Genomic DNA, 121,504 nt, shown 5'->3' on the forward strand with positions numbered 1-121,504 from the left:
AGAGAGCGGATGCGGAATTCACCAAATTCACCAAAGTAAAAGTGTTCAACAAAGTAAAACTTTAAATTCTGGCGCACCATCGATTTGGAGTGATGAGGGTTGTAAGAAAATTGATTAACTTAATAGCTTGTGGCTTTTCTTGTAAATTATATTCTTTAAATTAAAAGTTTCACCGCATTTTTATTAGCTTGGTGCTTTTATTCTGACGGAAAGGCGCATCCATCGAATTCCGGATCCTGTCTCACTCGCCCTGGTTCCGGTTCCTGACCAAAACGGCCCCAGACTACACGCTTGGGAGCATCGGCACAGCACACAACATCACGAGCTCAAACGCTTCTCGACATTCAGCTTGAAACAGCACACTTGGAAGAGTTCGTATTTAAACGCTCACTACTACACTACTGTGTGAACATGTCTAAAGTTCAAATGCTGAGATCGTTGGTGAAGCAGCGACTAACTGCGGCTGCTGAAGAGATATTTGGACTGTTTGAAAGAACGATAGCAAAGTACGAGGAGGAACTTTGTCGATCAAAAGAGGAGAACGAGCGACAACGGAAACTACTGGACGCTGTTTTCAACCTTCAGCTTCGGTTACACAGAGCAGGTTTGTTCATTAAACATTACAAGTTCATTATTAATAATATAACTGCAGCTTTGTTCAATAAATATTCACTCTGTCGACGATTAAAGCCACGTTAGCTTCTCGGGTGTCGTTAGCTTCTGTGGTGCCGTTAGCTTCTGTGGTGTCGTTAGCTTCTGTGGCGCCGTTAGCTTCTGTGGTGTCGTTAGCTTCTCTGGTGTCGTTAGCTTCTGTGGTGCCGTTAGCTTCTGTGGTGTCGTTAGCTTCTCTGGTGTCGTTAGCTTCTCTGGTGCCGTTAGCTTCTGTGGTGTCGTTAGCTTCTGTGGTGCCGTTAGCTTCTGTGGTGTCGTTAGCTTCTCTGGTGTCGTTAGCTTCTCTGGTGTCGTTAGCGTCTGTGGTGCCGTTAGCTTCTGTGGTGTCGTTAGCTTCTCTGGTGTCGTTAGCTTCTCTGGCGTCGTTAGCTTCTCTGGCGCCGTTAGCTTCTGTGGTGTCGTTAGCTTCTGTGGTGCCGTTAGCTTCTCTGGTGTCGTTAGCTTCTCTGGCGTCGTTAGCTTCTCTGGCGCCGTTAGCTTCTGTGGTGTCGTTAGCTTCTCTGGTGTCGTTAGCTTCTCTGGTGTCGTTAGCTTCTCTGGTGTCGTTAGCTTCTGTGGTGCCGTTAGCTTCTCTGGTGTCGTTAGCTTCTCTGGCGCCGTTAGCTTCTCTGGTGTCGTTAGCGTCTGTGGTGTCGTTAGCTTCTGTGGTGTCGTTAGCTTCTCTGGTGTCGTTAGCTTCTCTGGTGTCGTTAGCGTCTGTGGTGTCGTTAGCTTCTGTGGTGCCGTTAGCTTCTCTGGCGTCGTTAGCTTCTCTGGCGCCGTTAGCTTCTCTGGCGCCGTTAGCTTCTGTGGTGCCGTTATCTTCTGTGGTGTCGTTAGCTTCTCTGGTGTCGTTAGCTTCTCTGGTGCCGTTAGCTTCTCTGGTGTCGTTAGCTTCTGTGGTGCCGTTCTGGTAATCCAATCCTCCCTTTAATCCAGATAAAGGCTGCATTTGGGTATTTCAAAAGTTAAGACAGAGATCTGGATCAATTTAATACCAGATTTCAGGATTATTTGGATCCCACCTCAGAGGTGGATTTGACAAAGCCTCAGCTCCACTTCTCCTAGATATTGATACTCAAGATGTTCATTACACTTCATCTAAATTAGTGTTTTAGTTGTAAGTAATTTCAAGCATAGAAAAATATTGTTTGGCCATACTTCCTGAAACTGCTGTAAATAAGTAACAAATACAGACCGATTTCTCAACGTCTAGTTTCACCTAACATTGTAACCTGTTTGTACCAAAACACCCAACATATGTTTGTGGTCAGACAAAGGCAAGGAAATGCAGTGCAAAGCAAATTTATTTGTATAGCACATTCTTTTCTTTACATAGAGTTCAAGAAACAACACAGGGATTAACATAATAAGCACATGGAGAACAACTCAGAATGAACTGCATAATTCATGCTAGTACTGTGTATTTTTCCAATACTGCAGCAGTCTGCTTTGCACACATGTAAAAAAAAAATAATAATTTTTTTTTAAGTCCGCTGTTTTGTCAATAACATAACGTTAAACTCTGAACAGGCTGGTGTTTAAAGAGTTCATGTATGACGTACTTCAGATTAATTCCCTTTTAAATTAAGCCATAGACCGCAAAATATATCAAAGTCAGCGACCTTGCTAGCCTGCTAGCTACTTAACATGCAAGTCAGTGGAGCCAGGTTAGCTACTGTTAGCATGACTTCAGCTCAATGAGAGATCGGTACGCCCACGTTTAACTAGGTGACAGTTCAAATAGCTGGCTCACATGAGATGGTGGGTGGCCTTTGTATGGTCTTTAAAACACTACACATTAGGTAACAGTAAATCAATCAATCGATCAATCAATTTTATTTATAAAGCCCAATATCACAAATCACAATTTGCCTCACAGGGCTTTACAGCATACGACATCCCTCTGTCCTTTGGACCCTCACAGCGGATAAGGAAAAACTCCCCAAAAAACCCTTTAACGGGGGAAAACTGGTAGAAACCTCAGGAAGAGAAACTGAGGAGGGATCCCTCTTCCAGGACGGACAGACGTGCAATAGATGTCGTACAGATCAGATCAACTTAATAAATAACAGTAATCCGTATGACACAATGAGACAGAAAGAGAGACAGAGACAGAAACAGAGAGAGATGCAGGACAGACGGTAATGACAGTAGCTAACAACAACATTAATGAAAGTAATAATATTATAATTATGATTCTGGCTACTGTGGTACAATACGTTGAAAGTAAATATTAATATCTGACAATATTAACATATGTGACAATAATCATATGTGTATAATAACAGTAGAAGTATGACTAATGATAACAGCAGCAGCAGGAGGCATCTGGCAGGACCACGGCAGCAGCACAACCACACACGTCACACCGTCCAGGCACCGCTGCAATATAAGTTAACCTGCGAGACAGTGGAGCACAAAGGCTCCGGAGAAGAAGACGAGTTAGCAAGATGCAGTAACAGGACGAGAGAGAGAGAGAGAGCGAGAGAGCGCCCGGTGTATATGTGTAGGGGGGGGTCCCCTGGCAGACTGGGCTTGTGTGTGTGTGTGTGTGTGTGTGTGTGTGTGTGTGTGTATGTACATGTAAGTATATAGTAGTATAGTTCGTAGCTTAGACAGCATCCTCCTCTCTGACACCACCATCAGAGAGTCACACTCAGTTCCCACAAAGTCACTGGCAGTTTGTTGAGTCTGTTGTCGTCCGCCACCCTCAGCCTGCTGCCCCAGCACCCAACAGCATAGAGGATAGCACTGGCCACCACAGACTCATAGAAAATCCTGAGCATAGTCCGGCAGATGTTGAAGGACCTCAGTCGCCTCAGAAAATAGAGACGGCTCTGGCCCTTCCTGTAGAGAGCGTTAGTGTTCTTAACCCAGTCCAGTTTATTGTCAGTGTGTACCCCCAGGTACTTATAGTCCTCTACAGTGTCCACACTGACCCCCTGGATGGAAGCAGGGATCACCAGTGTCTTGGTCCTCCTCAGATCCACAGCCAGTTCTTTTGTCTTTGCCACGTTGAGCTGCAGATGGTTCTGCTCACACCATGTGACAAAGTTATCCACAGCTGCCCTGTACTCATCCTCATCACCCTTGCTGATACATCCAACTATAGCAGAGTCATCAGAAAACTTCTGAAGATGGCAGGTCTCAGTGCAATAGCTGAAGTCCGTGGTGTAGAGGGTGAAGAGGAAGTGAGAAAGGACAGTCCCCTGCGGGGCCCCAGTACTGCTGACCACTCTGTCTGACACACAGCATTGCAAGCGCACATACTGTGGTCTGCCAGTCAAGTAGTCTACAATCCAGGACACCAGGGGGGCATCCACCTGCATTGCTGTCAGCTTGTCACCCAGTAGAGCTGGACGGATGGTGTTGAACGCACTAGAGAAGTCAAAAAACATGACCCTCACAGTGCTCGCCGGCTTATCCAGATGGGTGTAGACACGGTTGAGCAGGTAGATGATGGCGTCCTCAACTCCAAGTCGGAACTGATAGGCGAACTGGAGGGGGTCCAAAAGTGGCTTGACCATGGGCCGGAGCTGCTCCAAGACGAGTCTCTCCAGGGTCTTCATGATGTGGGAGGTCAATGCCACGGGTCTGTAGTTCTTGGAGCCACTGGGACGCGATGTCTTTTGCACAGGAACGAGGCAGGATGTCTTCCACAGCAAGGGGACCCTCTGGAGACTCAGGCTCATGTTGAAGACATGCTGAAGTACTCCACATAGCTGGGGGGCACAGGCTTTGAGCACCCTGGGGCTGACACCATCAGGGCCTGCAGCCTTATTTGAGTGGAGTCTCATCAGCTGTCTTCTCACATGGTCAGCAGTGAAGCACACTGTGGAGGTGACGACATGTGGGGGAGGGGTGTAGTCCTCATGATGGAGAGAGCAGTCAGCCTGACCACAGGGGGAGGAGGTGTGAGGAGGAGGAGGGGGGGTCAAACAGGAGGGTGTTGAGGTGTGAGAGGGAGAAGTGGGGGAGGAGGGTGGAGTGGGAGATGGTTGACCAAGACAGACAGCAGAAGAGTCGGGGGGGGGGGGGGGGTAGGGTAGGGTTAGGGTTAGGGTTACCTCTCCTTAGCCTCCCTGATCTTCATCTTCAGCTCCCCTTGTATTGTTCTCACCTCCTCTCTGTTACCAGCTCTGAAGGCCCTCTTCTTTGCATTGAGGATGGCTTTGATGTCCTTTGTTACCCATGGTTTGTTAGTTGGGTAACAATGGACAGTCCTGGCTGGGACAGTGAAGTCCACACAGAAACTGATGTAGTCCGTGACGCATTCTGTGAGCCCGTCGAAAACAGCCCTGCAGTGTCTCGTAAGTCTCCTCCGACCATCTCCTCACTGTCCTCATGGACGCTGGCTGGCTCTTGACTAGTGGTACATAGCAGGGGTTGAGGTGCACCAGGTTGTGGTCTGACCTACCCAGAAGGGGGAGGGGGGAGCAGCTGTATGCATCTTTGGCGTTTGCATACAGCAAGTCTAGTGTTCTCTCCTCTCTGGTAGGGCAGCTCACATACTGTGTCAACAACATGAAGCCAGGGACAACAGCAATATTTAACAAAAATTCGGCTCCATTACAGCTCACAGGGTTCATTGACAAAACAACTGTCTTATACTAAACATGTTTTCCAAACAAATTTGACATGCTAATGTTTTTAGCACAAGCCTATGGCATTTTACATTGTATAAATTAGCCGAGTGAATAGCAGAGATTTCCTCCTCTTCACAGTTTGTCTCTTATCTGTGAAATCAGAGCTTTTGAATAGCTTTGTTTCAGCTCCTCCTGGACAGTTTGAGTCTGCAAGGAAACAGATCTGTGAAACTCACAGCAACTGCACCTGTGTGTTGGACAGCCATTCTGTTTCCACTGAGGGAAATGGTTTCAGCTCACAAACATGGACATTGAGTCAATGCAGAAGTATTAATTCCGCCTTAACACTTTCTGCAGTACTTCAGTGGTTTGAGCACAGAACACCTGAAAATGATTAGTAGGAGCTTGATGTGAAACATTTGATGCTCAACATCTGTGCTGTTTGTGGGAGCAGCTGTTGAATCTGAACAGATCTCAGTGGTTTTCAGTGTCCAGGAACTTGACTCACAGCAAACTCTGGCATCCCAGGACCCAGTGTTCTCACATAAAGAGGACCAAGAGGACCTGAACCACAATTAAGACCCAGGAGCCTCCACACATTAAAGAGGACCAGGAGGACCCAGAGCCTCCACATTAAAGAGGACCAGGAGGACCCAGAGCCTCCACACATTAAAGAGGACACAGGAGGACCCAGAACCCACTGTGAGGGAGGACCCAGAGGACTAGACACAGTTCAGTAAGGAGGAGGACCCAGAGAGGAATGAGGACACACATTAAAGAGGACCAGAGAGACCGACCCAGAACCCCACACATTAAAGAGGACCAGGAGACCCAGACACATTAAAGAGGACCAGGAGGACCCAGAGCCTCCACACATTAAAGAGGACCAGGAGGACCCAGAGCCTCCACACATTAAAGAGGACCAGGAGGACCCAGAACCCCCACACATTAAAGAGGACCGGGAGGACCCAGAGCCTCCACACATTAAAGAGGACCAGGAGGACCCAGAACCCCCACACATTAAAGAGGACCAGGAGGACCCAGAACCCCCACACATTAAAGAGGACCAGGAGGACCCAGAGCCTCCACACATTAAAGAGGACCAGGAGGACCCAGAGCCTCCACACATTAAAGAGGAACAGGAGTTCACATTCTCTCCTGTCCCTGTGAAGAGTGAAGATGATGAAGAGAAACCTCAGTCCTCACAGCTTCATCAAAGACACACTGAACAGATGGAAACTAGAGCTGATGGAGAGGACTGTGGAGGACCAGAACCAGCCAAGAACTCAGATCCAGATACACATTTACAACCTGAGACTGATGACAGTGATGATTGGATAGAGACCAGAGAACCTCAGTCAGGTTTAAACTCTCTTAAAAATGATGAAGACCCTGTTAGTGACTTGGAATATAGTGCTGATGAGAAACCATTTAGCTGCTCTGAGTGTGGGAAAAAATATAGTCACAGTTCAACACTAACGATTCACATGAGATCCCATACAGAAGAAAAACAATTTAGCTGCTCTGTGTGTGGGAAAAGATTTTGTAGAAGTGGAGTTCTGAGGACACACATGAGAACTCACACAGGAGAAAAACCATATATTTGCTCTGAGTGTGGGAAAAGATTTCCTCAAAAAAATCATCTGAAGACACACATGACAACTCACACAGGAGAAAAAAGATTTAGCTGCTCTGAGTGTGGGAAAAGATTTCTTCGAAGTGGAGATGTGAGAAGACACATGAGATTTCATACAGGAGAAAAACCATTTAGCTGCTCTGAGTGTGGGAAAAGATTTCTTCGAAGTGGAGATGTGAGAAGACACATGAGATTTCATACAGGAGAAAAACCATTTAGTTGCTCTGAGTGCGGGAAAAGATTTTCTCTGTCAGGTGCTCTGAAGACACACATGAGAACTCATACAGGAGAAAAACCATACATCTGCTCTGAGTGTGGGAAAAGATATTCTCGCTCATCTACTCTGAAGGTACACATGAGATCTCATACAGGGGTTTGGAAAGATATTCCCGCGCAAAGAAAACTTAGTCAAGTGACAGTCCACACAGGAGAGAAACCTCTCCGCTGCCATGTTTGTAACCAGAGATTCACTTGGCCTCACCAACTCAGAAACCATCAGTGTGTTGGTTGTCAGTCCTCACAGCCTCGTCAAAGTCAAAATGAGGAGAACAGAAAGGCAGAGCCTCCAGCCAGCAGCTCAGCTGAACAGATGGAAACAGAGGCTGATGGAGAGGACTGTGGAGGACCAGAACCAGCCAGGAACTCAGATCCAGATACACATTTACAACCTGAGATCGGTCACAAGACTGGAGAGTCTTCTGAGTCTTTTTGGGACCATCCTCTGTAAGCCCTAGAGATGGTTGTGCTGAAAATCCCAGTAAATAGACAGACCTTGGTTGGAACCAGTGGTTACTTGACTTCCTGTTGCCTTTCTATCATCTTGAACCAGTCTGGCCATTCTCCTCTGACCTCTGGCATCAACAAGGCATTTTGGCTCACTGGATATTTTCTCTTTTTGGGACCATCCTCTGTAAACCCTAGAGATGGTTGTGCTGAAAATCCCAGTAAATACTCAGACCAGTCCGTCTGGCACCAACAACCATGCCACGTTCAAAGTCTCTTAAATCACCTTTCTTCATCATTCTGATGCTCTGTTTGAACTTCAGCAGCTCGTCTTCACCATGTCTACCTAATAAAGTGGCCAGTGAATGTATAACTGTTGATCCATCATACAGCAGTAATGTGACAGTTGAAAAAGGAACCAGATACCTCTCTTTTTCCAATTCCACCTTAGGCTTAAGGAGTTAACCTTAAATTTACACACATAATGACTTCTTACATGAAAGGTTTAATTTGAATTTGAATATTTGCACTTTCTATATCTCAGACATTGAAACATCTTTTCTACTCTTGTAATTGACTTTTTTCAATATTGGTTGAGTTATAGTCATCAAAATATTGTGACTGTAAATTATGGAAATGTAAAGGTTGGTATCCAACTGGAGGACAAGAAAGCAGGGTTTGAGATCAATAATTTAATTATTTTGGCAATAAAAATTATATTTACAATTTTTTTTTTTTTTTTTTTTAGAAAACAAGCCCCTTTTTTCCTGCATTTCTACATGAGATCATTCTGTATTAAAAAATGTGTGAAATGCTGTAAAATTGGAAAGGCCCTATGTCTGTATGAATATATGTGGACCATAACCCTTTAAAACCCGAGCAAATTGGCCTGATTCCTTTCAAGAACACATAACAACGGCAATGAGCAACATTGCTCATTTCCTAGTTTTATGATAATTGTCAAAATTTTCCTTCCTCTTTCTTTTCTTTGTCATGTTTTCAGCTCTTGTGACATTTGCTATTTTCTTGAAATTTCTTGCTGAGGGGCTCATTGCCTTTTAACGACATTTTTGAAAGAAACCAAACCAATACACTTGGGTTTCAAAGATTTATATGCTTATGAAAGGTGTCTGGATGCTGCGCAAGGAAACTGATGTCTCTCCAGGTTTCAAAGGGTTAAATCCGGAATAACCACTTGTACTTTGTTATTTTATTTTTGTTTATATCTGTTTTGCAGTTAGCTTTAATACTGTAATCTATATTCATCTGTCAGGATGTGGCTTTTTTTTATTGTTGTAAATGCATTTCTTATTGCCTTTTTAAAAATTTGAATGCCACTAATGAAAAAAGAAAACACGCTTCCTGTGCCTTTTTATTGTTGCCAGGCAACCACGCCATCATCCCCTTACACTAACCTTCCAGTGTAATCAATCTACCCTTTATTTAGGCTAGTTGTTAAAAATGTTGAGGCAGAGGGTACTGTCTGTAGCTCTGGTTGAGGGTGAGAGGCTGTCAGCAGATAAACAGAGATCTGTGTGGGTACATGAGACCCAAAAAAAAGAGGCTGGATCATGGGGAGTACCACCAGTTGGTCCAGGAGCTTCTCCTCCATCATGGACATTTACAGTTATATTTTAGGATGTGTCAGGGGCAGTTTGACAACCTGGGGGGTATTCCATCAGCAGGCAAAAGGCAAATCCAGGCTTAAATGGCCAAGTCTGGCTAATGTGAGCCAGAGTTCTGTTCCGTCAAAGTGGCTAAGATTTGCCTTACATCAGTAACCATGGAAACCATGGTTCTGGCTAAGCCTGATACATCGAGCTAAACTCTGGTTTCTGTTCCATCAAACTGAGCCACAACTCCGTTCCATCGAGGTGGTTAACCTGAATCCCAGCCTAGTAACCATGGTAACTTACGCTGCCGGGCAATCCTGGTCTGTAGCAGGATGAAGGTGAGGATTAGCTCCATCTACAGTACAGGCCAAAAGTTTGGACACACCTTCTCATTCAATGCGTTTTCTTTATTTTCATGACTATTTACATTGTAGATTCTCACTGAAGGCATCAAAACTATGAATGAACACATGTGGAGTTATGTACTTAACAAAAAAAGGTGAAATAACTGAAAACATGTTTTATATTCTAGTTTCTTCAAAATAGCCACCCTTTGCTCTGATTACTGCTTTGCACACTCTTGGCATTCTCTCCATGAGCTTCAAGAGGTAGTCACCTGAAATGGTTTTCCAACAGTCTTGAAGGAGTTCCCAGAGGTGTTTAGCACTTGTTGGCCCCTTTGCCTTCACTCTGCGGTCCAGCTCACCCCAAACCATCTCCATTGGGTTCAGGTCCGGTGACTGTGGAGGCCAGGTCATCTGCCGCAGCACTCCATCACTCTCCTTCTTGGTCAAATAGCCCTTACACAGCCTGGAGGTGTGTTTGGGGTCATTGTCCTGTTGAAAAATAAATGATGGTCCAACTAAACGCAAACCGGATGGGATGGCATGTCGCTGCAGGATGCTGTGGTAGCCATGCTGCTTCAGTGTGCCTTCAATTTTGAATGAATCCCCAACAGTGTCACCAGCAAAACACCCCCACACCATCACACCTCCTCCTCCATGCTTCACAGTGGGAACCAGGCATGTGGAATCCATCCGTTCACCTTTTCTGCGTCTCACAAAGACACGGCGGTTGGAACCAAACATCTCAAATTTGGACTCATCAGACCAAAGCACAGATTTCCACTGGTCTAATGTCCATTCCTTGTGTTTCTTGGCCCAAACAAATCTCTTCTGCTTGTTGCCTCTCCTTAGCAGTGGTTTCCTAGCAGCTATTTGACCATGAAGGCCTGATTCGCAGTCTCCTCTTAACAGTTGTTCTAGAGATGGGTCTGCTGCTAGAACTCTGTGTGGCATTCATCTGGTCTCTGATCTGAGCTGCTGTTAACTTGCGATTTCTGAGGCTGGTGACTCGGATGAACTTATCCTCAGAAGCAGAGGTGACTCTTGGTCTTCCTTTCCTGGGTCGGTCCTCATGTGTGCCAGTTTCGTTGTAGCGCTTGATGGTTTTTGCGACTCCACTTGGGGACACATTTAAAGTTTTGCAATTTTCCGGACTGACTGACCTTCATTTCTTAAAGTAATGATGGCCACTCGTTTTTCTTTAGTTAGCTGATTGGTTCTTGCCATAATATGAATTTTAACAGTTGTCCAATAGGGCTGTCGGCTGTGTATTAACCTGACTTCTGCACAACACAACTGATGGTCCCAACCCCATTGATAAAGCAAGAAATTCCACTAATTAACCCTGATAAGGCACACCTGTGAAGTGGAAACCATTTCAGGTGACTACCTCTTGAAGCTCATGGAGAGAATGCCAAGAGTGTGCAAAGCAGTAATCAGAGCAAAGGGTGGCTATTTTGAAGAAACTAGAATATAAAACATGTTTTCAGTTATTTCACATTTTTGTTAAGTACATAACTCCACATGTGTTCATTCATAGTTTTGATGCCTTCAGTGAGAATCTACAATGTAAATAGTCATGAAAATAAAGAAAACGCATTGAATGAGAAGGTGTGTCCAAACTTTTGGCCTGTACTGTATGATCAAAAAATGTTCAATAGACAAGAACAAACACCTAAAAGACAGTTCTGCCAGTGCTTTTACACACTCACAACTGCCATGTAATGATAAAGTAATATGTAGATCATAAAATATATAACGTAATTAATAAAAAAAACTAATGAAAAACAAATTAAAATGTAATAAAAATAAGATAATTTAAAAAAAACCCACAATTTAATAAAAAACAAAACTATAATAAGATGAAACTGAGGCATTAAAAAAAGATTGTACATGAATATGTGATTGCTCTCCGACCCCCACCCCACTGTGTTTCCAATTGGCTAGCAAATTCACAGCCAATTAAGGTCAACTGACAACGGCCAGAGAAGGAGAGGGACACACCCAGAGAGACACAGAGACAGAGCAACAGAGAGTAAATTAGGAAATAATGGCATGCCCCTTCATCGAGGATCCTGTTGATGAGGAGGCCCACATTGTACAGAGGGCCTTCCAACCACCACTAGACCCAAGGGTCTTCCAGGACAGGACCAGTCCACTGATACAGACGGACTCCTATCTGTGGGAGAGGTACCGGTTCAGCAGGCAGAGCATAGTGTATCTATGCAGTTTGCTGGAACACACATTATAACGGTCACACGCTGCAGCCAGTCTCTGACCACTGTGCAGTCAGTCTGTACTGCACTGAGGTTCTTTGCTAGCGGTACATTCCTGGATAGTGTTGGTGATGCTGAGAGGCTAAGTAAGGCAGCTGTTTGCAGAGAGGTAAAAAGGGTGTATTTTCTATTCATTTTGATTATTTCTAGCATCACCATACATCATGCATAGGGCTTGATTTGTTCACATTAACATATGGTTATCTTTTATACTTATGAATTAACCATGACACAAAACAACCACATTAAAAAGGGACACACACCATTGTGGTCTGTCTGCTCCTCATCCTACAGCACATTCCATACATTTAAGGGGATTTTCCTTATTTTGATATAATCAGGGATAGAGCTTACAACTGATGAGAAATAGATAACTGATTCACTATCACCTGCATTCACTTCATAGTTTTCCTCATCTCCACTGAATTGATGGATTTGCTAAATGGAATTTTCTACAATCAATAGATAAATGTAACGTGATTATTTCCTATAAACTGATCATTTCTGAAATGTCATAATCTACAATCAATTATGTGATAAATGCCATGATTGACATAAAATAGTTTGATTAAATGCATCATCTGAAATGTACATAGGAATCAGTAGATAAATGTGATAAATAGTCGTTGCGTACCACTTACTCAAAGAACACTCTCTGTAAACGCGGCTCTTCTTCTTCTCTCAATTTATTGGTGGATCGCAACAACTTCCAGGTGCATACCACCACCACCTACTGTACAAGAGTGTGCAATGTATCCGAAATCATTCACTATTCCCTACTACATGCCATATAGCCTGTTTCTTAAATCCTACTCGTAAACACGGCTCCTCCTTTTTCTGTGGTTTAATGGCTGCGGGCCGCTGCGGGCATGCAGACTTACTTCCGCCTCCGGGTGGCGTATTCTGGTTTTCTGACTTGCGCTGTGTGTCTGACCCGACCGAGGCTACGCTAAATAGCCATATAGAGAAAGGCTTTTTTTTTTTTTTTTTATCGCTGTTGGGTTTAAATAAATATGCGGATCTTCAAGGTGGGGTGATACGAACTAGGGACAGTTTTATAAATGGTGAAAAGTTCCACACAGCTGCTTTAAGGAGGGACAAACTTGCATTAGCATACTGGATTCGGTTAAGAGGATGTGGGGATGAAAACACTACCAAAAGTGTCCTAAATGAATGTTGGGAATATAATAGTTTTAAGGGAAAAGGGTTTGGATGGAAGATCAAAGATCAGCATTAAACATGACACATACAACCAAGATTTAATTTGTAAAGGGTGAACGTAAAGCACTAATCAAGAAGAAAATCGATTAATTTTGGCAGAAGAAGTGGGATGAGGACAGTAAGGGCAGAACTTATTATGGAATACAAAACACAGTTAGAGCACAGAGCATTAAGGGAAGAAGTAGAAGAGAGGAAGTAGTCTTGTCGAGATTAAGATTAGATCACACTGGTTTGAATGTAGCTTTATTTTTATTGGGAAAAGTAAATTTGCGGGGTTGTGCAATTTGTAATAAATTAGAAAATGTGGAACATGTAATTATGCACTGTACTAAATATAATGAAGAAAGGATTACGTTACAACAAAGGGTGAGAGAGGCAGGACGAGACTGGAATTTGGAAGGGATACAGGGAACCAAGGGAGATAAGGTGTGGGGAATGCAGAGGGGAGTAATAGATTTCTTAGTTAGTACTGGTTTGTTTCATAGAATATAGCTGCTGACTGTCTTGTTTGTTTATTGTTACTATTTGTTTATTTATTTAGTTATTTATTCTCATATGATATGATATAATGTAAAACCAGATCCTGTTCTACATACTCCGGTACAGTAGGTGGCGGTATGCACCTTTTAAGTTTAAAATTGAAAGAAGAAGGAAAAAACCCGCGCATCGCGGAAACACTTCCTGGATTAAGATCCTCCTTGCTCGGCTTGGAAGCATGGGAGTGGTCGTCGAGGATGATGACGCCAGAAAAGGGAGACGGTGGCGCAGAGATTTAAAATTGTGTTTGATAAAGAATCTGAGAAGATAATCGACAGAATTAACTTTGAGTGAATGTGTGTGAGTTTACGCTGGTCTTCCCACTCCCATGGGTGCAGATCCCGGGGGGGATGAAAAACACAAATTGTCCCCCCCAATTCTAAATAACCTAAATGATTGAAATTGAACAAATGTACACAGTAGTCCCATATACTAGGAAAAAAAAGGGAAGATGATGAGGAGAATTGGGAATCTGTGAGAGGCGAGAGATGAGAACATGAGTAGACATAACATGCCTGAGACCCTGAAACACGAAGTAGCATTAACTAACAGGGAAGCAGTGAAAAGGAGGGGGATGGCTCCATGTACTATTGGCTTTTTAAGAGAAATAAACAGTAAAGGTAAGCATATGATTCTCTGTGTAGTGCTTTTTGAATGACTTGGTGATGAGCGTCTATGAAATCATGAAATATGCTGGCAATCTCAAGCGCTCTGTGGGCATGATTTGCACGTGTGCAATTAAAAAAAAAAAAAAAAAAAAATCACAACTGATTGTGTCCCCCCCAAACCTGTCATCAGATCTGCACCCATGCCCACTCCAGTCGGGTGAAAATGGGCTCCCGCAGCGGTTTTCGCGGTCGGGGAGGCTTTACTCGTGTTGCAGGAAATCTGGACCGAGACTCCATGGCTGGGCACAGCTGGTCCGGGAATGGGTCGGGCTCTGAGATAGGGCAAGACTGGAACAATGATGAGATGGAGCTGGAAGGAAATAAGGGACAGAAGAGGGGAGATCCGAACCAGCAAGAAAGTTTGAGAGGAGGAAACATTCACAAGAGGCAGAGAAGTGAGATAGGTGTGAGTTTGGATGAAAGTGTGAAAGGGAGGTTTAGCCCAGAGGGAGGGCAATAAGCTGGTGGTGATCTTACGCTTTGGGGAGGCTGAGCAGAAAAAGATGAAAGCTATTAATCCACTGATGGTGACAAAAGACCTAGGCAGCTGGGGGAGATCAAAAAGTGCTACCTGATGGGAATCTCCTGGTGTCATGCTCAGATGAGGGACAAGTAGAAAAACCTAAGGGTATGAAAGAAGTAGTAGGTTTGGTCTGAGTCTACTGCACTGTAGGTAGTGATCACTATCCCGTATTGTGCACGCTAGGTGGTCAGGTGGAGGGGGGTGCAAGGGGTGGTAACACTCGGTGGGTGTTAGGTAAGGCGGACTGGAGTTTATTTAAGATGACTAGTGAAGAGATTTTAGGTAAGATTGACTTATTGGTGGATGTTGATGAGATAAATAAGGGGTTCTCATCGGGGGTTATAGAGGCAGCAGAGAGAGCGATACCTCAGAGTAGGGGTGGGAGGGAGAGGAAGCTGGTCCCATGGTGGTCTGAGGAGTGTCAGCAGGCGGTGAAGGAAAGGAATAGGCCATTTAGGTTAGTTAAGAAGACACTTTCCCAACAGCACCTGTTCCAGTATAAAAGAGCCCAGGCACTTCTGAGGAAGATAGTGAGGAGGGCAAAGAGAGCAGCCTGGAGGGGGTATTGTAGTGGAATAGGGCGGACAGCGCCAGTGGGAGAAGTGTGGGGGATGATAAAGAAGATGGGGGGAGACAGGAGAGAATGGGGATACCCAGTGTTGGTGTGTGGTGAAGAGACAGCAATATCAGATGGGGAGAAGGCAGAACTTATGGCCAGATCTTTCTCTAAGGCGCATGATCTGAAGAATCTGTCTGAAGAAGGAATAAGGAGGAGGGAAGCTACCTTGAGTCTCCATCCGGGTGTGGTAGGTAGGAAGGAGAGGGGAGGGGATATTCTTGATGAACCTTTTACGTTAGCAGAGATGGTAAGAGCTATAAATAAGTCCAAGCCCACTTCTCCTGGCAAAGATAGGGTGTGTTATAAAATGCTGCAAAACCTGGGGGATGAGGCTTTGGGGGCGTTGTTGTATATCTACAACAGAGTGTGGGAGGAGGGGAAACTGCCGCAGGGGTGGAAAGAAGCAGTGGTAGTGCCGGTCCAGAAACCAGGCAAGGACCCTACATTACCATCTAGCTACAGACCAATAGCTTTGACTTCTAATATTTGCAAAGTGATGGAGAGGATGGTGACAGACAGGTTATATTATGTGCTGGAGAGGAGAGGTGTACTGGCGGGATATCAGTGTGGTTTTAGGAGAGGAAGAAACACCATGGTTGCTGTGATTAGACTAGAGGATGAGGTAAGGAGAGCCCAGGCTAACAAGGAGTCAGTGATAGCTGTATTTTTTGATATAGAGAAGGCTTATGACATGATGTGGAGAGAAGGTCTGCTGATAAAATTGCACAAGTTGGGAATAGGTGGGAGAATGTTTAATTGGATTAGAGATTTTTTAACTGACAGAAAGATTCAGGTTCGGATTGGCTCTGTTTTATCCAGTCAGTTCCAGATCAGTAACGGGACTCCTCAGGGGAGTGTCATCAGTCCTCTTCTCTTTACTATCATGATTAATGATATTTTTGCTGGGGTACAGGGGGACATAGGGAGGTCCCTATTTGCTGACGATGGGGCTCTCTGGAAAAGGGGGAGATGTTTGGAAAATGGGGTAAGGAAGGTGCAGGAAGCAATAGATGAAGTGGAGCAGTGGGGGTTGAAATGGGGCTGCAGGTTCTCAGTGGAGAAGACGCAGACTGTGTTCTTCATGAGGAAGAAGGTGGAGGATGGTCTCAGGCTCAGGTTATATGGGCAAGAGCTGGAGAGGGTTGAGTCTTTTAAGTATTTGGGGGTGGTATTTGATGCTCGTCTGACATGGGAAAGCCATGTTAAGAGGATAGGAGAAAGGGGAAAAAAGGTGTTGAATGTGATGAGGTGCTTAGCAGGTAGGAGTTGGGGGCTAGTTGTGAGGCTCTGAGGGCAGTGTATGTGTCACTGGTGAGGTCGGTGCTGGACTATTGCTGTTTGGTGTATGGGTTGGCGGCCCAGACACACCTCAGGAAGCTGGATGCGCTTCAGGCCCAGGCTTTAAGGATCTGCAGTGGGGCATTTAAGTCTTCGTCAGTATCTGCTCTGCAAGTGGCCATGAATGAAATGCCACTGGAAATAAGAAGGGGACAGCTGATGGCTAATTACTGATCTAGTTTGCAGGGACATGGAGACTCTCACCCTACTATGGGGTGCTAAGGGACTGCTGGGAGAATGGAAAGAGAAAGAAGAACTTTGGCCGAGTAGGTAAGGATGTGGCAGGAGAGTTTGGAGTAGGGGGGTTACGGTTATGCCCATCGGTGGTGTACCTAGTCGTGGCTCCCTGGATGTTGGAGTGGCCTGTAGTGGATTGGCGGCTGTTGGAGGAGAAAAAGACTGGAAGAGGGGTGGTGGTAGGGGTCTTTAAGAGTCTCACTCGGGTTTCTTATAGGGATTTTACTCTGATATTTACAGATGGATCGAAGGACATGGAGACCGAGGTGACAGGGTTTGGAGTAGTTGTTCCAGAGAAGGGGGTGTCACTTAACAGGAGGACTACGAACAGACTGAGTGTGTACACTGTGGAGATGGTAGCTGTGCTGATGGCGCTCAGATGGGCTGAGCATGCTCGGGTGGAGAGCGTGTTAATATGCTGTGACTCGGCTTCAGTGTTAACTAGCTTAAGGTCCTTCCATTCTGGAAGCAGGCAGGGCTTGCTATATGAAATTTTGATGTGTGTGACTCGGTGTGTGAGTCAGGGTAGTAGTGTGAGATTTCTGTGGGTTCCTGCACATGTAGGAGTGGTGGGCAATGAAGAGGCAGATGCGTTAGCTAAGAGGGCTCTAAAGAAGGAGAGAGTAGATATGCGTATTAGGATTAGTAAAGCAGAGGCAAAGGGGATAATTTGGGAAAAGGCAAATCAGTTATGGCAGGCTAGATGGGATAAGGAAGAGAAGGGTCGGCACTTCTACCAAGTGCAGCGTAGTGTTAAAGGGCAGGGGGTCAGGAGTGGCAGCAGGAGGGATGAAATAGGATGGATGAGGCTAAGGTTGGGACACTGTGTGCTGAATAAAACACTGAAGATGATAGGGAGGCACCAGTCAGGGTTATGTGAGGGGTGTGGGGAGGAGGAAGAATCAGTGGAACATGTATTGCTGTGGTGTAGGGCATATGAAGAACATAGGAGAAAGATGAAGGACAAGATGAGAAGTGTGGGGATCCTGGGATTTGAGCTAAAGGATATACTCAGTGAGGGCAGTGGGGCTAAATTGAAGATGGTGGTGGAGTTTCTGAAGAGCATAGGGGTGTATGACAGAATATAAGGATAAGGGATGTAGGAAATATGTAACTATTATTATTATTATTTAATTATATTATTATTTAATTAATTAATTTAGTTTTTATTTTATTTATTTATTTATTTGTGTTTTTATTTCTTTCTTTATTTTTTTTTTTGTTAGTTAATTAAACAATTTATTTCTATTTATTTACTTAGGGCAAGGAAATAAGCAAGTTGGGTTATTGGAGCCTGACCCACACCCGGGTCAGAAGGTGGCGGTAATGCCCCGTTGTAAAGGTGGCCAACTGCCGTTAAACTCCACGAAGAAGCAGAAGCATCGGCACAACACGCAACATCACGAGCTCAAACGCCTCTAGACATTCAGCTTAAAACAGCACATTTGGAAGAGTTTAAACGCTTTATTTAAACGCTCACTACTTTTAAAGTGTGAAAATGTCGAACGTCCAAATGCTGAGATCGTTTGTGAAGCAGCGACTAACTCCGGCTGATGGAGAGATATTTGGGCTGTTTGAAAGAACGATAGCAGAGTACGAGGAGGGACATTGTCGATCAAAAGAGGAGAACGAGCGACAACGGAAACTACTGGACGCTGTTTTCAACCCTCAGCTTCGGTTACACAGAGCAGGTTTGTTCATTAAACATTACAAGTTCATTATTAATAATATAACTGCAGCTTTGTTCAATAAATATTCAGTCTGTCGACGATTTAAAGCCACGTTAGCTTCTGTGGTGCCGTTAGCTTCTGTGGTGCCGTTAGCCTCTGTGGTGTCGTTAGCTTCTCTGGTGTCGTTAGCTTCTCTGGTGTCGTTAGCTTCTGTGGCGTCGTTAGCTTCTGTGGCGTCGTTAGCTTCTCTGGTGTCGTTAGCTTCTGTGGTGCCGTTAGCTTCTGTGGTGCCGTTAGCTTCTCTGGTATTGTTAGCTTCTCTGGCGTCATTAGCTTCTTGGGTATTGTTAGCGTCTCTGGTGTCGTTAGCTTCTGTGGTGTCGTTAGCTTCTGTGGTGCCGTTAGCTTCTGTGGTGCCGTTAGCTTCTCTGGCGTCATTAGCTTCTTGGGTATTGTTAGCGTCTCTGGTGTCGTTAGCTTCTCTGGCGTCATTAGCTTCTTGGGTATTGTTAGCGTCTCTGGTGTCGTTAGCTTCTGTGGTGTCGTTAGCTTCTGTGGTGTCGTTAGCTTCTGTGGTGCCGTTAGCTTCTGTGGTGCCGTTAGCTTCTCTGGCGTCATTAGCTTCTTGGGTATTGTTAGCGTCTCTGGTGCCGTTAGCTTCTCTGGCGTCATTAGCTTCTTGGGTATTGTTAGCTTCTCTGGTGCCGTTAGCTTCTCTGGTGTTGTTAGCTTCTCTGGCGTCATTAGCTTTTCGGGTATTGTTAGCTTCTCTGGTGTCGTTAGATGGTCTGGTGTCTTTAGCGTCTCTGGTGCCGTTAGCTTCTCTGGTGCCGTTAGCTTCTCTGGTGCCGTTAGCTTTTTGGTGTCGTTAGCTTCTCTGGTGTCGTTAGCTTCTCTGGTGTCGTTAGCTTCTCTGGCGCCGTTAGCTTCTCTGGTGCCGTTAGCTTCTCTGGTGTCGTTAGCTTCTGTGGTGTCGTTAGCTTCTGTGGTGTCGTTAGCTTCTCTGATGCCGTTAGCTTCTGTGGTAGTGGCAATGTGGTAAAAGCCTCCCTGAATATAAAATGTAAATGACAGACAGCAGGAGGGAGCTCCGACAGCTTTGAAATAAAAACGTAGCAAGGTGAAACAGAACGGCCCGTCGTAATTTCTGATATATAATATGCCAGAAACACAAGTCTATCAAGTTGATCAGGATCAGGTGCGGCTCTCTGTTTCTTTACAATATTACCTGCCGACTAGAGGTTTAACGATACATTGATCTACATCGATTTATTGATTAACGATCCGATTATATCGATGCAAAATGAAAACTTCAATGCATATTGTCATCTTAAAGATGCACATTTATTTTGAAATTCACATAGCACGTCTGTGTCACCATTTCTGGGCAAGCGCGCCTCCACTCAAACAACAAACTGAGCTCAGAAATAAAATGGTCAAATCATATTCTAGTTGTTTTTGTGAGTTGATGTAAAAGATTGTGTTAGATGGGCGTATGATATCGCGTCTTATCGATCACAGGCTCCTCAATCGAATCGAATCAAAATCGTATCGTGACAGACTTTGTGATATCAGCAAACATCGCATCGTCATCCAAACAAATCGATATAATATCGTATCGTGATGAAGCTGGTGATTTACACCCCTACTGCCAACGCTCAGAGCACACAGACGTTCCTAGCGCACACAGGTATTTATGGGCCAGCTTTGAGAGTTGCACCTGTTGGACTCTGTCTCTCCACCAAAGCAGCGGGTTGCTGTCTGCAGAAAGAGGAGTCTCCTTCATGTAGGCTTGCATCTCCAGGATGCCGACACCGCTACCTTTACCAAAGTTACTGCATTTATACAAGTCCCCAAACAGGCTCCCCATTGCTCCCAGGGCAGCAGCTGCCTTTTCTCCCTCTTGTGTACAGTCACTGTCTGTCTCATTGTCCTTCATCTCGTGTGATAAGGTATCACTGACGAGATTTCTCTGTTCGGGTGAAAGGTGGATTAAGGGAGAGAACCAGGGGGTCAGAAAGGCTGTTTTATTGAGAAGCATCCACTTGCTGCTCTCTTCACTGTAGCGCATTTTCAGATTGGCCACCATCCGGCCTGTGAAAATAATAAAATAAATTTAGCCCTATATCACACACTACGTGAAAATGTAAAACTGCATTCACATCTCTAATTGTATTAGAGATATTAGGCGTTGTGAAAAATATGTATTGTTGCAGTGTAGAGGGTATTATGAACTTCATATTTAATAAAGAATAAAAGTCAAATACCTCTCACTTCTTTGATGGCTGGTTTATGCGATGCGTAAATCTGAGAATGCTAATCCACCACGTTCTTTAGATTTTACTAATGAGTTTGACCATTTTTTTGTTATTCCAAATAAAATTAGTTATCATTCCATCTCTTAAAACTTTGTGGGGGGATTGGAACTGGTAGGGCTTGAAAAAGGAAGAGGAACTGCAGGAAGACCACCATTTTTACTGTATCTATTCTACTAAAAATAGAATCTGGTATTGTTTTCCATCTGGTCAGGTCTTGTTTAATTTTTTTCTCTAACTTCTGATAATTAACTTCATAGATTTTATTTAGGTCCGAATGGATTGTTATTCCTAAGTATTTGGTACCACTTGAATTTGAGGTTTCCTTTTGAGTCTTCTGTTGGTTGTTTACCTATACATATAGACTCACTTTTACTTTCGTTAATTTTATATCCTGAATGTTCACTATATTCTTTTATTGTTTTAATAAGTTCTTGAAGTGAAGTTTCAGGTGTAGTCAGATAAAGTATAATGATATACATAAAGTGCTAGTTTGACATTCCTGACCTATAAGCAAACCCTTTATTTCATCTTGCTGTCTGATTGCTTCTGCAAGAGGTTCCATACATAGATTAAAAATTGATGCGGACAGTGGATCTCCTTGTCTGGTTCCTTTATGTATATGAAAGTGTCTTGATAGGGTGCCATTAACTCTTACTTGAGCCACTGGGTTTTTGTACATTGATTTTAACCATGAAATAAAGGTTGGATGGAAACCAAATGCTTTAAATGTTGTAAAGATATATGGCCACAGGACTCTATCGAAAGCTTTTTCAGCATCAAGTGTCAGCAAAAGCAAGTCTTTTCTATTTTTTTGAGAATCAATCACATTTAAAGTGCGTCTTATATTATCAGATAAAAATCTATTGGAGATAAAACCAGACTGATCTGTATCTATTATATCTGGGAGGATGTCTTTAAGCCTGTTTGCTAAAATAGATGTTAATATTTTTTGATGTGTGTTCAGTAAAGATATTGGTCTACAGGAAGATCTATCCGTTTTATCCTTCCCTTCTTTATATATGACTGTGATTATGGATGAGTTCCATGTTGAAGCCCAATTCCCTGATTCTAGGGCAAAGTTATAGGCTTTTTGTAATACAGGTGTCAGGAATTCTCCAAACTCCTGATAGAATTCATTAGTGTACCCATCATCTCCTGGGGCCTTTCCTTTTTTTAGCTTTCTAATTTGTTGTTTTCTTTCATCCATTGTTACTGGTTTAATAAGGTTAGCATTTTTGGATATTGAAACTTGTTTTAATTTAAGTTTGTCAAGATATATTTCTGTTCTTCTTGTATCTATACTTTAAGCATCATCCCTGTGTAATTCCTCATAGTATTTTGCAAATGCTTCTGCAATTTCAGTTTTGTCTGTTAGTATTTCTGATTTATCATCCTTTAACTTAGTAATATATGATTTACTTTTGTGCTTCTTGAGCCTATAAGCTAAAATTTTCATTGATCTTGGCCCCTCATCGTAATACTCTTGTTTTATAAATATTAATAATTTTTCCACTTCTTCTGTCCGCAGTCTAATTCAATGCATTTTTTCTTCAGCTGTTTATTTCATTTCAGATCGCGTGATTTTTATGTTTGTCTTCTCATACTTTTATTTGTAATTTGAGTTCCATCTTAATTTGTTCCCGTTGTCTTTACTGATGAGTACTTCATTATTTCTCCCCTCAAGACAGCTTTCGCCCCCTCCCATAAAATTACATTGTTAATTTCCTCCGTGTCATTTAGTTTAAAATATTCAGTAAAGGTTTTTTTGACAGTCTCTTTTAAACTTCCGTTTTGTAAGAGGGAATTATTCATCCTCCATACATATTCCTTTACTTGAGTTTAATCTGACTGTTAAGGTGACCGTAGCGTGATCTGATAGCGTTATTGTTCCGATAGTGCATTTTTTAATAGTTGCTATGTCTTTCTTAAACACGAAGAAGTAGTCCAATCTATTATATGTTGAATGTCTATTAGAATAATATGTATAATTATTTGTTCTTGGATGCAGTGTTCTCCATACATCCAGCATGCCTAACTCTCTACATGCTTTCCTGAAGATATTTGCATTTTTTTCTGCTTCATGTTTATGTCCTGCCGTTGAATCTATAGAATTTAAAACAAGATTCCAGTCACCTCCAATAATAATTATTCCTTTTCCATGTGTCACTATTAAATCTAGAATTTGGTTCATAAGATCAGTGCCTTCGTCTGGCGGATAGTTAATATTTATAAGTGTTATTTCAATGTTTTCTATTCTGCCCATCAGTAAAACAAACCTTCCTTCCTTATCCATTATACTATTTATCTTCTGAAATTATATGGTTTTTTTATAATGATCACTACGCCTCTCCTTGATGAGCTATATGAGGAGAAAAAAACTTCAGCGTTTGCGATTTTTCCCAACTTCTTATGTTCCTCTTGTGTTAAATGTGTTTCTTGGAGAAACAGTTTATCTCCCTTTTCTTTTTTCAATTGTTGTAGAATCTTTTTTCTCTCCATGAATTTCAGGAGATTTATACCGAAACCAACGTTCAGTATTCATTCTAACTAGAACTTGGGCAGGATCGCAGACCCTCTGTGCAGTTATTCAGCCCTGAAAAGTTTAAGCAAAACATAAAACAACAAAAAACAGTAAAACAACAATCCCACATGTGAAATATTATCATTAACATCGTATCAATGGTGCAGTCGGCTTCCTGATAAGCTACCTTAGAACCAAGGTAGCTGGTTTTTCTCCGTGCGCATCTCATTGCATGGATAGTCTGTGTTCTACTCATGAACAAGAAAAAAGAATATATGTATGTTCCAAACTAGTAGGCAAATTCCTTTCCTCCCATTTCCTTTAAACGCTCTTCTTTCCTCTAAGCTAAGATGAAATATCTACTCTTCTGATCTGATAAGCAAAAAAAAAAAAAAACTCACTCAGACACACACACGCACACACACAATTTCTATTTTTCTCTTTTACTTCTCGCTTAATCTAAAAATACAGATACAGGAAACAGATTTTGATGGGAGAGCTGTCAGACTTGACTCACAGCAAACTCTGGCATCCCATGGACAGTCATTCTCACATAATTCACATAAGCCTGAACAAATGAAGAGCTGCACTGGAGCCTCCAAACATGACAAGAGTCTGAATGGATGTTAATGATTGCTGCGAAAATGAAAGCTTAGCTCAACCTCACTCACTCTGACACAGCTGAGTGAACACTGTGAAGCTGTTTGATGCTCAGAGATCTGTAGAAGTTCAGTAAGGAGTTTTTGGGCTGTGATGTGAATGAACGACAACATTTCTCTGTAACATGTGTGTGTTTCCTGTTTCCTGCAGACGTCCAGCAGCTGTTGGTGGTTAAAGAAGAGGTTCCCCCTGAGCAGCAGGAGTGGAGCTCCAGTGTGGACCAGGAGGACCCAGAGCCTCCACACATGAAAGAGGACCAGGAGGACCCAGAGCCCCCACACATGAAAGAGGACCAGGAGGACCCAGAGCCTCCACACATTAAAGAGGACCAGGAGGACCCAGAGCCTCCACACATTAAAGAGGAACAGGAGGACCCAGAGCCTCCACACATTAAAGAGGAACAGGAGGACCCAGAGCCTCCACACATTAAAGAGGACCAGGAGGACCCAGAGCCCCCACACATTAAAGAGGAACAGGAGGACCCAGAACCCCCACACATTAAAGAGGAACAGGAGGACCCAGAGCCCCCACACATTAAAGAGGACCAGGAGGACCCAGAGCCCCCACACATTAAAGAGGAACAGGAGGACCCAGAACCCCCACACATTAAAGAGGAACAGGAGGACCCAGAGCCCCCACACATTAAAGAGGACCAGGAGGACCCAGAGCCTCCACACATTAAAGAGGAACAGGAGGAACTCTGGATCAGTCAGGAGGGAGAGCAGCTTCAAGGGCTGGAGGAGGATGATATCATCAAGTTCCTTTTCACTCCTGTCCCTGTGAAGAGTGAAGATGATGAAGAGAAACCTCAGTCCTCACAGCTTCATCAAAGACACACTGAACAGATGGAAACTGGAGCTGATGGAGAGGACTGTGGAGAACCAGAACCAGCCAGGACCTCAGATCCAGATACACAGATACAACCTGAGACTAATGACAGTGGTGATGATGATGATTGGACAGAGACCAGAGAACCTCAGTCAGGCTTAAACTCTCTTAGAAATGATGAAGACCCTGTTAGTGACTTGACGTGTAGTGCTGATGAGAAACAATTTAGCTGCTCTGAGTGTGGGAAAAGATTTTGTAGAAGTGGAGTTCTGAAAAGACACATGAGAACTCACACAGGAGAAAAACCATATAGCTGCTCTGAGTGTGGGAAAAGATTTTCTTTGTCAGGTCATCTAAAGGCACACATGAGAACTCATTCAGGAGAAAGACCATTTAGCTGCTCTGAGTGTGGGAAAAGATTTTCTCAGTCGAGTGCTCTGAAAGCACACATGATAACTCACACAGGAGAAAAACCATATAGCTGCTCTGAGTGTGGGAAAAGATTTTGTAGAAGTGGAGTTTTGAAAACACACATGAGAACTCACACAGGAGAAAAACCATATAGCTGCTCTGAGTGTGGGAAAAAATTTTCTTGGTCAGGTCATCTAAAGGCACACATGGGAACTCATTCAGGAGAAAGACCATTTAGCTGCTCTGAGTGTGAGAAAAGATTTTCTCAGTCGAGTGCTCTGAAGGCACACATGATAACTCACACAGGAGAAAAACCATATAGCTGCTCTGAGTGTGGGAAAAGATTTTCTCTGTCAAATTCTCTGAAGATACACATGAAAACTCATACAGGAGAAAAACCGTTTAGCTGCTCTGAGTGTGGGAAAAGATTTTCTCGAACAGGTCAAGTGAAGACACACATGAGATTTCATACAGGTGAAAAACCATTTACCTGCTCTGAGTGTGGCAAAAGATTTTCTCAGTCAGGTGCTCTGAAGACACACATGAGATTTCATACAGGAGAAAAACCATTTAGCTGCTCTGAGTGCAGTAAAAGATTTTCTCAGTCAGGTGCTCTGAAGGCACACATGAGATATCATACAGGAGAAAAACCATTTAGCTGCTCTGAGTGTGGGAAAAAATTTTATCAGTCATGGTGTCTGAAGACACACATGAGAGTTCATACAGGAGAAAAACCATTTAGCTGCTCTGAGTGTGGGAAAATGTTTTCTTTGGCAGGTCATCTGAAGAGACACATGAGATCTCATGCTGGAGAAAAACCATTTAGCTGCTCTGAGTGCGGTAAAAAATTTTCAGAGTCAGGTACTTTGAAGGCACACATAAGAACTCATGCTGGAGAAAGACCATTTAGCTGCTCTGAGTGTGGGAAAAGATTTACTCGGTCAGGTGATCTGAAGGCACACATGAGAACTCATTCAGGAGAAAAACCATTTACCTGCTCTAAGTGTGGGAAAGGATTTTCTCAAACAGGATATCTGAGAAGACACATGTCAACTCATACAGGAGAAAAACCATTTAGCTGCTCTGAATGTGGGAAAGGATTTTCTCGAACAGGTCATCTGAAGAGACACATGACAACTCATACAGTAGTAATACCATATAGCTGCTCTGAGTGAGGGTAAAGATTTCCCCAAAATATTCATCTGAAGACACACATGGGCATTCACACAGGAAAAAAAAAACTATTTATCTGCTCTGTGTGGAAAAATTTTTTTTTCATCCACGTGATGTGAAGGCACACATGAGAACTCATTCTGGATAAAGACCATTTAGCTGCTCTGAGTGTGGGAAAGGATTTTCTCAAACAGGATATCTGAAAAGACACATGAGAACTCATACAGGAGTAAAACCATATAGCTGCTCTGAGTGTAGGAAAAGAGATGGAAACAGAAGCTGATGGAGAGGACTGTGGAGGACCAGAACCAGCCAGGAACTCAGATCCAGATACACATTTACAACCTGAGACTGATGACAAGACGGGAGAGTCTTCTGAACCTGAGACTGATGATAGTGACGATGATTGGAAAGAGACCAGATAATCTCAGTCATGTTTTTGCTGTGAACTTGTAGCTTCCTGTCAGCACCGCTAAACATGGATGATTTATTCATAACGATAGCAGAGTATGAGGAGGAACTTTGTCGATGAAAAGAGGAGAACGAGCGACAACGGAAACTACTGGACGCTGTTTTCAACCCTCAGCTTCGGTTACACAGAGCAGGTTTGTTCATTAAACATTACAAGTTCATTATTAATAATATAACTGCAGCTTTGTTCAATAAATATTTAGTCTGTCGACGTTTAAAAGCCACGTTAGCTTCTCTGGTGTCGTTAGCTTCTCTGGTGTCATTAGGTTCTCTGTTGGCGTTAGCTTCTGTGGTGTCCTTAGCTTCTCTGGTGCCATTAGGTATTTCTACTTCTGGCTGTCATGGGTTTTTTTTTTCTTTAGATATGTAATAGGACAAACATGCTCTTTTACAATTTAGTGGGATTTCTTAACTCATACGGGACACAGGTAACGTGTTTACTTCCTGTAAATAGAGCAGTAAATCTGATGTCCATAGATGTATTTTGTATTCATCTGTTTTAACATATCTGTAGCATGTTTTTCTGTATCATAATACATGTCTCAGGATTTCAGTCACCAGCCACTTTATTAGGTACATCTTGATAGAACCGGGTTGGATCCCCTTTTTAACCTCTTTAACTCCGTTCAGACACCGGCGTCTGCGCTCCCTCCCTCCTCTGTTAAATGGTATCTCACAGGCGCACTACGTCATCAAACCATGTGATGTTTGGTATCACCGGATTCAGGAATCTCTCGGCTTCAGGGCAGCCTAAACACACAACGTCCAACATCGCAATGAGTGGTGACAAGACATGTCATGCTGTTTTTCGAGGGGAAAAGTTAAAGGATTACTCGCAATCTCATGCAGAGCCGTCAGTGGCCGGGCAAGTACTTCCCAAATCTACTCCCCATCTAAATTCTGACTTGCCCTGCCTAAGAGGTTCTTATTCTGGCTGTGTGGTGCATATTTTCGCTCATGACTTATATGTTACGTGAGCAGAGACGCTCAGCCAATGGAGGCAGCAGCACATAAAAAAGCAGCACACTGCAACTGGCCCCTCCGAGGACAGAAACAGGAGAGGAAATACACCATTACAGGCCTGGAATTAAGTCATTTTTAGGGCAAGGCCACTTGGCCTTTGATAAATACAAATTTATTGGGGCACCAAGGCCAAAACCAATGGCACAATAACAATATGTGCTAACTACATTGAATGACGACAAAACAACATATATGTTGAAAAACAGTACTGAGATTATTAGAACTGGGTGTGCATGACTGGGGATATATCTCGTTTCTTGTTGTTTTGATTCATGTTCCTTATTTTTTAAGTCTTTGAAATCTCTTTATTCTTTTGTTATCTCCTAGTTATTAAAAAAAAATATTATTAGAAGAAAATTCTTTATGTTCCTTTCTCAGCACATTACATACATTTGAACTCTGCATTTGACCCATCCTACTGTATACACTGGGAGCAGTGGGCAGCCACAGTGCAGCGTCCGGGGACCAACTCTTTTGCCAATGCCAGTGGTCAGGGTCACTGACAGGAGTATTCACCTAACATAGCCTACATATCTTTAATTATAAAATTATTTATATGTCTCTATGTATATTTTTACATAAATCCCCAATATTTTATTTGCCTTTAAAAAAAAATCCTCTTCCTTCATTTAATTTGGCAATGTTTATTGTATTGTATTATATGTATGAATTCTCTACAGGATCTTGTATGTTCATTAATGTGTGTTCAATTTATTAAAAGAAAAGAAAGCTTCTCTGGTGCCGTTAGCTATTTCTACTTCTGGCCATCATGTTTCTTTCTTTAGCTATGTAATAGGACAAACATGGTCTTTAACAATTTAGTAACGTGTACTTCCTGTAAATAGAGCAGTAAATCTGATGTACATATATGTATTTTGTATTTATCTGTTTTAACACCTCATTTTGACACAAAGACGCAGTCATATCTGTCACATGTTTTACTGCATCGTAATACAGTACATGTCTCAGGATTACACTCACCAGCCACTTTATTAGGTACACCATGCTAGTACTGGGTTGGACCCCCTTTTTAATTCTTGGTGTCACAGATTAAAAAGGTATTAGAAAGATAGAAAGGTGCTCTATTGGACTGAGATCTGGTGACTGTGGAGGCCATTGGAGTACAGTGAACTCACTGTCATGTTTGAGATGATGTGAGCTTTGTGACATGGTGCGTTATCCTGCTGGAAGTAGCCATCAGAAGATGGGTACACTGGTCATAAAGGGATGGACACGCTCAGCAACAATACTCAGGTAGGCTGTGGTGTTTAAACCATGCTCAGTTGGTACTAAGAAAATCTCCCCCACACATTACACCACCAGCAGCAGCAGCAGCAGCCTGAAGCGTTGATACAAGGCAGGATGGATCCATGCTTCCATCTGAATGTGGTTTTTCCAATCTTCTGTTGTCCAGTTTTGGTGAGAAAACCCGTGTGAATTGTAGCCTCAGTTTCCTGTTGTTAGCTGACAGGAGTGGCACCTGGTGTGGTCTTCTGCTGCTGTAGCCCATCTGCTTCAAGGTTGGACAAGGTGTTGTTGCTTCAGAGATGCTCTTCTGCTCACCTTGGTTGGAACCAGTGCTTATTTGACTTCCTGTTGCCTTTCTATCATCTTGAACCAGTCTGGCCATTCTCCTCTGACCTCTGGCATCAACAAGGCATTTTGGCTCACTGGATATTTTCTCTTTTTGGGACCATCCTCTGTAAACCCTAGAGATGGTATGGTAATAGATGTATGACCACCAAGATGGCTGCTGTGGTGTGAGTGTGTGTCACAAGCTGAAGTCTGCTGGCTCAAACATTTGAATGCTATGGTCCATGTGGGACAAATCTACTACTTTTTCATCTGATGATATTCCAAGCTACTTGTGGTGCCTCTAAAGATTGGAGTCAGTTTTTCTTAAACCACAAACTTTTCTTGGTCCATACTGCTTTCCTCTTTGTGTGGGTGAAGATGGCAGGCCTCACAATGACCAAGACGCTATCTCCCTCCAAACTATCTGGGAGGGGATGCAACAAATAAAACTTGAGATGATCTCACATATGGATTCTAAGCTTGACACTGTTAAAGTTAGCCTCAACAAAAGTGAAGGCTCATTCTCTACACTTGGAGAACAAGTTACTGAGCTGGAGCAGAGAGTCAGCTCCAATGAAGACAATGTACAGGACCTGATACAATGTGTCAAAACACTTGAAAATGATAATGCCCACCTGAAAGATCGAGCTGAAGCCGCTGAGAACCGGAGCCGGGCCTCTAACCTGCTCTTCATTAATGTCCCCGAGAAGGCTGAGGGTAGGGACATCCTCAGCTTCATGAACCCTTCTGCTGCTGTAGCCCATCTGCTTCAAGGTTGGACAAGGTGTTGTTGCTTCAGAGATGGTCTTCTGCACACCTTGGTTGGAACCAGTGCTTATTTGACTTCCTGTTGCCTTTCTATCATCTTGAACCAGTCTGGCCATTCTCCTCTGAACTCTGGCATCAACAAGGCATTTTGGCTCACTGGATATTTTCTCTTTTTGGGACCATCCTCTGTAAACCCTAGAGATGGTATGGTAATAGATGTATGACCACCAAGATGGCTGCTGTGGTGTGAGTGTGTGTCACAAGCTGAAGTCTGCTGGCTCAAACATTTGAATGCTATGGTCCATGTGGGACAAATCTACTACTTTTTCATCTGATGATATTCCAAGCTACTTGTGGTGCCTCTAAAGATTGGAGTCAGTTTTTCTTAAACCACAAACTTTTCTTGGTCCATACTGCTTTCCTCTTTGTGTGGGTGAAGATGGCAGGCCTCACAATGACCAAGACGCTATCTCCCTCCAAACTATCTGGGAGGGGATGCAACAAATAAAACTTGAGATGATCTCACATATGGATTCTAAGCTTGACACTGTTAAAGTTAGCCTCAACAAAAGTGAAGGCTCATTCTCTACACTTGGAGAACAAGTTACTGAGCTGGAGCAGAGAGTCAGCTCCAATGAAGACAATGTACAGGACCTGATACAATGTGTCAAAACACTTGAAAATGATAATGCCCACCTGAAAGATCGAGCTGAAGCCGCTGAGAACCGGAGCCGGGCCTCTAACCTGCTCTTCATTAATGTCCCCGAGAAGGCTGAGGGTAGGGACATCCTCAGCTTCATGAACCGCTTGATCCCGCTGCTCCTCGGTGAAGTGAATTTCCCCACTCCTCCTGTCATTGAGCGCTGTCACCGTTCATCCTTCATCAAGCTTAACTCCAGAGCCGGACCAAGGCCGATCCTGGTTTAGTTCCTCCACTTCCAGGACAAGATAAAGATTTTGAAGCTCTCCAGGGAAAAGAAGGAGCTCGTTTTTAATGGAACACGAGTTCTTATCTACCCGGACTTCAGCGCTGCTCTTGTCCAGAAACATCGGCAGTTTGGACCATAGAAGAAGAAGCTGCAAGATCTGGATTTGACATACTCTATGCTCTTTCCCTGTACGCTGAAGGTGGTCCATGATGGTAAGACAAAACTCTCTCTCGTTCCTCAGTCCTCACAGCTTCATCAAAGACACACTGAACAGGTGGAAACAGAAACTGATGGAGAGGACTGTGGAGGATCAGAACCAGCCAGGAACTCAGATCCAGATACACATTTACAACCTGAGACACATGACAAGACTGGAGAGTCTTCTGAATCAGAGATTGATGAGACTGATGACAGTGATGATTGGACAGAGACCAGAGAACCTCAGTCAGGCTTAAACTCTCTTAGAAATGATGAAGACCTTTTAGTGATTTGGAATATAGTGTTGATGAGAAACCATTTAGCTGCTCTGAGTGTGGGAAAAGAGATGGAAACAGAGGCTGATGGAGAGGACTGTGGAGGACCAGAACCAGCCAGGAACTCCGATCCAGATACACGTTTACAACCTGAGACTGACGACAAGACTGGAGAGTCTTCTGAACCTGAGACTGATGATAGTGATGATGATTGGAAAGAGACCAGAGAACCTCAGTCATGTTTTTGCTGTGAACTTGTAGCTTCCTGTCAGTTGTTAGCAGTTAGCAGAAGGTTAAACTGTTACAGCGGCGCCTTTTCAGTGTCAGGGTTTATTCACTGTAAGCTGGTAACAAACTTACGCCTCTCCAGTTCATGTATTTATAGTATTTGCCAGTCGCATTGGAGCTCCATGGTCACAAAATGTGACTGCGAGTCACAGTTTGCATCTTTCCTGGTCACACTGTCGTTTAAATCATTAAGTTCAACTCTTACAGCTGCACTGCTCAACATGGATGTCATGGAAACATGAACAAATTTAAGTTGCTTTAAAATGCTTGTATTTTCATTTTACATATATTCACATCATCTCTACATCATAAGGCTGATACTGTATGATTTTTATATTACCATGTTTTATTTTTGATTGTTGTTTGTTGGGCTTAGGTTTGACTCATACGTCACAGCATGCAGAGCTGTGTGTGTGTGTGTGTGTGTGCGCGCGCGCACTGTGGTTGAGCTCACGTGTAGTGAAACATGAGTCAAACCCTCCCATGTGGCGTTGATGGACAGATACTGTCAAACAGCCAACTCTGTTTTGAATTTACTGAAAACCTGTCCGTGGTGTCATCAAGAACTGGGCTTGAGAGCGTATAAAAAGAGACAACATTTGGTAATCGTGGCCTTCTTTCAGAGGCCCTGGTCTCTCTGAATCATGTTTTTTTGCTCTGGCAGGAAACTGAACATCAGATTGAATCTTTTATCTTCCTTTGTGAAACTCATCGCCGGTGAAAGTTGACTTGGAGCGGCAGCTGGCCCGTGCTGAAGAGCATCTGCTCTCCTGAGGGACCCGTAATAACTCTCTCACATGGCCTTGAACAGGACGCCAAAGCAGTTAATGTCAGCCGGTTTCTGGACTGATCTTTACTGAAAAATAAAAAGATACAAATTCAGGTGATACATTTTGACAAAACCAAATTTAAAATCAGATTTGCCTAATTGAAGGGCTTACAAAACCTATCCAGACCAGTTCCAACTATTTTTAACTTTTTCCAAAAAAAAATTGAATTTTAACATTTTTGATTTAAATTCATTTTTGCCTTTTACTATATTATTTGTATCTGACGGAAAACACCTGAATTGAGGGAATAAAAATCATTTTACAACTTGAGACATTTCTCTCTGAATCTTTATTCCTCGTGAGTAAGCCACAAACACCAAGGACTGGGGGTATTCTTCACAAGCTCACCGGAGAGCACAATTTACATGGACTCGCTGTCTTTACTGTGTGTTTTGAATCAACTAAACTTCACAGCACTTCACAGAAACCTCACGGCTGACTAGTGTTCTAAAGGTGTAACTGCAGAGTGATGCAGACACCTCCGCACAAGCAGAGCCATAGAATCACAAAGGAGGATAAGGGCCATGTTAAAGAAAAAAAACATCTTAGAGTTCGAGACTTAAGTCATAAATCTACAAGATTAAATTTGTAATTTTAGCAGAAAAAAGTCACAGATTAAAACTGTAAAGTCTGGTTACATGGTATAAAAAGCGTCAAAGTGTGTACAAGTGTGCTGGGGGTGACAGTAATATTTGTTTTAGCAGTACCGAAGTAATATAATCCACTACCAACAAGATTTTGGGAGATATTACATTTACAGTGTCACGTAACATTTTAACACATCTGGGTTATGTCTTGTTTTTTCCTCGTCCCTGTTTAACACATCTGGGTTCATGGTATGTGCGTTAGTATGTTGAATGTTTCTATTCACATCCCCTCCAACTGCAGAGCAACACCAGCACATAGTCACATTGTTGGAAACAATCTTCCATCATCTTTTATTGTTTGGTTCATGGTTTTTCCAGAACTTTGACAATGTAATAAAGTACAGGGGGCGCCCACTCCATCCGCTAAGCCACCGACACCCTGTGGAAGTTTTGTTTGATTCTTGTTCAGCTGTAATCTGATGGGGCCCAAACACACTGGGCAGCGACTCAAAATCAATCACAAAAATATCGTACAGACTGGTAAACATTTTGCTTATAATTATGTCATTCTGTCAATATTCGGCTGAGGTTAATTGAACTGCTGTAAAATGACTTCCAATTCACGTAATCTCCTTCATTCTCAGATGGAGCTATTATGGGATGTTGAGTCCCATAAATGAGCCAATTACACCACAGAATCTTTGCGTTTATGAAAAGTATTCATGAATCATTGCATCATGTATCCACGGAGATTAATTTGCTATTAAAACTGACAAACCTGCAATTCTGTGGAATTCCTTTTTTCTTTTTTGAAGATTGTTTTTTGGGCTTTTGTTGCCTTTAATGGCAAGACAGCATATCGTTAAGGGGGAGAGAGAGGGGGAATGACGCACAGTTAGAGAGTGCAGGCTGGAATTGAACCTGCGGCTGCTGCAACAAAGTCCCTGTGCCCCGTGGAACCTGTCTTTGATGATCCTTTTTGATGTATGCCCCAGGAAAACTGCTAAAACGGGCAAAAATCTTTTCAGAGTCAGAGTCACTTTTCTTATGGCCCGACAAATTGCTGTCTTGCTGATATATTCAGTGTTTCTGATGTTATAAAGAAAAGAATCAAAGGGCAATGCATAAAATTTGCTCCGATGATAATGTAAATCCATGATGTGTAATATTTGATATATGTGAGAACAGATCGTTAGATAAATGATAGAGTGACACTCCTCCGGGGAGACATCCATATCATCATCTCCTGACGCAGCAGCCCCTGAATAAACTGTGCCTCAATGTCCACAACTTCATTCACAAAGGACACGCCATGTCTCTCCTTTCTGCTACACGCTCAGCAGGCGATCAGCCTCAGGCTTAGATGCAAGCCAGTAGTTTCCCTCATCTCAGAACATTAACATACTCAGAGTTTTCACTAATCCTGCTCTCTGAAATAGGGCCCAGGTGTTCTCTGAGGACGGCTCAGGTTGTGTTTGAAAGAGTCAGAGACAAAAACTTAGTCAGAGTTAAAGAATGAATTTTCAAACTCAATGAGTATCAGTATTTAAGAAGTGTTTTTTTTTGTTGTTTTTTTGTTTTAAAATATTCTTTACTTCACATTTCCTTCAGGGGCTACAATCTTGTGATACAGATGAATAAAAGATATGCAGAAAATTACACCAAAAATACGATATAATAGAATCTTTATCTCAGAGCACAAATTTAGGGTTTTCACAGTGTTTCTACTGCTTGAGGTAAATGAAGTCCTGATATGGGATTCTGCTTCATTTTCAAAGGTACGAGAAGTGTTTTCTCTCAGTAATTCCGGTGTTACACTTCATGTCTTTTATTTTGAAGTTCAGTATTTCATCTGCCCCGGAAGCTGTATTCCTCACTGTGACCAACGTCACATTAGTTTAACAAGATGGCGTCCAGTAGAAACGTGTGTTAGCAGAGTGTCTTTGTTGTGTTTTTAAAGTGTGAACATGTCTAAAGTCCAAATGCTGAGATCGTTGGTGAAGCAGCGACTAACTGCGGCTGCTGAAGAGATATTTGGGCTGGTTGAAAGAACGATAGCAGAGTACGAGGAGGAACTTTGTCGATCAAAAGAGGAGAACGAGCGACAACGGAAACTACTGGACGCTGTTTTCAACCCTCAGCTTCGGTTACACAGAGCAGGTTTGTTCATTAAACATTACAAGTTCATTATTAATAATATAACTGCAGCTTTGTTCAATAAATATTCAGTCTGTCGACGATTAAAGCCACGTTAGCTTCTGTGGTGTCGTTAGCTTCTCTGGTGTCGTTAGCTTCTGTGGTGCCATTAGCTTCTGTGGTGTCGTTAGCTTCTGTGGTGCCGTTAGCTTCTGTGGTGCCATTAGCTTCTGTGGTGTCATTAGCTTCTGTGGTGCCGTTAGCTTCTTGTAGTGTCGTTAGCTTCTCTGGTGCCGTTAGCTTCTCTGGTGTCGTTAGCTTCTGTGGTGCCGTTAGCTTCTGTGGTGCCGTTAGCTTCTGTGGTGCCATTAGCTTCTGTGGTGCCGTTAGCTTCTTGTAGTGCCGTTAGCTTCTCTGGTGCCGTTAGCTTCTCTGGTGTCGTTAGCTTCTGTGGTGCCGTTAGCTTCTGTGGTGTCGTTAGCTTCTGTGGTGCCGTTAGCTTCTGTGGTGTCGTTAGCTTCTCTGGTGTCGTTAGCTTCTGTGGTGCCGTTAGCTTCTCTGGTGCCGTTAGCTTCTCTGGTGTCGTTAGCTTCTCTGGTGTCGTTAGCTTCTCTGGTGCCGTTAGCTTCTCTGGTGTCGTTAGCTTCTCTGGTGCCGTTAGCTTCTGTGGTGCCGTTAGCTTCTCTGGTGTCGTTAGCTTCTGTGGTGTCGTTAGCTTCTCTGGTGTCGTTAGCTTCTCTGGTGCCGTTAGCTTCTCTGGTGCCGTTAGCTTCTCTGGTGTAGTTAGCGTGTTACACATGGCTTAGTAGGAACAGTTTCAAACACAAGTACACAAATCAGCTTCACTATAACTCCACATTCACAGACAAACACTTTGGCATTTTACATTGTATAACAAAGGTAACGTTAGAAAATTGGGCTCCATTACAGCTCACAAGGTTCACCGACAAAACAACTGTCTTAAGCTAAATACTTTTTCCAAACAAATACAACATGCTAATGTAATTAGCATAAACCTATGTCACTTTACATTGTATAAGGTAGCCTGGCGACAAGCGAGATTTCCTCCGTTCATATGAAACCAAGATAAATCACACACAAGACGTATGCAGGATTTATACTTATGCGTCAAATCCACGCCGTATCTATGCCATAGGCTCTGTGTTGAGGAACAGCAGTTTTGGCACTTTGTGTTCATCCTCAGAGGCTGTGGCTTGATTTCTACAAACAAATGCCATGTTCTGGCGTGTCAGTCAGTATAATTACTATTTTTTGCAGTTTATCAAGTATAATAAAGTGTTTACATATCTGAGACAGTGTCTTAAATATTCTCTGACTTCTCTCAGGAAATCTTGTCCAGTTTTGACAAGTCTAAGTATGGTGGTTTTTGACCTGGACCTGGTTTAATGTGATCTTCCCATATAGAATGAAGGTTTCACAAACCTGAAACTGTGTTTTAAATAATATTTAGCCTCTTTAGGATAATTTAGACAGAAGAATAGACCTTTATTATTGTTGCAGAAGTACAATGAAATTGGGTGGCTCTCCTTAAAAAACACCCTGATTACAAAACAAGGTGGATCACTATGACAATGAATGTAATTAATGTAACAATTGTATTTATATCTATCTGTGTGTGTGTGTATATATATATATATATATATATATATATATATATATATATATATATATATATATATATGAAAAGGATGTAAAAAAAAACATATAAAACAAAACATTGCCCACATGTTTCATTGCACATAATGCTAATGGACGACAGTATCATATTGCACAAGAGATCACAGTGTATGTTAAGTGTTCATATTGAGTGCAGTGATGGCTCTGGGATATGAACAGTTTTTCAGCCTGTCTGTCTGTGATTTAAAGGCTCTCCAAGTCTTCCAAAGCTTGAGAGGTTTTTGTCACATACAGCAAACTCTCCTCACAATCCGCTAGCTATATGTCATCTGAATATGCTGTGAAAAAGTCCGGTCTCTGTAGGCAGCCCAGGCTCCGCGACTCATTCACTTAAAGTCTGAACGGTTGAGTGAACACTGTGAAGCTGTTTGATGCTCAGAGATCTGTAGAAGTTCAGTAAGGAGTTTTTGAGCTGTGATGTGAATGAACGACAACATTTCTCTGTAACATCTGTGTGTTTCCTGTTTCCTGCAGACGTCCAGCAGCTGTTGGTGGTTAAAGAAGAGGTTCCCCCTGAGCAGCAGGAGTGGAGCTCCAGTGTGGACCAGGAGGACCCAGAGCCTCCACTCATTAAAGAGGAACAGGAGGAACTCTGGATCAGTCAGGAGGGAGAGCAGCTTCAAGGGCTGGAGGAAGCTGATATTCCCGAGTTCCCTTTTACTATTGTCCCTGTGGAGAGTGAAGATGAAGAGGAGGAACCTCAGACCTCACAGCTTCATCAAAGACTCATTGAGCAGATGGGAACAGATGATGATGGAGAGGACTGTGGAGGACCAGAACCAGCCAGGAACTCAGATCCAGATACACATTTACAGCCTGAGACTGATGACAGTGACGATGATTGGACAGAGACCAGAGAACCTCAGTCAGGTTTTAACTTTCTGGAAAGTTATGAAGTCCCCGTAAATGATTCACGTGTCAATTTGAAACCATTTCGCTGCTCTGAGTGTGGGAGAAGATTTGGTCACAGCGGGAATCTGAAGACACACATGAGGACGCATACAGGAGAGAAACCATTCAGCTGCTCTGTGTGTGGGAAAAAATTTGCAGAAAGTGGAAATCTGAAGATACACATGAGAATTCATACAGGGGAGAAACCGTTTTGCTGCTCTGAGTGTGGGAAAAGATTTTACCACAAGACACACCTGAAGAGACACATGATCACTCACACAGGGGAAAAACCTTTCAGCTGCCTAGTTTGTAAGAAATCGTTCACACAGAGTGGAAATTTGTACACTCACATGCGAAGCCACACAGATGAAACACCATTTGGCTGCTCTGAGTATGGGAAGAGATTGGGCCCCAGGACACATCTGAAGCAAGACAGCAGCTCTGATACAGGAGAAAAACCTTTCAGTTGCCCAGCTGAGAAATCTTTTTCAGTGAGTGAACATTTACAGACACACATGATGATCCACACAGCAGAGACACCATTCAGCTGCAGTGTTTGTGACCAAAGATTCACTTGGCCTCATCAACTCAGAGACCATCAGTGTGATAGTCATCAGTCTGATCGGGCTCGTGAAAGTCGGACTGAGGAGAAGGGAGAGAGCAGGGAGGGAGCAGAGCCTCCAGCCAGCAGCTCAGCTGAACAGATGGAAACAGAAGCAGACCGAGAGGACTGTGGAGGACCAGAACCAGCCAGGAGCTCAGATCCAGATACACATTTACAACCTGAGACTGATGACAAGACTGGAGAGTCTTCTGAACTTGAGACTGAACACTGATGGTGGTTGTACGCAGACCGATGAACCTCAGTTATGTATAAACCCATTTAAAAATGATGAAATCCCATTCTGTCTTATGACACTTACTACTGGCTAAAAAACTGAAATTGTGTTGTAAGAGATTGTCTGCTGGAGTCTGAAGGAACACAAGAATTCATACAGAAAAGAAACCATTGAGTTGCTCAGTGCATGAGCTTGAGTTGGTTTGATTATATGCAAACTGGCTTAATCGGCTTTTGTCATTTCAACATAACCCGACCAATTAAACAGTAGCTTACACAAGCAACCGGTGTTGACGGCGTCATGTCGCTAAGTCCAACTTGTACTGTACCAGTAATAAGCAATAAAACAACTTTCTTAACATAATATGAAGTGTATAAACAGAGTAACAGAGCCACAAGAGTCCAGCAAGCCAGGCTGGTGTTGGTAACATGAAGGAGATTGAATTTCAGAAGAGGTGGGACGGACAGAGCAGTGCACACTGTTTGTTTATAGGAGAGTTCATATGTTCTTTGAGTGATGAGAGGATACATGGCAGAGTTGGTCTCAAGAAATTTAGAACTGTGCCAGTATCGCCCCGTTTCCACCAAACACTTTCAGTATGGTACCTTTGGACCCAACAGTAACCCTTCAGACATGGTACCTAGACCCTCGGTCTGTTCAGACAGTCCTCTTAAATGTGGGCGGGGTTGTTGTCACTCACTGCTCCGTCCAGCACTTGCTGTATTTCCTCATCAGCGGTGACACAGATGGAAGTCTGCACCTGGTTTATCGTCCACAGAACGAGGCTGCACGCCCACATTTTCACAACAAAATAGAACAGGCTGCAGTGAGAGTCTCTCTCCATGGGATATTTAAAAATAGCAGCTTTGTGCATTTAGTCCTTCTCAGGCAAGCTCAGGGGTTTAGTGTTGCTGTAGCACACAGCACTTTTTTTTTCTCTGAGTGAGGATTAGAATATATGCAGTACATGAAACTAATATGATTAATATATACAAACACTTGAAGATCCACTCATTACTAAAAGTGTGTGTCATATAAAAACTAAAGTGATGGTCAAAGTTGTCACAGTGAAATTTAAGGTGTGTTGATGGATTCACGTCGTCAACTCATGCATTGAGTAACATTACAAGTTAACGTTCCACCTTAAAAGTTGCCGGCAGTCGGCCCAGTGATTGAAGTTATTTTTTCTCAGTCTACAGTTTTGAGAAAGCTAGTCAACACAGCGTGTTGTGTTCACAGCTCCACCTTTTAGTACCAGATCTCTGTGCTAGGTACCCCAACAGAGGGGGGACCAAACATGGGGACGTTAGGGAACAGGTCCATTGGTACCATCCACAACTTTTCACTGTGGAAACAGAAAAAAAGCGCACCGAGCTGAACTGAACCGCACTGCTCAGTGGAAACGGGGCGTATGGATTTGGAGCTGACAAGAGGTGTCTAAGGTGGCTGCACATGATGAGCTGAACTTTCATGAGATACTGCGTTGCTCGCTTTGAATAACTACAATAGATAAAGAACGGCTGATTCATGAAGTTGAAATGAGGATTTATCTCCAAGATGCCTTCTCATTTCACCACAGAAACGTAGCTGAATGTTTCTGGTAAACTAAAACACTATTGCTAAAAACAAGCAATGCTACCTGCAGTTGGCTATACTGGATGCCATTTCGAGTAAATGTCTCGGTATTAGATGTATTTTTTGGTTTAAAAGGTGATGTTACAAATGAGGGAAGATAGCAAGTAAGCTACTCACCCATCTGTGAAGTGGTGAGGCCTCCAGTCTGATCTCGAGGACACAGCTGATAGCTATGTGTTTAACAGAAGTGCATATTTAATGGATGCAGTGTGGACAGAGATCTCCGATATTACGCCATGCTATGCGATAGTAAGACAATAGTTTGCTGATAGGACACAATGTTGCTATGCTCCACTCAGGAGCGGTGTTTGGCTTAATATCAGACCGGTTTAAAAACGTCCACACCAGCCCAACGCTATTTGTGGTGCAAGATTCCCTTGGAAGGAAAACATTGTTCGTCACATGAGATTTGGTTTCAGCTGCGCAGTTTGTAAGAAACACTCCAGACTGAATGACCATGCTGTGACACACATATGGGAACCCACATTGGAGAGAAACCCTTCAGCTGCTCAGTGTGGGGAAACATTTTAAACAAAAAATTTGAAAATTAACGGCAGCGGCAGAACAACTACCAATTCAGCTGGAACTTTGAGCAGCGATGAAACTCTGGAGCGACAGAGAGTTGAAACAGTTGTGGAGATGTTTGAAATGAGAACAGTTTTCTTCTGCTGTGAGCAAACAACATTTGGAGTTGGGTATTGTTTCGCTCCAGATATCGATCCTGGTTCTTGCTGGCGTCTGGTAACGGTTCTCCAACTATTTTTATAGTACGCCATGAGACGAATCTCCTTATCAACTTTAAATTCAGTCATTCAGTGTTCACTGGTTTATTAAACTGCTTTATTTAAGATAATCTTGAGTGACAAATTTGATGTGATCTCTGTTTGTTTATCTGGTGATAAGTTTATGTTTAGACTGATCGATGTGATTTTATATGAAACTGTGATGAACTCGAATAGACTCTACGTGTTGTATATATTGATCTGTGTGGGGCATATCTACAACATAGAGAAGCGAATATCCTCCCCTGCATGGCCCCGTTTTCTTTTTTCATTTATAGATGGCTGAGTGATTAATTTTTATTGAAATGTGAAATACAAGGAGCCCCGTATGAACGCATCTCCACAGCTGGCAGCGGTCCTGTATAACATTAAACTGTTTAAAAGAACAAAACTTTAACATTAACTTTGCCTTTGTTTGAAACTTAAGAAAAGGGAAACAGTATGTCGTCTGGATGTGGCTCAATGTTTTCTCTGCGCTCAGAAAATGTTACAAAATATGTTTTTATGTAAACTGAGTGGCTTGAATATGTAAAAAATGAAGTGTTTCCCAGACTGATAGAGCTGAATAAAGGCAACAGAACTGAATGACTTAATGACATTTTAACAGAAACCGCAACTTCTTTGTGTTGAAAAATGCTTTTTTTTTCCAAGTTCAGAAATTAATCTTCACGCTCAATGAATTCCGTTCTTTCGAAAGTGGATTTTGATAATTAATCTTACTGTTAATTTTTTTCTGAGTAATTCCAGTAACACTTCAGGACTATTTTTTCCCAACAGTATCATTATTTATTTTAACAACAACAAAGAAATACAAACACATAGGAACTAAACACTTACAGATCTGTTAGTGATCAATTAAAACAATGGCTGATTAATACACACACATTTCAGCACTAAACTCTTTTCTGCTGCTGCTGCTAATAATAATAATAATAGTAGTAGTAGTAATATGTCCTGGGGCCTGTTGTTCGAAAGTAGAATTAACCAATCCAGGATAAGTGGAAAAGCGAGGCTGGACAAATTCCCCTGAGTCCATCCTGGCTTAATTGGTTGTTGGAACACCAAGCCAGGCTGAGGAGGAGCGGCTTTGTCAAGCCAGGTGTAACTTACTCAGGTGAGTGCGCGTCCATGGCTTTCTTAAATAGACCCCGAGATCGATCACAGATTCACTGATGCAGCAATGGAGAGGGCACGTGCCGCATACTTCTCACCCAGTGAGCAGCGTCTCATCATAGACACTTATGAAGAGGTAAAACATATAATCACGAAGAAAGGAAACACTGCAGCGATAATAAAGCAGAGAGAGAGTGCGTGGCAAACAACTGCGGACCGACTGAATGCGTAAGTAATCTAAAAACTTGCTGAATCTGTCATAATTACAATTAAAGTTCCTTCCACAAATTAACAGTTGTACACTTCACCTTAAAGGTGAGCAGTGGATATAATATTACTCGGGAACCAACTGCTGATTTCACACCAGCGGAAGAGCTCGCCCTGGATCAGAACTGAGGCAGGCCGATGATGGAGGGGATACAGGGGGGACAGCTACAGACTCTGTCCCACCCACAGAAACCGCCCTCTTCATACAAGGTATATTATTCCAGTATACTGTACATGGAATCAATCATTTTATTCATTCATTAATCAACCAGTGGTGTTATGTGGACGGTCTGACTTTGGATTGTCTTGCAGTGTAAGACAAATTGACAAATTAAAAGAAAGACCTTCAGGAAACTGGACTTGGAAATTAAGAAACTACAGACAGAAGTAAGTGACTTTAATGCACACTGTAAGCATGACTGTGATGCAATGTATTAATCAATGTTATTTCTCTCTTTCTCTCCACAGCTCAAAGCAGACACTGACTGATTACAGTATTTTTCATTTAAATAAAATGAGGTTGAAGAACATTGTGGTTTCATCTTCATGTTTTCATTCATTGATGTAAAGTACACTGGAGTTATTGGTCCAGTTAACTGGGAATATAATTTGGGAAGGTCACACAGTTATGACACCTAATAACCACTAATTGTGCTAATGCCAAATACACCTACTTGTATGTTTATTCCAACAATTAATCCTTTGTTATTGGTAAAGATATGTGCATGTCAAAGTATGTTTGGGCTATGACAAAAATAATGTTTTAAATATTTTTTTATTGCAGGCTTAATGTATTTTGTACAAAAATGAGGCAAATACGTACACAAGAACATGAAATGATGGTAAAACACATTGGTTTCCGATCGCATTGACAGCTGACTGGACAGATAAGGCACCAGGCTAAACTAAGCCTGGTTGTTAGCCTGGTCGGGACCAGGCTTAGTGCACAGAATAAATCTCCATGGAAACATATGAGCCTCTGCTTTCGAACAACTGAATCAGTGCTAAATTAAGCCAGGATAACCAAGATATCCCGGCTTAATCCCTTATCTAGGTTTTGAACAACAGGCCCCTGCTGGTGTTGCAATGTTGATCTGTGTTCAAGATTCAAGAGGCTTTATTGTCAGTTCTCCAGCTTTGTAACCATTGGGCATGAGGGGGGTACTTGGTCTGCAATGGTGTTTGAGTGGGTGGAACATGTCAGGTGGTATCCACATGAATGCCAGAGGTAGTGCCGTGGCAGAAATGAACTGGGGCACACTGTGAAAGATGGGGATATGGGGTCCTTTCACAAGATGAAAAAGTTGTATAATTTAACAGATGCTAAATTCTTGTCACACCTACAGTAGAGATCAATCTTAAGGTCACTCTCAAAGAATATATCCACGGGGCTCAGCAAGAACTTGATAATAAATTGAGTACAAAATTTTACAAATAAAAGTGGCATGGCTGTGATGAGGCAGGATCACTGATGCATCTGTTGTAGCATTGCCGTAATTTGAGACTTGTGTTAAGTGTTTGTGATTGTGCTTTGGTACCTGCCCTCTCACAGTTCTCAGTTTTGATGTTTTCATGCAGGTCCTCTCTTCATTCTTCGAGTTTCTTTATAGATGATACATTGCCTTTTCTACTGTTGACGTGAGGGGATGGAAATTGGTCCTAAATGGGATTGTTCATGGGTTACATATTGTCGGCCCATTTACTACCCACATGGGCCCCACATACGAATGTTGTCTGAGAAATAAAAAACAGAGAGAGAGACAAAGGAATGGACGAACCAATGAAAGAAAAAAAATGAAGAAAGAAGGAAAGAAAGAATGAAGAAAGGAAAAACAATAAAGAACAAAAGACAAAGAACAAGAAAGAGAGAAAGAAAGGAACAAACAAAAAAAGAGGCAAACAAACACACAAAAAAAGGAATTATAGCTGCTGTGCAGCGATGGGTCGGGTCCGGGCATTTTCAGGCAATTCTGAGCAACAAGCAGAAGAATTGGAAGACATTTAGCAACACCATCTGCCTTTTGCATCAGCTGAGGCTTGAACTCACAACCTCTGAGACTAAGGATCAGTTTCTATCTCACTGAGCTAATTAGTCAGTGACAATTCATGTGTAGCTTCACAAACTGACTAAGCCAGACATGCAGGTTTAGCAGGTTTCCATGCATGGAAAAGCAGATTTCAAACCACTGTAAAAAATTCAATTAAGACAAAAATCTGAAAATACACATATTGCATCTAGACAGCATGGAGATGTTGGTAATTTGTTAGTAACAATGATTGATTTGCTCCATAAATGAAAAACTGATGTTTAACTAGTTGAGCTATGTGCAAAGTGAGAAGCTTCAGACGGTTTCACACTGAAGTATTGACACTGGATCTTTGTGCAAAGTTTGGTTTATTTTCAAGCATGAGAAGGCAGATTTTCTAGCAGGAAGAAGACTTGTAGATGCTGAACATGGATGAGTCAGGCTCAGGCAATTTTAAGCAATAAGCTGGAGCACAAGAAGATGTTTACATTACAATGTGGATTCTGCATCAGTTGAGGCTCAAATCCACAATCTCTAGAACCTAAGACAGTCATCTACCACTCTGAGCTAATTAGCTAGTAGCAACTCAACAGTGGCTTCACAAATTGAGTAAGCCATTCACTGTTGTGTTGGAAAGCAGCCATCCATGCATGGAAAGGCAGATTTGAAACCACTGAAAAAAATTCAGTTATTAAGACAAAAATCTGAAAATACACATATTGCATCTAGACAGCATGGAGATGTTGGTAATTTGTTTGTAACAATGATTGATTTGCTCCATAAGTGAAAAACTGATGTTTAAAATTGCCATTTTTACACTGACTCCAACTGTTCACATTAGAGCAAAATTCAAAATGCTGTCAAAAATTCAGTTTTTGAGATAAAATTCTGAAATTTGCCACACATCATCTACCATGACTCTAGAATTTTGTCATTTTTTTCATGAACATTGAAGATTTATTTAGCAAGAATTTGTATGTATATGTTTACAGTACAGTTTACAGTCAAACATTTTGATGCACTGTAGGCTCAATTTTTGATAAATCAAAAATCTGAGAAACAAAGTTTTTGTAGGACAGTCTGAAGATGCTCTGTAGCAAGTTTGGTGTCCTTTGAGCAAAAATTGTGGGAGGAGATAGGTTTAAGAAGTTTTACAGTTTTTGAAAATGATCATAATTTTTAATAGGTTTAAATGTACAAAAGTTTCTTCAGTATTGGGGCTACAGTTTGATGAAAGTTGTGAAGTTGTAGCACGTATGGTTGATTTGTTATGAATTTTCAAAGTCAGACGCTTGGCTGAGCCACAGCTGAGGATATCTGTCATGAGACTGGACCTTTGTGCAAAGTTTGGTGAGTTTTCACCCATGGGAAGTATGATTTCCTCGGAAGAAGAAGAAGAAGAAGAAGAAGAAGAAGAAGAAGAAGAAGAAGAAGAAGAAGAACTAGGATTACAAAGAAAGAAACAAACAAGAAGGAAAGAGAAACAAAAAGAAAGATAGAAAGAAAGAAAAAAGACAGAAGCAACAAGAAACTAACAAAAAAGGAACAAGAAAGAAAGAAAAAAAACAAGAAAAAGAAACACAAAAAGAAATAAAGACAAAAAAGAAATGCTTTGGCAATAACATATCTTTTTTTCTGCAAATATATATATATGTGTGTGTGTGTGTGTGTGTGTGTGTGTGTGTGTGTGTGTGTGTGTGTGTATTTGAGATGAACTGAATTGAAAAGTGACTGTTTTTGTTGTGTCCTGATGAAGTTCACTTCAGGACTTTTATTTTGAAGTTCAGTATATCACCTCCCCGGAAGCTGTATTCTTTACTGCTGCTAGCTTCACCCCGTTTAGCGTCAGGTGCAAACAGGTGTTGTAATAGACGAGTGTTTGTTGTGTTTTTAAAGTGTGAACATGTCTAGAGTCCAAATGCTGAGATCGTTGGTGAAGCAGCGACTAACTGCGGCTGCTGAAGAGATATTTGGGCTGTTTGAAAGAACGATAGCAGAGTACGAGGAGGAACTTTGTCGATCAAAAGAGGAGAACGAGCGACAACGGAAACTACTGGACGCTGTTTTCAACCCTCAGCTTCGGTTACACAGAGCAGGTTTGTTCATGAAACATTACAAGTTCGTTATTAATAATATAACTGCAGCTTTGTTCAATAAATATTCACTCTGTCGACGATTATTATTGTGGCGTATTGATTATGAATACAGTCCATCTGATGCTGGTTTTGTTTCATCACTGTAGCCAGTATCTCACTATCACTATCCTCATTCAGATTTTAAGAAGCTACAAATTATATTCAGCCACAAAATAAGTCTGAAAAGCTGCAAATCAGAACGGAAGTACAGAGAGCTGTTGCACAGCGATGATACACCGTCTCATCTGGTTGCATTGGTGGGACCCGGCAGGTTCTTAGAACATTACAGAACAGAGTGTTGACAGTACAGTAGTTGCCTGTTTCAACTCGCATCGTCGTGAATCTTTGGTCTGAACTGGGTTTAAGAGTAAAATTGGGTCAACAACATTCCACTGTTGTTGTCGTCACTCAAACCAGTCTATCCAGGCGCAGAGGCGTCACCTTAGTGCTTAGTTATTCAGGGGCCGGGCAGGCAGTCCTGCCAGGACCCTGTTGTTTTCCTGTTCGTTATATCTTCTTCCTCCGATCCTACTTCCCGTGCATGAAAAATCACCAAACTTTGCACAAAGGTCCAGTCCTATGCCAGATTTGCTCAGCTATAAACACAAGTCAATAGTCCTGATGGTGGCGCTACAGCAAGCGTCCAAAGTTCAAAACATTAGGCTCGTTCGAGATGAACTGCGCCTCGCCTGAAAAGTAGACGAGAGCAGGCGGCGCAGCAGGGGGCGGTGACAAAAAGCTGCGGTGAAGTCGGACAGTTTCCCGACAGTTTCCAACAGCCTTCAGTCTGCACAGGAAGTCACAGACACACTAACATCCTGTCTGGAATGATGTCAGTTCGTTAAAAAAGTGATCAGACCCATATATCAGTTTGTTTTCACCATCAGTCACACAACATGTTTTCTGTTCACAGAATAAACCTTCAGGTCAGACAAATACAATCTTAATCTCTAGAATTTAACAAAAATGAGGAGTTTATCTAAAACGTCATCTTGTTGAGTCAACATCTGAACCAATCAGCTGTTAGATCAGGTGAGAGCCAGGCGGTGCAGTCGGTGGAGAGCAACTGCAGCGCCTGGCTCTAAAAACCGCGGCCGCCTCGCTCTCGCGGTTTTATCGCCGTCCACTTTTGTAATACGTCAGAGCAAGTCGGGATGAAGTCGGACACAAAAGTAACCGGCATGCATTGTGTGCCGATCGCTGGTGATCGAATCTGCGCAGGCCTGGCTCATCTCGAACTAACCTAATGAAAATTCACAACAAATCTATCGTATGTGCTACAGCTTCGCAGCTTATACCAAAAGATAGCCCCAATACTGTAGAAATGTGTCAATTTAAAGCTATTGCAAATTATGAAGTCCATCACCTGTCATCCAAACCTATCTCCTCCCACAATTTTCGCTCAATTGACACCAAACTTGCTACAGAGCATCTTCAGACTGTCCTCCACAGATTTTTGATTTATCAAAAATTGAGCCTGCAGTGCATCAAGATGTTTGACTGTAAACAGTACTGTAAACATATATATGCAAATTCTTGCTAAATAAGTTTTCAGTGCTCATGAAAAAAAATTAACAAAATCTTGGAGTCATGATAGATGATGTTCGCCAAATATTAGAATTTTATATCAAAAACTGAATTTTTGACAGCATTTTGGATTCTGTCCTCATGTGAACCATTGCTGTCAATGGGAATAGCGCATCTTTACACACCGTTTTTTTCCCTTATGGAGTAAATCAATCATTGTTAAAAAACAAATTAACAACATCTCCATGCTGTCTAGATGCAAGATGTGTATTTTCAGATTTTTGTCTTGATAACTGAATTTATGACAGCAGTGTGAAATCTGCCTTGACAGCTGCTGTCATCCTGGTGGCTGGCTTAGTCAATTTGTGAAGTCAGAGAAGAGTTGTCACTTGCTAATTAGCTCACTCAGATAGACGGTGCTACTTGGTGTCAGAGGTTGTTAGTTCAAGCCTCAAGCCTGATGTTTTTTTGTTGTTGTTTGCTATGATTTTGTTGTTATTTTTTCCCCTTTGATACCATGGAAAGAAGAAATCTTCACAATAAAAAAATTAACTGAACTGTTTTAAGGTCATTCCACCCTTCTCTCTGATTGAGCACAAATATAGTCAAGCAAATTTTGAAGCAATATAATTGACTTTCACATGAAAACCATCTTTAACTGTACTAGATAATACATCAGAATTATATTGCTGTCAAGACATCAACAAATTCATTCTTCAAACAGCTGCATCAATTTAAGTTTCTGGCCAAAACTTATGTTTTATAAGATTATATTTTCACACACCGTGAGAAATTTATAAATTATCTTTACCGAATACTAATTTTTACTCAATAGAGCTTGAACGCATCATAATGTAACTCAACCTCTATCAGGAGTAAGTTGCAGCCACTGACTGCTCATAGCTGACAGCTAACGTTAACTAGCTCTCCTCCTGCTGACTTTAACACGGATTTGTTGTTTTACAATGTAGCATCATCAGGGACTGCTTCCATTAGTGTGGAACCCCTACTTTTTAAGCCTGTGCAAAATTAACATGACACAATGTAAAAACATGGGACACTGCCATCGGTGGATGCCACTGGCAGCCAACAAAGTGACTATCGGCAGATACATCAGTGCAAATCAGTAGAAAAAAGCTGTTTAAAAAGACATAAACTCAACTTAATTATTTACCTTTCACCAACATAAACAGGCACACTCTGGTCTCTAGTCGCCATACAAGACAATCTTCAGGCTTAAATGTAGGACTGTGACAATATCAAAAATTTTTGATACCAGGACCAGTGAAATTCCATGATTCGTGATACCCATTTGGATACCACTGTAAAAAAAAAAAAAAGAAAAAAAAAAAGAAAAACAATAAATCCCCTGTACTTACACATACACTCCTTTCTTTAAAACGTCTATATTAAATGAGATTTTTGTCGGCGGTGAAACATATATTATACACAGCCTACAATATATTCACATATTGGTCCTCCATTGTTGGTGTTTTTCTTTTGCACTTGCACATGTGAAATGTGACGATTGGTTTTTGTGGTTGGCTATTTGTTCTGCCCCTCCTCCACTGTGATTGGGTGGCTGGGTGAAAAGTAGGGCTGCCCCCTAACAGTAGACTAAACGTCAGTTGAACAGAAAGGTCATTAGTCGGCAAGATTCCATTGGTCGCTTAGTCGAAGGAAAGAAAAAAAAAAAAAACAGGAAGCGTCCACGCTCAGCAGTCAGACAGGAGTCAGGTTAATTTCCAGGGCTGGTACCTGCGGTTATTCCACAGGCTAGTTAACAACATGTCGGGCAGGAAACTCATCGGGCAGGAAACTCATCTTCATTGGTCGACTACAAACATGACGTATCATCTGAAACATGGAAGTAGCTACATGCCCATTAGCCCACAGCGTCATTAACAGGCGGCTCGCTCAGTGTGTGACGTGCACTTGTAGATAAAATATAGGCCTATATTAATGAAGGTTCATTGGTTACACCGCTTCACTGCTCTCTAACAGTATCTACAGGTGACTCTTTGTGCCACTGATTCACTCAAAGTCTAAATGCAGAATTTAGTGTGAAGCTGTTTGATGCTCAGAGATCTGTAGAAGTTCAGTAAGGAGTTTTTGAGCTGTGATGTGAATGAAGGACAACATTTCTCTGTAACATGTGTGTGTTTCCTGTTTCCTGCAGACGTCCAGCAGCTGTTGGTGGTTAAAGAAGAGGTTCCCCCTGAGCAGCAGGAGTGGAGCTCCAGTGTGGACCAGGAGGACCCAGAGCCCCCACACATTAAAGAGGACCAGGAGGACCCAGAGCCTCCACTCATTAAAGAGGACCAGGAGGACCCAGAGCCTCCACACATTAAAGAGGACCAGGAGGACCCAGAGCCTCCACACATTAAAGAGGAACAGGAGGACCCAGAGCCTCCACACATTAAAGAGGACCAGGAGGACCCAGAGCCTCCACACATTAAAGAGGAACAGGAGGACCCAGAGCCTCCACACATTAAAGAGGAACAGGAGGACCCAGAGCCTCCACACATTAAAGAGGAACAGGAGGACCCAGAGCCTCCACACATTAAAGAGGAACAGGAGGAACTCTGGATCAGTCAGGAGGGAGAGCAGCTTCAAGGGCTGGAGGAGGATGATATCACCAAGTCAATATCCACTCCTGTCCTGAGTGAAGATGATGAAGAGAAACCTCAGTCCTCACAGCTTCATCAAAGACACATTGAACAGATGGAAACTGGAGCTGATGGAGAGGACTGTGGAGGACCAGAACCAGCCAGGAACTCAGATCCAGATACACATTTACAACCTGAGACTGATGACCAGACTGGAGAGTCTTCTGAACCTGAGACTGATGACAGTGATGATTGGACAGAGACCAGAGAATATCAGTTAGGCTTAAAGTCTCTTAAAAATGATGAAGACCCTGTTAGTGATTCGAAATGTAGTGCTGGTGAGAAACCATTTAGCTGCTCTGAGTGTGGGAAAAAATTTGGTAAAAGTGGAATTCTGAAAGGACACATGAGAACTCATACAGGAGAGAAACCATTTCGCTGCTCTGAATGTGGGAAAAGATATGGCCGCAAGCCTGATCTGAAGAGGCACATGCTAACTCACACAGGAGAAAAACCTTTCAGCTGCTCTGATTGTGAGAAAAAATTCAACACCAAGACAGGTCTGAAGAGACACATGTTGATTCACACAGGAGAGAAACTTTCTACCTGCTCAATTTGTGAGAAATCTTTTGTACAGATTGGATATCTACAATTACATATGAGAACACACACAGGAGAGAAACCATTTTGCTGCTCTGAGTGTGGGAAAAAATTGCGCACCAAGACACATCTGAAGCAACACATGAGATCCCATACAGGAGAGAAACCTTTCAGCTGTTCACTTTGTACGAGATCTTTTACACAGAGTGGAAGTTTACAGAAACACATGGCCTGCCACACAGGAGAGAAACCATTTAGCTGCTCTGAGTGTGGGAAAAGTTACCCTCGCAAGTACTCTCTTGTTCTTCACATGAAAACCCACTCAGGAGAGAAACGTTTCAGCTGCGGTATTTGTGATCATAGATTTACTCACCCCAAATACCTCAGAGACCATAAGTGTGTTGGTCGTCAGTCCTCACAGCCTGATCGAAGTCAAACTGAGGAGAACAGAGAGGCAGAACCTCCAGCCAGCAGCTCAGCTGAACAGATGGAAAAAGAAGCTGATTGAGAGGACTGTGGAGGACCAAAACCAGCCAGGAACTCAGATCCAGATACACATTTACAACCTGAGACTGATGACAGGGATGATGACTGGGAGGAGACTAGAGAACCTTTGTCAGCCTTAAACTCTGAACTATGTTGTATGAGACCTATTACTGTCCAAAAATAGTCAAGTCGCTCAAGAGTGTGTTGAAAGATTTGGCTTTTGGAGACACATGTGGAGTCATACATAGAGAAACCATTTGGTTGCTTGGTTTGTGATAAAGGATTTTCATGGGGGGGGGAATTGGGTTTGTTGCATGAGATTTCATGCAGGTGAAAAACCTTTGACACAAAGTGACCACGCTGTGACACACATGAGAATCCAGGGATGCACTGTTTGATCAACTGGACATTGGTATCGGCAAATACTCGCCTCGTTGGCCACCTATCGGCAATTAAGATGACGTTGACTGATGCTGTAGCTACTGTTTTCCTGTTGTGTCACATCAAGGGCTCAAGAGTAATGGCCACAAACTTAGATTGATGGGCAGCTAGAACACGAATACAGTTTCGGGTGAGAAACTAAATACAAATAAATACAGAATTTGGAAGGAGACTAAAAAAAAATCTCTTTTTCAAGAGCACCCTGGCCGAGGCAAGCGGCAACATAAGTTACAGACACAACATAGAACAAAATGTACATCTCCCAAACAATATAATATATAGCAATATAAAACCCAAAGATTACGACAAAGAAAAGACAGAAAATATGTTGATATATACTAGAGGTTAACCATAAAAGTGCGAAAAGGGCAACTATACATGATTACAAAGACCAGCTAAGACACACCGTGACATTGGCACGTAGAAGACTGTGTACAAAAATCCTGCAGCAGTGCTTTGAAACGGCCGAGAGGAACCAAAGAGTGCAACTTTGAGTCTCCTGCAGAAGATTCCACATATAAGGAACAGAGATGTACCGATACCACTTTTTCCTTCATAATACAGATTCCGATCCCTGAACCTTAGGTGTCTGCCGATACCGAGTACTGATCTAATACCAGTGCGTAAAATAAAAATGGATGAGATATGAATTGTTTTATGTCTCAACTCCTAAAACTCTATGTAAAATATTAAGAGATAAATACATAATAGTAGAATAAATGCCATAGAACTTTATTTTTATTATTATTATCCAGTGTTGACACAGATCAAGACACAGATTAAAGTGCAGCCACACAATTTGGTAAAAAAAGACATTTTAAAGGCTACAGTAGAATGCTTTTTAAACTCCGCTCCGTTTCCATTTCGTTTGCCTGTAGCGTGCATTAGTGACGCGCGGGTCGGGTTTTTTCCAACCCGCAGGTCCCGCATTTATGAAATAATTTGAACCGCTCCATCCCGCCCGCACAACCGCATCTATTTTCACAACCCGCCCCACCCCGCCCCCGTCGCTATTAACTTACCCGTCTTGTGGCTCTCATGCTTGTATAGCTTATCATAGGAATTGCTGCTGTCGTCTGCTGCACTAACTACCTCACAGAAACTGTCCCAAACATGAGATTTAGCAGCTTGGCTTTCTTTTCTTTTAACTCTGTACTCTCCCGACTGTAATCTTTCCCTCACTTTTTCTTCCATCTTCACCGCTTCATTGACTCTGGTTTGTTGTGGCCGCTGCTTGGCTCTTTTGTGATGTCAGGTCGCAGGTTACGTTACGTAACATGCATTTACCTAACCTACAACAGTGTTGTTAACAAGTAGGCTATATCAAACATATTTAATCTTTAATGACCCGCCCCACCTGCCCCGCCAATAAAGTGAACATTTCTTGACCCGACCCGACCCGACCCGCGGGTTACAGATCAGCCCGCGCATCACTAGCGTGCGTATGCATAATGACGTGAGGCATTACGTGGTATCAGATTGGTCATAGGCTGTACTCGCCAATACCCAAAATAAAAACCCAGTTTCAGCTTCAGCTTTTTCGCGAGTAGTTCAACATCTAACACAATGCCCAGATATTTATAAGATAAAACACACTCGACGCTTGTGTTCTTTTGTGAAAGCCAAGGTGAAACTTGTTTGTTTGGCTAAAAATGCTTCATTGTAAACAACGAACCATTGTTAAAATCTGCAGGAGGCGGGCATTGTACATCAGTCCATTGTGGTGCAATTTAGAATTGTTGTGGTGGTGGTGGTGGTGAGGATTTGAGACGAGGGTTCAATTTGTGTACGGCTGTGGGTAAAAACTGTTCCTCAGTGTGGACATGCAGCATTTCAGGGTCCTGTAGTGTCTTCCAGAGGGCAGCAGTGTGAACAGGTGATGAAAGGTGTGAGTTCTGTCTTCAGCAGTCCTGCAGGCTCTGCTGTTGCAGGGAGACCTGTAGATGTCCTCTAGGGGGGGCAGGTGGGGGTGGAGAGCTACCCATACTGGGTATATTGATCTGTTGGAGCATATTTACAACATAAAAAATTAATCGTCCCGTTGTGTTTCCCCCGACACCGCTGGGTGCCATTAAACTATAACGCTGGCCTGTTGTCCTCATTCGTGGACACTTTTTTTTGTGCCATCTAGTGGTAGTCAGAGCACAATACACTAAAAACAAGATGGCAGCCATCTCTGCTGAGTCAGTCTGCAGCCGATCCCGACACCAAAGTGGACAAGGCCCAAAACCTGATCACGTCTCATGGTTGAAACTTGTTTATTTAGGATTAATAATGTTTGTAGTTTAATATGGCAACAAAGTTGACCAATTTTAGCAACAGTAACAAGCTGAGACGCTGTTAATTAGGAAGTGCTTGTATGAAGACATTGGGAATAATCAACTTGTTGAAGGACATTGGGACTTTATTATCGTTGCCTACACTGGGTCCGACTGATCCCAAATAGCGAGAACAAATTTAAAAAGCATACCAAACAAAAACACTCAGGTCTCAGGAGGATATTCATGAACGTTTGTTGAAATGTGGGGATACAAGGAGTTCTGTGTATCTCCTCCGGTGGCAGCGCTCTTGTACAACGTTCCTATAAGAACATTAATGTTGCCTTTAGACGAACCAATTTGTCGGCAACAAAGACAGACGAAATATTAGATTTACAGTCCGAGACCAAAACCTCTGTCTTCTGTTTGAAACTTGAAACTTTTGAATGTGATTCATTTTTACCTCAGAGCTCTGGAAATGTAAAAACAATACTTGTCTGTCTTCAAACTGAGTTGGTTGAATATTGTGATAAGCACAATGTTGTCCAGACGGTCGGAACTTAATCAAGGCAACACAACTGAAAGAGCTGCTTCATTTATTACATATACTCTATGTGTCCTATTTCTCCACACCTTAAAAACATATCATACCGTAGGATGCCACAACATTCAGTATAATTTACCATGTCATTTAGCGACACCTGAAAATAGATTGCCTGAGGACAACTCAGGATGTTACAGAAGTGCATTGCATTTAAAATAAAAAAAACCCAACAACCTCATAATAAATCTCATAATTATGACATGAAGATCTCAAAGAAAGTAACCTTTTCCATCATGGAAATCTCCATTGTCACATCAGTCCAGTCATTTACTGTCAGACCAACGTGCATCAACTACAGAAGCTTATTGCATTCACTTGACAAATTTAAAAAAAAAATCTGTTTTATTGAGTAATTTTTTTTCTGGTTTTCGTGGTAATTTTTTTCTGTGGTTTTGTGTTATTTTTTGGGGTTTTTTTCGGGGTGATTTTTTTCTGTTTTTTTGTGTTATTTTTTGTTTTGTTTTTCGGGGTGATTTTTTCTGTTTTTCTGAGTATTTTTTTCTGAGTTAAGAGAGCAATAGAACAAAAGACGCTTTCATTCCTTTCTTGAGAGCTGGATATAATGGAAGCAAACATGACCCGCTTGTTTAGTTTAATCCAGTTTTACTTTGTTTTGGGTTACGTGTCCATCTGATTCTGGAGAAACACTGCAATGTCCAGCAGATCTGAATGGGCTTTTCGTCTGAACAACCGCAAAGTCTTAAGATGCCTACGTAAAGTCGACAAACTAATGATGACACCATGTATATGACTTAAAGACAAGAGTATCTCCCAGTGTCTCAAACCCAAAAGAAAGTAAAGTATTGATTTGATGGTTGATTACGGAAGTGTATTGCATTCACTTGACAAATAAAAAAAAATCTGTTTTATTGGATAATTTTTTCTGTTTTTCAGAGTATTTTTTTTTATTTTTCTGTTTTTCGGTATAATTTTTTCTGTTTTTCAGAGTATTTTTTTTCTGTTTTTTGTGTTTTTTTGTTTGTTTGTTTTTCGGGGTAATTTTTTCTGTTTTTCTGAGTATTTTTTTCTGAGTTAAGAGAGCAATAGAACAACAGACGCTTTCATTCCTTTCATGAGAGCTGGATATAATGGAAGCAAACATGACCCCCTTGTTTAGTTTAATCCCGTTTTACTTTCCTTTGGGTTTGAGACACTGGGAGATACTCTTGTCTTTAAATCATATAGATGGTGTTATCATTGATTTGTTGACTGACACAGGCACCTTAAGACTTTGCGGTTGTTCAGACGAAAAGCCCATTCAGATCTGCTGGACATTGCAGTGTTTCTCCAGAATCAGATGGACACATAACCCAAAACAAAATAAAACTGGATTAAACTAAACAAGCGGGTCATGTTTGCTTCCATTATATCCAGCTCTCATGAAACGAATGAAAGTGTCTGTTGTTCTATTGCTCTCTTAACTCAGAAAAACAGAAAAAATTACCCTGAAAAACAAACAAAAAAACCCACGAAAAACAGAAAAACATTGCCGCGAAAAACAGAAAAAAATTACAACGAAAAACAGAAAAAAAAAAAAATACTCTGAAAAACAAATAATTATTCAATAAAACAGATTTTTTTATTTGTCAAGTGAATGCAATAAGCTTCTGTAATCAACCATCAAATCAATACATTTTGACTCAGGAGCGTTATAGCCTGAATATATATGAAATTGAAATCTAAATGCATATTGAATATGGATTGTATTTCTGTGCAATAAGTCTGATTTTTTTTTTTTTTTTTTGGTATTCCCTAAACACATGGTCATGGTTTGCAGCCACCGCCTGTAATTTCGATAACGCTTGTGGACTTTTATTTTGATGCTCAGTAACTCATCTGACCCGGAAGCTGTATTCTTCACTCTAACTTCACACTGTTGACCAAAGATGGCGGCTGGTAGAACCAAGTGTTAGCAGTGTCTTTGTTGTGTTTTTAAAGTGTGAACATGTCTAAAGTCCAAATGCTGAGATCGTTGGTGAAGCAGCGACTAACTGCGGCTGCTGAAGAGATATTTGGGCTGTTTGAAAGAACGATAGCAGAGTACGAGGAGGAACTTTGTCGATCAAAAGAGGAGAACGAGCGACAACGGAAACTACTGGACGCTGTTTTCAACCCTCAGCCTCAGTTAAACGGAGCAGGTTTGTTCATTAAACATTCACTCTGTCGATGTTTAAAGCTACGTTACCTTCTCTGGTGTCGTTAGCTTCTCTGGTGCCGTTAGCTTCTCTGGTGCCGTTAGCTTCTCTGGTGCCGTTAGCTTCTCTGGTGCCGTTAGCTTCTCTGGTGTCGTTAGCTTCTGTGGTGTCGTTAGCTTCTGTGGTGCCGTTAGCTTCTCTGGTGCCGTTAGCTTCTGTGGTGCCGTTAGCTTCTCTGGTGTCGTTAGCTTCTCTGGTGCTGTTAGCTTCTCTGGTCTCGTTAGCTTCTGTGGTGCCGTTAGCTTCTCTGGTCTCGTTAGCTTCTGTGGTGCCGTTAGCTTCTCTGGTCTCGTTAGCTTCTGTGGTGCCGTTAGCTTCTCTGGTGCCGTTAGCTTCTCTGGTGCCGTTAGCTTCTGTGGTGCCGTTAGCTTCTCTGGTGCCGTTAGCTTCTCTGGTGCCGTTAGCTTCTCTGGTGCCGTTAGCTTCTGTGGTGTCGTTAGCTTCTCTGGTGCCGTTAGCTTCTCTGGTGTCGTTAGCTTCTCTGGTGCTGTTAGCTTCTCTGGTCTCGTTAGCTTCTGTGGTGCCGTTAGCTTCTCTGGTGCCGTTAGCTTCTCTGGTCTCGTTAGCTTCTGTGGTGCCGTTAGCTTCTCTGGTCTCGTTAGCTTCTGTGGTGCCGTTAGCTTCTCTGGTGCCGTTAGCTTCTGTGGTGTCGTTAGCTTCTCTGGTGCTGTTAGCTTCTGTGGTGCCGTTAGCTTCTGTGGTGTCGTTAGCTTCTCTGGTGCCGTTAGCTTCTCTGGTGTCGTTAGCTTCTACATTCCCTTCGGATTAATGGCTGATCCTGTTAACTGGCGACTTTCAGCTGGAGGCGTTAGTGATTGTCGTCATGACAACTGTTGACAGCAGGAAGAGAAACCCAGCTGTCCTCCTTCATCTCTTCACCTCTGTTTAGTTTTTTTTCCATTGTCAAAACACCTGATCTGTGTTTGAAGTCTTGTTGGAGGAAACATGTCACATCTCACCTCTTCCTCTGCGGGTTCTGACTGAATCACCGTGAATTTTTAATAACTTAAATGTCATTACAGTTGTTAATCACAATAAGATACTGGATTATTCTGAGAGAGGATTGTAGCAATCAACTTTTGAGTTCACCAGTGCTGCTAATCAAAACCATCCCTTTTAAACATTTAAAAAAAATAGCATATTAGGTATGTACAATATTGGATTTTTTGTCGATATCTGGTATGCAGATATATACGGCCGATATTTATTTATTTATTTATTAAAATGATCCCCATTAGCTGCCACTTAGGTGACGAGCTAGTCTTCCGGGGGTCTGTCTGTCAGTTAACATCTTTGACAATGTGTGTGATGTCACCGGATGATTCTTGTCCTATTTTTATAATTATTACCATTATTTCAGTCACTGTGTCTGTTCATGTGCCAGCCGAAATGTTATTGTAGTAACTAAAAAGCTCCAACAGGTGGCAGAAGCTACATTTGAAGTACCGCATGCAAGCTATGTAAGTCACTGAATCCTCCACAATAAGTTCCTGCAAATGTTTCACAATAAAAGCCTTTTTAGAAAATGAAGGGATTCTCCCAACTGAAATTATAATGGGCTTTTAATTTCATACAGATACAGGAAGTGCTGAGTTTGAAACCTGCCATTGTCTGCTACCTTGCTTCAGCCGTGTTTTTATTAAAATGGATATGATATCACATTACTCGTAGATTGCCATAATAAAAGTGGCAACTTTTTTCCATTTCTGCCTTTGAAGTGTGTCGATTAAGACATTGAAAAAATGTAAAAAAAAAAAAAAAAAAAAAAAAATTGTAAACAGAAAATTCTTGGTACTGAAGTGAATCCTTTTTTCCCACCCCTGACACATAATCTATCGTTGGATTATAATTGTTGATGTATTCATCACTGTAATGTTGCAGCTGGTAAATGTGGAGCTGATTTAAGTTATATATATTTTATATTTTGTGTTTCCTGTTTCCTGCAGACGTCCAGCAGCTGTTGGTGGTTAAAGAAGAGGTTCCCCCTGAGCAGCAGGAGTGGAGCTCCAGTGTGGGCCAGGAGGACCCAGAGCCTCCACACATTAAAAAAGAAAAGGAGGAACTCTGGATCAGTCAGGAGGGAGAGCAGCTTCAAGGGCTGGAGGAGGATGATATCACCAAGTTCCCATTCACTATTGTCCCTGTGAAGAGTGAAGATGATGAAGAGAAACCTCAGATCTCACAACTTCATCAAAGACACACTGAACAGATGGAAACAGAAGTTGAAATAGAGGACTGGGGAGGACCAGAACCAGCCAGGAACTCAGATCCAGATACACATTTACAACCTGAGACTGATGACAAGCCTGGAGACTCTCTTGAACCCGAAACTGACATCGATGATGAGTGGAAGAAGACCAGAGAACCTAAGTCAGGTTTAAACTTTATGATACATGATGAAGACCCTGTCAGCGATTGGAGATGTGGTGCTGGTGAGAAACCATTCAGCTGCTCTGAGTGTGGGAAAAGATTTGGGAAAAGTGGAAATCTGAAGCGACACATGATAACCCACACGGGAGAGAAACCATTCAGCTGCTCTGTGTGTGGGAAAAGATTTTACCGCAAGACACATCTGCAGGAACACATGCGGTCTCATACAGGAGAAAGACCCTTCAGCTGCCCAATCTGTGAGAACTCTTTTACACATCGTGGAAATTTACAGAAACACATGATAATCCACACAGGAGAGAAACCGTACAGCTGCTCAGTGTGTGGTAAAAGATTCCCTCGAGAAGGATACTTAGCTCATCACATGAGAACCCACACAGGAGAGAAACCTTTCTGCTGCAATGTTTGTGACCAAAGATTCACTTGGCTTCACCAACTCAGAAACCATCAGTGTGAAACTGTTTAGCTGCTGTAAGTGTGTGGAAAAATTTAGCTGCAAGACACTTCTAAAGAGACGCATTTAAACTCATACAGGAGAAAAAAGTTTCAGCGGCTCAGTTTGTGTGAAATCATTGAGACAGAGTGGACATTTACACTCATGAAAAACCTCACAGGAGAGAAACCACTTATCTTCTTTGAGTGTGGGAAGTGATAAGAACCAAGAGAATTCTGAAGCAACACAAAAGATTTCATAGAGAAGAGAAACCTTTTGGCTGCTCAGTTTGTAAAAACTTTTACATAGAGCAGGGGTTTGCACACACATGATAATCAACACAGGAGAGAAACCCTTCAGCTGCAGTGTTTGTGAACAAAAATTCACTTTGCCTAAACAGCTCAGAATCCATCTGTGTGTTGGTTGTCAGTCCTCACAGCCTCATCAAACTCAGCATGGCCTCCAGCCAGCAGCTCAGCTGAGCAGATGGAAACCGAACCAGATGGAGAAGACTGTGGAAGACCAGAACCAGCCAGGAACTCAGATCCAGATACACATTTACAACCTGAGACTGATGACAAGGCTGGAGACTTGATTTGGCCGCAAGAGCTTGAGGACACGTGGATTCATACAGGAGAGAAACCGTTCAGTTGCTCAGTTTGTGATACAGGATTTCCTTGGAAGGAAAAATTTCACTAAATTTCATTTACGATAAAACCCTTTTTTGCTGCTCATTTAGTGCGAAACATTTTACACACGTTGTGAAAAACGTAAGAATCCACACAGAGAAGATACTTTTCAGCTCTCAGTTAATGGTAAAAGTTTTGAAAGCGCTCCAGTCAAAGTTCAAGAAAATCATGTGGAAGATATGATGCAAATATGACGTTTCTGTTTTGTGTATGTATGTGAAGAAGGTTACAGTGTCCTAATAGCTCCTCAGAGGTCCACGTTATCAGCTCTTCAGTCAGTCACACGTTTCATTTTTTACATTGTACTTTGTCGCAGTTTGTTTTTGTTGTTGATACACAAATTTTTCCACCTCAGCCAGGTGTGGAAACTTTTTGCAATAATTGTATTTTTTTCTTTCATTTTCACTTTCATTTTTATGCACAGTTTCAAAATGGCGTATAAATAGTTGACTAGGTTACGTTAGGCTTCGGGGATCTGGAGGGATAGTCAAACAATTTTGGTACAAAAAAGACTTTAAGTTTGGAAGACGCCCTGTTGATTTGTCTGAAGCATCATTCAGCTGTGGCTGAAGCTAAGAATGTATTACTACATTCACTATCGTCTGATTTAGTAAACATCACTCTACTTTGCACAATTTATCCTGAGATGCTGGCGCAACAATAGGTAAGTAAATTTGGTTGGTTGTGTTTTCAGCAGGAGTAGGGCTGAGGCGGTAGCGGGCAGATGGATGTGCCTGGCTGGTAAGCTGTGATGGCTGGCTCACTCTCTCATGTTATTCCCTTGCCACCTACAGGAGACAACAGACCTCCTCTCCAAACACTGTAACAGCTCCTCTGTTTTTCTGTGTTCTCCATCAGCCACACTTAAGGTCACAAGCAGAACCACCGCAACCACTCTAGACAGAGCGAACAGGCGCTCAGCTTTGCCTCGTACCTAGCAAAGTGTAGCTCGTCCCTCCAGAATGTTGTGATCACAGCAACTAACGCACATTCAGTCAATCCGTGTGAATTCTGCTTAACCTTGCAATTTTGAACCAATCACTGCAACTTCACCACAAATGTGACCAATGAAAAGGGGTAAAAACTCATTATATTGTAGAGCTGCATGCAGCGTATTGATTTGTTGAGCTCTGTGCCTGGGACAGAGTCGCACAAACACAGTGACAGGGCTAACTGGCAGCTCCACTAGCATCACACAGCTAACGTTACCCAACAGCTATTAATTGGCTTACCGTCAGAGTTGAGCCGTTTGGGTGTTGGTGTCAGATGTAAACCGCTGCTGCAAGGCTTTTGCCCAAGCAGCAAAATCTGACGAGTAGAGATGATGTTGTGCTGTGTTAGCTTGTGCTAATTGCAGCATCAGCAGCTGATTGTTGGCACAGATAGATTCTTATTCTGTGGGAAAGAATGAATGCTTGTAATATTAAGCCCCAAATCTGTGACATTTGAGCAATTTTCACTGGCGCTGGCGTTTCATCCATCCAGCTGAAAATGGACAGATGGATGGATGAAACGCCAGCGCCAGTGAAAATTGCCTTGGATAAGGCCTGGTAGCAGGGGCAGTAGGCTGAGCAAGGTACTCTCGATGTCCCTTTCCCCACCAACGCTTTCCAGCTCCTCCTGGGGGATCCTGATGCATTCCCAGACCAGATGAGATATATAATCCCTCCAAGTGTTCTGGGTCTGCCCCGGGGCCTCCTACCAGTGGGACGCACCCGGAACACCTCTAAAGGGAGGTGCCCAGGAGGATCCTGATCAGATGCCCAAACCACCTCAACTGGGCCCTTTCAATGCGATGGAGCAGCAGCTCTACTCTGAGCTCCCTCCAAATGTCCGAGCTCCTCACCCTATCTCTAAAGCTGAGACCAGCCACCCCACGGAGGGAACTCATTTCGGCAGCTTGTATCTGCGACCTCATTCTTTCCGTCTTGCACTTCACCGCAAAAAAACGCACCCTCTAGAAACAGTGCAACATGTATTACAATTTTTTGAAAAGCTACTGTGAAATTTTAGGACACAGCAAAAACCTGGAGGTACTGATTACTGTTACGTTAGCATTAGCATGGTCAATTTAATGTTAACATAAGCTAACTAACATGGTTGACCTTTATTTTCCAACTTCCCAATGACACCATTTACTCAAAAGTACTGTATGATCAACCAAATTTTTTCGGCACATGCCAGTACGCCCTTATTAGCATTATTAGCACAGCTGGGCTAACCCAAGGATAATTTATGAGCTAGCAGAGAGGTCAGTGGTTAGCTGAGGTGATGCCTTGGGAAACAGCCAGCAGCTAGTGATGGAAGCCACTCTCTCAATTATGCAAAACTAAAAGCCTTAATGAAATGTAAACGGGTGAGTTATATATTTAAAAAAAAATTCAGCCCCTGTACAGTTGTCTTTAATGTTGTAATTAGCTATAGAGACCAAAACTGTTTTTGTACCAGGCTGTAAAGTTTATTTCTGCCTTAAAGTTGGACATTTCAACATGTCATCTTTGGGGACTGACTCTGTTTTGGAGCCAGCCTCAACTGCAGTTTTTGGCACTTGCTCATTGGCTTCGTCTTTCAGCCTCGGCGGCCGCTGCCACAGGACAGAGTGGCTCAACTGTGACTGAGAGGATGCCTCGCCAATAAGAGTTTTACTGCAGGTCATTGGACTTCCCCATATACCCAGCTCATCTGTGTAGCTGCCCCATTGGCTGATATGCATGTGTATGTATATGATTAATTATCTTTTATATGTTATTTTAACCTAACAAATGAATCATACCCCCTCCTATATAAATGCTCTTATAAATGTTCTTTGTAGTGTGTTTTATTTGGAGCCTGATGAAGGCCACAAGCTGAAACGCATTGGTCTGAAAGTCAAGTTGTGTTTACTACAGGCGGTGTTTCAGTTCTAACCTCCTCAGACTCGAAAGTCAAGTTCTGTTTACTACAGGCGGTGTTTCAGTTCCAACCTCCTCAGACTGTTTCCTCTGTCCATGCACCTTGGATGTGGTATCTTGAAGTCACTCAACACACTTTTCGACTACTAAAACCACAAGCTCTCTCCAAAGATTTGGGTCGGTTGTGAATCCTCTGCACACAGCGCACAGATCTTAAATTCTCAAGAACAGCTGGTCAGATTGTACCAACACTGATAATACATGTTATATAAACCACCTATGCAGTGTTTCCCAGACAGAGGTTTTACTTGGGTGGCCCACCCTGGTAGAGGAACTTATTATTATTTTATTGTTTCCAGTTGATATTGTCCACTGAGATGTAGCGGAGTAAATTGTGATGTCGTGTTAAATGGAAGTACTTCAGCAAAGTACAAGTACACACTCACAGACAATAGGTGTGTGTGCAGTAGAGATGCGCGGATGGCAGTTATACCGCGGACCGGGCGGGTTGGGTGATAAAGATGAACAATCTGATTAATGGCGGATGGGTTATGGGCGGGTGAAAATAATAGCCTAATAATAACTTTTATTTATATCGCACCTTTTAAAAACAAAGTTTACAAAGTGCTTTGACAAACATTAATGAGGGAAAATACATTGCATGCTCTAAAATGTGAACAGCACATTTTAATATTTATATTTAGTGGGGCACAATCTGGCCGGCGGCCAGACTCTCACTGAGCCTGTGTGTGGACCAGAACACCGGAGCATGATGGAGGGCGATTTACTCCTTAAATGTGTCATTTGGAAGGGTTTATTTAACACAGTGATCCCCGCAGCAGCAGAAATGAGTGAGTCTCCTCATTAAGAGTGCCAATGTGCGCCTTTACGCACGGAGTAACGGCGCCATTTTATTGATTATTTTAATGTCAGTCAGCTGACGGGATCGGCCAGGATCTAATCAAACAGCATGGATACCAAGAGGCGAAGCTCCGTTGAATTTTTGCCAACAGCCACTAGGGGCGCTGCCGCCATTTTGGACTGTTGCGTCCAGACAACATGCAAGATGTCAAGGAGAGAGGAGGAAAAAAGTAAAAGAAAACAGTGTAGTGCAATTAACTGCAACAACTATCAGTGGAACACCCCGCACCTGGCCTTCCGCCGTTTCCCGAAGGATCCTGACAGGTAAGAACTCCTGAGGTGTAAGTTTTAAAGTGTTTTAATATCTATTTAATATGCCAGTTTTGTTCATATATATTATCAGGTTGTCCGTCCGTCTCATTCGTGTGAACGTGATATCTTTTGAAAGAATTTCTTAAGATTTGTCCACTTGCATTCAACAATGAACTCTTAGATTTTGGTGGTCAAAGGTCAAGGTCACTGTGACCTTGTCAGTCTGCTTGTAAACACAATATCTCAGAAACATTGTGATGGAATTTCTTCAAATTGGACACAAACACTCACTTGGATTTATTGATGAACTGATTGAAATTTGGTGCTCAAAGGTCAAAGTCACTATGACCCCAGACTTACATCCTGGAGATCGCTGTTTATGTCCCATGTTGTGACGTTACATTACATTGATTACAAAAGTGCTTATCCTAATCAAACCATGAGTTATTGTTGTTAGTATGTTCCTCCACCAGGTGACACTAATGACTCAATAAAAGACAAACCTCCGTTTGCAAACCTGCCATGCATGTGCAAACCTGCCATGCATGTGCAAAACACCTCAACACTGTTTTGGTTGAAAATGACTTTTGGTCATTGGAACAGTGAAGACCTGTTTTATCATGTAGACACATCCGGTGCCTCTTGTGTTGTGTTTATAAGGGTGAGGGAAAATAATATTGTAAAGTTCTGTTTTAATTCCATCCAAATATTAGTTTACCCAGTTTGTTCCAAATGATTAAGGGCCATCAAAAGACAAGGTGGTTTTAAGAAAACCAACACACTGATTATTTTTTTCTTAACCATGTTATATTTAGTGGATCATGTTACGACCCAATCACCAGAATAAATATTGGCATTGTGTTTCTGCAAACCATGGGTATGTTACATTCATACTTGTTTATGTAGCTCATATGTTAAAACCTAACGTCTCTTTGAGGGTTAAGGGCTATGGGTATGGGTAGGGCATAGGTGTAGGAATGTGTTTGCTGCGACTGTGAAGTACTTTTTTCTGGGTTTTCCTGTGGGCGGACACTCGCTCATTACACCTCAGACTGGAAGCCAGCATCATCGTGTCCGCCTCGTTCCTCCCTGTCTCCCCTTACAGGTAAGAACAATGGTTGTAATATGTGTACATATGTTTTCTGAGTTACTAGGAACACATTGGCGTTAAATATCTTTGTCAAAAGTCATTTTAGGAGGTGAATTTAGTTAACTAAAACGTTAGAGTGTTGGCTTGCTGGCAGCATGTTTGGTAGCATGGGTCAGGCATGCAGCTACTTGCTTATCATCAGGGTTTGGGTGATAGCTATGTGCCAATGTACTGCCGCACCCCAGTTCTCTATACAAGAAACAATGTTCGTCAAGATATAGAAAGAGGTGAAATCGAGTCTCTGCACATAATTATGAGCTGACACATCAGGGCTTCAGTGACCGTCTGCAAAAGCAGAAACTCACTTGTCTCTCTATTCAAACACTATAAAACACACCAGTCTGAGGTGCTGAAGGCACGGACTGCATCGTCTCCCAGCAAACTTAGATATGACATCTGCACAGCTGCTTGGAAGTGTCAGAATCTTTTGTATACCCTGCGTGCCTATAGATAGGACAGGTCGCCAGACTATCACAGGGCTGACACATAGAGACAGACAACCATTCACACTCACATTCACACCTACGGACAATTTACCAAGTTACCAATTAACCTGCATGTCTTTGGACTGTGGGAGGAAGCTGGAGCACCTGGAGAAAACCCACGCTGACACGGGGAGAACATGCAAACTCCCAAACATGCAAATGATACAGCGTAGTATAAGGATATTTTTACATAGTGATATCGCATCATTATACAGACCTGGAGTATCGATTTTTTTCTGTTATCTAACTCTTATAAACTGAAAGCTAACGTTAATGTAAAAGTTATTTGCTTCTTAACATTACTGTTGTGTGACCTAAATTTGTACAGTTATATCAAATCAAAATATTAATCTTGTGTCACTGGTGAACTTTGATTAGAAAACCACTACAAGGCTGACCACTTGGTCCCCAAATTGATATCTTGCCAACATCAGATGCACACCTGTCTAAAACCAATCAGTTGCAAGTATAGGGTGACACAGCTCACCTAGGTGGTGACAACAGGATGTAGGTGTGTCAGGTGTAGTTATAAAGTGCGCCAGTATCACTGCAATGTCAAACCAAACAGATCATATTCATGCAGTGTAGCAAAAACACAAACCTTGGTTGGGACTTACACTGTTATGTAAGCAACATGTTTTTACAAGTTTTAGCCCAAGCTGCTTGCCCAGCTCTGACACAGGCATTTAGTCGTGTGTATGACTCGCATGTCCTTACCTTTGTTACCTTGTATAATTTTGTTGCTCTCATGTCTTTGTTGCCTCCTTACAAAAACATGCAAGTAGCTGACTACTTGCATGTTTTTGTTTTTGGAACTGGCATGTCTTTGTCACCACATGAAGAACTGCAGTTAGAATATTTCAAAGTAACCGTGTGTATGATTTTAAAACTCGTTTCTCTTTACTTTTTATTTTACTGCCTTATGTGTTAAGGGTGACACGGGATTATGGTTATGTAACAGGATTGTTTCATTTTTCTACAAGCTGAAACGTATACCATGAGATCATTTGAACGGTGCTGTTACAGCATTTACCCCTCCCAGTTGTTCTTTGAAACACTCCTGTGACTCAGGGGTTAGGTTGCAGATTGTAATCTGCAGTATTGCTGGCTCAAGTCTGGAGACAACAGACCTTAAAGCTCTGATCAAAACCTTAACTGCTGCAGATGAAGTAGATTGCGATTACCATGGATACTGCAATAAAATGTATTCAATGCAGTTATGTTCTACACTTCACTTCGTAGGTTGGTCTAGTGCGCAAGCTTCGAACACATTTTCATGGACAAAAAAACAAAACTTTCCCATGACTTTTTAAGGACCCATGACGAATGTTGTTGTTTGATTTCTTGCCCCACCTGCCTGGAGATTTCAAACATAGCTAGACCACACGAAGAGAGAGCCCGAATGCAGGGAGAAAATTCAGAAACATATCTGATGGTAAACAAAACGTTGTCATTAGAGCTACGTTATGAGGACAGCTACAGAAAATAAATCTGCTGTTGTGTCACATTAAGGAAGGTTATCTACAGAAGATTACTGCCACAGTTTCATTACACAAAACAAAATTCCATGACTTTTCCAAAACTTTCAGTGATTTTTACTAATTCCTTGACTTTTCCAGGTTTTCCATGACGGTGGGAATCTTGAGTGCAGAATGTCAGGCTGGACAGCTGCTGCCCCACTGATTGTGACTATGACACTCTTCTGTCTTACCGTGGGTGAGTTCATCACAAATAATTTTTCATTGTTGCTGCTATCAGAAGCTCATTTCACTGTGCCACGGTTTGAAATGATGACACTCACTAATTTCTAAGTTCTGAAAGAGAAGCTTTATATTTCCAAACAATCCTATTTACCTCAGATCTTTAGAGATATCTCAAGAGAATGCCCCCAGGGAATTGAAATTTGGTGCAAATGGACTCAATGCTGAACTGATGACTTTTGGTGGTCATGGCCATGGTCACTGTGACCTTGCATCTGTCACATGTGTCTCATTCTCATGAACATGACATCTCAAGAACACCTTAAGGGAATTTCTTTAAATTTGGCACAAACGTCCACTTGGACTGAAAAATAAACTGATCTGAATGTTGTGGTCAAAGGTCAAGATCACTGTGACCTCACACCACATGTTTTTGGCCATAACTCAAGATTTCATTCACTAATTATGACAAAACTTCACACTAATGTCTAACAGGATAAAATAATGAAGTGATGAGATTTTATATCCAAAAGGTCAAAGGTCAACTTCACTGTGACATCATCATGTTCTGCATAAAACACTTTATTTCATTATTAAATTATTAAAACGTCATATCTCAGGAACAGAAGGGGAGACATTTGGCATTTGAGGGTTAATTCAAGTTGGTACAAGTGTTACGGCCTCTTTGTGATCTCTCTGCCTGTTGGTGTGGTTCCTTTACTCTGTGTCTGTGTTTCCTCTTTGACCCCTCCAGGTCTGACTCCACCCACAGCCAGTGTACCTCAGGACGTCTACAAGGCAGAGGAACACAGTAACGTCACACTGAAATGGAGCTTTTCTATCGAGACTGACGTGTTTGTTGACTCACTATATATAGACATTATGTATGGGAAATCATTGAGGAGTATTTACCTTTATGACACAAGGTTTGAGGCTGGGCTGTACCAAGATGAGCTCTACAGGGGACGAGTGGGGTGTGACCTAGAGCTCGCCAAGACAGGACGGATTGAATGTCTCTTCACTGATCTGAGTCTCAACGACACAGGCATCTATGTATTTATCGTTGTTGTCAACGAAGACAGTCACACCCACAACTGTGACCTCAGTGTTACAGGTGAGCTGACATCGCTCCTTATTCAGTTAAATAACACATTGTCCATGACAAATTGTGTGTGCCACACAGTCATTAAATGTAGAATGGTATGATCCTGAATATAAAACAGCCACTTGCAAACAAAATGCCATACATATATAGTTAGATTAAAAATACCTGTTGTTCCTATTCTTATATGAATATTTAAAGTGATCACCACAGCTGTTTGGTCTCCACCAACTCCCGTGAAAGTATTTGGCTGTTTAGCTACTAAATGCGTCTCTTTCTTTCTTCTTGAGGTACTTGTTCATTACTTGAATATTTCTGTTTTCTTTAGCTTAATTCTTACACTGCTCTACACTTTGGCTTAGGCTTTTGCATATATGTATATTATTAACATAAAATATGATCAATTAATAAATTACATTAGTGTATAAAGGAATTCGAATTAGCACCACCTTCACTGGCTGCAATGTTAAATTAATGCTTATATATTATTCATGCATTAATAGTCATAATTTAATATACAAGTTATTCTTTACTTTGAATTAATGTTTACTGAAGATTGTTGTCTCATATTTGTTTAATCTCTTTGCAGCTGCCAGACATCTACCTGTGAATGCAACATCAAAGCCAGCAAGCAGAAGAAGGAACAGGCTCTATGCAGGCTTTGCTTTATTCATAGTTGTGACAACAGTATTTGGAGTCTGACGTAGGATTTATGCAAAAGTTGAACGTCAGCCTCACAAGAAAACCGCACAGTAATTTATATCTAATTAAATGATCAATGTGTAGCAGAGTGAATTTTGATCACTTAATTAATTAAATAGAAACAAGACCAACACTGTTGGTCTGTGCTTCTTATGTTTAAATTATAATATAGAAGTTTTTAGTTAAATTATGTCTGTTAGATCATATAGTAGAAAAAGAAATACAGTGGTGAAGGAGCCTATGGTCCACTGATGAAAGCTCTTGCATTTCAAGTATTACAAATTGGGTGTCTGTGGGGACATTCCCAGGACAAATCCAAATTGAAGGTCTATTTTTATCATGTACACAACAACTACAGTGAAGCAGTAGTTGGAAATAAAAAATCTTATCTAAGTTAAAGCAAAATCTGAATCTAGAACATGAACTATGACATGTTTAAATACAGAGCTGAAATATAAACATATATTCTGTGACGTGATAAAAAAAGGGGGTGGCACGGTGGGGTCAGTGGTCAGCATTGTCGCCTCACAGCCAGAGGGTACCTGGTTTGAACCTCGAGGTGGGGAAGTGTAATTGGTGACTCTAAATTGTCCGTAGTCTGCCTCCATGTGTCAGTCCTGTGATTGTCTGGTGACTTGTCCAGGGTGTACCCGCCTCTCGCCCACTGTCAGCTGGGCTATGTTTACAATACCTCAGTCATGAATTCAATATAATAATAATAATAATAATAATAATAATAATAATGATAATAATAATAATTTTATTTATAAAGCACTTTTCAAGCCATGCACAAAGTGCTTTCCAAAATATAACAAACACAAAAACAAGCAAACACAAAAGACAATAAAAACCATAAAAATAATATGTGATTAGCTGTAGGCCATAGTGAAGAAGCGAGTTTTGAGAAGGCCTTTGAAAGTTGTGATGGAATCTGTTGATCTTATACAGAGGGGAAGACTGTTCCATAAGCGAGGGGCCATCACAGAGAAAGCACGGTCACCCTTTGTTTTTAATCTCGAATGGGGAACCATTAATAAATTTTGCTCAAATCTCAAAGGTCTGGCTGGTGAGTACCGCATTAGATGTTCTTTTATATATTCTGGGGCCAGACCATGAATTGCCTTATGGGTGATTAATATAATTTTGAACTGAATTCTAAAATGAACGGGCAGCCAGTGCAAAGATTCTAAGATTGGTGTGATATGACATGACCTTCTTGATTTGGTTAATAATCTGGCTGCAGCAGGTAAAGAGTGAGTTACAATAGTCCAGGTGTGATGATATAAAAGCGTGAATAACTTAATATATATAAACATGATTGTATTCAGCATCCGTTGAAGTGTCTTAGTGATGAGCTCAGGGCTCATGAGTTCTGAAGTCTTTACTGGCCTTATAATTCGGACTAAAACATACAAACACACAGTCTGTGCTGTGGTGACCTGTCGAACTTGCTAGTTGCAGGGTTCATAAAATCAGCTGATATAATTAAATTAACCAGCTTAGTTTCAAGACAAATTCAGAGAGGAGGCAAAAGTGCTTTCCTTTTGGAACCTTTGTTAACCAATTGGGCTGCTGCTGCCAGCCCGTGATCTTGATCTTGTGATGAAGTTTTAGCGTCTTCTCTCTTTTCTCCGTTCTGCCAACAAGCATTTTTATTGTCTTCCTGCAACAACTCACCTGACTTCAACACAAAACTTCTGCTTAAGCAAGACTATGTTAGACAATAACAATAAAGCTGTCAGACACATAGTCTCACATTGTTAATATATCTGTAGCATAACCAAGCACTTTCAGTGGACATACGTTAATGTCCTGAAGGGTTACAATGCAGCATTTTTTTTGCTGCTGCCAGCTGCAGCACTTTCTCTTAATACTGGGCCATTAAAAAAAAAAAAAAAAAAAAAAAAAGTTTGGTCCCATTTCCTCCCCTGTTCTCTCGCTTATCCCCAGTTCTTTGAAGAATTCAGCAGATTTTCACTCTGGATCATGACTGAGAACTGTGGGGAGAGAGAGTTGTGTAGAGAGACATCATGAAGTCTGAAAAAGAAACCACATTACTCAGTGGGATTGTGAACTAACTTACAGAAGGAGTCTGTATGAAGTATTTTACAAACGCTGTCTCTCTTCAGTACTTTTATGTGCATCACTATACATTAAGGTTGAGGTTATCTCAATTAATGTATATTTTCTGTGCAATTCAATTTCCATTTTCTCAGTGTGTTTTTATGATTTCATTTCTTTAATAAAGTGATGAAAAAAATACATGTCTACATTGTAATTTTCTGTTTTTGTTTTTTTTTTTCTCCAAAAAAGTGTAAAAAAAAAAGTGTATTATATTTTACTGTTTGGCAGTTTATATAGAGCAATTGCATTTTCAGCAAACTGGGTAAATTTCAACTTGATGATCTGATGTTTAAGAATTGCAGACGATCCACTAGTTGGCACTAACGGCTTGATAAAAGACAAACCTCTGTTTTTGAACCTTGCAGTATGAATAAACTCAAAAGACCTTAATGTCTTTGTTTTGTTTGTACTACTGTACTGTTCTGTTATAATTCAATGCAAATATTAGTTCGCCCAGTTTGTTCCTAATGATTTGAGTTAGGTAAGTGCCATCAAAAGACAAAGTAAAGTTGTTAAGAAATACAACTTGAATGCTTTATGCATTATATTATTTTAAGTGGATAAGAAGACGCTGCAGGGTCTGGTGTCAGTTGAATATCCAACTGAAAACTAACATCATTGTGGTGATAAAGGCAGCTGTGGCTGGCTTGACTGCAGTGTTTTGGACTGGGTGGATGACGGCATTTGCGTCACAAGGACCAAAGTGGACCCTTGCAGACATGGACGCTGTCAGTGAACGGCGTGTTTGGGTGAGGGGTCATAACCTTAATCTACATCACTGCTTTTTGGTAATGGTTTCCTGGAAGTTTCCATCTGAAAAACATGTAAAAGAACGTAGATGGACCCACTTTAACACAAATGGGCTGTGCAGAAAGTAGAAACAGATAACAAAAACTGTTGTGATCATCTGTACTGTGCACACCAAGAATAATAAAATGTCAGAGAGCAAAAATACATAATAGAACAAGACAAAACAAAACATGTTGAACTGATTTTAAAAGTTTTTTTATTAAATTTTTACAGCTTTATTACAGAGTGTACAAGAGTTACAGCAAAAGCAAACTGTTTTTCTTTTATAAGTAGAATAAAAACTCTAAATAAAGAATTGTTACTGGCTTAATGGCTGGAAGAACAGGCAAATGATAAGCCACTGGAAAAACACGTATTTATGACAAAAACAAAATAAACGAAAAACATCAGTTTCACTGTAAAACAATAAGTTATACACTTGTATGTCAGTTTGATCCAAAGCTTACCTAAAAAAAAAGCAAAATACAGCAGTGAAATGTATTTTATTTATTTCTCTTGCATTGCTTTCTAGCCTATAAACAAAAAAAAAAGATTGAGGCCTATTCATTAGAAAATGTCAAAACAAATACTGCAAATCACAACAAACAGCATGTATCTATACTTTCTTTTATTATATAGAAAACATACGCACAGTAACTGTGGCTCACATTATTTTGTCTCTACAGGGCCGCACCACAGAAATACAGTAGAAATTAAAGTTTATTAATAGCTTGTTAGCATATTGCTGTAGTTTGAGAAACTGCGTCGAGCTGATTATAGCAATTAAAAGACTACTAACTAATGTTAAACTGCAATAAAATAAAGTGTGCTACTATTAAAGGCTCCAGCTAAAAATGCCTAGTCATCATGCTAGCTCGTTAGCTTAGCTAGCTAACGAAGAGTCCAGGTAACCTAAGCTAACTTGTGTCTGCTGAAGCGAGGACAATAAGGTTACTGTGTCAAAACATTTCGATAAAAACGACCTTATCAGACTGTATATTTTACTAAATGCATCTAAACGCACCACAACAAAATGCTAAAGCTAGCTTTTTATGTTTACAGCCTGTAGGCTGAGATTTACACGCCTGAACTGGCAGATATTTCTGGCTAGTTGCGAGCAGGCTGGAAATAAATGTCAAAAATGCTCCTAGCTTTTATGTTTTGTTTCCAGGTTGAACTTGGGGACATCATTCATGGTGCTAAGAAGAAGAGGGAGAGGAGGAGAAGGAGAAAGGAGTGAAGGGGAGAACAGAAGATGAAGCTTCAGGTGAGGTGAGGAACTGATCGCACCACGCCGGTTCGTCAAGGTTTATTTCAACAAACGGGTCACTGGAACAAACCGCTGAAGAAAGGAGGAAAAAACAAGTATGAGACTTTCAATATTAACTCAAAGATATTTGTAAAAATGTGCTTTTCTTCTCTTTTTGGACGTTAAAATCTCGGCTGACTTTTTTAGCCTAGCTTAGCACCAAGACTAGAAGCAGGTTAGCTCCGTCAAAGGTCCCTAAGAACTCAAAGTTTGGTTAAAGCAAACTCAGTTCTGAACACATGTTGACAGATATTAGTTGAAAGCATGCTAAGACTGGGATGTAGCCTAGCACTTGACGTATCTTACACGGGTTGTTGTTGTTTTCGTTCTGCTGCTCCTCCCCAATACCATCGAAGAACAGGTTACTGCTCAGTGGGCTGGGAGTCTTATCAGCTGGGTTGTCGTCCAGCGAGGGACTGGAGCTACTGGCGGGTGAAGGCTGCAGACCGTTTGCATCTGGCTGTTCCTGTGTAGCTGGAGTGAGCAGAGGAAGGGAAGGTAAGGTGAGTTTAACATTTTTTGAGTGCACTAAAATTAGTGAAAAAAAAGGTGTAGACTAGAATTTGATGACATATTCAGGTTATATGGACAGAAAGGAACTGAGACAGTCAGGACCCCATCGTCTTCGACATTGTTGTCATTTTTTCTATTTTCTACCAGAGAACCATCTCTCCATTTTTGTCTTCTTGGCTCCTACAGTACATTGACATAGTCCCTGTGATCAGTAGTTGATAGTTACACATTTTGTTGTCTCTGCCAGATTGATTGTTGACCTTTTTCCTGTTCAAACATTGTACTCCTGTTGTGTTTTGATGGACTAACAAGTGCTATTACACGAAAGTAACCAGTGGTGTAGTGGTAGTTGATGAGGTGGGTGTACAGTTGGGTAGATGGGTAGGTTACCAAGGAGGACATGGGTATACTCTTATATTCCATGGCTTTTTGGCAAAAAAAGGTATGTATACGTTCCACCACACCATTGTCAGTAACTCCTGTTGTTTGTTTGGTACAACTGACCTTTCTTATTTTAATGAGCCTGTGACAGATCAACATTCTGCAAGTGACTGAATTCATAGTATTTAGTTTTAATGTTACTGACATCAAATGTTACATTGCAGACAGCAAAAGCACCAACCGGTCTCTCCGTTGGAGCCGTGTTCCTCCGACTGTAAAGTTGTGCCGTTGGATACTGGAGGAGGTGAAAGGTCATTGGTGGTCACTTGGTCTTTAGGAGCTGGTTGATCTGAAACACAAACCACGCACACATCAGGATATGCTCAAATGTTAGAGTAATTTTAATGTAACCACACACACACATACCCAGGTCGTCCAGGTAGACTGGTTCAAAGGTGCCGATGGGTTCGTTAAGATGGTCGGCGGGAACCTGACGATGGAGGTCAAACGAGTACGTCTGGACAAGCAAATGAACAAACAAGCAAATCAGTAATACTGAAAAATACAACATCAGAACATCAACTAACTGCCTTCATTGTGACATGAAATGAGTGGGTGTGAAATGGAGACGCACCGATTGAGCGGCTGGTGACATGGTCGATTCTCAGCTTCATCGGCCATGACTTTTGATCGGCTCGTCAGTCTCAGATATAGAGATTCTCAGCTGTTCAAATTTCTATGAATACACTGTTCACTTCGCATGTGCTGTGGCACAGACCGTAACCGACTACTGTCACAGCTGCTGCATCCTGATCTCAACACCACAAATACTGAAGCTTTGTCCCGCCCAGCCCGTTTTCATTTTGAAGTCATCAAATACCACCGCTTTGTCAGTGATTTCAGCATCAGACTTTGACACTAGAAGCTACCTTTCGCATCCGTATGATACGCTGTCCGGCGGCATCAGTTGGTAACATGGCTTGATGGAACCAGTAAAGTGATACGCCGCCAGTCGGCCAGTCTGCACCTGTCGCGGTAGTATGATATGCAGCTGGATGCCGTCGAAATGCTGCTAACAACGCAATATAAGGAGCAAGAAAGTCCTTAACTAGGGAAGGCCGATGTTTGCCTCTCATAAGAATGCAGAGCCAAACCAATAACCTGGAGCACTTTTATGTTTTGAGATTTGTCTGAGTGAGAGTGAAAGAAGGTCCTGTTACCTATTATTTAACAATCAGTGTTTAATTATAAACACACTACTGAATTTTAGCTGAAGAAAAGTTACAAAAATGTTTGTGTACTGGCGGTGATAGTTCTGACAAAGAAAAAAAAATTGGAGTCTGTCAAAATTTTAAAAAGTTTAAATTTGGAATCGGCTAAGAAAATTGGTGCATCTCTCGTGTAAAATAGGAATTTTAAAGGAAATATCTCCAATAATCTTATTCTCTTACCCTGGAGACTCTCCTGAGAAAGTAGAGGATGGCACACAGAACAATGATCACCAGGATGATCAATACCAGGATCACGTAACCTGCAGACAGAGACACAGAGGGCTGATTCAGTTTTAGCAGCATCAGGTACTGCGTTAGAAATTAACTTATATGTCCACCTGTGACTCAGCGGCTAGTTGAATCTAAAATCTACCAGCCACCCAGTGGATCACAGATGTTTTTGGCTGGTGAGTGAATCTAGCAGCCACTTGCATATTTTACCAGCATTTGGCTGGCGCTGATGTCCAACCCTGATCTGGAAGTATATGAGGGCTCATATGTGCCACTTGTATAGCCAATGAATTAATTATCAAGACAAATAAAAATCAATCAGTTAATCATTTATTAGTTTATTTATATACTTGACACTATATAGCGTGGGGAAGAAGAATAAATGGAACATCCTCGTTTGGCCTGACAAACAACACAAACATATAAAGTAAAACAATCCTCACCCCAGGACGAACCTGCTGTGCCTGGGGCTGCTGATAAAAGAGACAGAGAGCTGGTTACTGCTCAGTGCAGTGCAAATACAGTGTCAGTTCATGCCCCCTTGTGGACAACAGAAGCAAAAGAAACAGACGGACAAACTTATTTTCTCAGTTAATTCATTAAACATTTTGACTATCGAATGTCAGGAAACAGAAAAAATCTCTGATGACAAAGAATCCAAAACCCACAGATACACTTACTTTAGTGTCAATATTTAACAACAAAAAACATCAGATAGTCTCATTTTAGGAGCTGCAACCACCAAAAATTTGATATTTCTGCTTGAGAAAATGAAACGATTGATTAGTTTTTTTCACTACAGCTCAAAGAAAAATTATAATTTTAAACTTGATGTGTAGAAGAGCTGGTAGCACTTACTGTGTGCTAAAGTGACATACAAGACATCGTGTGTGTGTGTGTGTGTGTGTGGTGGTTACAGAGAGTATGAGCAGTTGTGGTTTGACACACAGGAAGACAAACTTGAAGCACATGACTCGCAAATATGCCTCCTGCATCCACACCACTAACGTACCTGTTGTCGGTGAGGCACTGGTCGCCGTTATGGCGACTGTCGCCACATCAGTAGTGACACCATCCCTTCCGCCTCCCGCAGTGCTGACCGGGGCTGTCGTCTGCGCTGCTTTGCCATTGACTTCCTGTGTTGTAACCACGTCGTCTGTACTCTGTGGTCCTTCTGGAGTCTGTGAAAGACGTCGAAGGAAGATTACAGTTTGTGTCAGAACGGACTGGATTCGGAGGCCTCTGATTGGCTGATGGATGTCTCAAATATATATTCAGCTTTATGTGTTGATATTTGATGGTTGGTTCTGTTTTTAAACTGTGAAGACAGCGATGTAAGACGTATATGGGTGCATGCTGCACAAAATACATAAAGGTTTCGCCTTAAGCGTGGCACTTGAGGCTTAACTTCCCCTTAGCTAAGGCACCTACATGAAGGTGATGCATGGAAACCCTTAAAACATTTCCTCAGGAAAGGAAAAACATTAAGGCGTTAACTGCATTTCGAGAGAGTATACAGCGGTAAAATTCTACAATATCCGTGTTTGTTTTGCTCTTGTGACACCTAAGTTCTTTGTCCTTAGTCGGACTAACACACCCAGATAATGTGATTGGGAGTCGAAATTCCTCCTAAAGCAGCTAAGGCGCTCTGAGCATGTTCCTTTCTCTGAGCATATCTCCACCTATCGTAGAGGAGTTGCACATACTTTGGTCATTAAATGGATTCCCTGCCCGTGCTTGTATACTGGGACAAGGACAGTCAATGAAATGGCCTGGTCGAGCTGTAACTGTAGCTCCACTTAACTGTGCATGTAAACATACTGACAGACTTAGTCCAGGGTCGTCGCACTAAAGTCTGGGCCCTGTGCGTTAGCAGTTTCTCTTGTGCTCCTTTCAAAAGAAATGTATACAAAGTCAGTTTGCATTTCTTTGCCTTTTATTTCTCTTTTCTCTTTTGGAACCGTAATTTCCCTTCTTTTGTTAAAGACGTGACAGCGTATGCTGATGCTCCAGCAGTATCAGCAGTCATTCAGTCGGCTGTACTGTGTTAGAGAAAAATCCAATTACGGGCGGATTAAACCGTTTTGCACCTTCAAGGGGTGAGAGGGGTACCCTGGAAATCCAGAGTTCTCGCGAGAGCACAATTTGAATTTGCTCAGCGAGTCACTCTGCCAATCAGTAATGATGCTCGTTACTCATGCCGTTGGAGCCGAGCTGCACCAATCACATCGGTGTATCTGATATAGGCGGGCCAGAGGCGAGCTAAACAGATGATGACAGCGCTGCGACAACAAAGTCCTGAATCAGTCAGTAAACACTGCAAGATGGCTATGGATGAACACTAGTTGTTTGAAATGGCTTTGGCCGCTACAATGAACGAGTTAGACTTGGCTTTTTCTCTAAAAGAGGAACAGAAGACGGCGCTCGAGTCTTTCCTTTGCAAGAAGGACGTTTTTGCTGTTTTGCCGACCGGATAGGGCAAGAGTCTAATCTACCAGTTAGCTCCGCTGGTAGCTAAGCTCTGGATACGTCACCGCGTGTGTTGTTCTGATTGGTCGTAGTGTTATCCAATTGCATGCAGTGATATATAGAAATGCATGCTTGGTGCCGCCCCTCGAGTTGGGCCATTTCATTACTTACTACGAACCCTAAATCTTTCTAGATTTGGGTCTGGATTTGCAGGCTATGAGAGGGGCCTTTAGAGAGCCTCCACTATGTTTTTGTAGACAAAGTTCAGTCTTATGTGTACATATGTCCTCTCCAAATTTAATCTATGGCACTAATTACTGAGAAGAAGAAAAAAAAATCCAGCTTATTGAGGCCCCCCTCCCATTAGGTCCCTGGGCAGTCTGTCCTACGTTTCCCCCCACTGCGATGCCCCCAACCTAGTCCCACCCATTGACTGTATATAGACCCTTTCATTGTTAGTAAACAGTATGACTTTTTTTTGGTGGGCAGGGCTTAGCTGGAGGCAAAACAATTCTCCACAGACATCAGCCAACGCTAGCTAGCAAGTTCTGTTGGCTTGTTTTAGACAATGAGGAAGATGATGTGAGTGGTGCGTTCAGAAATACTGTGTCGGAGCGCACTCTGACACAACCTGGACCGTTCATAAATTCGGCACGCTGTCTGAATGTACCATTCAGTTATCCAGAGCACTCTGTCACCACTCACCGAGTGGAGTGAATGTGTGATTAACTTAACCATTGGTTAATTTTATGTAGAAATATAACGCTCCGTTTCTTCCACCAACAGGGCTCTCATTTTAGTGTAGAGCGTCAGACACTTGAGGAGATGCATCGTTAACCTCTCATCTTCCAGAAAGAAATAGTTTGCTCTCAGTCCCCGAAAATAATCAACTCACAAAGACTTGAAACTTGCCTGAGAGCAGCTGTTTTCCATAACTTTGAGAATTAGCAAAGCAACACTAAGTGTTCATGCTGTCAGTTTCATAAAGCAAAGGAGTTGTTGGAGGGTCACATGCTCCGGGCACATCTCTAAGATGACTTACCGTTATGTTTTGTGAAGACAGGTCTGCTGCATTCACTGAGGTTTGAGTCTGAGGAGAAGGAGTGGGCGGTGTGGTGCGGGCAGCGTCATTTTCAGTTGTATTTGCTAACATCAGTGATGGGGAAGTAGTAAGGACAGGAGCATCTGTGTCAGACATGTAGGAGATACAGAGAGTCAGTCAGAGACCTCAGAGCACACCCTCTCACAACACACTAGCACGGGACACATGCAGGATGTGGGTACTGTCACCATGACAGACAGTCCCTCAAGTATAGATGCAGGGTGTCATCAGTCAACACAGTTATGAAACACAGCACCAATTTAACTTGATACCAAAAGGCAGATTTAATTACATCCAGTTTTATCTGACATGACATCTAAATATACAGAAACTTCCCAAGTCTGACATCTTATTTTAGCTGAGGTTGACATATAGGATTTTTGATAGTCCAGAAACGTTTAAGAAAATAATTCTATCATAGGATATGAATTTAGCAACTACCAGGATGCTGCTCCTGTGCGTCTTTCAAAATTCCTTTGTGCTTCTTCAGAGCTAAGCTAGTTTTCCAAACTGAAGTTCAATTAAACAAAAATCCTCGGAAATATTGAACAAAAAAAATCTTATGAGCTGCTGCAGGGTTAGCGAGCTAGCTTGCTAACTAGGTTGGCTATGCTAACAAGTAAACTTTGCACATCCCATTCCGGAGTTCGAACCAGGAACACTCTTGCTGGGAGGCAACAATGCTAATGCACCACCATGCAGACATTTTTAAATATATGTCAGAAACATCAAAAATCACTTGTTAATCACGTCCAGTGTCACTGTACCTTTCTTTACGTTACCTTGAGTTATATTTTGTCCTCTGGAAATTGAAGAAGTTGCTAGAACTGAGACAGAAAGAGACAATAATGAAACATAAAACAAAAGACATCATTTAAATAAACCTTTATGAATTACCCAGATTCTGGCTAATGTAATCCAAAGGCATATCTGTATGCGCTGAGAAACACTTATCTGCACACATGCTCTAACGTTAACAGGTATACTTGCTGACAGCTAAGGTCGTGGTTTGACTTCACAGCAGCAAATGTGTGAAAAAGGACAAACACCGGTGTGAAAATGTGAGTCAAGAAGTAAGATCAAAGCAGGACAGAAGACTGATGACAAATGAGCGCATTAAAACAGCATATCTACACATTTATTCGTCTACAGTGACCTCCGACCTTTGACCTCTGTGCTGTTTTGACCTGTGAATTGGTGCCTGATCATCTGTTGACATTATCTGATTTATTTAATATTTTAATATGTAATGCATTCATGTTTTGTGCCTTGAATTTGCAAGCAAAATACTTTTTTAATATTTTTTGTCTTAACATATCAAGACTTTTTGAGAAATCAGTGGATCAAATGATTGCTCAGTGTCCCTGTCATTTGACCTTTTTATAGCTTCATAATGATGAGAGAAAAGGCTATACTAGATGTGGACTGGCCATCTGGCAGACCAGGCAGTTTCCAAGTGGCCCAACGAGCCTTATGGGTAGACACAACTGCCTTTTTTGGTTCATCCATTGGTATATTTTCTTAGTTGACATTGGGCTGGCCCAATCACATTTTTAAGCCCCTCCCCATTTGGGCTCAGTGCCGTCATGGTATCTGCAACAAAAGGTGTGCCAACATGATTTATACAAAACACGAGGAAGGTGCGGAGATATATTTTAACCCGGACTTTTTACACCCGTTTAGCAACTCGCTGGCTGCTCAGAGTATCTTTGTCTTGTCTCTCGCTCTCTGATAGTCTTTGTAACATGTTGTCAAGCCTGTTAAAAATAAATGCAGGTGACCTTTTGCTAAGCCCCGCCCCTTTGTGATGGTCCAACTAGCTGTCAGAGTAAGCATGGAGCCCACACTGTAACTAACTGCACTCCCTGAAGAAATAGGATCATATTTTTGGAGAAATGAAAGAGTGATTCCAGAGAGAAGCAGACAGAGGGGTCTACAGTCTGTGTTTGAAGGATATATCCAGGATGTCAAACTGACTCAGCAGCAACAACAGGTTAAAAAGACAAAGATAGTTAGAAGCTAAAGCCGAACTATAGGCTACAGATCACAGTGTAAAAGTGAACCACCACATCACTGCTGATCGCCACACAAGACAATGAATATAAAGGGAAACTTTGCTGATATTAAACCAGCTGTGTGACATCACAGTGTGTGCAGATGAACAGTGTTTGGCTGCCAGCGCCTGGACCTCTACCCCTGGGCGGGCAGGGATCTCCAGGGAAAGTCAAACAACATTCATCTGCGCACACCGCGATGACACACAGCTGGTTGAATCTGAGCAAAGTTTCCCTGCTTCCCTTCACTGGTTCCTGTACAGCAGGGTCGGTCTTTGTTTCACTGTTATAATCATTAAACAGCAGACGCAGCATGTGTATACATTCAGTAGGCTATATCTTCAGTAGCTAGCTAGCTAACCCTACACTTTTCAGGGTTTGATTTTGGTTTTGGAACAGGGAAGAAACGTCTATCTTTTTCCAACCTCTCCAGGTAACGAGTATCATTAATACACGACGTGCCCCAGGCACAACATTTAGCTCCAAATCCACAAAACCAGCCTGAAAATGAAGGAAATCTGAAACAACTGTATTAGAGCTGTGTTATTGTCGGACCCTGGTCATCTTATGGTTGGCCAGTCTGCTTCAGTGACATGATTTATCTTATTCACCAGCACGGTGACACTTAGAAAAAGAGGGTAAGTTTTTGGCTCTGATTTACTTTAGGTATCTTCGTTGTTTGTTGAATAAATCACCATAAAACACATCTATGGATTTCAGCATGACTATATTTCAACGAGTCACAGTTACGAACCTACTCAGCCTCTTCACACCTTTTTTCATTGATAGTCGTCGCTACAGATACAGAATGTGTTCTTGTACTTTTAAAACCTGATCCCATTTTAGTGGCAATCCTAAATATACAGTAGCACATATGGTGGCTCGAAAACCCATAGGCGCAGATTTTGGAGGGGAAAACAAGGGACATACCTCCCTCAGTATTTACATGTGCATTTGTCCCCACCAAAACATGAAAGTATCATTTCATGCTCCCTATTTTGACAACATTAAAGACATTTCCACCATAAACAGATGCAGAAAAGCCAAAGATCTGTGCATAAAACTAAACCTGAATGCAGGAAATGAAGTGCTAAACGCTCAAAAAAGAGCTCCAGAGCCTCTCTTTAATATGTTTCCCAAACATTGAATGTATCATATCATATATAATACATGACTTATATTTGTGTGATTGATTGTGGTCTGGGCCAAAATTCCAGGGCCCACTTTTTTGAGTCCATCTCAGGACTGTGCCAAAGAAGAAGGTCACGTAACATAAATGTTGAGGTGATGGTAAAAATAACTGTGTTCACCCTCTTTTTCCCTGATAATTCACTTTTAGTGTCGAACTTTTCACTCAGATTTCTGCCTTTGTGTGCTCCGTGTTACTTCCTGCATATGGCAGATGTTTCTGAGTCCTTGCATGAACCTTGATGTCATTTAAGTACATTCAAGTGTGTATTTAAGACTAAATCAAGGCCCTGAAAGTGTTGGTAAATAAATGGATGGCGGTGGAAGCAGCTGAGTTAGAGAGATTTCACCAGATCAGGAGGGAAACCACGAGGCTTTCTGCAGCGTCTGATTGAACGGGCGTGAAAACAATCTGAATTTGAGCCTGGAAAGTTTTGAATTTCAAAGTGCGAGTGAGCGCGGGAGATCTGCTTACGAATTTCAGTCAATAACTTGTAATAATGTTTATGTCAGTTCATTAGCACTCTGGAAAGCAACATTAGTAAACGAAAGTAAGTTTAAATCTAAACTGGGGTAAGGTGTTAGAGCTGAACTCACCGAGGAAGCAGAGGCGACTCCACAACTTCATCATGTCGACGAATTTACTTGGCTTTCTCTTGCTCTTAAAATATGTTCCTAAAGATGATGGACGATCATCGGCGTATCTGTTGAGTGTCTGTCCTTTTATTTTCTTTATGTTGTTCCTTTTTCCACGAACCCTTTTCCTCTTCCTCTGCCTCAACTCTCACTTCTTCTCTACGAGCTTACTGCTTTGTGCTCTCTTTCTTCCTTCCCCCCTCTTCCTATCTCTGCGGCTCTGTCTCGCTCTCGTCGTGTCTCTCATCCCACCTGCTACTCACTGTTTGCCTCTCTTCCTTCTCAGCTTTATTCTCAGTCTTCCTCTCTTTCTTTTAGTCTGTTCTAACACTGTATGGCCAAAAGTATGTGGACACAGAACAGCAGTTTGGTTAAGGCCCCTTAATGCAACATCTTACAATGATGTTTTTAGACAACAGTGTTTTTATAACTCTGCTGAAGTTCGACTCCTTCTTATTTCAACATGAATATTACCACTGTGCACAAAGCCAGCTCCATAAAGAAATAGTTTCCCCAGTGCCCTGACCTCATCCTGGAACAAGCCAGACCTGATCACTTGACATCAGCGTTGGAGCTCACTGATGATCTTGTGTCTGAGTGGACAGTGAAGAGTGGAGGCTGTCATGGCACCTGATTAATGCCTGTGATTTTTGAATGACATGCTTAGCAATCACATATGGTTGTAATATATGGGTGTCCACATACTTTTGGCCATGTCATGTACATCTTGCCTTTTCTGTTTCTGGTACTTTCTGCCTGCTACAGTCTCTTTTTTTCTGTACTCTAACCTTTTCCTTTCCCCCCTCGGTGTTTCGACATCTCGACACACCCCCTCCCCGCCCCTATGCCTTTACCCTCTAAATCACTCTCGGTATCAGTATTCAGGAACTGAGTCATTGACCGCAGCGCTCGCTCCACACAGACACAGGATGCTAGCTCAGTTTTCAGCTTCTCTGCTCGGTAGCTCACCAGGAGGACCTGCTTAGTTAGTGTTAATTCTCACTCTGTCATGTTTGAAGCCACAACATTCGGTACAGGTGACCTTTAACGCCCCTGCGGCTTATTTTTAAACTACAGAATGGCAGACTCATGCAAAGAAAAAAAGGTGTAGGGCCAGTTTTTGAAGCTTAACTGTAATTATTTTGAAGATATGCTGATTTCAGATCAGCTGAAGACTTTACTGCTTCTCTACAGCTTGACAACAACTATCTAAAAGTTCTTGGTTTGGTGTATTTTTTGTCTTTCCTTGAATAACTGGCCAAGTATAGAGCCCTGGTGGAGTTTGATTATGTTTGTAAACTGGGTCATCATCAGACACTACGGGGTGGTGCCCACCAGGGTGATTTTTTCCCTGCTGAAAACACCAGGCGCTCTGTAGGAAACACCTAGCTGGGAGCACATGAGGGTGCCTTGGAAGTAGCGTTCTTTCAGCTGAGATGCTTTGGTTGCATCTGGTTGTTGTGATGCAGTAAAGCATTTGCTGAGGATGAAGGGAAGGCTGGAGCAGGTAGAGACAGAGGACGGACCTGCTGGTCTGTGTGGGTTCATGAGAGGAAACATATATTCATCTATACACAGTATGTTAATATACTTCTCCTTTATTGTTGGTGTTGCTGTTCAGCACTTGTACATGTAAGATGTGATGGTTGGTCTTTGTGGTATTTGTCCGTTTTCCATTGTGATTGAATGGTTGGCTAAAAAGTGACAGTATTTGAACATGTTTTCAACTCTTGGCACTCATTAAAAGACATTAAAAGTACCTCGCTACGCCAGTGGTGTAGTGGAGGGTATACCTACCCCACCCGGTCTCATTGTGAAGTTATCGAAATCCAGCACTTGGGTAATGACTTGCGGCATCGGACACCAACGAAAAAAGCCACATTCTAACGTCGGCATGATAAGCGTCTGGTCGCCGTTATAGTTAGGCTATAGTAGCTAGCATATAGTAACAGCACCTGGCAGCATTAGGGGGAAATGGAGCGGGACCAGAACAAAAGTTAATGTGGCAAAAGAGCGAGTGGGATGGGCAGGAGGCGTAATGGGTGGGATCAACAAACACCAACTTTAATCCGGGAGAACAGTGTTCAAGTCTCACAAGATTTTCAAGTCAAACCTTGTTCTTTTTTCCTAAACCCAACCATGTGTTTTTGTTGTTGAAGGAAAATAATGTCAGTTTGTGGTGTTGTACCAATGTAGTGCTTTTATTTTGAAAGAGACTGTATACAAACTTTAAATTTCCTGTGAAAACAGAAGTGTATTTTGAAAGAAGACAATCAGGGTTGCACGTCGTATGTGGACATGCAAAGTCCATGACCAAACGTGAAGAAGTCGGAGTGAGAATGTGTTGATCTACCTTGTTTTCTGACGGTTTACAGTATACCCACCTATCAGCCAAAAAGCCACTGGAATATATGAGTATATCCACTTCCTTCTCAGTAACCTCCCCATCTACCTCGTAGCACACTTTCCACATCAACTGCCAAGACACCACTGCAGCACACTGCTGGTATTTGTAAGGTATTGTGAACCAGTCTGGGAATTTTCTGCATCAATTTATGGCGTTAAATCACTTCAGTTTTGTCAGACTAAAAGCCTTCTGCCACTTTCATGGTTTTATGGGTGGAGACAAATGCATATGTTCTAAAACAGAGGTTCCCAACTGGTGGGTCTTGGGTCTTTTCTGGATGGACTGCAAGTGACTCATGAAAATATCAAGCTTGTAAAAAACACACTTTATTTTAAAAGACAGTGAATTTCTGGCACAGACCTTTTATTTTGAAGTGACGTTTCCTGCTGTAGAGTGAGTGACTGATTGACAGCTATTTGACAGTGACAGCAAACTCCCTCGATGACATGGCCAACTCAGGTATGACGCTGAATATATTTAACTGTGTGGACCTTGAACTAATGACTGAGGAGAAATCTGGACCCCGTGGCTGCACCAGTTGGGAACCACTGTCTTTAGAGATATTCCAAGGTAAAAGTCCCACATTTCTGCCTTGAAAATCTGAAACATGAATTGCCAATTTAAAAAAAGAAAACCAACAAAACTAGTTGCTCCATAATTCCTGACTATAGATTAAGATAGATTAATTTAAACCTATATATGTACCCACAATGACATCAAACTTAATTGATCAATAATATTGGCTCATAAATTCTGAGAATTTTGTAAATTGTAGTTGCTTCACCTGACAGTGTTTATCAGAGGATAATTACAGATAACAAGTAGCGTCATCTGCATACAGTCACACCACAATAATTACAGATGACATTCCTCATGTCATGTCACTGCTGATAAATATAAAAGAAGCCATTTCATACAACAGATTCTGAGCTCTTGAAGTGTTTTACTGTGTATCATGACATATAATATGGTAACTTGAACAAAGCTAAGAGAATATAGACCAGAAGACAGAGTGGGTTGAGGTTAGATGTGGAGGAGGAGGAGTCCTTGGTGGTGTGATCTTCTTCAACTCCATTTTCAGCAACAGCTCCCATCAATGAATTGTCTGTGGCATCTGCAGGTAGAGAGAGATGACAGGTCAGCCTTTAAAATGCAACAACGTGAGTGTAAAACATAATTTACAGCAGTGGTTCTCAACTGGTGGGTCACAGTCCAAAAGTGAGTCTATTCTGAATGGACTTTATTTCAAAGTACAGTGAATTTCTGGCGCATAGCTTTTATTTTGAAGTGCCATTTCCTGCTGTAGATCAATTGACTAACGGACAGCTACTTGACAGAGACAGCAAACTAGCTTGACGACATGGCCAAACAAAAGTGTGATACTGAATATATTAAACTGTGTGTACCTTGAACTGATGACTGAGGAGAAATCTGGACCCTGTGGTTGCACCAGTTGGGAAACACTGATGTGGAAAAAAAAAATCATGACCATACGTGAACCCGCACAGTGTCTATCCAAGCTCGACCCATGGCAGCAGTTTTGGGCCTGAGCCTGATTAAAAACTTGAATTATTAGGCCTAGGTTTTAAAAAAAATCTATCTTACATGTTGAAATTTTTTTAAAAATCTTAAAACATGGTGGCATGGTGGTCCAGTGGTTAGCATTGTTGCCTCACAGCAAGAGGGTTTCTGTTTGAACCCCAAGGTGGGAGAGCCTCTGTGAGCCGTTCTCTTCATGTCAGCACGAGCTAACACAGCACAGCGTGATTTTATCACTACTTGTCATGTTTTCATGCTTGGGCAGAAATCGTGCAGCAGCAGTTAACATCCAACACTGAGCTGTTAATCTCACACCAACACTGAAATGGCTTGACTCTGTCATTAAATCTGTTAATAACCTCTGGGTAACATTAGCAGTGTGATGCTAACACTTAGCCCTGTCACTGTCATTTGTGTGACTCCAGGCGCAGAGCTCTGGTCCACAGCAGCAGCAATAGTCAGAGAGAGAGGGGCTGCGTGAATCAATACGCTGCACGCAGCTCTACGATTAAATGACTTTACCCATTTTAAACAGTCAAATTTGTGCTAAAGTTGCGGTAATTGGACAAAATTGACACAGAACTCGCTGGGATTGGCTGAATTTGTGTTAACTGTTGCAATCACAACATCCTGGAGGGACTGATAAGTAAAACACGGAAGTGATCATAGACCAGAGAGTCTGAAGTTACCTGAGGAGGAAAGATTCAACAGGTTGTCTTCATCTCGCCATAGTTGGAAGAGTGTCCAAAGGTTTTCAGGTATGAATAGGGAGACGTTTGATTCACCACTGCCACTGAATGAATCATCTTCATCATTTTCATCATCTGTGTCATCATAGTAATCATCTTCATCATCTGTGTCATTAGAATAAACATCTTCATCTCCCATGGATAAAATGATTGCAGCACCTACAGGTAAACAAAGACAGAATGAGCAGTTAAAGTTGCATTAAAATTGTAACAACAAATCACACAAAAAACTGTGGTTTGAACGCTTTTTGGTTGCAGCCTCTGAGTGATGTCTGCTGATGACCACTTGTCATCAGGTGGATAAGTTATGTTTCAGCTCAGTTGCCAAAAGAAAATGTTCACATTGTATGTTTCTGCAAACCAGAAATACATTACATTTGTATGTTTCATATGTATCAGCGTTTCCATAGTGACATAGTATATGAGCTGACTTAATCATTGAAGGGTGGAGGGGATGGTGGATGGTGTGACACTAAGGCGAGATGCTGCTGACCACTGTTCAAGACCAACCAACAACAAAACCGGTTGTTTTTTAACGATTCATAGCCGTGTGTCCCACAGATTTTAAGCTACCAAATGTGGTTGTTGTCCATCGGGGATAGTGCCATGAAAAGCTTTTTGTGCTAACCCAGACATCACTGCATTTCCTGCCAAGATAGCACCATGAAAAGCAGTTGTTTTTACTGACACATTGACTGCTTCTCCAGCCGTAAAAAAAAAAAAAAAAAAAAAAGATAGCAGCAAAGCTAACAACAAGGGAGACAAATTCATCTTGTACTGTGCCTAACTTTAGTGGCGCTTAACACATTGAGTCTGTGGATGCTCTAGTTCAAAATAACACCATCTTTTCTATGGATGTCAGTTTTTGAGCCACAATGAAGGCCAAAATACATCCTGCAACACATGGCAAGGTTTGTTGTTTTAGCTGAGCTGATTTCTGGACAACTTGCATCGCCCTACCAGCCGGTTTAGTGGAGTGAGGAGTCTGCAGTAAATGATGGTGTAAAACACCAAGTAAAACAGGTTTTTCAAGAGTTGTGAATGACCGCAGTCATAAATGTGCACACACAACATTAGGCCGATTGGTCCAGTAGTTTGCGAGATTAGCTGCGGATAGACACTGTTGCACGTACACGACCAAACACATGATCCCCTCCAGGTAAATGCCTAGACTAGATTTGACTAGATTTGATTTTGGTTGATGTTCAATCTGATGTAATCGGATTTTTTTTTTTTTTTTTCCCAGATTTACCACCCTGATCAGGCGACTCAGCTAAAATCCTAAAATGTGGAAGAGGCACGTCCTGTCATTCCATTACAAAGCAAACACAAAGTTTCTTTCACTGACTCACCGACAGCCCATATCAGCAGGTAAACCTTCATCATCATCGTTATCACCTCCTGTCCTCTCCTTCTTCTTCTCCAAACGTCAGGTGGAAAACTCAAACTACCAAAGTTTCTCCAGCTGATCAACCGGCTGGCACCATGTCTCTGCCGTCTGTCGCCTCAAATCTGTGTCAGAGTTTGTACCAGACAGGAAGCAGCTAACCAAAGTTTGCTGAGATGCAGACTGTTTTTCACATCAGCACACGTGTCGTACTTGACTGCACCTCAATGAGATGGTGGTGCACCAGTACTGAACTGCAGTACTTGAGTAAATGTCTAATTGTAAGGAAAGTCATCAGCAGGTTTCAGGAGTGCTGAACTGCCACGTTTGGACCATTGATACCTTCCAAGTACATTTGGGACCCTTTAAATTACTGTGTCATACAAATAATGGCAGAAATAAACACACAAAACTTGCAAAATACTTTTTGGGCTTTTTGAAAAACAAGATTGTGATAATTGGTTTTATTATTTTCACGTCATTTGGCAATGATTTATTCCAAAAACAGAGACCAGACAGTAAAAAGAAAAGAGCAGTGGTTCACCAGCAGGTGGCAGTATCAACGCACAGCAAGTTGAGCCAAGAGCTGCATCGCTGTCCATACAATTATGTCTTCATGGTAACACAGCTTTTATTTTGAAGGGAGGCTGGTAGGGTGTATGCTGCGTTCACATCAAACAGGCAGAAGCATTTCCTGTAATTTGGATGTTTTCTTGAGTTTAGATGCGTTTGGAGTCACATAGTCATGTACTTTTCCCCCCCTACTTGACCTGAACGCAGCATAAGGGAACACCAAAGGAGCATGACAGCAAATAATTTCACTTTTTTCTCAGGTGAAAAAGGACAAAAATTAAAGACATTTCTTTACATAAATCACACACTTTACATTGAAAACAACAAAATGCACATAGACAAAAGTGCAAATGAGAGAAACAAATCATTTCATTTTTGCATCTTGCACTAAAATCTCTGTCGATTAAGTAAGGCTTTGTCCGTGTGTGTGTGTTTGTGTTTGTAGATGAAGACATGACAGGAAAACCAACACATTCTCACTCTGACCTCGTCACATTTTGACGTTTAACGACACGCAAGGTACCCTGGGTGTGTTGGTTATTGATGCTCTGGGACACCGTGTCAAGTTCTGCTTGTTACATACATTGTCTTCTTTCAAAATACACTTCTGTTTTCACAGGAAATTTAACATTTGCATGCAGTTTCTTTCAAAATAAAAGCACTACGTCAGTACAACACCACAAATTGATGTTAATTTTTTCCCTCCAACAACTAATGTGCGTGGCTAGGTTTAGGAAAAACAACAGGGTTTGGCTTTATAATCTTGCAGGACGCGAGCACCGCCCTCCCAGGTAATCAACGCATCCACCACCCCTCCCACCTTGGACTTGCACTGCCTTAACTTTCTTTCTTGTCCCACTGCGTTTCCCCCTGACGCCACCAAGTGCTATAAATTAGGGTGCTGGTACTGGGTTGCTAAAATGGAGTGCAAAAATGCTAATCCATTTCCAGGTTTCAGGACTCATACCTGGGTTATTTTATGGCAAGGGGAAGTGCGGCCCGACACATGCTCTTCAATCCTGCACGCTGGACTTTTAAATTGAATGTACAAACCTTTAGCCCAAGCAGCTAGCTAGCAGCTTACTGTCGCGCAGGCCAGCTAGCGTGCCTAAAGTAAAGTTATTTTTCGTGTTGATAAATGGTTAGCAAAACTGATGTAAAGTCACTTTAATGTGTTCAGGTGAGGTTAGTTTTATTTTTATCCTAGTTTATGCGTCAAGTTTCCCCTCCTGAGTAGGATTGCCACAGTAAGGTATTTTTAAATAACAATAAAACTCTTAAATAACCAACATTTTTTCCAAATGAAGAAATAACTGCAAAGATTTCAGTAAACAGTGTAGAAAACTTTTTGCACTCATCCCACAGATATATAGAAAGCTTGATTTATCTCCAAAATAATCTCTTTCAAATCATTTTCATCAACATATAAATATCCATATTCACAATAGGGAAAACTTCAAAATATTCAAGTGCTGCTAGGAATACAAACAAACTGTACATACAAATATATTACTGTAATATCCATATAAATTATTCACACGTGTAGTATGATCTAAGTTGCATGTTTTGTGCTTGTGTCTTCAGGACTGCTCCAAGCCCTCAGTCTCCTGCTGGGGGCTCCTTCGCTACGTAGTTGCTCACGGGCACATCAATGGCAATTTCTCAGGCAGATATTCACAGCTAGACGGGCCGTTAAACTCAACGACACTCCCATTACTCCTCTGCGGAGCAGTCCAGTGCGATGCTGTGCTCCTGGGCGATGGCAGCCAGCTCTTTCAGGAACTCGGCGAACAGGACGATGGCGAACACTCGGCTCTTGGCTTGAGAGGGGATGGGAGGGCAGGGAGGCAGGTAGCTGAGAGGAGGCAAAGCCAAAGCGTTCCTCACAGAGCCGTTAGGAAGAGACGGGTCCAGGATGATGTCGCCGCCCTGAGACTGGAGGCACTCTGAGATGCAGAATGTGAAAGTAAAGGCATCAGTAAGCTTCATGTAAAGCGCTCGCTAGTTTGTCAAACAATGTCAGAGAGGTCGACTCAGAAGGGTAACAGAGGTATTTTCCTAACCTGGACCCTATTTTCCCACCTTTCTGTGGCTAAGTGGCTAATGGAAATAACAATTTTTGAGCTTGGTCCAGTATTGAGTGACAACACTACAGCTGGCTTTCTCCAAAGGCAAGAAAACCCACTGACCAGCACCTATAAAGCTTACTAATGAACATGCTTATCTCCTTTGTTTAATCAGTACAAAAACCAAAGAGTAAAAACTACAATGTGCTGCTCTACAGGGGCTGATGTGTCGGACTTGACCTCCTGGAGTCACTGCTAACTGTCTCCTGGTGTAACTTCTACCTCTGCCACTATTAAACTGGTGCACTTTTCTTCCCTGCAGCTTCATGCACTATAACCTCCAGCTGTGGGACCAGTTTGTACCATCTGTGTTTGTTAGTGTGTGTGTTCATTCACCTCTAAACTTGCTGTCTTGGTCTTTAGCCAACAAGAACCTCCAGGCCTGAGTGACCAGGGCAGGATAGTCTGGTCTGCCCGCCACGTAGCGCTCGATCTGAGCATGCACCGACACCAACACCTACAGGAATAAAAGTATGGACAGTATTATTATTTAGATGCCTGGAACAATTGAGTCAGACATATATGATGTGTGTGTGTTTGTTACCTGGTACAGTGTGCGAACGTTGGGCTGGTTGTGTGTGTCTGTGCTGAACAGGAAGGATCTCAGGAGAGGTTGTGGGTACGATGCCAGCTGGGCAAGGATGCCTGTCACCAGCAGGTTCACAGCGATGGTGTTTTCCAGGAGGTTTTCAAGCCGGGACAACAGGACGCTGATGAAGGGACCTGTGGCATCATGGGAAACTACAGGTTAGTGTGTGATGTGTGTAAGAGAGATAATAAGAAGTGTTGCGTGTAATGAAACACAATGGAAATGCATTTAAGGAAGGGCAGGGTGGTGGATGGGTCCAACAAACACAGACTTTCACCCGGCAGAGTGGTGTTCGTGTCCTGTAAGGTTATAAAGCCAAACCCTGTTCGTTTTACTGAAAAGCAACCATGTGCGTTTGTTGTTGAAGAAAAAAAAACATCAATTCACGGTGTTGTACTGACGTAGTGCATTTAGTTTGAAAGGGGCTGCATGTAAATGTTAAATTAACAGTGAAAACGGAAGTATATTTTAAAAGAAGATGATGCATCTAACAGGTAGAACTTGACATGGCGTCCCAGAACGTCAACAACCAACACACCCAGGGTACCTTGCACGTCGTAAATGGACGTGGAAAGTCCATGACCAAACATTGATATGTGACGAGGTCGGAGTGAGGATGTGTGAAGCTTTTTTAATTTACTTTCACGTCATATGCCTGCCTGAAAACACACACCTGTAAATGGAACTCCATTTCTCCTGCTGCCTTTCTTACTGCCGCTCTTCCTCTCCTCTCCTTCCTCTACGTCTTCTTCCTCTTCCATCACCTCCTCCTCTTCTCCTTCTTCCTCCTCTCCATCGTTCCACGAGGATCCAAAAGCGAATTCCTCCTCCTCTTCCAGTTTTTGCCTCAGCGCTCGGACCCGCCTTCTGAATGTGCTGATGTCATGTGTGATGTCGTCACAGTCTGGCTCCACCCCTAACGAGAGCATGAGCTCGTGGTATCGGGACAGGAAGTCATCGCTACTCGCAACTTTGTTGCCAGGCGGATTTGGAGGCTTGGCGTCAGACACCAAATTGTCACGTGGCTCAAATTCAGAGTAGCCGTTGGGTAAAGTCACTAAACATGGCGTGGGATGTTGTGTGTTGTGGTGTGTGTGATTGACGGTCGCTGTGAAGTCACTCATGCTGCAGTTTTGTTTTAACGTCCTGCCATCTTCATCTGTATCATCACATTCGTCGATGATGTGATTCTTAGCATTAAAGCCGTTGGTGAAAAACTGACGTCCTCCTTGTACGTCCATCCTCTTTATCTCATCTTCCCAAACCTCCTTCTTTCTCCCCATCTCTTTCCCACAGTCCTCACTCCTCCTCCTCACCTCCTTCAAATAATCCTCACTCCTCCTTCTTTCCTCTTTCCCTCCATCCTCGCTCCTCCTCCTTGTCGACATTATACTGTTAACCGTCTCCATTACCGTCCTCCCTGTTGTTGTTAACATTGTTGTTATTGTCGTTGTTGTTGCTGTGGCCGACACCTGTTGGCCATTTAAAATGCTCCCACGTGCCCGCCGATTCGCTGCCATGATTCGCTCCAAAGTGGCGGCCTTAGTTTCTCTCTGGGCGACAAGGTTGTAGACCAGAACATCCTCCTCAAACTCGGACTCCTCCACGTATGAGCCGTGCACCAGTTTGGTCGCAGTGCGTCGCATTTCCTGGATGTGCTGAGGAGGTAAGGGTGTAGTAGAAGTGCATCTGTCAGCCTCCATGGTGCCATTTGCAAGTGCCGTGTTTATCAGCCCTGACGAAGAGGGATCGTCATCTGCAAAAATGTCGTCCCACTCCAGCTCCAGCGCAGAGCTGGCTCGTCCTGTCTGGTTGCTCGTAGAGACGGTATCTGAGGAGGAGGGCGTGGGGGAGAGGGCAGAGGGATGAGGAGTGATGCCCAGAGAGCAGATGGAGTCACTCTTGACTCGCCGTATGATCTCCTCCTCATCTTCTATGTCGTCTCCTGGTGTGTCCGACCGGTATTCTTGAGGCGGTGGGTCGATCCCGTCATACTGAGCCGACCAAAGCCGACACGCCCTGGAGAGAAAACAAAACACATCAGAACTGAAGATGTCGGACATATTAAATTATCTCTTAATAGGATGTAAGGATTGTCTGTCAGTCCAGACTAAAAAATATCTCAACAACTGTTGCATGGATTGATATGAAATTCTGTACCGATATTCAAGTTCCCCGGAGGATGAATCTCACTGACTTTGGTGATCTTCTTAATTTTCCTTTAGCACTGTCATAAAGCTCTTCCTCTAACATGACCATGAAATTGACATTTGTCTTTTTTGTCAATTATCTCTACAACTATGGATGGATTGCCATTAAAATGAGTACTAACATTCATGTTCCCCGGAGGAAGATCCCTACTGACTTGGTGATCCCCTGACTGCTCTTCTGGTGTTACCATGGGACTGACAATTTTCATTTAAGAATTGCCATGAAATTTAGCAGAAATATTCATGTCCCCCACAGGATGAACCAGACTGTCTCTGGCAATCCCCTGACTGTTCCTCTCGCATGAGATCAACATTTTTCGTCATAAAATTTGGAATTAACATTTTTGTTTTCCAGAGGATGAATCCAGCCCACTTAAAAATAAAATACATATAGTATAAATATACTATAATATAATATACTACTGTAAAATATTAGCATTTATTGCTCATAGTATTTTCATTGTGCAGTATTTGAGCCTCCCTTAAAAATGCAGTACCACAAGTTGCCCAGCAGATGTCCCTAAAATGCTTTGTAACATTGAACCATCGGTGCACAAAGGTTTGGTGCTTTGTTTCCCGATTAGTCTGATCCAAAAATATGGCCAAAACTATGATTAAATGACACAGCTATCCATTCATTTTCTCAGTCCATCTTTTCTATCCATTTTTCTATTTTTCCTTTATATTAATTACCACCATTAGCAGAATCTAAGATACTGTGCATGATGTATAAAAGCTGGTCCAGAGTCTACCCCCTGATTTCATCATAGAGGAAAGTTGTGGCTGACCTGTGGGACGTGGCGATGGCCTGGCGGGCGTCCCAGAGGTAGTGGAGGTAGTTCACATCCATCAGAAAGTCTGAACCCCGACGGTAACCGACACTGTCTGATACTGACAGATCTGACACAGACAGAGAATTTAAGTTAGCACGATACACGTGAGAGAATATTTACTTTGTGTTGCTCACTTGTGCTGACCTGCTCCTTTGGGCCAGTGGATGTGCTCCGAGTGTGAGTGTGTGTTAACGTTGTGGAGGTTTCCAGGGCACCAGGATGGCAGGAGGAGCAGGAAGGAGGCAGCGCTGGAGGAGTAACAGTCCGTCTGCTTTAAGGAGGAGCGCTGCTTCCTGCTCAGGTGGCTGCAGGGAATCAGATACCTGAGGACACACCAAAGGATGTCTTGATTCCTAAAATGCATCTCGAGGAGAGAGGAGGCTTGGCTGAGGAGGACTTATGAGCAAGGATGCATAGGTGTATCCTTTGCCAAAGTCTTTTCATGATGTATTAAAGAGGCATGACACACAGCAAAGGGTCATTTGGTCCAATATTGCAGTCGGCAGCATAGAAGCAGTAAAACTGGCTGAAATGTAGCCACTCAGGGCATGTTCACACTGCCAATTTACGTCCAGTTAAGTGCATGTTTTTGCCACTGACAGGTTTGGATCATTATAATAAGTGTCTTGCAACGTTACTGAAAGCATATCTTCAGAGAAATAAAATGTTTCTCTGTACATTTCTCTTGTTCCAGTCTGCTTTGTGTCTTGTTCCGGTATCTCACATTGTAAAAATTAGCTAAATGTTCAGCCATGACAATGAAAATATCGTCTCTTGTGAGAATTCAGAACGAGACTTCTGGTTTAAGAGACTTGCTCACAAAACAGACCCGAACAAGCTAATTAAAATAAAAATGTTTGCTTTACTTTCCAGGAGCTACAGTCTATGTGTGACTGACCTGAACACCAGCTGCAGCATGACGTCTTCACAGAAGAGACCAATCAGAGTCCTGAACAGCGCCAGCGACACTGTACCCAGCTAACGGACACGCAAAAAAAAAAATCAAAGGTCATCTTCAACAGATTAATAATAAAGTATGGAACAACAGGCTGAAGAAGAGTGTGTGTTACCTGGAAAGGTGTGTTGACCCTGCTGACCAGTGTGTCCAGGATGTGCACGTTGTCATGTGTGTGCAGCAGGATGAAGGACAGGAAGCTCTGGAGGAGGGCGGGCTCAGAGATGGAGCGCAGGAACAGATCCAGGTACGCTGTGGTGGTCATCACCTCCTCAACCGTCAGCTACACACACATTAATGTTTATGTTAGCATGAATGTAATCAAATAAGAAAATACTCTGATGTTCAAAGCTTTGGAATCACACACACGCATGTCGGAATTGGTTTTTGCCTCCAAACATGGGTGTTTTTTAGTCAGCCATTACTGCATTTCCAGAGGGGTTGATGCATCTGAATATGGGTGTTTTTTAGTCAGCCATAACTGTGTTTCCAGGGGGGTTTGTGCCACCGAACGTGGTTGTTTTTGGTGAGCTGTCACTGCATGTCTAGTGGCATTGATGCTACTGAATGTGGGTGTTTTTTAGTGAGCCGTCACTGTGTTTCTAGGGCAGTTTGTGCCTCTAAACATGGGTGTTTTTTAACAAGCCACCACTGTGTTTCCAGCAAAATTTGTGCCACCGAACATGAGTGTTTTTAGCAAGCTGTCACTGCATTTCCAGCTGCATTTGTGCCTCTGAATGTGGGTGTTTTTTAATGAGCTGTCACTGCATTTCTAGCTGTGTTTGTGCCACCCAACTTAGGTGTGTTTCAGCAAACTGTTGCTGCATCTCCAGCGGTGTTTGTATTACGGAAGGTCGATGTGTTTTAGTGAGCCGTTTGTGCCACCAAACTGATGACGTAAGCAAGCGTAAAGTTTCAACGTAACCACTTCAAAATAAAGTGCAACTGTAACATATCCATGGTTTATAAAAATGTACAATGAAACACAATACAAATTGTTTTGTTTTGCAACACAAAACAAATTCTTATAAAGACTAAAGAAGAAGACTCTGCAACCTAAAAGCATCAGAGACCATTCAAACACAAGGAATATTCCTCTCAGACATCTGACTGGAACCGGTCAAGCTTTGGTGGCAGGAGATTACAAACTTTTCAACAGTAATATGTCAGCACCACAAAGCCTACTCAAGATCCATTCAGCATCAGCAACAACAGGAAACACAGATGCTACCTTGTGCAGAGCAGGAGCCAGGACAGGCACCAGGAAGCCGTTGTAGATGTAACCCAGCAGCTGAGAGCGGATGGAGGGGTGAGCGACCTTGGTGACGGCACTGCAGAAGTCCAGTGAGTGCAGGAAGTGGACAAGAGCAGGAACCTGTTGACCCGAACACAAGGTCAGAGTGACATCATCAACCATTTCGTCAGTAATGCAGGCAGTCTTTCACGTATGCTTTTATTTTTTCATGCACTTGTTCATAAATCGCTTAAGGTAACCAATGTATCAGAGATGTTGGTCCATATTGACATGATGACATCACACAGTTGCTGCAGATTTGTCGGCTGAACATCCATGATGAGAATCTCCCGTTCCAGCACATCCCAAAGGTGCTCTATTGGACTGAGATCTGGTGACTGTGGAGGCCATTGGAGTACAGTGAACTCATTGTCATGTTTGAGATGATGTGAGCTTTGTGACATGGTGCGTTATCCTGCTGGAAGTAGCCATCAGAAGATGGGTACACTGTGGTCATAAAGGGATGGACACGCTCAGCAACAATACTCAGGTAGGCTGTGGTGTTTAAACCATGCTCAGTTGGTACTAAGAAAATCTCCCCCACACCATTACACCACCAGCAGCAGCAGCAGCCTGAAGCGTTGATACAAGGCAGGATGGATCCATGCTTCCATCTGAATGTGGTTTTTCCAATCTTCTATTGTCCAGTTTTGGTGAGAAAACCCGTGTGAATTGTAGCCTCAGTTTCCTGTTGTTAGCTGACAGGAGTGGCACCTGGTGTGGTCTTCTGCTGCTGTAGCCCATCTGCTTCAAGGTTGGACAAGGTGTTGTTGCTTCAGAGATGCTCTTCTGCACACCTTGGTTGGAACCAGTGCTTATTTGACTTCCTGTTGCCTTTCTATCATCTTGAACCAGTCTGGCCATTCTCCTCTGACCTCTGGCATCAACAAGGCATTTTGGCTCACTGGATATTTTCTCTTTTTGGGACCATCCGGATGTAGACTGTTGTTACTTTTTAAAATTGACTCATTTGTTAATTCATTCACTCATTAACTTTGTCTTCCGTTCACACACAAACCTCCTTTGTTCTGTCTTTTCACTCACTGTCATTCTGAATTCATCACTGTCACGGATCCATCCATTCATTCATTATGTCACTCACTGCCTGACTGTGTGGTAGTCATGGTTACCTGCTGCCAGTCAGCCCGGTCCAGATAGTGCCAGTCCTCACTGTAAACCTGCAGCCTGGCTGGAAGAGACGAGTATAAACCAGACAGACCTGTGGCCAGCACCTGCAAACACACACACACACGACCACGTGACCACACGCATGAACACACGGGCTCTTGTGGAAATTAAATTCCAGTGCAGATTTGTGCAGCTCATTTTATAAATAGCAGAGAATGAAGCAGGAAGACAGGGACAGAATATCCGTTTTATTGATTAATTTCACTTTATTAATAAGCAAAAAATCATTGAGCACTTTAGGAAATGAATTTATTTGCTTACTTGAGAGTTAGACGATGAGATCAATACCACTCTTATATCTGTACATCAAATATGAAGTCACAGCTGTCAAATGGTTAGCTTAGCTTAGCATAAAGACTGGAAACAGTCAATGAAAAAATTAAGCTATAACATGTTAATGAATGGGCTTTAGAGCTGCTGGTAGTGGTGACCTTTGGACTGAGCCAGGCTAGCTGTTTCCCTCTATTTCCAGTCTTTATGCTAAGCTAAGCTAACAGGCTGTAGCCTTATATGTTCTGTGCACAAAGTTGGGGACGACGAAGGAACGACCCACCCTGCTCTCCCTATGAGTGGCTTGTACTCGTTGCCTTTGTTGTTTGGATTGGTTAGGTTTAGGCAAGAGGACTGAGATTGGTTAGGGTTAGTTTAAGGATGTCAGGGTAAGCCAATCAGACGCAGAGTAAGGCAGGCCCTTCCTTCACCATCCTAGGATTCGCAAATTCTCATACTGTACAGACACTAGAGTGGTGTCCATCTGCTCTCTGTAAGAAAGCAACTAAGGTGTATGTTCCCATAATGCAGAACTGCTCCTTTAATAAAAGAGGGAAGAAGGAGGAGAAACCAACATAAACAACAACAGCATCAACAACATCTGCAGTCTTGAGTCTTGCTAACAACCAGGCAACCGTCCAATCACGTGCAGACTTGCTAATCCCTCTCTGTGTATGAGCCAATCTCACCCTGATTTACTAATCTGCTCTCTGCATAAAGATTGAGGTCAGAGTGTGGTTACATGGGCTTAAAGCTGACACACACACACACACACACACACACAGGTGGCACGCGCTTTCGTGTCTTTGCTCCCTTCCTGTCTTTCTCACACACACCGACTGGTCCAGCCACGGGGTCCAGACTTCTCCTCAGTCATCAGTTCCAGGTCCACACAGTTGAATACATTCAGCGTCATACTTGCATCTGGCCAGATGGTTGAGCTAGTTTGCTGTGTCTGTCAAGTAGCTGTCTGTTAGTCACTCACTCTACAGGAGGAAACAGCACTTCAAAATAAAAGCTCTGTGCTCTTGCACTCCACCCCCATTTTGTAGTGAAAACACCTAAAATGACACCAAAATTAAAATGACTGTAGCCTCTGAATCGTTCTGACTACATGCATGCATGAGGTCTTGCCAGAAAGAAAACTCTCTGAAGTTTCTTGTGAAAGTGTCAGAAACACTCTAGGTGATACAGAGACAGAGTAATGGGCCTCTGAAGTCAATAAAAAATGTGTTTCAGGATGAATAACTGTCTGTGGCTTCATCTGAGCAGGTAAATGACACTGTGGGGCTGTAGGCACACTATCAATGAACGTTTGTGTCCAATTTGAAGAAGACTGCTCAAAGTATGACCATTCTACAGTCGCGCACTCTGCTTCAAAACAGTACTATCCGTGATCAAACAACACTCAGCCTGCTTCAAACATTGTACCTGATTGAAATCAGGTGTGATTATGATAGCTGATGTTGTTTATGACACAGAAACACTATAAAATATCACCAAATAAAGCCATATGAAACGTGAAAGTTATGATCCCACTTTCTAGACAGTATATCTCAGCCAAAAATAGTGGTAGGAGTGAGATCTCACTTTTTATAAACCAGCCACGTGCCTGCTAACAGCTCCGCATAAGATCGCGAGTAATCCTGTAACTTTTCCCGTCGAAAAATGGCATGACAAGACTTGTCACCACTCATCACGATTCTGGACTTTGTGTGTTTAGGCTGCTCTGGTGCGAAATCCATAAGAAATAAAAGAAAAACAATATTATTTTTTCAAAGTCGAGAGCTTCCTGAATCTGGCAATACCAACGTAGTGTGGAGCGAGGACGTCGGCGTCCTGGCGGAGATAGAGAGGTTAAAAAAAATAATGTTTTGTTTTTTAAAACAATTATTATCATTATGTTCAAGTTTCAAGTTAGTTTTAAATTATTTATTGTCATATGGGCAACAATTACAGAGAAGCAGTCGTTAGCACTGAAATCTTAAATCTCAGTTGTCTGATCATTTAAACAAAGCGTGCTTTCTTGTGACGATCCTTCCAAAATGAGCAGTGGTTGAAGTTACTATATTCAGTAACAGCCGGCGAGTTAATACGGAGATGCTAGCTAGCTGTTTGAAATGTTAACCAGTCCTACCAGTTGGTGTGTAATGCATTAAACTGAAGAACAGCAAAACTAATCTATAGGCCAACATGCGTAACTGGTCAAAAATTGGTTAATCAGTTATCGGTGAACTGCTGACATCCCTAGCTAGTTTTTTTTGTTGAAAGCACCGATGTGACAGAGTACAGTCTTGTTTTTTCTTTCTTTTTGATATTACTTTTGTGCACTTTTGCCTTTATTTATACGACAGGTGTCGTCTACCACTCAAGCTAGAGGCATCCAGACTTAGAGTAACTGGTGCCTGCCTCTAGGTTTTATTATTTGATTCATACTTTTATATTATTTTTCCTTATCTGTTGTAGTGTTGAGTATTTTCTTGACTTTAAGGCTTTTTTTTCCAAAGGTGCTCTAGTGTTTTGTTTTATCTTCATTACGTGCACTTCCCTGAAAACAAGGTCCAGATCTTTAGTGGTTCCTTCTCTCAGACCTAGTTGTCTTGCTTTGGTCTGAGGTCCCGTTTATACGACAACGATAAAAATGGTAAACTTTAGTTGCAATTCGGCCGATCGTTTACACGACAGCGGCATTTGGGTGCCTGAAACCGCAATGTTTTGAGAACGGGTTCCAGAGTGCAATTTTTTGGAAACGGCACCGTCTCCGTTGTCATGTAAACTTGCGATATGCAGTTCCTCTGAAAACTGAGACTTTTCGCACATGCGCATTACGGTTCCAGTCACTAGGCATGTGCGACAAAGTCGACCATCACAACAACAATGGCCGACTCCCAAGCTCTGCTTGTGCTGCTCGTCATAGTGTAGATTTACTGTAGCAACTCCACCTCGTCGTCCGTCCAGACAAACATTCGTGCGGTTGCCATTTTGTTTGTTTATACATCACCGCTCTGTAGAAGGAAGCGTAAGCGTCACACCGCCAACTACTGGCCTGGCATGTATACTGCAACGTTTTTGGTCATTTTTGCGCATCCGTGTGCACGCGATTGTTATCAAAACGTTGTCGTCTAAACGTGGAACTTTTTTCAAAACGAAAATGAGAAATGATTCTGTTTTCAGTGGATCGTTTTCATGTAAACATGGCAGGGACTCGTGTTGTTCCAAAGTTGTATAATTGCCTAGAGTTGGTTCGTGTTCTCACGGCAGCATTTACAAGAGGACCAGATCAAATGCCTTGTGTGAGAAAGCTGCTCTTGATTGGTCAGAATTTCCATGTGGGAAAAATCCAGGAAGTCCAGCAAACGTTGAAGAAGAGTACACTTGCAAGATAAATGTGACACTTTCTAATGTCACAATGGAGGGACAACTACGCAGGTTGATGTTAGCGCTGCTCATCGTGGACTATATTGCTGTCATTGTTCATTTTAGTCAAAGCATACAGTTTGAAAACGAGGCGCGGCTCCAACTAGAAAACAATGTTTTGATGCATTGGATGTGCTGAATGTGCATATTAAGGCAGTACAGGAGGAGGTGCACATTAATAATCCTCCAGGACTGTAACATGCTCATGTTTAACCCAAACAATGTGTCATGTGACTGCAGTTGCTTCACATCCAGGTCGGAACACCTTCTCACCACAAACCAACAGCACCAGAGTTCCTTTGGATCTGGACTGAGACCACCTCTTCAAGAAGGTCTCAGTCTGGTTGTTTTGCTGTGTTCACACCTGCTCAAACTAACCACACTTAGAGGGCGAACGAACTTGAGTTTGATTGAACCGAATCAAACAGGACAGGTGTTGTATTCATTTGTTGCTTTGGTCTTTTTCTTCTGCCTCTGAACAATTCCAAGCTGCTTCCTCTCCTCCTCCTCCTCACTTTGTTTTTAAATCCACTGCCACTGCACAGTATAACCAGCTCTCTTCTCTCTCTTGCTGTTACACACACACACACCCACACACACACACACACACACAGTGACTCCAACACTCCCTGCGGACGCAGTATGAGCTCATTAGTTTATTGCATAACTTGTGATAATGAGATTACAATGCTGTGGGGAGACGGATGAATGGAGGCTGCACCAAACTCCACGCATTTAAACAGCCGCCTCATTCATAAAAAATAAATAACTGTATCAAAGAGGGTTCTTACTGTACGGGCCTTTTATTCTGTTAACCCCCAACATTACATGCACTTTTTAAGAAGTGAACTTTTTCCCCAGCTTGCATACACTCAGAAAACACACAACATTTCTTTGCCTGCATTTGTAAGGTATGTGGAGATTAACCTAGTTTAGCTCGGCCAACGGGGGTCTGTGTGGGATAAACCCGCAGCTCTGCTTGGGAAATACACCTTTAAATTCTCCACAGATGTACGGTTGGTTCAGCTAATCTGTGTTGTATAAGTCACAGGTATTTAAAGTCTCTTAACAGCACTAAGATGTTTTAACGTGGCAAAAATAATAGCTCACAATCTACAAAACCTCATCCTGTTTATTTCAGGTTTACATCATTAGCACCATATCAACGTCTCGTCATGCAACAGCTATCCAATGAGTTTGTCTCCATGATCCAAATCTACTGAGAGAAGCTGATCCTGAACAAATCCTTGACATTTCCCAGATGAGCCGACACTCCGGCAGACGTAAGACCGTGACCGTGAAACCAACAGATGATGAGCGGAGGCGACGTCTCCTCAGTTGTCTTGGAATGAACCATCAAGGTTTAGTGATGAAGGATGGAAACTATCTGTCCTTGGTGTGATGTTGTTTGGCATGCTGTCATTCAGTTCATGTGTGTGTGTCTGTGTGTGTTTGTGCACTTACAGGACAGAAGTACGTGTTCTCTGCGATGTGCTGGGCGACTCGAGCATCGGAGGCCGACAGCGACATGATGAGCAGCAGAGCGTCTCTGGCCTGCTGACCAACCGAACCCTGTCTGAGGGAGACACAGATTATAAAGGTTGTGTTGTTGCCTCCACAATGACAGTTACGTTTTCAGGTTGTCCGTACGTCTGTCCCATTCTTGTCAACGCAATATCTCAAGAGCGCCTTGAGAGAATTTCGTCAAATTTCGCACAAATGTCCACTTGGAACAATAAACTGATTAGATTTCGGTGGTCAAAGGTCAAGGTCACTGTGACCTCATCTGTCTCATTATTGTGACAGAATTACGTCGCAAAAACACTTAAAGGGAATTTCTTTAAACTTGGCACAGACATCCACTTAAAGTTTAATGTACTGTAAAACTTGGTGGTAAAAGCTCAAGGTCACTCTTACCCAGCTGTCTCATTATTGTGATGGAATTATATCTCAAAAACACCTTAAAGGAATTTCTTTAAATCTGGCACAATCATCTGCTTTGGGTCAGTGATGTACTGATTAGAATTTGATGGTCAAGGTCTGGGTCTAGGTCTGTTACATTCTCGTGAACACCATATGACAAAAAGTCTTTGAGGGATTTTTTTTTTTTTTAAGTTGGCACAAACGTCATCTTTGAGTCAAGGATGACCGGATTAGACTTTGGCTGACAAAGGTCAAGGTCATTGTGACCCTGCGTCCGTCTCATTCTTGTAAATGTGATATCTCAAGTAGGCCTTTAGGGAATAACCTCATATTTGGCACAAACGTCGAATTGGACTCAAGAATGAACTAATTAGTAATTTGTGTTCCAAGGTCAAAGGTCAAGGTCACTGTGACCTCACAAAACATGTATTTCATCATAATTTAGGAATTAATTTTCTAATTATGACAAAACTTCACACTAATGTCTAACAGGATAAAATAATGAAGTGATGACATTTCATATCCAAAAGGTCAAAGGTCATATTCACTGTGACATCATCATGTTCTGCATAAAACACTTTTCTGGCCCTCATACAGCATCATATCTCAGGAACAGAAGGGGAGACATTTGGTCAGATACTGAGTTGGTGACACTCTAATATTGGGTGTCCTCACTGTTTAGATCTCCTGTGCTGCCGTGATGATGGTGTGTGTGAGATGCTACCCTAAATGTGTGTGTACCATAAATGTTTGTTGCTGTGTATACCTACCTGTGTGTGTATGGTATGAGCAGGGAGAACAGCAGGAAGTTGGCGGCTCCCTGGTCCTCACTGGTGTGGAAGAACAGTTCCAGCACTGAGGGATCTTTGACCAGAGCGACACACAGCTGGTTCAACAGGAGGACCAGCTCCGCCTCCACCACACCGCCGCAGTCTGCAGGGGGAGATGCAGGTGATTAACCACTCAGGTAACTGTTTAAACATCTTACCAGCTACACATGCAGCATTTGAAGCCACTTCCTAATTAAACACTTAAAACCTATTAGATGTCATTAGACAGGTAAACCAACCCCTGGACTCCCGCAGTGTCTGTAAACTGATTAGGTACTTTAAGCAAATGACAAGGAAATCCACAACAATCATTTCTTTGAGTGTGGTCAAGAATGAAAAGATTTAAGTGTGGCAACAAGCTGTCTCCAGGAAGTGATGAGGAATACTGTCAAAACGCTGAAGCAGTGTGTAAGAGTTAGTGGCATCTAATGGTGAGGACTGCAGATTACAACCAGCTAAAACTTCTCCTGGTTGAGATTCAGTGGGTGGCATAAAATTGAGAATTGTGAGCCTGGTCATCAGAAACCAAGGAAAATGCTGTCCTTTAATGTCTGCATGATATATGGCCGCTTGCTGTTATAGTTTAAAAGTGCATGTTGGCGTCAGGGGGAATAACAGCGCCACAAGGATGAAAGTTAAAGTGGTGAAAGTCCAACTAGGGTGGTAAGAGGGGTAGCGGATGGGTCCAACAAACACCGACTTTCACCCTGGTGTTTGTGTCCCGTAAGATTCTAAAGCCAAACCCTGTTCTTTTTCCTAAACCTAACCAGAACATCAACAAGCACCCAGGGTACCTTGCACGTCATATGTGGATGTGGAAAGTTCATCACCAAACTTGACAAGCTGTTGTGGTCCGCCATACTTCCGTTGCCAAAATGCATGCGCACCTTGTCTACGTCGTCATTGTTTACAAACTGTAACAGGGTCTATACTGCAAAAACCCTAAAATCCGGCACCCACTGGGTTGTGGACTCCCGTTTTGACGACCATATTTGTATGAAAGGTTGGAGCTGTTGAGGAGTGAGGGGTGGATCTGACATCTGACTCACAGGGAATGCTGACGTCTAGCAGATAGTCTGTCACTCCAGTGGCCCAACCCTTTACTATGCATAACTTTAAGCCTAATAAAATATAAATGGGTAAGTTATATATAAATGTACCCCCCCATACAGTTGGAGAATTCACAAATCTGAGGATAGAAAATGAATGCCTTACTCTGCGCTTCTTTGCCTTTCTCTGCCTCTGATTGGTTTACCCTGACATTCTTACCCTAACCCTGACTAGTCTCACTTCTGTTGTCTAAACCTGATCAACCAAACCAACAAAGTCAACAAGTGCTAGACAGTTATAAGGTGCGTAATGCGGGTCATTCCTTGACCGTCCTAGAATTCAAAAATTTGCGTACAGTTGTCATGTATGTTGAAAATAGCTATAAGATAAAAAAAAATGTATGTACCAGGCTGTAAACATGTTTATTTCTGCTGTAAAGTTGAGCATTTTCGTTATGGAAGTCTATGACTCGCTCTTGGAGCCAGCCTCAAGTGGCCTTTAGAGGAACTGCAGTTTTTGGGACTTCCATGTTGGCTTTCATTTTTTTAGCCCTGGAAGTTGCCGCAAGGTGTTCGCATTAACAGGTCCTTTATTGTCCTGTAGAGTTCTTTTATTTATGAGACTTTAAGACTATGACTGCTCTGAACAACAGCAAGACAAATTTTTACATGTTTCTGAAGTCTGCATTGGTTGTTTGGTAAGCTCATGGTAACGTCAAGACTCCAGGAAGTCAGTGCTCCCGACTGAGAAAAAGTCTGGCAACTGACTCCATGTAAAATTTCTATACATTGGTGTTAGCACAGATTAAATGAATGAAATATAATGCATTACTCAGGCTAACCGTTTACCACTGTTTCCAGTCTTTGTGCTAAGCTATGCTAACCAGCTGCTTGCTCCGACATCATATTTAATGAACAGGTTTTGGGTGTGGTATCAATCTTCTCATCTAACACTCATCAAGAAAGCGCGTCTTCCCCCCAAATATCCTTTGTGCACCAACTCACCAGTTCCAGCTCCAGCGCAGGAGGCCAGCAGCATCATGAGCGGCCGTAGAACTGGTTTATGGTGCAGCAGAGGCTGCCTGGCCTGAGATAGAAGCATCTGGTACATCCTGAGCTGCTCCAGCTTCATGTCCTCAGTAAACTGTCTCCTCAGGCTCCACAGAAACAGCCTCTCCATCACACCCTCCAGAACCACAAACTCCAGGATGGGACCCATCGCTCCTCCTGTATGCAACAGGCGTGAGTCCGGATAGAAGACAAAGCAGAGGCATGATGAAACCTTTTTTTGTTTGTTTTACTTACCTTGCCCAGCCTCTTCCTCCATCAGCAGGAAGAGCATGTGTTCCACATAGTTCTGGACAGCGCTGGCCTCGTCAGCCGGGATGGGGCCGAGGCGTAACACTCCGGAGCTGCTGCTAGCATGGCCCGAGAGGAAGCTCAACGCACCGGTGCTGCTACGACCTGGCTCATGTTTCTCCAGGATCTTTACTACCTGCAGAGAAAGAGACGTTAGAGACATCCTCAACATTAAGTGAGTTTTTTATCTACCTGCTTTTATCCACACACAAAAAAGAGCGCTAACGCTAGAGTGCAAATTTTGCAAAAAAAAAAGTTGTATGGATAGAGAAAGGAAAGTTTGTGGATCTATCAAAAGTAAATGTAATGAAGTGTAATGGGAACATCCTTTGCAAATAACTTCCTTTCATCTTGTAATTCAATAAGCAATGTACCGTGTTTTCGCAGTATAGATCCTTTTACAGTTTGTAAACAATGATGACGTAGACAAGGTGCGCACATTTTGGCAACGGAAGTATGACGGACCACAACAGCTTGTCAAGCTATGCAAGGGCACAAACCACCAAAGCAACACAGCAACTTTCGTAACCTTGCCCCATCTTACTTAACTCAGACCTGTTGTCCTTGTTCGTGGACACTTCTTGTGCCATCTAGTGGTCATAAGAGAACAATATATCAATCCATGTAAAAAAGATGGCAGCCATCTCTGCCAAGTCAGTCTGCAGCCGATCTCACAAAGTGGACAAGGTCCAAAACTTGATCACATTTAATGGTTGAAACTTGCTTATTTAAGATTAATTATGTCTGTAGCTTGATATGGAAACAATTGTGAGCAATTTTAGGAACAGCAACAAGTTAAGATGCCATTAATTAGGAAGGACTCGTTTGAAGACACTGGGACTTTATTATCATTGACAGTGATTTGTTTTTTATACTCCTACTGATCCCAAATAGCGAGGAGAAATTCAAAATGTATTCCAAACAAAAATTAGGATCTCAGGGGGATAAACAGCACAGAATAATTCATCATTATAACAGACGTACAGATACAGTAGACAACACATCGCTGTGGGAGGGATGAACAGAGGAGGACGAATGAAAAGAGGGAGACAGAGAAGAATGTAATTCACTGTCTGGACTTGTGTTAACCTTTGACCTCAGCTGCTTCAGACAAGGACTACACACACACACACACACACAATACATTTGTACACACACAGACGTAGAGTGTGTGTGGGTTTTCTTGGCAGACGTAGAGAGAGATTTGTCTCTAAATGGATCCTGTGTTTAAGGGCCAGAGTCTGGGTCAGTAACACACACACACACACAATCACACACTTTGTCTACCAGCCATTATGAGAAAAACAGGACAGACTGAGACAGAGGAGACAAAACAACAGCCTGACAATCGATTGATTAATCAGTTGACTGATTAGTAGCTGAGGTGATCACCTGGGCCCAGTGGTTCTTAAACACAATCATGCACGTCTCGGGGTCCACCCCTCTCAGCGTCAGAGACTTCTTCCGGTTGCCCCCGACAACCACCGAGGCCATCATTTTGCCTGGCAGTCAGGTGACTATAGCATGTTCCAGCTTAGTGTGTGGGATGGTGGCTGGACCAGGGGCGGGCATTAGCTGGCTCTCTTGGCCCAGGATCAGGCTCTTTCCCTGGGCTTGGCAGGCAGCTGCTGGCCTGTGAGAGGTGGAGGTGGAGAGAGTGGATATTTTTTATTATTCCCAACACACTAATGCATTAAAAATAAACAGATCCCCCAAATAACATCATTTCACCTCACACTATGATTGTATCACATCAGTTGGGTTTGTCACTGATGCGTTTTTCTTCTGCAAAGTGGCAGGAAAAGTGGACCTCTACATGAAAGTGTTTAAATTTAAAACACTGCATCCTGTGAATTGATGACGTCTGACACACTATTAATCCCCAGCAGGATGTCAGTGAACAGAGATACAGAGATATACTTGGGATCAATACATAACCAATCAATGACCAGCTGATCATCACGCTATATTCTGATAATACGAACATCAGAGAGACATACTGTCTCTTCCTCTGTCCTCACATCTTTGTGTTTCTCTCTCTGTCCTAAAACTAACAAGGCCCAGAACAGGAAGTGAGGGTCATCAGCGGCAACAATCAAACAGGAAAAATGGGAATGCGTCCCGAGTCCCACCCAGGGCGTTCCCGGGACATTCCACGAATTCCCATGGTGCTCTCCAAGAAACCACCATTGCAGTGTTCGAGTGGACCTACCTCTGTGCTGCTGCTGCTGCTGCTGGAGGGACGACATGGACCAATGAGCCTGCTGTCTGCTGTCCTGAGACAGAGAGAAAAATATATGAGTGAAAGGTTGTCCGACACACACGCACACAGTTTACAAATCCATCCTTCACCATCTGGGCTCTTAATCTGTGTGTGTGTGTGTGTGTGTGAGTGTGTGCAGGGCAAACAGTTGGATTTTGGTCCAATTTCCTGTTTGGAGCATCCAGTTGTCATTACAGGGTAGGCGTGTGTGCATGTGTGCATCTGTAGAGGACTTTGAGTGTTGGACCTTGGGAGTGAGGACATTTTTGGAAATTGAGGACAATTTGGCCGTGCTTCACTTTGGGACAGATTCTTCAAAAGACTGTTTAGCCCTGTTTCCACCAAACACTTTCAGTATGGTACCTTTGGAACCAACAGTGACCCTTCAGACATGGTACCCAGACCCTAATGTTTCCACCACAGACAGTACTCTTAAATGTGGGCGGGGTTGTTGCCACTCACTGCTCTGTCCAGCACTCACTGTATTTCCTCATCAGTACCTGGTTTATCGTCCACAGAACGAGGCTGCACGCCGACATTTTCAGAACAAAATAGAACAGGCTGCAGTGAGAGTCTCTCTCCATGGGATATTTAAGAATAGCAGCTTTGTGCATTTAGTCCTTCTCAGGCAAGCTCAGGGGTTTAGTGTTGCTGTAGCCCACAGGAACAACACTCCATGATGCTTTTTTTTTCTCAGAGTGAGGATTAGAATACATGCAGTTCGCATAACCTGGTTGAAATTACCATATATAAACACTTGCAGATCCACTCATTACTAAAAGTGTCTGTCATATAAAAACTAAAGTGATGGTCAAAGTTGTCACAGTGAAATTTAAGGTGTGCTGATGGATTCACGTCATCAACTCATGCATTGAGTAACATTACAAGTTAACGTTCCACCTTCAAAGTTGCCGGCAGTCGGCCCAGTGAATGAAGTGATTTTTTCTCAGTCTACAGCTGCTGTGAGAGGCAGCAACACATCCTTTCATTTTATAAGCTCCTTTTACACTGCCAGATTTTTGCCGAATGTTGGGCCGTTTTGCCGTCAAGCTGCGAATGTTCAGACACACAGAGCCAGATTGGCGAGTTGATCGGAGGTGCCCAATTATTCCGCCTCATAGGGTAGTCATATTGGCGGGACCCTTTTGGTTTAAAACGACCGAGGCAGCCTTCTGCCACGGGAGGGGCTGTTGATGAATTGTTGGAGGAGCTGTTGATGACGCCGCACGTGCGAGCCACTGGTGGTGGATAAACAGGAAACAGCTGATAGCAGGAATTAGCGAGCAGCTAGTAGCAAGAGGGAAACACAAACCTGACAGACACTGTAAAGATGAGCAACTGGGGAGACAAGGAATTGCGCACCCTCCTTGCCCTTGCAAACGAAGAGGCCATTAACCGTCAGATGACGGGGACGGTGAAGGAGGAACCGACTTATGAGAGAATCACCGAAGGACTGACCAGCTGCAGCTTCCCTTCCAAGTCACTGTTTACGTCACACGCTGAGCTACACGTTTTGTTACTTGCTCACGACCCCCATTGCCCCGAAAAAGGCACATTCTGTATAAACAAAAGTAGGTAGGCGGCATTTTGCTGCACTCCCCGATTTTGTTTTTATACTGCCAATGCTGAAAGAAGACTGATTGGGCTTTCCTGCAAATTTGCACAATTCCTGTTTAAAAGGGCTATAGTTACAGTTTACTAATAAAACTCTCCACAGTATGAACAGTGGTTACATGAGCCTCAAAACCAGACACAACTCAGCCCTGAGCAGAGTGACCGTCCTCTACTGACCAATCAGACAGCAGTGTTCACAGCTCCACCTTTTAGTAGCACATCTGTGTGCTAGGTACCCCAACAGAGGGGGGACCAAACATGGGGACGGTACGGAACGGTTCCATTGGTACCATCCACAACTTTTCACAGTGGAAAGAGAAAAAAAGTGCACCTCACTGAACTGCTTGGTGGAAATGGAAACGGTCCTCGGGCTGTGCTAGCTAATTCTGGTCTCATTTGTTGTCTAATTAACAGTGAATCCATCAAATTCAGTGTCTCATGTCATAATGTCAGTTTCCCCCGGTAGAAAGACAAACATGTGTGTGAAAGAGAGAAAAGAGAAGTAATCTGAGATGAGACGGTGATGTTTAATCCCAAACCACCACTGTGTGAGTGTGTGTGTCCTTTAAACTCAGACAGTCACATGCCATCACACACACACAAACTAAGGATTAAACACACACACACACACACACACACACACACACACACACACACACACACACAGTGACCCGAGGTGTTCAGATTCAGATTTTCTGACCTGCTTTTTTTTTTTAAATTCACTTCACGTTTTCATGCACTAAGCTGATTGAGCTTTAAATTAATTACGATAATGAAACATGTCTTTGTTCACGTCAGCAGTCTGATCACATGATCAAACCTGCGACCTTTCACTCACAGGACAGTCTGTGTATTCTGCCACTCGAGGAGCTGCTGCATTCTCACAGAATTTATCTCTAGAGAACAAATATAAACATGTTCTCACACACACGTGTTAATCTCCTTCATCGACAGCAGCTGTTGCATTCAAGGTCGTCACTGTGAGCCACCACAGCTGTTTGTTTCTCACCGAAAACTCTATGTTTACAGTTTCTAAAAAGGTGCATGTTTTCTTACCAAAAGTGAATTTGTCAGTGCATTTGAAACCTTTTTTAATTAATTTTTCAGTTAATCATTAAGTTCAATTTACAGCATTATTTTCTGATCTCTTATAGTTAAAGTTACTTTATTGTCAACCATATTAAAAAAGTGTTAAAGGGCAAATTCAGTAGTTTATAAACTGGACCCGGTCTTGTCTTTAATCCACCACTGGAGGTCATAACAGCGCCAAAACGATGTCTGTATAAACAGCACAGTCTGCAGTTTGGGATCATAGGCAGGAGGGGTGTGACGCATCCACGTGACCCACCGCATGAGATTTAAACAGTAGCTGTTAGCAATTAGCGGCTAACTCAAAGAAGAAGAATGGCAGCTGTAAATGTAAATGCAAACTGGTAAAACGGTGACCTCCTTCCCCTCCAAGCAGAAGATGAGATCAGCCGCCAGTAAATGATTGATATTGCCATGTTATGCCATTGTCGCCAAAAACAGCCCCAAAATCTTAATAAACAGTAATTTTATCATGGTAAAACAAACTTCATATAAAGTATGAAACAAAATAAAACTCATAAAAATATGTCTTGGTCTTTCCACTGTCCCAACAATCACCAACTCTGGAGTGGTTGAAACTAACCCTTAATTCATCCAGTTAGATGTGAAAATATGCTGCCTCTATACACACTATAATTACTATTTATTTAAATTGGTGATGGTGATGTCAGGGCTGTTTCTAGTTAAACAAAAATGATCTTACTCTTTAACAGACAGGTCTATCTCTGTAGGGATCATTTCCATAATGCTGTCAGACACTCATAATAACAATCTGAGCCTGTCAAAAACAAACACTTTTAGTGGCCGTACATTCAGTGTGAACATGCCCCGAGTGGTTACACTGCAGCCTGAACCAGTCCTCCATGGGGACTTAGTTTGGGAACCGAAGGGTCACCGGCTCAAGTCCCCACCTGCTCCATTTAATGCATGTACATATCTCCAAAGTTGTCGAAATCCGATGCTTGGGCAGTGACTTGCGGCGTCAGAAACCAACGAAAAAAGGCGTCCTTTAACGACGGCATGGTTGCTGTTGTAGTTTAACAGCATCTGGCGGCGTCAGGGGGAAACGTGGCGGGACAAGAACCAAAGTTAAGGTGATGAAAGTCTGACGGGGGCAGGCGGGACTTTCACCTGAGAGAGCGGTGTTTGTGTCCCATTAGATTCTAAAGCCAAACCTTGTTGTTTTTTCCTCAACCTAACCTCGTCTTTTTGTTGTTGAAGGAAAAATAACGTCAATTCATGGTGTCGTACCGACGTAGTACTTTTATTTTGAAAGAGACTGTATGTAAATGTTAAATTTCCTGTGAAAACAGAAGTGTATTTTGAAAACAGACAATGCATGTAACAAGCTGAAGTTGACATGGTGACCCAGAACGTCAACAACCAACACACCCAGGGTACCTTGGACGTCGTGTGTGACGAGGTCAGAGTGGGAATGTGTTGCATGTGGGTGTGTTTCAGGCCTGTGTGTATATGACAAGAGAAAAAAATTGTATTTCCACTCAGGGAGTAATAAAGTACATCTTCATCTTCTAAAAAGTACAATGTTTAAGGTTCATAACATGAAAGGTCAAGTCCAAATACCTTGAGTAAATGTACTAAGTTACATTTGGCCACTGTTAATAGGAACACTTCTGGTGCAAGAGAGGATCAAATTCACATTGCGAACAACAGCCGACCCTGAACGCACCACCTCAGAGAGTGTGTGCAGGTTCACTGAGGGTCACCGAGCTGTGAGTGTGTGAGCACAGGCATGCTGCACCTTCTTAATACTAATAACATCACACACACCTCGCTGGTGTCCCAGCGTTACTCAGCAAAACACACACACACACACACACACACACCTGAAAAGTCAATAAAACCGAGTAGAAGAGGACACATCACATCACAGCAGCACAACAGATATTATCAGACAGGTGTTTATTCACTGGTATTCTACTTTGTTCTATTGTGTGTATGTTTCTAATTCAGTCTTAAAGTTTATCACGTGTGTCTAATGTGCTCTGCTGAATTCACATTATGTAAATTGTTTTTGCTGTCCTTCATTTAATTTCTTATTTTATTGGTTTTAATAAATCCACCTTTAACCTGATTTATTTTTTTCTCTTTATCATGTTTAAGTTACACTGCAATTTGTTCTCTTTAATTCTGATTTTCTACTTAACTCTCAGCGACCAAACTAATCTCTAAAACACCAGACAATGACTCCACCGCATAAATAAATAATATACCATTATATTAAACGCGATACATTGTTTACTGTGCAGGTTAACAGACGGGTCTTACCTGGAGGAAGGTCAGTTTCTCCAACTTGTTCCACAAAACAAAAGCAAAGTAGATTTAAACTCCGTCAGAGTCCAGAGATCGTTTATAAATCCCGGGTTCAGTTGTTATAAAGCGGCTGGTTTGTGTCGTTCCTGACCGCTGCTCCGTCCCTGAGGCTTTAAGCCGCTCAGCTGTCAATCACTCTGCTGCCGGCCGCTAGGTAACCCTCTGGCCCCGCCCACAGAGACGGGAAACCACGCCCCCAGACATTTTACTGCTATAAACAGACCCTCTTGTGTGAGTGTTTTAACATTGACTCCCTGGAGACTTCACCGTCACAACATACATGTTACACACATATAATACCTAATACCTGCATATATTCAGGTTACTGTGTAAACCTCAAAAGGGAACTCCAGTTCAGTTCAAAAGAAAATGTAAATAAAAAGCCACATATTATAATCTAATAGAATTAAATAGAAACAAAAAGAAGCTGCAAATAGATCCTTCGTCAATCATTTAATTCTAATATAAACTGTTACGCAGATTTTTTTGTATCACTATTACCATCTGTCTTTTGCTTAATTGTCATTGTCATGTTAATTTATGTATATTTATATTTTGTTTCTTTTTATATCATGGTTTTCATGTGAATGTTATAATTAATATTTTTATATTATCACTATTTATTTATTATTTATATTATTACTTAATTTGACAATGTATGACTGATTCATATGTGCACCTCAATTTTCTATTAACAAAACTGTGAAAAAATATATTTTTACAATTCTGAATTTCAATTGAATAAAAATACAATAAAGCTGATAAAGGGGCCATCATTTGTCATTCTAATATATGCAATTAATTTTTACTTATTTTTTCTACATGTATTTATTTATGTTTTTACTTATTATGATTACTAAAGTTGTTGCTATTCTTGTTATTGTTCTTGTAAATATTTATTTATTTATTCTTTCGCACTTAATTTTTTTTACGTTATTTGAAATTGAACAACTGATTCATATATGCCCTAAGAATATTAAGTATGATTATTAATGCTGTTATTATTATGATTATTATTATCATAATTATTATTATTGTTAGTAGTGATGTAATTATTCATTTTTATTTTATTTATTTATTTAATTTGACATTGTGAAGCTGATTCAAGAATTTCATGAAACTTCAGCAATAAAAATGTATTAATTTATTATTAAATTATTATCATTATTACACTCCCGTTTTATTTTATTTTATTGTTTTATCCTTTTATTTGTTGTTTTTTATTCATGAATCAGTTATATGTTCTGTTTTTAATTGTTTTTTAATCTCTTGTTAAGCACTTTGATTCACCTGTGGTTGCTGCAAAGTGCTATATAAATAAAGTACATGACATTATTATTATTATTGTTATTATTATTATTATTATTATTATTATCATTGTTATAAATAGTAGTAGTAATTTTTATTAATTTAATTTTATTTATTTAATTTCAGACTGTAAAACTGATTAATGAACTTCCTGAAACTTTGCAATCATTAAAGTTTGAATTTATGTTAAATGTTTTATTAAATGTATTATTATTAAACTATACAATTATTTGTTTTGTATATATATATATATATATATATATATATATATATATTTATATATAGCCATGTCTTAACTCTGAAAATGTTTTTTATGATGTGGAGACGTCTGTTAATTGTCCCCAAAACAAAGAGGAATCTACATCACTTTGTCCCCACAAACCCTGTAAATGCACACACACACACACACACACACACACTGTATCCCCCCTGCTGTGTGATGATTTTAACAAGGCTCCGTTAATCACTGTGGAAACGCAGGTTAACGGCTGGTGTTAGAGGACAGCAGGAGCCGTTAATCTGCTGTCAGGACAATACACACACCGGGTCATCTGGATCCCAGCCAACCTCATCTTCATCGTCTTCGTCATCTGGTTCAAAATGTGACCTCATTAGAACCACATCATATAGATTTTTACTAAGGAAATAAAATATAATTTAATAACTGATTTTGTTTAGATTTTGTCTGTTACAGTCATTCTTGTTTGATTGATTGTGTGTGTAATGGCTCCGTAAAGCACTTCCTGTTTTCATGAATAAATCTCACACAACTTTCAAGTAATTGGAAATGATTTTTAGAAATGACAGTGCTCTGCACATACTGGTAGGCCTAAGAAACATGATGTTTGTCTTAAAATGTAAACTGCAGCTCAGTTTTTCCTTCATATGCGTTAAATATATATATTTCTGTGTTTCCTGATGCAGTTCCTAGTTTTCCAACACATTCTCACCTGCAGGAAAACAAAAGTGTCTTTAGCTGTATTCCGAGGCCATTTTTCACTGTGTGGACATGAACGGTGTCTTGATTGATATTTTGTTTATTCATAGATTCATGATTATGGTTTCAGTGCAGTATCAGACCTGTTTTCACCAAAGGTCAGTGCTGGCATTTTGTTTCATTTCCACCTGCTGCTGTTTGGATACAGGCGTCAGTGCTGCACTCTGGTGGCAGCATATTGAAACTGCAACCAATTTAATTATTTCAACTGGTTTTGTTTGATGGTTTTTTGACTCACAGTGGTGGAAGACATATTCATCTTCTGCAAGTAATGTAAAGGAGCCACAACCACAATATGGAAATAAAAGATTAAAGGCAAAAACTCATTTAAATTGTACTTATTCTGGAGGTATTTGCAGTAAAATGCAAACATGTTTGAACACAAACTGAATCTTTTGACGTATTAATGTGTAGATAATATTTTTGGACAGTGCAGGTTGAGGGAGTGCTTATAACTATGCTGCTGTGTGTCTGAAAGTAAAGGAAAACATTGTATTTCATGAGTTCATTGCATTTTTATCATGCAAAATAACCTATTATGGTGGGAGTAAAAATACTAAATGTTTGAATGAAAGAACATTAACTGAAATCCCAATTACTTGAACACAAGATTTTTACTCTGGATACTCTAACCCAGCCAGCATTTGTATGTGGGGCCCACGTGGGTAGTAAACGGGTTGACAAATGGGCCCAACATGGGACTGCCCTTGGGTTCCATAGTGACCCCATGCCACGTGCCCACATCGTTGGCTTTAACCAAATAGGCTGCACATGGTTATGTTCAGCTACCTGGGTACCAAATGGGTATGGGCCCAAATTGGGCATCTTGTCTGCGGCCCACTTGGGTAAACCCATCCACGTGGGCAATTGATATGGGGCCAAAATGTAACCCATGAACAATCCCATGTAGGGCTCATTTTTCAGCCCATTGACTACCCACATGGACCCCACGTACAAATGTTGCCTGGGAAGTCGGTTTCTAGTCTTAAATGCAGGACTTCAGTTTGTAAAAGGGAAAAGTTTTCATTGTTGTGCTGCTATTTTTACTTGAGTAAAGTACAACTTCAATTCCAGAAATGTTTGGATGCTTTGTAAAGCCTCAATTTGGTGCCTGCAACACATTAAAAAAAAAGTTGGGACAGGGGCAACAAAACACTGGGAAAGTTGTTGAGTGCTTAAGAAAAACTTTCCATGGGTAAACAGGTTAATCTTTAACAGGTGACAGCTTCCTGATTGGGTAACAAAGGGCCACCCTCAAAAGGCTCAGTGGTTCATAAGCAAGGATGGTCACTTTGTTGGAAACTGTGTGGGCAAACAGTCCAACAGTTTCAGAACAACGTTTCTATTCGTACAACTGCAGCGGATTTATGGGTTTCACCATCTACAATCTATAACATCATCAGCAGTCTCAGAGTGCCCTGCATGTTTGTCTTCAGCAACTGTGTGTTGAACATGTGACCAGAACAAAAAGGGATTGTTCCTGTCGCCAAAGGTACCATTGATATGACAAATAAAAACACAAGAGTTTCAACAGACGTACAGAAAAAGTATTAAATCAGAATTAGCAGAAGGAAATGATACGTTGACTGACAGGTCCTGCACTCAATGTCAGTAAATGATATCCCTGTCTTTCCCCGTCTGACTTCAGTCTCAACCTACGTTAGAAAATAAACTCAGCAACATACCTTGAAATATGTGTTCAGTCATTAGGGCTGAGAATGTGTTCCTGATTTATTGTACTTCCTAAAAAAATGAATGCCACAAGATAGACAGCTTCATGTTTCGCTCAGAACAGTTTTTAATAAATCAGAAGTTAAAAAAACGTGTAAACTGAGTGGTTAACACAGACGAGCGGAAGATTAGCTGGGAAACATCACATTTATTCACTTTACAGTGAGTTATTATGTTTTATGGTTTTTTAATGATAATAACAACTAGTCCATACCCACTGAGTGCACAGTTGCCCACATACAGTGTCACATGGTGTGTGTTTGGGATACAGGTCATAGGAAACTGCAGATTAAATAGTCAACTGAACCCATTAAGAAGAGCAATGTATTCAGACAGAGTGTTTGTGAAATTGATAGTACGATTGCAGCCAAAGCGATCGGTCACATTTTAGCCATTTTGAAGCATTTTTCTGTTGTTATAGCGCCACCCAGTTGCCAATTAGAGTTAAATTTCTCCAGTCACCTTGAGGCGTCCTGTTCTACATATCTACCAAGTTTAGTAAAAATCCATATGGCGGTTAGGCCTAGATAAGAAATGAGCTCTCTAGCGCCCCCATTTTGTTTGATGGGGTCAATAATGGAGGGGTCCCCTCAGATTATGTGTGGTCATATGCCTACAAAGTTGTGTGGTGATGGGTGAAACCCTTGAGATGTTATACACCTTTATGTGATGAGCCACGCCCTCCGCAATATTCATTGCCTTATAGAAGCTCAGTTTTAGGAAGTTTTCCAACTTTTGCCAAGAGGGAACTTTAGATATTGCTCCCTAGATTATGTTCACCCAGTTTCATGCAGATCGCTCAAACTTCCTAGGAAGAGATCCATTTGAAGTGTTTTTCAAAAAATTCAAAATGGCGGAAAATCTATATAAGTGGAAGTTATGGGTTCTTGAGGCAAATGTGTTCCTCATGAGGAGAGGCATCTCTGTGCAAAGTTTCATGTCTCTAC

At 42.0% G+C, this 121,504-nt stretch overlaps 8 protein-coding genes across 9 annotated transcripts; 4 read left to right on the forward strand and 4 right to left on the reverse strand.

Annotated features, from left to right (window-relative positions):
* The first annotated feature begins 4,867 nt into the window (after positions 1–4,867).
* LOC125884246 (zinc finger protein 696-like) lies at positions 4,868–9,143 on the forward strand. Its single transcript, XM_049569142.1, has 2 exons — positions 4,868–4,964; positions 6,258–9,143. The coding sequence occupies exons 1-2, from the start codon at positions 4,868–4,870 to the stop codon at positions 7,601–7,603; spliced, it is 1,443 nt and encodes a 480-aa protein (XP_049425099.1). The 3' UTR covers positions 7,604–9,143.
* A 9,102-nt stretch (positions 9,144–18,245) lies between these two features.
* LOC125884158 (oocyte zinc finger protein XlCOF6-like) lies at positions 18,246–28,359 on the forward strand. Its single transcript, XM_049568972.1, is given in 2 exon segments — positions 18,246–18,666; positions 24,295–28,359. Coding segments are annotated over 2 exon segments (2,574 nt in total). The 5' UTR covers positions 18,246–18,473; the 3' UTR covers positions 26,676–28,359.
* Positions 28,360–31,569: 3,210 nt separating this feature from the next.
* On the forward strand, positions 31,570–52,267 carry LOC125884178 (gastrula zinc finger protein XlCGF8.2DB-like). Its single transcript, XM_049569018.1, has 2 exons — positions 31,570–31,596; positions 51,275–52,267. Exon 2 carries the CDS (start codon positions 51,275–51,277, stop codon positions 52,265–52,267), a length of 993 nt encoding a protein of 330 aa, XP_049424975.1. The 5' UTR covers positions 31,570–31,596.
* Positions 35,394–42,066, forward strand: LOC125884188 (oocyte zinc finger protein XlCOF7.1-like). Its single transcript, XM_049569034.1, has 2 exons — positions 35,394–35,660; positions 37,809–42,066. Exons 1-2 carry the CDS (start codon positions 35,468–35,470, stop codon positions 39,059–39,061), a joined length of 1,446 nt encoding a protein of 481 aa, XP_049424991.1. The 5' UTR covers positions 35,394–35,467; the 3' UTR covers positions 39,062–42,066.
* Positions 52,268–54,586: 2,319 nt separating the features above from the next.
* si:ch211-126c2.4 (protein rtoA) lies at positions 54,587–65,705 on the reverse strand. Its single transcript, XM_049569143.1, has 3 exons — positions 65,678–65,705; positions 57,734–58,501; positions 54,587–54,686 (listed from the first exon to the last, which is right to left on the reverse strand). Exons 1-3 carry the CDS (start codon positions 65,703–65,705, stop codon positions 54,664–54,666), a joined length of 819 nt encoding a protein of 272 aa, XP_049425100.1. The 3' UTR covers positions 54,587–54,663.
* A 7,858-nt stretch (positions 65,706–73,563) lies between these two features.
* LOC125884177 (uncharacterized) lies at positions 73,564–84,746 on the reverse strand. 2 transcript variants are annotated; one of them, XM_049569017.1, is made up of 10 exons: positions 84,485–84,746; positions 81,428–81,472; positions 80,586–80,728; positions 78,087–78,255; positions 77,518–77,544; positions 77,024–77,103; positions 75,999–76,089; positions 75,814–75,921; positions 74,985–75,152; positions 73,564–74,711 (listed from the first exon to the last, which is right to left on the reverse strand). In XM_049569017.1, the coding sequence occupies exons 1-10, from the start codon at positions 84,516–84,518 to the stop codon at positions 74,569–74,571; spliced, it is 1,008 nt and encodes a 335-aa protein (XP_049424974.1). In that variant the 5' UTR covers positions 84,519–84,746; the 3' UTR covers positions 73,564–74,568. The 2 variants fall into 2 exon arrangements, with proteins under 2 accessions (XP_049424974.1, XP_049424973.1); XM_049569016.1 differs by having other exon boundaries at positions 77,518–77,547.
* A 1,094-nt stretch (positions 84,747–85,840) lies between these two features.
* On the reverse strand, positions 85,841–90,720 carry LOC125884250 (uncharacterized). The gene is made up of 5 exons (XM_049569144.1): positions 90,571–90,720; positions 89,159–89,377; positions 88,337–88,393; positions 87,906–88,044; positions 85,841–86,057 (listed from the first exon to the last, which is right to left on the reverse strand). The coding sequence occupies exons 1-5, from the start codon at positions 90,605–90,607 to the stop codon at positions 85,841–85,843; spliced, it is 669 nt and encodes a 222-aa protein (XP_049425101.1). The 5' UTR covers positions 90,608–90,720.
* Positions 90,721–91,041: 321 nt separating this feature from the next.
* Positions 91,042–116,902, reverse strand: LOC125884153 (FHF complex subunit HOOK interacting protein 1A-like). Its single transcript, XM_049568967.1, has 17 exons — positions 116,477–116,902; positions 111,434–111,497; positions 110,614–110,854; positions 109,168–109,357; positions 108,868–109,089; positions 106,754–106,916; positions 105,525–105,636; positions 100,316–100,417; positions 99,123–99,266; positions 98,007–98,174; positions 97,835–97,914; positions 97,081–97,259; positions 96,892–97,003; positions 94,567–95,912; positions 93,849–94,027; positions 93,641–93,761; positions 91,042–93,124 (listed from the first exon to the last, which is right to left on the reverse strand). The coding sequence occupies exons 3-17, from the start codon at positions 110,716–110,718 to the stop codon at positions 92,892–92,894; spliced, it is 3,456 nt and encodes a 1,151-aa protein (XP_049424924.1). The 5' UTR covers positions 110,719–110,854; positions 111,434–111,497; positions 116,477–116,902; the 3' UTR covers positions 91,042–92,891.
* Between the last annotated feature and the right edge of the window lie 4,602 nt (positions 116,903–121,504).

Source organism: Epinephelus fuscoguttatus, linkage group LG23 (assembly GCF_011397635.1).
Source record: "Epinephelus fuscoguttatus linkage group LG23, E.fuscoguttatus.final_Chr_v1".
Taxonomy (NCBI): Eukaryota; Metazoa; Chordata; class Actinopteri; order Perciformes; family Serranidae; genus Epinephelus; species Epinephelus fuscoguttatus.

What these genes read in the sequence shown, in the direction of transcription:
- si:ch211-126c2.4 (XM_049569143.1), bottom strand. Translation starts at nt 65,705, where the DNA reads ATGGGACATAAACAGCGATCTCCAGGAT. An exon ending in TAAACAGCGATCTCCAGGAT is followed by an intron (nt 58,502 to 65,677) that starts GTAAGTCTGGGG and finishes ATTAATCCGAAG; the next exon opens with GGAATGTAGAAGCTAACGAC. An exon ending in AGCTAACGACACCAGAGAAG is followed by an intron (nt 54,687 to 57,733) that starts GTAACGTAGCTT and finishes ATGCTCCAACAG; the next exon opens with ATCAATATACCCAGTATGGG.
- LOC125884250 (XM_049569144.1), bottom strand. Translation starts at nt 90,607, where the DNA reads ATGATGATGAAGGTTTACCTGCTGATATGGGCTGTCG. An exon ending in CCTGCTGATATGGGCTGTCG is followed by an intron (nt 89,378 to 90,570) that starts GTGAGTCAGTGA and finishes GTTTACCTGTAG; the next exon opens with GTGCTGCAATCATTTTATCC. An exon ending in GTTGAATCTTTCCTCCTCAG is followed by an intron (nt 88,394 to 89,158) that starts GTAACTTCAGAC and finishes TTTCCACATCAG; the next exon opens with TGTTTCCCAACTGGTGCAAC.
- LOC125884246 (XM_049569142.1), top strand. Translation starts at nt 4,868, where the DNA reads ATGGACAGTCCTGGCTGGGACAGTGAAGTCCACACAGAAACTGATGTA. An exon ending in AAACAGCCCTGCAGTGTCTC is followed by an intron (nt 4,965 to 6,257) that starts GTAAGTCTCCTC and finishes CAGAACCCCCAC; the next exon opens with ACATTAAAGAGGACCAGGAG.
- LOC125884153 (XM_049568967.1), bottom strand. Translation starts at nt 110,718, where the DNA reads ATGATGGCCTCGGTGGTTGTCGGGGGCAACCGGAAGAAGTCTCTGACG. An exon ending in CTGCGCTGGAGCTGGAACTG is followed by an intron (nt 106,917 to 108,867) that starts GTGAGTTGGTGC and finishes CTCCCCCTGCAG; the next exon opens with ACTGCGGCGGTGTGGTGGAG. An exon ending in AGAACACGTACTTCTGTCCT is followed by an intron (nt 100,418 to 105,524) that starts GTAAGTGCACAA and finishes GTGTGTTTGCAG; the next exon opens with GTGCTGGCCACAGGTCTGTC.
- LOC125884188 (XM_049569034.1), top strand. Translation starts at nt 35,468, where the DNA reads ATGTCTAAAGTCCAAATGCTGAGATCGTTGGTGAAGCAGCGACTAACT. An exon ending in GCTTCGGTTACACAGAGCAG is followed by an intron (nt 35,661 to 37,808) that starts GTTTGTTCATTA and finishes TGTTTCCTGCAG; the next exon opens with ACGTCCAGCAGCTGTTGGTG.
- LOC125884177 (XM_049569016.1), bottom strand. Translation starts at nt 84,518, where the DNA reads ATGATGAAGTTGTGGAGTCGCCTCTGCTTCCTCG. An exon ending in GAGTCGCCTCTGCTTCCTCG is followed by an intron (nt 81,473 to 84,484) that starts GTGAGTTCAGCT and finishes TTTCTGTCTCAG; the next exon opens with TTCTAGCAACTTCTTCAATT. An exon ending in AGTCTACCTGGACGACCTGG is followed by an intron (nt 75,922 to 75,998) that starts GTATGTGTGTGT and finishes TTTGTGTTTCAG; the next exon opens with ATCAACCAGCTCCTAAAGAC.
- LOC125884178 (XM_049569018.1), top strand. Translation starts at nt 51,275, where the DNA reads ATGGAAACTGGAGCTGATGGAGAGGACTGTGGAGGACCAGAACCAGCC.